We start from the raw sequence: 144,179 nt of genomic DNA on the forward strand, positions 1-144,179 counted from the left end.
TTCATCTTCAATATTTAAGTTTTTCCCTTTTGATAAATTTATGTTCAAGTAACAGAAATCAGCAAGACAGAAGCAAATGTAAAGTGAAAATTAGCGTAGAATTGGTTTGCCCATGTTATTCAGTTTTCCTGTTCTTCGCACTCTACCGGGTATGTTTTCCCTATTCAGCGGAGGGAATGGAGAGGCTCTGAAGGTTGAGAGTGCGACCGGTGGACTCTCACAAGAAGGAGCTTACCCTGGGCACGGAATCACCGCGCCTGAAAAGCAATGTTTCCTCCCCCTCTTTCCTTTCTCCTCCCTCCTCGCCAAGGGTTGCAAGGGAAGCGGGAGGAATGACGTCAGGGTGAGATTCCCTGTAGACATTCTACCGGCTGGAGAAAGGTTCCCGGACATTCGGCGGCAAACGATTGGAAGTATTCGCGCGCTGGAAGCAAGGAAATGTATGCATCGAAATTGGTTTGGAAGAAAATTGGGAAGAAATGTGTATATGTATACATTTTTTTTTTTAAAAAAAAGAAATACAGCCGGGTCATCTGCTATTACCTAGATGACCCAGAGTATACGCCGCTGATTTGTATATGTTTCTCTATTGTTGTTTTAAGTCTACTTGCTGCACAGACAGACTATTCGGTACTGGATCTATATTTTAAACTAGAATCCGAAGCAACGTCCTCCACCGGGTGTTGAGCCCGGGACCCCTTGATTACAACATCCTGTTTAAGAACAGATATTAATGACATATAAGTTCTTAAAATACGCGTATGTGTTAACATAACTTATGACAGCTGAATGAAAGGATAAGTTTTTCCTACATCCTGCCAATCACTGAAAGTTTAAGAACATTAGTAGAAATATTACTTGAGGCATGCACAGTGGCAACGATTAGACGGGGGGGGGGGGGGTAGAGGAACAGTTGCCCTCCCACTATGCTAAACCTTATCTCCCAAGGGAAACCCCCAGTTTTGACACCTTGTCCCATCAGTTTTGGAACTCAATCGCCGCCACTGAGTATGCATCGCATAAATATTTACAGTAATATCATATAATCTTATATTACGTTATTACAACACTTCGTATTAGGTAAATAAAAAAGAAAACATAATCAGGAAGGGGTGGGATTTGAACCTACGATGTTTCGATCTTGACGAAAACAGTAAAAAATGAAAAGTGTTGTCATCTAACCAACTACTCCAGGAGATTTCTAACGAAAACCTCAGTAAAGCACGTTGATCTCAGTTGAAGAAACCTTGTGCCGGAGTTTCGAACCATTTTTCGCCAATAACCAAGGAAAAGACACACTTTGCAGAATCGTTTGGTGTTGTGCAAGGTATCTTTCATAAAAATTTCGTATAAAATCATCATGAATTTGCCTCCTTGCATTCAAATGTGACGGCAATTCTTTCCAAGTGGATGAGAACTTGTTCAGTGTTTCAAAATGCACATAAATTTACCTCTTTTCAAATTCAGAGCGAGGAATCTTGAAATATTTTCAACATTCGTATTTCTACTTCACATTTTTTTGTCTACTCATGTATTTTATTAGTGCTTTAGGGTATCTTTACTTTATGGAATGTGAAAGAATGAAAAAAAAAATCACGAGCGTTTTCATTCAGGAAGAAGAAATGTTGCAAAGTTGGCTACTCTTAGTTGGCTCTGAAGCGCTATGCTGCCAAATTTACGAATTCCGGACTTTGAAATTTTTCAGGGCGGTCAAATAAGAAGTTGCGAAGTGTACAGGCGTACACTTCGCAACATCTTATTTGACCGCCCCGAAAGAATTCTAAGTCCCGAAATCGTAAACTTAGCAACATTGCACTTCAGCTCCAAGTGAGAGTAGCCAACTTTGAGTAGGTCCTTCCACTAGACGAAGAACGCTGCGGTGATAGGTTTTCAATTTAACACTTTCCATGAACTTAGAAACTATAAACCGCTATTATAATACACAATCAAACATAAATAATAAAATATAAAAATAACCTTGAAGGATATTTACGACTCTGCTTGCTCGACTTGAAATTGGGGGGGTTTGAAACACTGAATAGTTTTTCTCCACCTGGAGGAAATTGCCATCAAGTTTGTGCAGAAAGAAGCAAATTTGTGAGGAGTTTATGCGACATCTTATTTACAATACCTTGCATAATATCGAACAGTTCTCAAAAACATATATTTTACACGACTTGTCGAGAAAATGTGCTTGAAACACAGGAAGGTGGGAGTCTTCATAAACGTCAAAATGTTTTTAAGGTTTAACGTCATTAAGTTAACATAGAGCAGTTGGTTACGTGCTGCTATCCTTATTTTTCATCAAGCGTGGAAGGTCGCGGGTTCAAATCCCACCCTCTCCTCTTTCTTTTTTTTTTCTTTCTTTTTTTGTTTACTGAACAGATACCGTTGATATTAGAATATTTAAAAAATGAATCCGATGCACACTTGAGGGACGTCCCTTCTGCGCATATTTCCCCTTAGAAGTTGGAGATTTCCTTGATTTAAAGTTAAAACTTTTCTTTTTAGTTATTGTTCATATGTTGTGTTAACACACACATCATGATTAATTCATAAATCATATATATGTTTTCAGGATGTTATAATAACATTATGTAATGTTATTTAAGTTATGTATTGTTTGTTCTTCACTGACACCTAAAATATTGATTATTTGATTTTGATATACTAAAAAAAGATACACAGTTATGTTAAGTAGTGATGTAGTGAAGTACTGTAACGAAGGAGAGCGTTTAATGAGTTCGCATTGCTAAGATTGCTAATTTTATGTCCGTTCCTTCGTAATGACTGTTCTCAATCCCCTCACCACCATCTTACCATGCTTCTAAAACTAATAGTAAATCGCTAATTAACATAAATAAATTGTTATTGCGACGAAGGCCGATTCGATAAGAAACTACTATTTATATAGTGAGTGACAAACAAAAAATTCAAAACCTCATAATGATTGTTAATTCCTCACTGCTTTGTATCTAAAATGTTTGTCTTCTTTGAACAGAAAGTACGAGTATCAGATATAACAATCTCTCCGCACTAACTTTGCAATATTCGAAACCACCATTACAGATTTAGCTCTATGTAACTTGATTCTGCGCATTCCACGTGGCATGTGACTTCCTCCTATCATCGAAACAACTTTCTCTTACTATTTCCTTTCCTCTCGTGAAATACAGAGACCAATGTTACCTTCTTAGCACGGTGGATAAACTTTACACCCAACGATATACTCCTTAAAAAATTCTGCCTATGTGGAGAATCGAACCTATGACATCCCTCGTAAGAATCAAGCACGCTACCTCTTCTCCAGATAGCTCATGTTAAAATTTGCTCCCAGTTTGAAGAAACCAATTCACACATAATGTCATGTCTATAATTTCCTCACGGCAATTTTCATGAGGAAACGAATTCAGATAAAATCGAGAAACGCTGAAAGGGAAAAATGATGAACATGTCTAGTGGCGTTTTGTCATATTTTGTAAATTGTGTAAAAATTCCGTTTTTGAACAAGCAATCATTTAGTTACGAAGTATTTTGTTGTTTGTTTAAAGTAGGAACAAGAGAGCGGAAAGGAGTCATTTGAACCAGACCCCGTTTGACAAGAAACTTCAGCTTTTTTCCAAAGACTGTATGAAAAGAGAGAGGAACGTATGAAATATAAAATATGTGTGAAATTAAAACAATGGAAATCTTGAAAGATAATACTAACGAACTTCAAACTATGAAAAACGTATTTTCGTGGTGGAAAACTGCAAGATATTTTCGAAATATGAACTTGATGTTTTTCTTTATTATGAAGTGGAGATATGGGACGATACGATCCCTCAGCAAGAAAATTTTAAGTAACCTACCTCCAACGTTTTCAATGGTCATAATTACTAATTAGGGTCCGGAAGTTGATGAAAAATCAACATTTTTTCTGACCCTTAAAAACGATGCTAAACCTGATATCATGTCCGTTTCCCTTCAGTTAGAGCCGGAAAACACTTTCTATTTTACATTTTTTTTCATTTTTCTGCCTTTTTTGGCTTTTAGTTTATTTGTCAGTATTTTTAACAGTTTTGTTGCATTTTTACTTATTTTTGAGGTTTATTTTTCTCCTCCCCTGTTGTTTCGTGCATTTTAAATGCATTTCCTAGTAAAACTTACAAATTTAGATTTCTTGACATGGTCCTTTTAGCAAATTCACCATGAATCGAAAATACGGTCAATGGAAAAGCATAATGTTATTCTTAACTGAAATGTTTGGCAATGACAATATTTGCTGAGATTTCTTTGCTTCTATTATCGTGTACTTTCAACTGTGTCAGTTTGATACAACCTGTATATAAATACAGTATTCAAAGTAGAAAGGTTATATAAACATATGCATATTCACTTGCATGTCATGGACATTCAGTACCAGAGGTGACTTGGCGACTTTTTCTTGTAAGGGTGGAAAGTAGTTTGGTACATAAATCGGTATGAGTCGATTTGTAAACATCTGAGTGGGCAGATCGTTTGCCCACCCTGTCACCTTCCCCCTAGCTACGACTCTGTCGACTTTGCAAGACGTTTCGAGCTTTATTTACCCTACATCTTTTTTAAACTTTTTTCCCAGTCATTCCTTGCTCTATATCAGTGAACAGAGAATCTTACACGTCACCATGATATGCTGTGGAAGGAGGTTTCGAGAAAGTGAACTCCAGAAGGATCTCACTTATCGGACTCCGTATTCAACACCGTCGTCTACCGACGTCACGATAAATGTTCTCGTTGTTAGGTTGAGCTAGTTAGCTTTACAGCTCTTAGGCCAGCTGAACGCCGGATCCGACGCGACGCGACGAGTCATTTTTGTTGCAAACCGACTCGGGGAGAGTTTAACATGGGGCTCTTTTGGGCGGGCGCACGCCGGACGAAACATTTCACTCTAGTCACCTCGAGTCACGTTGCGACGGTTTGCGACAAAACAGTGAATGTCTAGGGAATTTGGTATCGCAAGGAGCAGCTTGCGACAAAACGAACTGCGCATGCGTGAATGCATTCAATTCAGTCACAGACATCTAATTACAGACCGGAAACTTCAAGCCAAAATTTCCGAGCTGGGGGACAGTATCATGGTGGCAATATTTTTATTCATTTGCAAATTAAACGTTAATTAAACGTGATTGTATTCTGACACAGGAGATCGCAGAGACAGAAAATCTGGATGACTAGATTAATGTTGGTTCATAAAATGTTTGTGTTCAACCTGTGTGAGGTACGACATTTAAGAATTTGTAAACATAGATGATTGCTAATGCTGTTTACATGGATTTCTAACCTCTAACTACCAATGATTCCTTTATTTAACGGTAGAATAATGTTTATTTTGATTCGTATGTCCGTAGGCCTAATATTTTGCGTACGCTGTCGGAAATTGTGCAGTTCAGTGCCGTATTCTGAAAAGTTGTGCCGGTTTACCGCAACAATTCTTATTTATTGTGTATTTATTTAATAGAAATGAAACAATAACAGAAGTCCGACAACTTCAAATTTTCCGGCGATATATTTAAAAAGTTGGTTTACTGGAGGTAAACCAGATAACGTGGGAGAATACGCCACTGGTGCAGTTCAAAGTGTAAAGGTCATGTGAGTGACGCAAGCAATACATTTAAGGTAATGCAAACTTGACTCGATTCACAACATATCTAATGATACATTAATTCTACATATAGCCTGCATTGAATCAGCTGTAAACTGCTATGTACCGTTAACACGCTTCCTAATTATAAAAGACTGACTTTGACCTATTGCGTGCATGGACGAAATCTGCCATCAGATTTTAGCTAACTAACAAAATGACTCGTGTCGCGTCCTGTCGGATCCGGTGTGCGGCTGGTCTTAGTATAAATAATTCCTTTTTAGCCAAGCCCCGAAAAACTGTGTATTTATTTATGCTGACAACTGAACCTATGAGACCTAACCTAACAATGAAGGCAATCCGCGCTGACGTCAGTAGACGACGATGTTCAATATGTTGTGCGATAAGCGAGACCCAACTCCAAAAGGCGGAGGCTCGGCTGGACACCATGAGAGGGGGTCAACCTTTCTGGCCCCTGCCTAGCTACGAACATAGTTTGCGAACTTAAAAAATGACTTTAAGAGGTGAGCTGCTCCTAATGAATCCGTTCTGTTAATATTTTTATTTTTCGACATGCTTTAAATCCTCACCGTGCCAGTTGGAGACGCACTAGACATAAGATAATGGAATAACTCTACTCCCGTACACCTCATTATTAAAATAATTAAATAGGAGCACTTAAAAATAACATATCGTAATTTGGATTGGAACCAATATTCACCAACAAACTTAGAACCACCCTCCCCTCTTCCTCGTGAAACAAATCCTCGCAACATTTTCGAAGAACTTCTAATATTGTTTCGAAATATGAAAGTAGTATATATAACAGTTGGGCTGAAAATTTCGTAGGCTAACATAGTAAAAAATATTTTTTTGACAAAATTCGATTTTATTATTCAATATAGTTGCCTTTGAGGGCGATACAACGACTATAGCGGTCATACAATTTTTCGATGCCATTTTTATAATACGATTTCTCTTTAGCCTCAAAATAGGGCTCAGTTTCGGCGATTACCTCTTCATCAGTGCTAAATTTCTTTCCAGCGAGCATTCTTTTAAGGTCTGCAAACAGGAAAAAGTCACTGGGGCCAGATCTGGAGAATATGGTGGATGGGGAAGCAATTCGTAGTCTAATTCATATAATTTTGCCATCGTTTTCATTGATTTGTGACACGGTGCATTGTCTTGATGAAACAGCACTTTTTTCTTCTTCAAATGGGGCCGTTTTTTCGTGATTTCATCCTTTAAACGCTCCAACAACGCTATGTAATAATCTCAGCTATCTCGATCAACTTCACTTTACGATCATTTAAAATTATTTTGTGGACTTCTTTGATGTTTTCGTCGGTAACAGCCTCTTTGGGGCGTCCACTGCGTGCATCGTCTTCGATGCTCATTTCGCCTCGTTTAAATTTAGCAAACCACTTCTCAACGGTTGATTTTCCTTGTGCAGAGTCCAAATAATGTTTATCAAGCCAAGCCTTGCCTTCAACAGTATTTTTTTTTCGCCAAAAAGCAATGCTTTATTAACACACGAAATTCTTTTTTATCCATTTTTTCACAATAACAAAAGCTGCTTCACTCACAATGCTATATCTCACGAACTAATTATCCGGCAGCTGTGAAATTTATACACGTATCTTTTGAAGGTTAGTACTAAGTAAAAATCACTTGGATTTAATTCTAGTAACGCCATCTATGAGTCAGCCTACGAACCTTTCAGCCCAACTGTTATATATATATATATATATATATATATATATATATATATATATTTAAAATTATGTATTTATATAATGATTGATTGAGTTGGTGTTTTAAGTTTAATTTATGCACAGTAAGACTAATCGGGACTGGACCTACAGTTTAAAGTGCGATCCGAACCACTATGCGCTCCACCGGGAATCGAATCCGGGACCCCTTGATTACAAGGCGAAGAAGACTCTACCATTGCGCCATCCGAGAGGCCCGTATTTATACGTATATTGATAGCAAAAATATTTTGTTTCTAGAACGGGGCATCGATAAATCTTCTCATGTCAAATTTCCTCAATGGATATTATCACATAAACAAGTAACAAACTATCCAAGAATTCTAGAAATCTACAGCCAACAACAAAGATGATAATAAGCATTCTACTTTTACTTATTTTATTCTACATCTTTTGTCATTTTATAGAATGGAATTCTGTTGACGCTAAGCAGTAGTCGATTTCTGCTTATTGACGTTTCTATTTCAAATCATCATCACACATTGTGGTGATGAATTAATCGTCTACTATTTATTTTGTCGTTGGGTGTACATCTATTTAATGACATAGAATTTCTACCAGACACTGAGGCACTGAGTGGAGGGGAGAGAAGAAGGGATCAGCGGCTAAAAAGAACTTTCAGACTTTGGGTGTATTTTTAGCGTTTTTAAAAATTCAGCTTAACAACACTGACTAGTAATAAGCAATTTACATGGAATCTCTTGTTTCCCAGCTGAAGTGTTGTCGATAAACTCACAGAGAAGAGCCCGAAAGTGTGTTTTTACAGGAAGAATATGAAAGGTTCAATGGTCAGATTATGATTGCTATCAACTGAGACAAAACAGTGAATTGCACAATTTTATCTCATTTCTTATTTTCGCCAAAAGAGGAAGTTTATATCCTGCATAAAATTCCTTGGAGAGTCATTTATCTAACGTAAACGTGAACATTGTTAACTTTCCCTGCAATGTTAGTTTTCAGTATGGTAAACCAGTGTGCACCGTGGGAATTTAGCAATGAGTAATGCTCTGTTTAAATTACCATTTTATAGGGAAACATTTTCATCAATATACTGTACTCTTAAAAAAATATGCTATTTCTCTTGTATTTTAGAAATTTTATAATTGTACTGATGTGTTTGGATAAAGCATAGCAACGGAAATAATGCAGCACCTCGTTATATTGCATTGGCAGTTACTGAGGGATTTCAGTAACTACTCTTGAAGCATCAAGATATTACATAAGTTATGTATATACACATATATAAAATCTCTCAACAAGAGCCAGGAATTAACCACCAGATGGTGTAATTCCCTTCTCACTCTCCTTCAAATACCACCCTGTATAAAATAAATTCACGTAAAGTTCATGTTTGAATCCTAAATTCAATGAACTTTTTTGGTATCACAGTAATTATTATTATTCGACTGTATGTAGGAATAGGATCAATTATGAGTGAACCTTAACCCCAAAGGTTATTTTCTGTCTTGTGCCTTTTTGGTCAAAATAACTTTGGAAGGCCGTACTTTCCTCTGTAGACTCAAAACAAGAAAAAAATAGTAAAATGCATAAGGCATGTTTGTTTTATCGCTACAACATGCCTCGACGAAACATTCTTGGTAAATGAAAGAAACCATTTTATTATGTGTGTGCAGTAAATATTATAAATACTAGGGCTGAGCCGATACCACTTTAAACCGATACCTATACTCTTTCCGATACCGACACCGATACTTGAAAATTGCAATAATGAAAAAATTGTTCAAAATATTGATCAATATTGATGTGTAAATATTCTTCTGCAATTATATGCATCAAATTATGAAGGAAATTTGCTTTAGAATATTCAAAAAAGACATCAGAATATGAAAATAGATGTTATGTTATGATTGACTGATTGATTGATTGAGTTAAAATTTATGGGTGCGTCGGCACTTAAGGCCATTTCGCACCCTTCTGTATATACGGGGAAATGTCCCCTTATCTAAAATTCTGACTGAGATTTAAAAAAGGGGGTGTAGATAGCCCCTTGGGAAAGAACTAAAAGTGCAAGGTTGTAAAGAGACCTGCACGAGACAAACACGACACATTAAAAAGTCAGAACAAACTAAAAACCTCCTTACAGACGGTGGAAGAGTCCAGCTCTTCGCAAAAAACTAAAAACACGTGATAAAATACTGCTGTCATCACCCAAGAGGGATGACAAACAGCCGGAAAGGTTAAAAGTCTGCCGGAGGTAAGCAAGATCGACACATTCAACGAGAATGTGTCGAATGCTTAATAAAACATTACAAGCACGACACAACGGTGGGTCCAGCCCTTGAAGTAGGTGACCATGCGTGAGACGGCTGTGTCCTATACGCATGCGGGTAAGAATAACTTCTTCTCGCCGAGAGGGACGAGACGAGGAACGCCAAGCACCTATGGTGGGCCAAACAGCGTGAAGCTTGTTCCCCGTTTCCGTATCCCACTCGGCCTGCCAAGTGTCAAGAAGGCGACAACGGAACACGTTCTGCAGGTCGCTAGCTGGCAAAAGGTGGACGAGAACGTCGCCATCTGCATGAGCAAACTTGGCGGCAGCATCAGCTGCTTCGTTCCCCTGGATGCCCACGTGGCTAGGGACCCAACAGAAGTGTACATCCGCACTGGCAGATAAGGACACAAGCCGTCTGAATATGCGTTGCGCTACCGGATGCCGGGAATACGGCGAATCCAGAGACTGCAACACGCTGGTCGAATCGCAGCACACAAGGACTTTCTTCAGCCCATTCACGTCTGCAAAGTCCAGTGCCTTTAGAATGGCGTACAACTCTGCCGTAAAGATGGAACAGGCAGGATGTAGCGAGAAACTGAAACTTTGAGAGTCTAGGACGAAAGCGCAACCAACTGATTCGACTGTCTTGGACCCATCCGTGTAAAACACATTAAAATTGGGGTGCTTCGCACGAAGCTCTAAAAACCGTTGCTGGTATACAACCATTGGTGTTTCTGCCTTTGGAAGGGCAGTCAGGGAAAAATCGATAGAAGGTGCAGGAAACTCCCAGGTAGGAAGAGGCGGAATGAGTGGAGAGACGCCAGGAAGATCACTGTCAACACCAAGTGCTGACAGGATCTCGTCTGCACGAACACCAAATGGTCTAGTGACACTAGGGTGGAGCCGATACCTTGCCAGCCTACCCTCGTCTGAGATGGTGTGGAATGAAGGATGTGAAGGCATCGAGCGAAGATGGAGGAAGTAGTTAACTACCAGCCGCTGTCTTCGCAGAGACAGCGACGGCTCAGATGCCTCTACATACAAACTGGCGACTGGACTGGTCCGAAAGGCACCAGTGCACACACGTATACCAGCATGGTGGACGGTGTCTAGGATGCGAAGTCTAGATGGGCGGGCAGAAGAATACACAACACATCCATAATCTAGCTTCGACCTGATGAGTGCACGGTATAGGCGAAGCAATACCGTCCTATCAGCACCCCAAGAAGTATGAGATAAAACGCGTAGAAGGTTGAGAACTCGAAGACAAGAGAATTTTAACTGGCGAAGGTGAGGGAGCCATGTTAATTTCTTATCGAAAATGAGGCCCAGGAAGCGGACCTCATTCACGAAGCACAGGGGAGATTTCCCCATGTACAGGTCAGGATCGAAATGACATGTACGCTGACGACAAAAGTGAACACACACGGATTTCTCGGATGAGAAGGTGAAACCTGTTTGGGAGGACCACTCAACCAAACGGTTTATCGTCAGTTGGAGTTGACGAGAAGCTGACGCGAGATTCCGTGAGCGACAAAAGATCGTGAGGTCATCTACATACAGTAGACCATGTACAGGGGCAACAATGCTTGCCATAACACTGTTCACTGCTATGGCAAACAGAGTCACACTTAATACGCTTCCCTGCGGAACACCGTTCTCTTGTTCGTGAAGATCCGAAAAGGAGTTCCCAACACGTACGCGGAAAAAACGATCGGATAAAAAGTTTTTAATAAAGTACGCCATATGGCCACGCACGCCCCAAGAATGGAGCTGTTTTATGATGCCAAAGCGCCACGTTGTGTCATATGCTTTTTGGAGGTCAAAGAAAACTGCAACTAAATGTTCCTTGTTGAGAAATGCATCCTGAATGTGTGTTTCCAGCTGAACCAGATGGTCCAGTGTGGAACGGTTGGAACGAAAACCACATTGAAAATTACTTATCAATGAGTTTTCCTCCAAAAACCAGGTGAGACGCTTGTTGATCATGCGTTCCATCAACTTGCACACACAGCTGGTTAAGGCAATAGGCCTGTAACTCGAGGCTGCGGTGCGTTGTTTACCTGGTTTCAGGATGGGAACAATAATAGCTTCTTTCCAGGAAGTGGGGAAAGAGTCCTCCAACCAAAGCCTGTTGAATACCGCCAGAAGGAAATTTCTTGCTCCAATGGGCAGATGACGAAGCATCTCATAGTGGATCTTGTTATGTTATGTTATTACAAAATATAGTTTTTTCGTGTAAAATTGGTGCATAATAAACCTCGAAATTTGCATAATTCCAGGAAAGACAAAAATGCCGGAAAAGTATCGGTAGATGAATTACAACCGATACTTTCCGATACCGATACATCGACATCGTATCGGCTTAGCCCTAATAAATACTATTTTTATAAAACATCCAATTTGTTTAAAAGAATACATAAGAATTTGATGGCACCGTAGTAGTCGATTCATCAAAGCTTTGCCTCGTACTTTGCAAAACAGTATCACAAGTATCCGTCGACGTTTTTTACCATGATTAGAGTTCGTGTCCTGCAGTTGTCAATATTGCACAATACTTAGGCAAAGTTCAGAGAGTATGTTTGGGCCGCTGTGTACCTTCGACGATAAGGCCCTGGCGCGGATGTTTACGTCCTCTGTTATCGGAATCCAATTGTGGATGTAGCCTGTGGACTTAGGTAACTTCAGATCGAATTGACGAGCGACCGCTTGGAAGCCAGCCTTCAGGAATCAATGCAACCTCGAGTAGCAGCCGATGGCGGCGCCAACGGAGAGGGAGGGGTATGAGACTGCCCCTTCGTGAGCCCCCATTTAAGAAAAAGAATCCTTATCACCGTATACAATATTCTGTATTAACTCGAACTTCGAAGAATATTTGAGTTTTGTTTTAAGTTCGCTTTTATGCACAAATAGATTAATTGGGACTGGACCTACAGTTTTGAAGTGTGATCCGAAGCACTATGTGCCTCCCCCGGATAACGAACCCGGGACCCTTTGGTTACACGTCATTAAATGTGCGAAAAACATTTTACTACCATGTTTGGTCACGAAATGATGTGAAATGAACTGAAAAATATAAATTAAATTCTTAAACACGACACTTAGGTTCATTTACCAACACAACAATTTTTGAAGCTTGAATTATCATGCGAGTTACGCAATATTATGGCAAATTCGTTAATTTTGATGCAAAAAGTTGAGATGCAAAAATTGACTCCTTTAATCAGGAATAAACTTAACACTCTGAAAATAATAATATAATAGTACTCCATGGCTCGACAGCCCTTGAAGGGCCTTGGCCTACCTCCCGACTGCCAGTCCCTCCCACAATCCTGCCTGGGTGTGGAGATCTTCAACCGGTGTAGTCAGCACGTCGAACCCTCAGCCGTTATAGGAGATTTCCCACGGCGGGTTACGCCACTCACGCGTAGCTACCCAGTTGGCACCGTTCTTATACACAGGCCGAGAACACAGAGACTGAACCCAGGCAGAGTAGAACCCAGCCGTCTCTCGCAGTCTGAGCCCAAAGCACAGCGCCTCAAACAGCACGGTCACGGAGGAGGACTTTATACTCTGATAACTACATAAATGTGCTATTAGAAATTAAAAGTTTATTTTGTATAATTATAAAATCAAATTTAGGATTTTTTTCAACAAATTGTCAATTTATATAAAGCTTTTTATCCCGAAATGTGACGAGTTTTTTTGTATTGAAATCTTGGCATTTTTTCACTGTAAATATGTGGCCTTACTAATGATTAACGGCATATTTGTCTTCAACCACCACGTGAATTTCAGCAAGAGTTGTATTTTCATTTAGGAAACATGCAAAAAAGGCTGCACCAGGATTGTCCCTAATTGTTTGTTGCAATGGATGGCGAAGTGTAGATAGAAGTCCTGCTGTATCTTTCGTTCTCAGAATATGTGAACGTGCGACAAGAGACGTGAATAAGCAGCAACCTTTACCATATGGAAATGTTGACTCCGCAAGTCGTATGGGTGAGTCGACAACAAATTCCTTGAGTGCACACAGGAGTTATTTCGTCAGTAAAACTACCGTGACGTAATATTCTCCTTGCTCTTATTTGATACGTAGAGCCCCGGCGTAGCGTAGTGAGTCGGCCTCCGTAACGGAGTGGTTAGTTCAGCCCGTTACTACGCTAGGGGTCGCGGGTTCGAATCCCGCGTAAGACATGGATGTTTGTGTAAGTCTGAAAAATAAGAAACTAAAGAATTGAGAAAAAAACTGCCGTGTGTGAAAAATTGAGAAATAGATTGACGGGGGAAACTACCGCTAACGGGTTTTCCTTTAAAATACAATTTTAAAAAAAGCGAGTGGTGAGCGCAGCGTGCTACGACCCCAGTGGTTCCGACATGCGTGTTTCTGTTCGTCTGTCCTGAATGAAAAAGAGAATTGAGATAAATTAATATGAGTTTGATGTGTAGAAAAGGCTGCCGATTACAAATAAAAAATGGTCGTTAGCGCCTGAAACTTTAGCAAGAAAGGTTCGATTCGTGGTGAAAGCAAGCCTAAAACATTTCAGTGTTGACCAAGCACCACGAGGACAATTCGAAAGCGTTTTGGAAAGAACAAGTAGCTGGCTTCGTCTTTGAAAGCCAGAAAACAGCAGCGATGGGACTCTGTGCGCTGCCCTCTTCATGGTGAGACAGAGCCCCCCCCCCCCCCCCCCCTCGGCCACCCTGTTCCGCGAAAGAAAGTCCCACACTCGCTGTCCCTGAAGTGTTCCGCTGCCGTTTTCCTTGTGGCGGGGAATTTCTAGGCTTGTTGTCTTGCGTGGCGTTATTCTTCTATGAAGAAACAGCTCCGATAGTAAATGCAAATTACTCTCACTCTCTGAAGAAACCAGCTTCGGCCGTGACGTCAATCGGGTACGAAGAATGCCCGAGGAAAAGTATCAGAAACTGGCGGGCAAAACCCCTCGGCCATTTCCAGCCCTGTTTACCTGCATTTGCGCGTTCAGTCTGACAGGGGACTAATGTTCTGTCATCTATTTTAGTAAGTTGTTATTTAATATGAATTATGGAAATGCTGTCTCAATTTCACTACCAGTCATGAGACCAAACATTTTGATGTTCACCACTCTTCCGTCCACACATTTCCCACTCTCCTCTTTTTTCCACTTCTTCCTTCTCACACTCAACGTTGGAGGAAGACCACTGCAGGCAATTGCTACCTGGATGTTACGAGATATTGAGTAGCAGAAACCACACACCAATCGATTTTGCTCATTTTCGGATAGTACAGGGTGTCCGGCTTAGACCTTTAACATCACAAAAGAACATAATTTTGCAGAGAAACCCAATTTTATTACAAAAATTTACATTTTGGTAGAAAAACTAATGCATTTTTTTGTCCCAGCACCAGCACTTCACACAACCTCGATATGAGCGCCCCCCCCCCCCCCCTGTGGCACGGCAGATATCGAACCGATATTCCAATTCCGTCCAGGTATTCACTAGCATTTGAGGGGTCACATTGTTAATCGCCTGACGAATTCTGTTACGCAGATCTTCCAAGTTCTTGGCGGACATACTGTAGACTAGGTCCTTGATGAAGTCCCAAAAGTAAAAGTCTAGGGGGGAAAGATCCGGCGAGCGCGGAGGCCAAGCAAGTGGTTTAGATCCTCTTCCCTTCCATCTTCTGGGAAAATGCTCATCGATAAATTCTTGTACAATGATAGCAAAATGTGCCGGGGCTCCGTCCTGTTGGAAAATGGTTTCTGGAGGCATTTGAGGCACAGCGCAATGCTGAAGCATGTCTAAATAATTCGTTCCTCTCACTGTTTCTTCAGCAAAGAATAACGGGCCTATTATCTTCTCTTTCATTAACCCACACCACACATTAATTTTTGGCTAGTCTCTCATAATTTCACGAAACTCACGAGGATTGTCACTTCTCCAAATACGGCAATTTTTCTTGTTAACTTTGCCACACGTGTGGAATGCAGCTTCATCAGAAAAGCACACCTTGTCCAGAAAAGCATTGTTGTTGTCAATTTCGGTTAACATTTTTCCCAAAGACGTTTGTCTTTTAGGTATATCATCAGGATATTTTTGTAGATCTAACTGGATCTTGTACAGTCACGGACACTGCTGGCTTGTAATGAATACAGTGACTTTCAATGGAATCGTTACAAGCCAGCAGTGTCCGTGACTGTACGCCCGTAGACGTAACCTTTTGTGCACAACATCATGGATAGTAGACCGAGGAATGTTGAGCTCTAAACTTGCACGTCTTATTGATTTTCTTGAACTTCTTGTGAATGCAGTGCGAATCACTTCAATGTTTTTCTCTGATATCTTCCGCTTGGCGTACTTCACGGCCACTGACACAACACTTCCAGTTTCCCTTAGTTGTTTATCCCACTTAGCAATACTCAAATAGGAAGGAACATTGTCGTGACGGTGAAGATTGAATTCACGCCGAAAAGCACGTTGAACAAGCTTCACAGATTTGTTTGCTGTCAGTGAGAGAACGCAGAACACTTTCTGCTGAACCGTCCACTCCGCCATCTCGGAATTTATACGTTACACGCGCATGCGCGTCACGTCAACTCGAAGTACTGGTGATTCTCGCAAATTGCTACAGTTGCCTGTCCCATACAAACAATAAGTTTCATTTGAATTTGAATGTAACTAAAGTTATACTGTTTTGTAATGTTAAAGGTCTAAGCTTCCGTGTGTATTCCAAAATCATATGATGATATTTTTCCATGTAAAATATAACATTTAATGTGCTTTAAAATTTCTATGTACCGTACCCGGCAGTTTCCAGTTGCTAGTAGATAAGTCTGTGTGTCTTATGTTACACGCAACCATTCATTCTGAAATGTCACTTCATGTCCGATAACAATATGCACTATTTATTGCTTACCCGATATGATTTCTTTACAGGGAACATTCAGGAAAGAAACAAAATGTGTTCCTGTCCGAGTTTTATTTGTTACTGATTTACAACAACCTCCAAACACCCTTAAAATATTTCTAACCGTTTCAGTGATTTATCCACGTATCTCCTACTCGCTCGATAATTGTAACACTGTTTAGCCTTGTTTCTATGTTAATAAAACATTTAAATACTGACCAAGGTAAAATTTATTGCATAAAAAATATACACTATAAACGCAACGTCTGAAGACGACCCAGCATTTTAATGCTTTATCGAAAATTTTCTCTTGTGATCCGTATAAAATTTTCACACCAGAATTATTTACATTATTTGACTTGATTTTGTTATTTACCGTCACTTTCTCCTACTTTTGGCTAATCACGACGTTTGCGTGACATGATGAAATTGACGAAGAGACAATCACAGAGAACACTCATGTCCAGACCAGGATTCGAACCCAGCTTCCTGACGCTGGGCTAACCATTTCGCTAGAATTGATATTCTGAATAAACTGATGCCCCTTCGAACCCAATTTTACATATAATCTGAAGTTCAATCCCAGATAGGGTCAGGCATGAACGCAGATTGGGGGCTAAAGCATGAATGGAGGAAGCTCATTTTCAATCAAAGAACAGTATTTCTTTTCCTTGTGGAAAACCCAAGCAATGTTTGTCCATGTGTCAACAAACATACCACATCAAACACACTCGGCAGAATAATATGAGGTCGGACGGAATTCGCAGAATTTCAGTCGATATTGAAATCCAAGGAAGCGTGGTACAAGTGTCGACAAGGAGCAGATTAGATTCTGCGATTTCCATTGTCTAGGATGTACGGTGTGAGAGAACTACATGTTTAGGAACAGTCGTTATCACAAAGCAAAATGTTGTTCCCAATTGCTGAGCAAACAAACCGACTTAGGTCAGTTCAATGATCAAATTCACAAAAGATTATGAGGAGTGTTTCAGGAACTTTCTGTCACAAGTAACTCGGCAGCATTTCCTGAACGAGACGATATGCGTAATGATTTCGAAATCCGAAAGAAATTGCTTCATATTGGTTAGATGAGGTATTCCTGATCAACGAATGGATCGAGAGCAAAACCGTCCATTGCCTCGTCACAGCTCCAAGAATCACTCTAACCAAGAAAGCCCACAGATGCAATGAACTACTCGACACCCTGTGAAGGCCACTGACGAACGTTTGCCTGAACATTCGGCGTCCACTTATCTTTTTGCAGCGAGTGGCAACAGGCAGCAGGCTGCTATTTTTAGTCCCCTATCGCAGAAAACTCAAGAAACGAAGACGTTCTTCCAGAAGCGACGATTGGGTGCCATAATTGGGGAGAGGGAGGGGAGGATAGTTTACTTCTTCTTAGTAGACAACGAGGTCACAGTGCGACCCAAAGAGTGGCAATACAGTGGAGGGGCAACTGGCCCCCACGTCCCATTAATCGCCGCCACTGCGTTTTTCTAAGTTGTTCTGGATTGTAAGAGAAATGGCAGAAAACGATAAAATTGCATTGAAGGATATTATTTTTTTCCGACGGCGTGTTTAGCACAGCGCGCTACGACGTCAGGGGTCGCAGGTTCGAATCTCGGTCTGGCCATGGGTCCCTTCATCAATTTCATCATATGACCACTCATCCTCAACTTCACAATTAACTAACAGTGGCGGAAAAGCGAAGTAAAATAAACAAAATCAATTATTATTTTGTCTTCCAATGTTAGCGACTTTCCTTCCTCACAAAAACACTCTTATTTGTTGGTGGCGTTCTGAAACGTAAGAGCCCATAAGGTCCCAAACTGAACGGTTACGCTCTGCTTCTGGAAGCTGTGGAGCAAGGCCGCCCATAACGGTAGAGAAGGGGAGAATGCGAGTGGGCGAAGCAAAGCAGTACGCGCTGCGGCTGTGCCACGCTTCCCTCTCCATGCACTTACTTCCCTGCTCACTCGTTTATTAGGCGAGTCCTACTTGCGCGGAGGATTTGTTTTCGTTCTTTTGCTCCAGAGATTCCTGAGACAGACTGTAAGTTGGAATCTCTTAGAGAAAATGGAGGAAATATCTAAGGATAGCTCCATTCTTCGAAAGCAACAAACAATACAGGGAACATTGTGGCGTTCGCTCCGTGCGAAATCCACTGACTCGTTACGTCACTATCAGGGATTCCTAAGTCCTTGAGAGTGTCGTAACTTTTTCTGTTTGCAACCACTACAGTGAAGCTATCGGTGCCTCGTCACGGTAGATACAACAACTTATGATTCAATGTTTGTGGCTTGTCACATGAATTCTTGCCGATAACTAAGTTAAATATATTGTTTTGTGCATTGTGCTGTTTGGACGTTGTAATTCTGAATATTGCAAGCTCAACGTTTTGGATCGTGGGGGTACTAACTCCATAAGCTGTTGGATTCAACTCAGCATATTGTCGCATGAGTGACGTAACGTGAAAGAAGTGAACTGTCAGCAGTGGGGAGGCTCCAAAATTTGGTGACCTGCAGTCATCCTCTTCCACTGGCATCAGCAGAGAATTTCTGGAGACACCAGAGTTTTTTTTTTTATTTTGGAGATTAACAGAATTGTAGAGCTGTGTTTTGGGAAGGGGCATAATATATATAACCTTAGTTTTAAAAGTTGTTCACAGGCCAAACATGTAATCAAGAGTGATTTAAAGGGGATTCACCATTTACAATTTCGTTTCTCCCACGTGATATTTACGGCTTACTTCGTAAACGTTTATTTTCTCAAATTTTAGGGAGGGGGCTGTCGCCCAATCAGCTTTCCTCTGAGTACGCCAGTGTCTGGTTCACCCTTGAACCCGCCCTCTAAATATTTTCATGTGGGCTCTGCTTCCCTCAGTTGTCATAAAAAAGTAAGGTGCTCCCTTGTGCTTTGCACCACGCCATGAAGTCATGCAGGTGGTGTGGATAGGATCCCACGCTGTCTTGATCACGGCCGAAGGTGGAGGTGATGTGATCAGCACCACGCCCCTGACCGCCTTTACTCCCCAGAGTATCCTCCAGGTACCCACTTTATGCGACGCTGGGTTGGCGCCAGAGCGCTTGAACAGGTGAATAAAATCACCGTTCTCCCTCACCGAGGATCGAACCTGGGTCTATCGCATTGTAGTCAGACCTCAGTTGTCATGGCTGCTGTAATTCCCCTCTTCATTTATCCCTTTCTCACTCTCCCTCCTTTTCTCTTCCTTTCTACATTTCTTTCTATTTTGCTTTCTATGTTTACCTCTTCCGTTCCCGATTTGTTTCTTTTTTTTGTACGTTTTTTCTTTATCTGTATTTCTTCCTATCTTCCTATATCTCCTTATTTTTTCTATCTTTCTGTCTTGATTTCTCTCTTTTTGTCTTCTTCTTTCTTCTGTTGCTCTATTTTTCTATTTCTCTGCCTCTCTCTTCCTCTGTGCTTCAATATATATTTCTTTCTATGTTCTGTTATCTCTTCCTCTATTTCTAAGTTTCATTCTCTCTTTTCATTTCTGTCTGTCAATCATTCGACCTCTCTCTTTCTCTCTCTGTCTGTAACTCTGTCTGTATCTCTCTCTATCCCTGCATGTGTGCTTCTTGTTCTACTTAAATGATTCTAAAGCCAATTGGATTGACACAGAAAAGTAAATTCATCAGTTGAAACAAAAAATGCATTAGGTCTGCAGCTTCACCAAATGTTGAAGTGCATCATCGAGAAAGATGCAGGAAGCTTCATCACGCAACCCGCCAAATGATGCATTAATGTACAGAAGGAAATCAATGATGCACTTTGGCGTTACCTTTACAAATGATATACCAGTTGCGAGAGTGAAAATACCTAGAAATGCATTTGCGTGTAAAGTATTTATCAGAGCATTACATTGAAATTCTTTTACAGATATGCCTGACATGGTACATGTTTGTTATTCGTGTTAATGTGATGAAAGTATTTGATTGATTGATTGATTGATTTACTTTATTTTACTTCACTTTTTTACCAATTTTGACTAATCGCGAAGATGAGGATGAATGATGATAATATGAAAGAGATGAATGGATAATCACAAACACATGTAGACAACACACAATAAATGCCCATAGATTATACTGACCATGGGTACTGACGCCAGAGCCTCAATAGTCTGCAAAATGCAGTAGAAGCGAGGTTGACATTTATGTGTCTTCGAAAACGATCACCTCCTACACCAGAAATTATTTGATTTTGAAGTATTGATCTGATGTATCGTGCCTTTTTAGTTAACACATTCGTTTTCTTCATCAGAAACACCCCATAGCCTCTCCTGAATACAGCTCTAACATTTTTCTACCCTGGAGAGATGCGTCTAGCGCCTGCGCGTCAATTACAATTAAACCAAGAGCTCGAAGACCCCGTGCAGGCTACATGCGTCACACGGAGAGAGTCATCTGTGACGCACAAGGCTCGAAAGAAATTATCAAGCTTCCTGGCGTCTTTTCACGGACCCCCCTTCCCTCTCAGCAGACATTTCTGGACACTAGCAATAAATTTTAATCAAAAATAATTATTTTTCGATTAAAAATAATAAAAGTTGCGGAGAACGGAATTGTCGACTGTTCAGCCAACAAACGTTGCAGATTCGATTCCTGGATGGCCACGGGTGGTTTTTGTACGTGGCCTCATTCCAATCTTCCTCGTGCTGAAGATTAGCCAAAAAGTAACTTAGAATTTAAATTTTGTATTTTAATTTTTGTTAATGGCTAATCGCGACGATGATGATCAGTGATAATTATGAAGAGACAGTCAGAAATAATATCCAGGCCGGGACTCGAACCCAGGAACTTTGGTGGCGATATAGGTAGGAAGTTGACCACTCGCTGTCGGAAGTGGCTGAGAAGCGACACAAAATAACTAAACATGAAATTTTGGAATATGTCGTATATTAAAGCAAATTTGGTTTATGTAAATTCTTGAAATTGAAACGAAGCGTCGAACGAGATCAAGAGTCTAAAACACCAAGTCTCGCCTCGTACAGCGCCTCGCTTAATTAATGTTTCTTAATATGTACAGCGTATTTGCAAAATATACAATTCAACATAGCCTACATGTATGGACGGCAATCCAGCCATAATTTCTAAAATTTCTTGATATATTATCTTAATCTTATTAATGAAATTGAAGAAGCTTCTATCTGTGGGTACAAAGAATGAAAAGTACTTCTATTAATATAAACCAATATTCGAAGGGACGGGGTGGTATCCCCAGCTAGTAAACTTTTGACTAAGAACCCTGTGAATGTCACCATGTTAAACCATAGGAGCATCAGCAGCTAACCCTAAGGTACCAATGACGGCCTGGGCATGAGTGTCCCTTCATCAATGTGATCATATCGTCACTCATCCTCATCTTCGTGATCAGCCAATAAGTGACAGAAAAAGCGAAGTAAAATAAGCCAAACCTATCAATCGATCAATCGAGCAAACATCCCTCCAGCTAACGTCCTCCACTTCATGCACTGATATACACTGCAATACGTTGACCCTGTACGTGACTCTGGAGCAGTTACGAAGCTTTCCGAACATCTTGTCATGAACCTCAAACTCTAAAACGTTGTGGTACTTCTTTGCACTTCACTCCATATGACCAAGAAGATCTTGATTTGGGGAAATAGGTTGTCAGATCCAATGCACAACACTACAACCACGGAATAACAAACGCTGACGTCTTAAAGAGTCTCCCTCGTGTGTGTGAGTGTGCGTGGTGCTTGCTATTCAACTCGCTCTGGAAGATAATGTCGACCAAGGCCTTTCGATGCGCTGGCTGAAAGGCGACGATACTCGGAGGTCAAGCATTCGCCCTCGTCACTATTCACCATGCTCTAAATATAACTGCAGCCAATCAGAACTTTGATCATATTGCTACTTAAATATATGTATCATCAATGTCCTACGTAAATATCCACGCGGGAAGACGTTCCTCTATCTGACTCACATCTGATTGCTTGCGTTAATCGAGAGTTGCAACTGCCAGTCTCGTTCTCGGTCTCGTCTCGTTTTTGTCTCGAGCCTCGGAATATATACATAAAACAACAGTAGAAGCACACAATCTATTACAGTGTATGGAGGCCATTAACATTCAACTTGATTTGTTATTTAGCGTCGCTTTTCTTCCGCTTCTGGATAATGGCAACGTTGAGGATGAGTGATGATTAGGGAACGGATTTTAAAGTGCAGCACCTTTCCGAAAATGTAGCTGTTTTCGTACCGATCCTTTGAGACATGTATTTTAGGACATGAAATCAAGTAAAATGAACACACTTTGTTGCACCTTTTCTTGAGATTAGCCTATTCATCCTCTTCTAACCCCAGCACCTTTTCTCTTCCTTTTCTTTGAGGTTTTGTTAAAACATTGGACAGAAAAATAAATGATTTTCCTGCTTCTTCAGCAGCTACATAGTTTATTTTGCAGAGCAGAACGAGAGATATAATATGGTATAATATATTCATTGCAGCCCCAATACTTCCCAAGATAATGTAGCAAAACCCGCGAGAGAAAACACAAACTTTAACAAACCTATTCGGCAGTGACAGTTCTCTATGCAGTCCGCATACATACAGAAGGCCCAGAAAAAAGAGAAAATTGAATGAAGGCACCTTTTTGAAAACATTTCCAGAACCTTTTTTGCCATTTCCCGACCATAATTTTGCACCTTAAAATCCTTTCTCTAGTGATGATTGTTGAAGGGACACTCACAATGAACATTCATGCCCAGGCCAGGATTCGAACCCGAGAGTCATGGCATTGTAGCGCGTCGTACTAACAACTTCAGAGGTCATTAGAGCAAACAACTTTTCAAAATTAAGTTTCGATGCCAGGAGCCCTGGTTAAAGGTGTTTTATTCCTGATTGATTAATTTTCATTTATGAACGCATAAACATAGGCTATAAAATCTCCTTGCCTATTAAAAGCCGAGGCTGTAAAGGGGTACTGAGCACACACAAGGACAATCACAAAACAATAGTTTTATTCTTTGTTATTTAGTGCCGCTCTCCAGACATTTTTGACTAATCGCAACGATGTGAATGAGGGATGATGGGAGGAAATTGATGAAAGGACACTCACAAAGAACATCCATGTCCCGGCCGGGACCCCTGGCGTCGTGGATGGAAACACGAAAAGGTGGAAGAACTGACTGTTACGATATAAGCCAAAAAGTAATGCCATGAATGAAACTTAGAACGAGCTGACTTCCATGGCGGAGTGATCGGTGGTCTTCTCCCTCCCCTATCGTCCTCTATGTATATCCCTTCCACGTATTTCTCCTCAATTCATTTTTCCTATATTAACTTTTCACTTTCATATTTCTTCTATTTCTTTCTACATTTCACTTACCTCTCAATTCTCTTTATGTCTCTCTTACTCTCATTTATTTCTTGCATTCTTTCTCCTTTCTCTTAGTTGGTCTCTTTTATGCTCCCTATTTATTTATTTCTCTTCCTTCTCTTCCTTTGTTTCTCCATTATTCTTTCTTTCTCCTTCGTTCCATTTGTTTTTCTTTTTCTATCTTTCTCTCTGTAACTTTTCTCTCTTCTTGCTTTCGTTCTCCCTAGTTGTTCCTTTTTTTGCATTTAACTCTCTTTTCGTCTTCGTTCTTTTTCACTCTACTTCCATTTTTCTTTCCTCTATTTCTCCCTCTTTCCTCTTTTTTCTTTTTCTCTCTCTATTTCATCCCATTTCGCCCCAGGCTCTCTTCGCATTAAGGCTCCTGTTAGGCAAACTGCTGGAGTCTGACGGAGTCAGAGAAGCAGGGAGGGGCAGACGTAAACTAGCAAATAATGAAATAATCACTTGTGTGTATTTTTAAACTTTGAAAAAAAAAACACGTTAAACAATCGTTATCTACCGCATTCTTGTCAATTCTTGGATTTAACTTTCTTGTCCCACATCGTTGACTTCCTTGAATAAGATCGACACCTGTTATTATTTGTTTATTTTCGATATCTGCTTTATCAGTGCTTTCGGAATGTTGTCGTTACTGATCCCTCCCCCTCCTCAAAAGCCAATATAAAAATGGAAAATTCTGTTCCAGAAACAGTCTTGCCTGCAGCAGCGCCATCTAAGCGTGCCCACCGAACTAATCCCCGAGTGACGTCACGTATCTGCGGCAGCCTTTTGTTGTTGGAAGTGGATCGCAGAAGCTTGCTCGAAGGAACAACTCACGTGACGTTTTTTACGTAATACGACCTCGTTCAGGGACGCGAGCGCCTGTTGCTCCCACAGCATCGTGGTCTCCGGTTCGATTCTCAGTGCTTCCGTTCGGCCTTGAGTGACGTAGCGAGTGGGTGGAGTGGTGCGGAGTCGTTTTCGTGGCTCGTCTTGGGCCAGTGCTTGGGTGTTCTCTCGCCTGCGTGTGTGCAAGATCCGATCGTTGAAGCCTATGACGTAGAGGACAGGAAGCTTCAATCTGGCGTCTGTTGAGATGGAATGACGGATCTTCTGCCTGTCAGTTAAATGCCCGTGGATACGTCTTAACAACATGTGCTTACACGAATGTGAGTAAAGTTACACACCACTATTTCTCATATCACATTAGTATTTCACTTGTTTCTGTGCCATATCCAAATTTGTTTGAAAAGGTTCCTTTCATTTTTAGTTCCCTTTGTAGTCAGAGAGGCTAACATGGATGTGACCTACAGTTCAAACCATATTCGCCTTCCAGAATCGTAGCGCTGTGGGGTACATTGCACAAGGACCGGATTTCACTTTAAAATGTAGGCCCTGTCTTCGTGGCTTAGTGGTAACGTCGTTGCCTTGTAATCAAGAAGTTAAGGGTTCGGATCGCACTTTAAACTGTAGGCCCAGTCCCGATTATCCTACCTGTGCATTAAAGTGGACTTTAAAAAAACTCAAACTGTAAGTCCAGTTATCATTAGCATATCGTGAGTTCGACAAATTTGATTATGCAATGCTTCTCCATCGGGATCGAACTCGGGATACCTTGTTTTCAAGGGGACCGTGTTACCACCATGGCATTGAGGAGGTCCTTGTGCCGTACCGTAAATATGCCAATTGGGAGACCTTCTTGCATTTTTAAAACTTTTCCTTTTGCTTTGCTTTTGTGCCATCTTTGGCTAATAGATTACATGATATTAATCTTGGAAAGGAAACCCAATCCCACGACAGGATAGAAACGTAAAATGTTCCATAGCGAGATCGTACGATAACCATTTAATGCGCTCGATTGCTTGGTTTGGTTTTTTACTTCGGGTTTTCTGCCACTTTTGACTATGAGAATGAGTGGTGGTATTATGAAACTTGACTTGTGAAGGGAAACTCTCAAACAACACCCATGCTAGGATTCGAACCCAGGATCCCTGTCATTGTAGCGCACTGTGCTAAACACTTCGCTACAGAGGGCGGATCGACGAGGTCGGCAACGGAGGAGGCTGCGTGGGGAGAGGTTCTTAACTCCCCACCCACCAACCATTTCCAAAAAGTGTGATTGATTAAGAAAAACAGTGAATTGGTTCTAAATCCCATAAAGGTATCAGATTTATAGTGAATTAATTTGTACAATTTCCCCTCCCCCCACTTTTCTGCCTCTCTACACCAATGAGGAGGGACACTCACAGTAGCGTAACTAATACTCTCTGCGCCAACCCCCCCCCCCCGCAAGTTTGTTGTTATTTTTTTCTTGAAAATATTGATTTTCTAAAATATTCTTTTACGCCTCCATTTATATTAGGTATATACAAATATGAAAATACATACATGTAATCTGAATCATTCTCAAAACTGATACGAAAAGTTAAGAGAACACAGACTGAAAAAAATATACACTATAATTGCACATGAAAATACACTGTTACTAAAAAAATTACTATATTGATAAATGCCCATTACCAGGTCTTCTGCGTTTTTTGTTGGAAGTAAATTCTTGTTAGTTTGGTCAAGTCCAGTTTTGGAGCGATTTTACAATACCGGGAATTTCTCCATTTTGTTTGAAATTCGGCACACTCGCTAATTTTGGCCCCCTGATCACGAATCTGCAGTTATTAATTCGCGCTCACCCGTGGAAATAGCAAAATAATCGAAAATAAGTGCTTATTTCTACACCCTCGATTTCGGACTTTTTTTTGTTTTTTGTGAACATTATGTGATCCTAATTGTAAAGAACATAGATCTGGAGCGCGGAAAGAACTATCTAGCAATGTATAGCCGACTGAAGTTCAGATATTGCCGCTTGAAATTTTTGAGTCCAAATTTCCCACCTTTCCGGGCTTCGCCCCTGGGGTAATTGACCTACCGCCCCAACCGCTACCGCAGCCCCGCCTTAGCTACGCGACGCTACGCTCCGGCTAACCGCCTTTCACTATAGAGTCCCTTTTAAAGGCATGTTAGAAATTGGCCGGATTCACCTGCCCCCAAACAAGCACCAAATTTCAACTGCACATTCATGATTACCAGACCAAAATTAGTAAGTACACCGAATTTCAAACCAATGCGGATATTTCAGTTATTCTAATTAACGTAACCTATCCTTACCGTCAATGAATCGTGGAACAAACATTTAATCCACACTATTGAAGACGCCATTTTCTCTCATGCAAGTGAACGCTCCATGCAATTGATATAACTATTCGTACAACACTCTAAGAACCGCACCTTTGCCAAACTTACCTCTATTCGAAAAGGCATTCCACAACATCTTCTCCCTCCACACTGTCATCGTCACTATCGCCATTTATTCTCAGAGCTTGTTGGATTCTACAAAATTCCAGCAAGTTAAAAAAATTCCAAAGTCCGGTCCGTTCGTAATTCAAGGCACCTTTTCATAAACATGTATTTGGCAAGATAACCAGAGTAAAAAAATTTCTTGGTTCCAAATGCATTCAATGTTACTTTCGCTTTCCTCCATGTGGACTCTATAGTGTTCGTGTGCGCTCCAGTAGCTTCATGGACGAAGTTGATGCTGTGATTAACCTGTAGGTGTTGGTAACCCTCATTCTGTAGCTGGTCGTACGCTTTCCAACAGTCCGAAATTATGGTTGTTCCGGGCAAAATCCAGTCCTTAATAACTGATATTAAAGTTTCTGAGTCTCTTTTTTACTACAGGCACCAAAAAACATCGCCCACTTCTTCTTTCCACGCCTCCGAATACCCATTGTCCTTCCACTCGATGTCCACGATGGTATTTTCTTCCGAACTTCGATTCATGGATTTCTACAATCTTTCCCACACCTCCAATCTTTTGACGTTCTTTATAAAAGTAAGCTCTACCACCTCCCTACAGAACGATACTCAATCAACACCTGTTTTCTCAGATATATCTGCCTCCTCACATACGATATTCAAGGCACAATTTGCAATCCATAGCCTTACGCAAATGCATATTTGCAACAAAGTCAACTTCGACCTTGCGGAAAAACTTCCTTTTCGTATCGAAACAGAGTAATTGCAGGGCTTCAATTTCTTCTTACTGCACTTAACCTTCGTGCTGCACTTCCATCTGTATTTACCAATTGTGGTATTGTCTTTGTATAATTGTAGAACGTGGCCCCTTGGACACTTGTTACTCCCTTCTTTCGGTAGAACACCAAAATCCATTAATTTCTTTATCAACCCACATCCATCATCTTCCGTACTCCATTTCAATAATTGCACCACATTAACACCACCGGTGTTAATTCCACATAATTCAGGAATTTCTATACGTGAGCGCGAAATTTTAACTTCAGATTCGTGATTAGGAGGCCCATATTAGTAAGTATCCGAAATTTCAAACAAATTGGAGAAATTCCCTGTATTGTTAAATTATACCATTCGCGGATGTTCTACATGTTTTCTCTTTTGATACGTCTTCATATTCCTCCCAGAAATTAGTAGCGGATTCCACTGTCAGTCGGTGGGGCTTAAAAAGATGAAGCTTCTTGGATTTGTTTCATACTTTGAAATCTGTTATTTACGTGAGTTACTAGAATATCTAAAGCACGGTACAAAATCTTTACCTTAAGCAATCCAGTTGGCCGAGAAAGCAAACTCATTTTCTTGCCTGTAGTCTACCCTTTTGCGACGTCATCATTGACTTGTACTATTCAAGTAATGGAGGTTTTATTTTAATCAGATAATCCATTTTCTACTTTTCTTTTCTAGTGATTAACATTTTCTGTCTGCAGTTCTACAGTTATATTTCTATTATGCAAATATAATATGTTTGATCAAAAACGTATTGTAACGCCGAAAGGAAATCTTTTGTGAACTATCTGTCTTGCTAAATTCATCAATCTTACTGCGTCCTGTAAGGTCGTGCGCCCGCGGTGCGTGGGAGGTGTTAGTTACGCCACTGGATACTCTTAAAGATTGCAGCAACTTCAAAAGTGGTCGTTAGATTACACCAGCACTTGTAGCGTCATAAAAGCTAACTTGGTCTAGTACCTTATTTACGTCATGTAATGTAAGCTGACACGAAATTAATCAGACTACTGTAATATAATGACCATATAGTTTCTTATTTTACTAACATCATAGTTATCTCTAGGAATATAGCTTTACGACGAAGCTCTGACAAGCCGCTTTTGATTGGGTGAGCGTGGCGAGGGGCGCTCGTTTCAAACTCGTGTTTTTTCAGCAACCTCCGTGAACATAACGTCTCAAAAGCTGCTCGCGCTTTAACTGTAGGTCCACTCCCAATTAACCTATTTTCTTACAAGGAGTGCCCCTTTGTTTTGTCCACATATTTGACAAATGCAAATCCGAGCGTGTTGACCAAAACTCATGATGTCATCGCAGACCGTTCCGTCGCCAAAAGGAAACTACACGTAGAGAATATAAAATACATTTGTTTTACGTCCGCTTTACGGACAGAAAGGCTAATCGGGAATGGACCTACAGTTTAAAGTGGAATCCGAACCACGACGTGCCTCCACCGGATATCGAAACCAGGGCCAGTTGATTACAAGGCGTCGACGTTATCACCACTCAAGTTCAAATATAAACCAGATTCTCTGGAATTCTTTTATTTTTCTGTGTTGAAAATTTAAAAGTCAAAAGTGCTATGGTGGTAGGAGCTATTTCCCCCCATCTCTTCGCCCCACCAAAATGTGAATTTTCTTAAAATATCTAAGTTGATTCAATCGATTCGGTTTGATCTTGCTATTTAGCGTCGCTTTTCTTCAAATTTGTTCAAATCGCGACGATGAGAATGGCGATTCTGATGAGGGGACACTCACAAGGAACACTCATGTCGAGAGCGAGATTAAAACCGAGAGCCCTTACGTCGTAGCGCGGTACTAATCACTTCGCCACGGAGGGCGGGTTCGAGTACATTAAAATTGTAGTGCGTGTGTGTTTATATACAGATTTTTGAAATCGGTACCACATTTGAATTAAGTCTGCATTTCCACTTTTCCTATGAAAATGCAGCACGTGATTTCAAATTACTATATGAACGTGAAAAATAGCAAAATATTAAACAATTTATGTTCGTGAGCCATTTCTTTCGGTTTTATGTAAAATTTTAATATTACCGCTAAAGAGTAATTAAAAGGGAAACAAAAGTTTCGTGAATTTGGTCCACCAGATCTAGATGCTTCTTACTAAAGTTGGCAATGATAGTTGCGACTCAAACTAGCCCAAGAGCAAATAACGTTACATAATGCTTACGGGCTTAATGGAAGAAGACCATATCCTCAAATAACGCAACAACAACTCGCTAAAATCGTGAACGTCATAAATACATTGAAACTCGGTGGACGTGAATCACTTGTATTTCAGAAAGGCTTTCACTGCACAGAAAAGTCCATTGGGTCGCTACAAAGGGCGGCAGGAATAACAACGCCTCAGACTCATCGGAAACGAAAAGTCAAATAGGGTAGAAACTAACATTCAATAATAAGACAACACGAAGCAGTATGCAGTGTGCGTATACGCAGAGGCAATGTTAGCTATGCAATCAACGTGACTTAACGATGGGCCTTGATCCTTGAAGTGAAATAGTGATATCGTGCGGTTTAGTTCTTATGAACAGTTTCCTACTATGTTAAGGCCCTGCCCATTTTTTTGATAACACCATTAATCCTAGTTTCCATAACAACCAAAAATCCAATATGTTTACCAAGGCATAATGTATTTTTTTCTGTTTTAAAACATAAACAAAAAGACAAAATACATTTTTCTATTTGAAGGGGTCGGGAGTAAAACATGGTAAGTGACATTTTGGTCATTTTGGAGTTACAATGTGCGTCGTGTAGTCCATCGTAAATGGAGTCGAATCGTACTTGAAGTGTTTCGTTTCGTCAACAGATGACAGAGCTAGACGTGTTGGAAATTATGCTATCTACCAGTTGTTTCATGTAAAGTATGGTAAGTAGCAAAGATGGTGGCGAAACGGCTGTTACTGAATTGCAACGTGTCTCAGAAAGTTCGCGAGTATTGAGGCAACAGCAAAGATGAGAACGAGTTAGAAAGTGTATATGATTCCCATAATGACCCGGAATATGTACCACCGACTAAGAATGAAAAGAATGAAAAGAATGAAGAGGTTTCCAATCAAAAAATTCGACTAAAACTGTGCATGGCCAAGTACATTCTATTTCATGTAAAACGTGGTATCTATTGTACCGTGCGTCCATTTCGATCTTCAGCCGAGAGATCGGGAGAAGCGTGGCGGGCGGCGCTGACGGAGATGCCGACATTTGCGGCCTGTGATGCCCGCTTATTTTTATGTACATATGCAGACATTTATATAAATATTGTAAAACGAGCACTAACCTGTGTTATAAGAGTACGGTTTTAATTTTAGTAGCTTAGTGGCTGTATGTGCTGATGATTTTGACACGCCCACCTCTTGTGAAACACGGCGTAGAGGTTTGTTTGGAGATCGTTCTAACGCTGCACCAATATCATCGAGTTTTGCTTCGGTTATAATCCGTCGTTTTTGCTTAGGTGTTTTAAAATTTAACGATCCAGTTTCTCGTAATGTAAGGACAAGATGTCTAACCGTATCTCTGTGTGGAGTTGAAACGCCTTGGAATTTCTGTACAAATTGCCTACACACGTCTCGACACGAGTCTGTTTTCACGTACGTGTCATACATAAAAAATCTTTGTTCAAACGTGAACCTTGCGGCTGGCATTCCACAACACACATACACACTGCAATAACACAAACAAGTAACTGCAATTAACCAAGAATAACACTCTTGCGCACAGTACGAAATTAACACGCTCTTGGTTTACATTGCTCGCCACTATATTCACAGCTCTGTCTTCATCTAGTCGCGAAGGAACAAAAAAAACTCGAGCTCGGAGATTTCGGATTGCAAGGAAGCCACGAACTCCATTCACTTTTAACGGTTTCGTCTGCAGCGTAATCTTGATACAGTGTTGCACTCGAAACCTCCAAACGATTCCCATCGCCACAAAACTCTTTCAAGCATATAAACTTAAGCAGGACGTTACTGGTCAAAACTATGATTAAAATGCTTTATTATCTGTGGCTCTTAACATCGTTTCTATAGCGTATTTATTTGTGTATATATAAGCAGAACTTGGATGAATTACAGAAGAACTTTTGTGTGTTATAACACAGGTTAGTGCTCGTTTTGCAATATTTATATAAATGTCTGCATATGTCCATAAAAATAAGCGGGCATTACAGGCCGCAAATGTCGGCATCTCCGTCAGCGCCGCCCGCCACACTTCTCCCGATCCCTCGGCTGAAGATCGAAATGGACGCACTGTTTACATGCAGCAGTGCTCATAATGGCAGTTTAGAATTAAATTTTACTCTCGTACCTGGATGAGAACTTTGATCTAGTAGAGAAGCACATACTTTTCTTCTCCTAGATATAAATAACTGTAGTCACAGAAATTCGTTTGATTCTTAATTGGGTATACACATTTAAGGCTGCTTTAAGATACCATGCCTTGCAAGCAACGTCAAAAATGTATTACACTTAAGGAATATGTAATTTGATCTGAATCATATCAATTATTTGGAAGAGTTTAGTTTTTTATGAAATATTTCTTTCATAAATCTGTAATGCGCATTTTAAAAGTTGTAATATTTTTATAATATTTTTATATTTTTAACGTATTTGTAATTTAATTAACTTTCGTATTTATGATATGTGTGACTTTGATGAAAGCAAATTATTTCATTGTTGATATTACAAATATGTCTTCTTCTTGGTTCGAAAGTATAACTATTTTAATCCAAAAGAGCTAAATATCAGTGAAAACTGCCGGCCTTCGTGGCGGAGTGGTTAGCACATCGCGCAGCGACGACAGGGATCCCGGGTTTGAATCCTGCCTTGGGCTTGGGCATGGACGTTTGTGATGTCTATTCATCAATTCCATCATATCATCACTTATCCCCATCTTCGAAAATTAGCAAAAAGTAACACAAGAAGCGAACTAAAATAAATCATATCAGTGAATACTATTAAGAACTTTAATCCCGTGTACATTTGAAATCATTATTTACAAACAAGTCAAATTAAAGAAAAATACAACAGAAAGTTACAAGGTCATGATTGTGTCTTCTTTGATTTGCTTTATTTTACTTCGCGTCTTGTGTCACTTTTGGCTTACTTGCGAAGATGGAGATGAATGATGATATGATAAAATTGATGAATAAGCACTCAGAAACATCAATGTCCAGGCCAGGACTCGGACCCGGGACCCCTGGCTTCCTAGCGCGATTTCCTAACCACTCCGCCGCGGGGCCCGGTAATTGTTATCTTGAAGATAGAGATTTAAACTAGGGATGGCCTATTGGAAAAATAAATATTTTTCTACTTTCGAAAATTAATTTTTTCGATTTTCGAAAATTAAATTTTTCGATTTCTAGTTTTTCGGTTTTTTGGAAAAAAAATAGTTTTTCGTTTCTTTGTTTTTCGAAAGAAAATACGAGTTTTAAAAAAATCGTTTTTAGTTTTTCGAAAAATATTTCGTATTTCAAAAAACATATCGTTCTTCTTCAAAAAATTCGAAAAACTAAATACTATTTTTTTTCGAAAAACGAAAAACTATATTTTTTCGAAAAACGATTTTTTTTCCAAAGAGATTTTTTTTGAAATACGAAATTTTCTTCGAAAAAATTCTTTCCGTTTTTCGCTTTTTTGTTTTTCGATTTTTTTTTCGTACTTCCACTTTTCATTTTCGCAAAAAAGAGACCATCCCTATTTTATGTATAGATTGCTTATTGAATTCACAAAAATCTAATATTGCCATTGTATGCAATTTGGATAGTCTACGTAACACAGCTTTGTATCAACAGAGGCTTGTGAATCGCACTCTGCTTGGCATGCTGAGGTAATAAATAGAGGCTCTCTCTCTCTCTCTCTCTCTCTGTGTGTGTGAAGTAAATATGTGAAGCTGAAAACCGCTCATGTATAAACATTTCTTTACGAATTTTGATCTCCATATAGATATAAGGAATTTGTTTTTAATCACAAGCATTCAGAACTTATTTTTTAAAATACTAACGTAATAAAACTATGAAATTTACTTTTCTAATGTTGTTCATTTCAGTCATAGACCTAGGAAAGCAAAACCTTGTTACAACAAGTAGCTTAGGTTATTGTTTATTTAATAAAATATTTATTATTAAGGGCTTTTATTTTTGTGTTACAAATTGTTATGTTGCTATAAAAAGTCTGTCAAAATATTATTATTGAACTGATATCACAAGTTAGCTTGAATAAATCTGTATCTGTTCACTCATTTTGATATCATTGCATCTAAACCATGGTAACTACAATAATTCCTTGAACAACCCTCAAACAAATCGCATATAGCACCACCGGAAAAAATAATTCGGATGAGATATCATTTTTGTATGATAGTAAACATAATAGTGATTCATATTTGCTGTAAATAATTTAGAAATTTATTTTAATTTGTAATTCAGATTTTTTTGAAACCTCCAACTTTCAATATCTCGAAATCTGCATTTTGTCACTTACCATGATTTACACACGAGCTCTTCATTTGGTACAGAGTCTGAAGAATAATACCTTGCTAGAAGGTTGAAACGCAATGTTTAGTTTGTTTTAAAACAAAATAAATTCTGCCTTGGTGAGCATATTGGAATTTTTGGTCATTTTTTTAGTATCTGTCCCGATTCATTTGAACGTAAAACGTGACGCCAAAATACCTCTCCTTGTGACGACTTCTTGGCATAGCATTACTGCAACAATACATATTCTCTACTATTACTATCAACGATATTGGGTAGAAATTATTTTACATTTTAATGTCAACAATGTGCCATATTCCAATTTTCTGAAAATATTGGAGTTTCGTGTCTGTTTACTTGGAAATGATGGCCCACTGAACGAGTGTTTTCGTACATGAATGGTTTGTGAACAAGTGACGAGAACTCTCTTTCGGTACAGTCTAAAAAGCTATGTTGATTAATAAGGTGAACTGATCACACGTGTGTATACTTTTACAAGATGTTATTTGAAAAGAATGATGTTCTGTAGAAGATCCATTCATTGGCAAAATATCAATGAATGACTTCTGATTGTAAAGGACTGCTAGGTTGGAGTGCGATGCATATCACTATATTATGTAAGTTATTTAAACAGGATTTATTTATTTAATTCGGAAACATATGAAAAATTTCCCGTTTTGTTGTTTTAAAAATCCCCACAAAAACTTCGTAATAGTAGATCGGAATGTTTCATGCGTGATTTCCAAAGTTTTTGTGGAGTTCGCACTGTGCTTGACAGCTTGAAACGATTTTCCCTCACAATGCATGTTTGTTGTGTTCGCTCTTCGTATCCGCAAAGCCTCATATTAATAAATGCATAAAGTTTTCTTTAAAATTAGAAAGGTATTTACGAATAAAATTGTTTAGATTGTGGCGTATATTTCAAAAGTAATGACCTTCTTGTAATGGTTGAGAACCACTGTTGATGCGGTTAAGAAAATGATGAAATTTTCCGTTGTAAATTAATATCTAATGTAGTTTCAGTTTGTTATGTTTCTTGTTTTCAAACCATCTTTTCAAAAGTATTGCAAAATTTAGCGAAACTATTTTATTTAAGTTAAGCCTAGATTTATGTCCAAATTTGTTATTATGGTGAACATGACGTGAAAGTTACAATATAAAATGAAGATAATGAACATTGAAATGCTGACCAAGGCAAACTTTTATAGTATAAAAATATACAACTTTTCCCTGTTAGCGGGTGGAAACGTTACGTTTTTATGTATATTTTTATACTTTAAAAGTTTGCCTTGGACAGCATTTCAATGTTTTATTAACATGGAAACAAGGCTTAACAGAGTTACCATTGAAGGTAATGGTTAAGCTAGACCTGTTTCACCCTCCTGATTGGTAAAAGTTCGCTCTGGAAGGTGCACGATTGAAGAGTTGACCTTTTCGACCTTTCCCTCAGGATCGTCTCCAACAATAGCAGAACTCGAAAAATTTCGCACGGAAAAGTGTGTTTACACGCCATTATGCAATCGCCATAACAACCGCGTCCGCCTTGTAGACTTCCGATCGGTTCCCAAGGCTTGACGTCACGTTGCCGGAATCTTTTGTCGTTCGGAAGCAATTTCTGCGGAAAGCACAAATAACACGGAGATTCCAATCGAGATTGTGTTAGGCGAGCCTTCAATCTCCTGTGCATCGACGTTGCGAGCCAAACACTCGTTGCGTAATTGAGTCGGAAGGTCGTGGGACAGTTTTTCCGTCGCGATGGCTTCTGACTATATTTTCTCAAGCTTTGACAATCACGTAATTGCGTCCTTGGGCATTTTGCGGCTGGTCAACATCTCTGATCTATTGACGTCACTCGGAGACATTAAACCATTCTTGCGGCGTCCAATAGATGACAATGATGAAGTCGTGATTCTAGGCGTCTACCACGCGGCTTCAGGATGACTACCGCACTAAAACTTAGTCGTTCTTTGTTTATCAAGAACTATGATGGATGCGTCAGTACTGAGGCTATTGTCCCTTTACCTAATTCGAGGGACAGAAACCCCCAGAGGAAACACACAGCGAAACACACAGAATTACGATGCGAATCAAGTTTTTTGCTGGGGGGAGGGGGAGTGCCCACTCTTGTGCCGTATTTATGATTTTATTTCGGGAAATAGTATTTTGGGGGGATGCAAATTTGTATATAATACCAGTTAGTAAACACTGCGGTGGTCTAGTCGGTAAGGCGTCTGACTAAGACGAGAGGGACCCAGATTCGATTCCCTGGGTGGGTGATCTAAGGTGGGAATTTTTCATGCCTTATCCTCGCATAAAGACGCTCCAGGGCTCACCCAGCCTGAAATCAATGGGTACCTGGGGTCAACCCTGGTGGGTAAAGGCGGCCGGATAGTGGTGCTGATCACATCACCTTCACAAAATGGCCGAGATTGAGAATGTGTGGGACCCTACACCCACGTCCCCTAAATGTTGAGTTGGTGTTTAAGTCCACTTTATGCACAGTAAGGCTAATTGGGACTGGACCTACAGTTTAAAGTGGGATCCGAACCACTATGTGCCTCCACCGGGTATCGAACCCGGGACACCTTACATCCCCTAAATGTTCCTCCATGGCGCGGTGCAATATGCACGAGGAACTTTACCTTTACCAGTCCATAAACTAAACTATTGCCTGGAGATTCTAAGTACCTTTAGTACCTAAGTTAGGTCATTAAATCTTATGCAGTACATACACGTATTTACATTCTACGAAAACCCAAACTAGTAGACAAAAACAGATATCGCACTATAACATTGGAAACTTGACCAAATTTCTGTTACGAACCTATCTACAAGTTTCTTCTCAACTTTAATACACGTAAAATATGATCGCTATGCCATGAAAGCTTAAAGAAGAAAACAGCTTGCAGTTGGCTCGGTGAGTTGCTCAGTTACAGAATTTTGTCCTATTTGAATGAACAAGGCTGCACACTATTCAATGCGGAAGTCTTCGATGAATGGACCATTATTGAACACTAAAAATTTTTCAATTGTGGGTATCATATAATTAAGAAGTGATATACTACATACTTTAAATTCACTATTCTTTAAGGAGGATAAAAACATCCCTGGCTGGGGGGGGGGGAGAATTGACGAGGATAATTTTTTTGTGCGGTGTATATCCCTGGAACCTCCCCTTCGCGCTTTAATTCCCATACTGCACAGGGCAATGTATTAATAGAAGATACAAGGTCATATTAAGGTTTCTATTTTGAGTTTTAAGTGTACTTTATGCTAAGGGAGACCAATCGGGGCTGGATCTACAGTTTAAAGTGGAATCAGAACCACTATGCGCCTCCACCCGTTATCGAACTCGGGACCGTTTGGTTACAAAGCAGGGACGGCGTCAGGGGTGGGCGCGGATGGGCAACTGCCCCTCCAAAAATTCCCCTGCAACTCCATTGCCCACCCAAACAAGTTCGTAAAAAATATGCTCTACGAAAGTATTAAATTAATAAGTGTATTCTTGTTTTTACTTCATGCATATGTCTCTTTGTGAATGTTGTTGATACTTTAAATGTTTACAAATTATCATTTTGTAATAACAATGGTTCTTTCCTTTGTTGCTCAAACACTTTACTGAGTTAGGCTACGAAAATCACAGAAAATGTCCTCATGCTCAAAAACCTTTCAAATGAAACGTATTTTCCTTTTAACTTTCTAATTTTATTCCACGCTCTAAAAACTTCAAAATTGTGAATCAGTCAACACTCATGACTATACCTTAGTGCAACCTATCTCGACAGTGACGTCTGCTGGGACCGCACTGCAACTTTATGTATCACTCCGCGCCAAGCATGAAAAATTTTCTCCGTCACATTTGCGTCTGAGTCCGCAGAGAAAGCACGTAGGAGGAGCGGAACGTTCTTGTGTGCAGCTGATCTTCATTATGAGAAATCTGAATGCTTGTGGCTAACTAAATACGAACACGAAAAGATAAAGAAATTACAAAGTTAAAAATATATTTGTGCTGAGAAAATAACGTACTTTTAATGTTTTGAAAACATGTAGTAAACGAAGTACTGACATAAAGTAAACATTGATTTTACGAGCCTCTCAAGAAAGCCACTCTTGATGTAATTTTTTCTCGAAGCATTGTTTGGTACGCGGATTATCCATGACAATTACGCTATTTGGTTGCAGTTTGGGTAGTATGTTGACGAACCACGTCTCAAAGCGCTATCTCAACGTCTTTTCTCGAACGAAACAACAAACAAATACTTTCAACAAAACAATCTTCGCTTCCTACATACACAACAACGAACCTTCCATTTTTTGCCTGGCCTGAACTCTGAGCCTAGATGGAAAGCATACCAATGTGACAGGCACGTATCTAGAAATACATTTCGGGGGGGGGTCCGACCAAGTGTCTCAATAATAATAATAATAATAATATAATTAGAATAATTATATTGAATTAAAGTAATATTAATTGAATATATAAATTAATTAATATTGTATTTTTGTTATTACATGAATAGGTAAAAATAGTAAAAGAATAGATATATAACATCTATTCATTATGTAATTTACGTGTAGTTAAGATCCTCAAAATTTGTGTAAAGCAACAACCCTGGCAACTAAATTTATGTCAAATAGACATAGAATTGAATAACAAAAAAGTACTTAGATCATATTGTAATAGGCAAAAATAATTGTACTGGAGTTGTTGTTTTAGGTCCACTTTATGCACTGATAGACTAATCTGGACTGGACCTACAGTTTAAAGTGGGATCCGAACCACTATGTGCCTCCATCAGGTATCGAACCCAGGATCCCTGATTACAAGGCGACGACGCTATCACTGCGCCATCGGGGAGGCTAAAAAAAGTTTTACTGTGATCGCTTTTAATTGCCTATTGGAATTGACGAAAAGTAAACTTGGTGATTAATATTTCTTGCATATTATCATACGTAGTACTGTGTATTATTTCTTTGGAAGCCGTATGAGCCAAATTCCTTGCCTTTCATTAAGTTCAGCGGGGTATAACCATCGATTGTACAACAAAGGGTAAACAATTACATTTTGAATATCTAAAATTAATACTTGCTAAGTCTTTCGGAAGGTGGGGGTCTGAATGCCATGGATCACCTAAATACATGCTTGCAATGTGAAACAACTGTTGTGCTCTCCCAAGCTTTGTTTACAGAATGGCCGTGTCATGTAATGAAAATTTTTCTATGACAACAATCCGATATCGCTTTATTGGCGCAGATATTATTGAAACCAAGCAACAATGTTATCTAAGAACGCTTCTTTATCTTAATACAAACCCAGGTCGTACAAAATACGCCTCATTGTTGATGTGCTTATGGATCAGGATCTCAATCAATTGCGGCAGCCACTTTTCCCACTGTTGGAAATTTAGCTTTCTCATTGCCCCTAAACGTTTTTGTGACAATTGAAATCGGCGTTTCATCACAAGTACGTCGCAAATACGAATACGTTTACACCCCCCTCCATATGACTATTCAAGGTTTTTCCCTTTACAATGCGATTTAAAGTAACACGCAAGCGAAACTCTTGCCCGGATCTCGCTGGCTGAGGACATGTGAAAACCAGCAAAGATAGACTCGCCCCTAACCTCACTTCGACCTGCAAACACCTCCGATATTCGGGTCAACGAACCCACGCATAATTTCTTTAGCTTTGACTTGCAGCAAAACAATAATACCGGATACTCTTCATTTCAACAGGTTTTTCAGAATCTAACAACTTCAATATATTTCTATGTACTGTATACGATGCAACCTGCTTCAAGTAAGGAACTATATTTTTGTGCTAAAGTCTCGCGAGCTTTTCGTTCGAAGGCGCGTTGCCAACCCGTATTCATTATCGGAATCCAAATCAGTCTCGTACAGTTTATTATCTTTATGTATCGTGCTCCTTTTAATGGTTATTTATTATACGTTATTATATTCTGCAAGAATCCTCGCATTGTAACATTTTTAAATTCCTTCCATTCTATCTTAATCTAATGAATTTTATTCCCTGGGTTTTCTTTTTTCCGAGTGCAGACAGTGAAAGTACGAACGCTGTAGGTTTACAATGCTGTTACGACGTCACTGTCAAGATAGGTTGCACCCGAGTATAGAAGCAGTGCAATATTAGAGCCAAAGAGCTGAGTAATCTGTAGTCACTGCGCAGATTTCCTAAGAGGTGACAGAAACAAATCATTAACAAGCTAACAAAGAGAGCTAGATACCCGTGCACTTATGATTCTGGTTGTCATAACACTACGAAACTAGAGGTTTCACGTTCGAACCCTGGGCAACGTATATATATATATATATATATATATATATATATATATATATATATATATATATCATTGTGTGTATCCCATAAATTTCATCATCATTCTAACTTATCGAAGTAAAATAAACCACACCAATTAAAATCAATCATTTGGTGTAGAAATTAATACTCAAATCCATACTTTAGAATTGATTGCAAAGATAAGATGAAAAGTATTGTACGTTCTCGTTATGTAGAGCCCACTATCACGATTCTTAAGATAGAAACTCACTACCACGATCTTCCATTGATTAAGCAGTCTGAAGTTGATAGAGACAAGGAAGACGTGGAAGCTTGCGACTGGTTCACGAATTTTTTAGTCTATTTGTAAACGTGCGTGCACGTTTGGTCTTTGGAGACTGTCATTTTGATATCCTCCTCCCTTTGGAGAGACTGTACTTTGCAGACTCTGCCCCTTTTGAACACTGTCCTTTGGAAACTCTGTCGTCTGGAGACCTTGTCTGTCTTTTGCACACTCTGTACTTAGGTCACTCTGTCTTTGGAGGCTTGGTCCTTTTGATACCATATCTGCTATTTGCAGACCCTGCCCTTTGGAGACCTTGTTCTTCGGATACCCTGTCTTTTGGAGACTTTGTTTTTCGATTTCCCGACTGTCCTTTGAGACTGTCTTTGGATACCCTGCCTGTCCATTGGAGCCTCTATCCAATGGAAACACTGCCCGTGTTTCGGAGACTGTCCTTTGGAGACTTTGTCCATTTGATACGCTACCTGCGCTTTGCAGACCCTGCTCCTTGGAGACGTAGTTCTCTGGATTCCTTGACAGTCCTGTTGACACTCTTTGAATAACCTTCCTGTCCTTTGGATACCCTGCCTGTCCCTTGGATAACTTCCCTGTCCATTGGAAAGCCTAACTGTCCTTTAGTGACTGTTCCTTGGAGACACTCCTTGTTTCCACTGCCCATTGGAAACACTCTCGTTTGGAGACCCTGCCTGTCCTTTAGAGAATTTGCCCTTGAAAACTATGCCTGTCCTTTGGAGAGATTTTCCTATTGATACCCTGCATGCCCTTAGGAGACCCGCCCTATGGATGCCTCCCTGTATTTTGTGAGATCCTGTCCTTTGAAGAAACTGTCATTTCTAAACTCTGCCTGTGAATTGCAGACTTGACGTTTGCAGATTCTGTCCTTTAGAGACTATTACCAGCTTCTAACTGTAGAACCATTATTTTATTTACATTAAGAGATATTCTTCCTTAAAGGAGGACAAGGGAAATAAGTAAAATTCGTCCAAAAACAAAGAAATTAACAGAAATAAGGTAGTGGAAGAGCAGCAATAAAATGGATTTAGATTTAAAACTTAGGAATTCTAGGTTTTTCAAATATCTCATAAGGGCGAAATTAATATAATATCCTCTTTCACTTTGTTTGACGGGATTTAGAGAACCATAAGCAGTACGAATAAATAATATAAACCTCAAACGACATTCAGTAACGGACTTAACCATAAAGAAAATTACAGAAACCAAAATACACAATTGAATCTTTACATTGTATTTTATGTATTTACATTCCAGTTCCTTTTATTTAACCTACATTATTATATCTTTATTTCAATTTAGCAACCACTTTTAATATTCATGTGTGGCAAAGGACCCAGCTTAAACCAGAACAATAGTGCTGTGATTAAGACGCTGTCCTCTGGAGAAACTATTATATGGGGAACCTGACTGTCATTTGGAGACTTTTTCCCTTGGAGACCTTGCCTGTCCTTTGGAGACTTTTTCCCTTGGAGACCTTGCCTGTCCTTTGGAGACTTTGACCATTTAGACCATTACTGTCATTTGGAAGTCTAGCAATAAAATGCATTAAGATTTAAGACATAGAATTGCTAGGTTTTTAAAAAATCTCAAAAGGGTGAAATTAATATGAGGTGGTCTTACGCTTCTCTTGACGGACTTTAGACAACATAAGTTGTATGAATAAATAATATAAACCCCAAATGACATTCAGTAACGGACGTAACCATAAAAAAATACAGAAACCAAATTACACAATTGAATCTCTTCATTCTCTTTATGTATTTAAATTGCAGTTCCTTTCATTAAACCTACAGTATTTTCTCTATATTTCAATTTAGCAACTACCTTTTAATATTCATGTGTAGCAAAGAACCGGGTTTAAACAGAACAAGTGCGCTGAGATTATAAGTTATGGTTATAAGACGCTGTCCTCTGGAGAGGCTGTCATTTGGAGACTTGGCCCTTTGGAGACCCTGCCTGTCCATAAAAATACTTTTCTTTGGAGACCCTGCATGTCATTTGGAGACTTTGTCCTTTGGAGACCATGCATGTTATTTGGAGACATCGCCTTTTGGAGACCCTACCTGTCATTTGGAGACCCTGTCAGTCATTTGGAGACTGTCTTTTGGAGACCTTGTATGTCATTTGGAGACTTTGTCCTTTGGAGACCCTGCCTGTCATTTGGAGATTCTATCTTTTGGAAATCCTGCCATTCCATTTGAGGAATTTGTCCTTTGGAGACTCTGCCTATTCCTTCTAGTCTTTGTCCTTACGTGACCGTGCTTGTCCATTGCAGATTTTGTCCTTTAGAAACTCTGCCTGTTCTTGGAAAGTTTGTCCTTTAGACACCTAGCTTTTCCTTTGGAGTCTTTGTCCTTTAGAGATTCTACCTGTCATTTATAGACCTTGTCCTTTGGACACCCTGCCTGGCCTGGTCTTTGGAAAGTTTGTCTTTTAAAGACCTTGCTTGTCCTTTAGAAACTTTGTCCTTTGGAGACCATGCATGTCCTTTGAGACTGTCATTTGGACACTTTGTCCTTTGGAGACCATGCATGTTATTTGGAGACTTTGTCCTTTAGAGACCCTGCCTGTCATTTGGAGACGTTGTTTTTTGAGACCATGCCTGCCAATAGAGACTTTGTCCTTTTGAGACCCTGCCTCTCATTTGGAGATCTTTTCCTTTGGAGACCACGCATATCCCTTGGAGACTTTATCCTTTGGAGATCCCTGGCTATCCTTTGGAGACTTTATCCTTTGGAGATACCTGTCTATCCTTTGGAGACTTTGTCCTTTGGAGATCCCTGCCTATCCTTTGGAGACTTTGTCCTTTGGAGATCCCTTCCTACTTTTTGGAGACTTTCTTCTTTGGAGATCCCTTCCTATTTTTTGGAGACTTTCTTCTTTGGAGATCCCTTCCTATTTTTTGGAGACTTTCTTCTTTGGAGATCCCTGCCTACTTTTTGGAGACTTTCTACTTTGGAGATTCCTGCCTACTTTTTGGAGACTTTGTCCTTTGGAGATCCCTGCCTACTTTTTGGAGACTTTGTCCTTTGGAGATCCCTGCCTACTTTTTGGAGACTTTGTCCTTTGGAGATCCCTGCCTATCCTTTGGAGACTTTGTCCTTTGGAGATCCCTGCCTACTGTTTGGAGACTTTGTCCTTTGGAGATCCCTGCCTACTTTTTGGAGACTTTGTCCTTTGGAGATCCCTGCCTACTTTTTGGAGACTTTGTCCTTTGGAGATCCCTGCCTATCCTTTGCAGACTTTGTCCTTTGGAGATCCCTGCCTATCCTTTGAAGACTTTGTCCTTTGGAGAAACCTGCCTGTCCTTTGGAGACCATGCCTGTCCTTTGGAGATCCCTGCCTATCCTTTGGAGACTTTGTTCTTTGGAGATCCCTGCCTGTTCTTTGGAGACTTTTTCTTTGGAGACCATGAATGTCCCTTGGAGACTTTATCCTTTGGGGACCATGCATGTCCTGTGGAGAAATTGTCCTTTAGAGAATCTACCTGTTATTTGGAGACTTTGTTCTTTATAGACTCTGCCTGTCATTTGGAGACGTTGTTTTTTGAGACCATGCCTGTCATTGGAGAATTTGTCCTTTGGAGACCACGCATGTCCCTTGGAGACATTGTTCTTTGGAGATCCCTGCCTACCTTTTGGAGACTTTGTCCTTTGGAGACCATGCATGTCCCTTGGAGACTTTATTTGGAAAACCTGCCTATCCTTTGGAGACTTTGTCCTTTGGAGACCATGAATGCCCCTTGGAGACTTTGTCCTTTGAAGACCATGAATGTCCTCTGGAGACTTTGTTCTTTGGAGACCTTGTATGTCCTGTAGAGACATTGTCCTTTGGAGACCCTATATTTTTTTATTCTCTGCCTGTCCTTTGAAGACCCAGCCTATCCTTCCAATACCTATCCCCTTAAGGACTGTTTTTTGAAGACCCTGTCCTTTCAATAACAAGCCTATCCATTTGGGACTGGCTTTTGCAGACTCTGTTCCTTACAGACTGTTTCCAGATACTAACTTTATAAACTTTAGTCTTATTTACATTTAGAGATATTCTTTCTTAACGCAGGAAAAGGAAAATAACTAAAAGTGGTCCAACTACGAAGAAATTATCTGAAATTTGTAAGTGTAAATGAAGCAATATAATGGATTAAGATTTAAATCAAAGAATTGCTAGGTTTTCAAAAATCTCATACGGGCAAAATTAATATGAAGTGGTATTTCACTTTGCTTGACGGGCTTTAGACCACATAAGCAGAATGAATAAATAATACGTATAAACCCCATATGACATTCAGTAACGGACGTAACCATAAAGCAAATTACAGAAACCAATTTACACAATTGAATCTTTACATTCTATTTTATGTATTTAAATTCCAGTTGTTTTATTTACCCTACAGTATATTCTCTTTATTTCAATTTAGTAACGACCTTTTATTATTCATGTTTGGCATAGGACCTGGCCTAAAACAGAACAAGAGTGCTGTGATTATAAATTATGGTTATAAGACGCAGTCCTTTGGAGAAAATGTTATATATAGACCCTGCCATTTCTTTGGAGACCATGCATGATTTTTGGAGATCCTGCCTTTTAATTGGAGACTTTGTCATTTGTAGACCATGCATATTCTTTTCAGACCTTGCCTGTTTTTTGAAGACCCAGTCTGTCCTTAGGAGACTGTCCTTTGGAGATCCTGCCTTTTAAATAGAGACTTTGTCCCTTGGAGATCCTGCCTGTTATTTAAAAACACTAACCATTGGAGACACTGCCTAGTCTCTTGGAGTTACTGTCCTTTGAAGACCCTACTTGTCTCCTGGAGATACTGTCCTTTGGACAAAATGCCTGTCTCTTGGAGATACTGACTTTGGAGACTATTCCTGTCATTTGGAGAATTTTGTCGTCTGGAGACCATGCCTGTCATTTGGAGAATGTGTCCTTAGGAGACTAAGCATGTCCTTTTGAGACCATGTATGTCCTTGGAGACCTTGTCTTTTGAATACCCTGCCTGTACTTTGGAGACTTTTTTTTGAGAACATGCATGTTCTTGAAGAGCTTGTCCTTTGGAGACTGTGCCTGTCATTTGGAGTCTTTGTGCTTTGGAGACCATGCATGTCCTAGGAAGACCAGGCATGTCCTTTGGAGACCCTGCCTGTCATTTAGAGACCCCCTCTTTATTTTGGAGACACTGCCTGTCTCTTGAAGATACAGTCCTTTGGAGACTGTGTCACTTGTAGATACTGTCCCTTGGAGACCTTGTCCTTTAGATATGTTGCCAGTCCTTTGGAGACCTTGTCCTTTGGAGACCTTGCCTGTCATTTAGAGACTTTGTATCCTGTCCTTTGTAGACCCTGCCTGTCATTTGGAGGCTTTGTCCTTTAGAGACCATGCATGTCCTGTGGAGACATTGTCCTTTGGAGACCCTATCTTTTTATAGTCTGCCTGTCCTTTGAAGACCCAGCCTATCATTCCAATACCATTCCCTTTAAGAATGTTCTTTGAAGACTCTGTCCTTTCAATACCATGCCTGTCATTTGGCGACTGGCCTTTGCAGACTCTCTTACAGACTGTTATCAGCCACAAACCGTACACTTTAGTTTTATTTTCATTTAGAGATCTTCTTGCTTAACGGAAGAAAATTGAAATAACTAAAAGTGGTCCAATAACAAAGAAAGTAACTGAAATGAGGTAATGGAAGAGTAGCAATAGAATGGATTAAGATTTAAGACTCAGAAATTCTAGGATTTTCAACAATCTTGTAAGGGCGAAATTAATATGAGATCTTCTTTCTCTATTCTTGACGGGCTTTAGACAACATAAGTTGTATGAATAAATAATATAAACCCGAAATGAAATTCAGTAACGGACGTAACCATAAAGAAAATTACAGAAACCAAATTACAAAGTTGAATATTTACATTCTATACTATGTATTTCAATTCCAGTTGTTTTTATTTAACCTAAACAGAACAAGAGTGCTGCGTTATAAGTTATGGTTATAAGACGCTGTCCTTTGTAGAAACTAATATATGGAGACTGCCTTTCATTTAGACTTTGTTCTTTTGAGAACAATCATGTCTCTTGGCGATACTGTCCTTTGGAAACCCTGCCTGTCTATTGGAGATACTGTCCCTTGGAGACCTTGCCTGTCCTTTGGAGACCATGTCCATTGCAGACCCTGCCTGTTATTTCGAGACTTTGTTTTTTGAAGACTAGATATTTTTGATACTCTGTCTTTTCTTTGAAGACCCAGCAAATGTTTTGCATACCTTCCCCTTTAGGACTGTTCCTTGAAGACCCTGTCATTTCAATACCATGCCAGTCTACTGCGGACTAGCCCTTGCATACTCTGTCCTTACAAACTGTTACCAGCTACCAACTGTATAAACTTTACTTTTATTTACATTTAGTGATTTTTGCTTAACGGAAGACAAGAGAAATAACTAAAAGTGGTCCAATAACATAGAAAGAACCTGCAATTTGGTAGTGGAAGTGTAGCAATAAAATGGATTAAGATTTAAGACGGATAAATTCTAGGTTTTTCAACAATCTCGAGCAAAAATAATATGAGGTCTAGACAACATAAGCAGTATGAATAAATAATATAAACCCTTAATGAAATTCAGAAAGGACTTAACCATAAAGAAAATTACAGAAACAAATTACACAATTGAATCCTTACATTCTATTATATGTATTTAAATTCCTGTTGCTTTTATTTAACTCACGGTATATTCTCTTTATTTCGAATTAGTAACAACTTTTAATATTAATGTCAGGCACAGGATCTAGTGTAAAACAGAACAAGAGTCATGTGATTATACGTTATCGTTATAAGACGCTGTCCTTAGCAGAGACTGACTCTTGGAGACTGCCATTCCGTCATAGACTTTGTCCTTTGGAGACCATGCGTCACCTTTGGAGACTTTGTCCTTTGTAGACCATGCTTGTCATTTCGAAATTTGTACCTTGGGGACCCTGCCTATCCTTTGGAGGCTTTTCCCTTGAAAACCCTGTGTGTTATTTGGAGACTTTCTTTTGGAGACCACCAGTGTCTTTTGCAGACATTGTTCTCTGACCACACTGCCTGTCATTTAGAATCTGTTCTTTGGAAACCATGCATGTCCATTGGAGAGTTTATCCTTTAGAGACCCTGCTTGTCATTTTGAGACTTCGTCATTTGGAGAGACTGCATGTTATTTGGAGACCTTGTCCTTTGGAAACCCAGCATGTCATTTCGAGACCCTGATTCTCATTTGGAGACTTTGTCCTATATAGACCTTTTCTTTCATTTGGAGACTTTGTCCTATATAGACCTTTTCTTTCATTTGGAGACTTTGTCCTATATAGACCTTTTCTTTCATTTGGGGACTTTGTCATATGAAGACTTTCTCCTTTGGAGACCCTGCCTGTTATTTGGAGACCATGCATGCCATTTGGAGACTGGCATTTTGAGACTCTTCTTGGCATTTAGAGACACTGTCTGTCCATTACAGGCATTGCCTGTCTCTTGGAGATACTGTCCTTTGGACACCTTGCCTGTCTCTGGATTTACTGTTATTCGGAGACCCTGCCTGTCTCTTTGAAATACTGTATCTTGGAGATAATGTCTTTGGAGATCCTTCCTCTCATTTGGAGACTTTGACCTTTGGAGACACATCCTGTCATTTGGAGACTTTGACCTTTGGAGACACATCCTGTCATTTGGAGACTTTGTCCTTTGGAGACCCTACCTGTTAATTAGAGAATTTGAACTTCGGACACAATGCATGACCTTTGGAGACCCCGCCTGTCATTTAGACTTTGGGAGACCATGCATGTCCTTTGCACACTTGTGCTTTGAAGGCCCTGCCTTTCATTTGGAGACTAGGTACTTTGGAGGCTTTGCATGTCCCTTGGAGTCTTTGATCTTTTAAAGACTTTGCCTGTCATTTCGATACATTGTACGTTGGAGACAATGCATGTCTATTGGAAAGTTTGTGTCTAGGAGACCCTGCCTGTACTTTGGAGACCCTGCTTGTCATTTGGTGACATTATCCTTTTGAGATCATGCATGTCCCTTTGATACCTTGTCTTTAAAGGCCCTGCCTGTCTTTTGGAGGCTTCGTCATTTTGAGACACTGCATGGTGTTTAAAGACTTTATACTTTGGAAACTCTCAATTACAGACCCTGTCTCTCCTTTGGAGACACTGCCTGTCTCTTGAAGATAATGTCCTTAGGAGACCCTGCTTGTCATTTATAAACTTTGTCCCTTGGAGACTTAGCATGTCCTTATGAGACTTCGTCCTTTAGCTATCCTGCCAGTCCGTTAAAGACTTTGTCCTTTTAAGACCCTGCCTGTCATATAGAGACTTTGACTTTGAAGACACCTCGTATCATTTGGAGACTTTGTCCCTTGGAGACCATATATGTCTTTGGAGGCGATGTTTTGAGACCATGAATGTCCTTGGAGATCTTGTCCTTTGGAGATCCTACCTGGCATTTGAAGGCTTTTTCCTTTGGAGACAATACAAGTCTTTTGAAGACTTTGTCCTTTGGAGACCCTGCCTGTCCTTTGAAGACTTTGTCCTTTGGAGACCCTGACTGTCCTTTGGAGACTTTGTTATTTGGAGACCATGCATGTCCCTTGGCGAATTTTTCATTTGGATACCCTGCTTGACCTTTGAAGACTTTGTCCTTTGGAGACCATTGAACTCCCTTGGAGACTTTGTACTTTGGAGACCATGCATTTCCTTTGGAGACTTTGTCCATTGGAGACCATGCATGTCCCTTGGAGACGTTTTCCTTTGGAGACCCTGTCTGTCACTCTGAGACTTCGTCATTTGAAGACTCTGCATGTTATTTGAAGACTTTGTCCTTTAGTGACCGGTCTGTCTCTTGCAGATACTCTCCTTTGTAGATCCTGGCTGTTCTTTGGAGAACTTCTCCATTGGAGATCCTTCCTGTTATTTGGAGACTTTGTCATTTGGAGAGCATGCATGTCCTTTGCAGACTTTGTCATTTGGAGACCATGCATGGCCCTTGGAGACTTTGTCCTTTGGACATTATGTATGTTCCTTGGAGACTTTGTCCTTTGGACATTATGTATGTCCCTTGGAGACTTTGTCCTTTGGACACCATGTATGTCCCTTGGAGACTTTGTCCTTTGGACACCATGCATGTCCTGAAGAGACTTTGTCCTTTGGACACCATGCATGGCCCTTTGACAATTTTGCCTTTGGACACCATGCATTTCCTTTGGAGACTTTGTTCTTTGGAGATTATGCTTGTCATCTGGATTTCTTGTCCTTTGAAGACTCTGCCTAACATTGGGAGACATTTCTATGTAGACAATGCATCTCTTTTGGAGACTTTGTTCTTTGGAGACCCTGCGTGTCATTTATTGACCTTGTCCTTTGGAGACCATGCATGTCCTTTGGAGACTTTTCTTTTGGGTACCATGCATGTCCTTTTGAGACTTTATCCTTTGGAGACATTGTCCTTTGGAGACCCTATATTTTTTATCTTCCTGTCTTTTGAAGACCCAGTCTATCCTACCAATACCTACCCGTTTAAGGACTGTTCTTTGAAGACCCTGTCCTTTGAATACCGTGCCTGTCCATTGGGGACTGGCGTTTGCAGACTGTCCCCTACAGACTGTTACCAGCTACCAGTGGTCTGAAGTATCGCGCTACTTGTAGCGTCGCTATTGTAGCTAGTTACAAAATTTGTAAGTGTAGCTGTAACGACGTTACATTTTGAAAATTGTAGCTGTAGCGCCAGCGAAGCTACAATACTCCTGTAGTTGTAGCGAAAATTTTGCTACAGCTACATTTTTCTCAGCATTTTGAGGTAAATTTGGATAGTCGCAATAGCATTAAATAAAATCGACAATAACGCATACTTTTCCTGGATGTTCATAAGAACAGTCTATTACATGGAAATATGGATAATCTAGATTATAAGTATCTTGATATTGAAGATTATAATAGATATCTGCGTAATGTATTTCATGAGTATCTGAATAATTATAATATCCAGATAACTGACACATATGAATATTATCTGGTAACAGCTACGTTCTTTTTAGCTACATCGCTACTTTGGGGAGAAACGCTTCGTTTGCGCCAGCCTCAGAACAAATACTGTGGATATCAATGGTGTAAAAGACAGCAAAATATCAATAATTAGTATGTAAAACACAACTTGCAGTTCAAAAACGAGTGATATATTTTTGACTACACTAACAAAGCAATAGTGCCAGCAATATGGTTCAGTACGTTAACAGTAATGGTCATTGTCAGCATATAGGATCTCACCAGCAAGAAATTATTGCGAGAACGATAGACATACACTTTCTGGAATTACAATTATTTTCGTCATAATATTTGTTTAAGATTACGTTTAGATCACCCTGGTATACACGGGAGTTTCTTCAATATATTTTATCATATTATAAAAAGTACGTACGAGTTATTGACTTTCATACAGAATCGACAATTTTCTTTAGTAAATATACATTGCTTTCAAATTTATGTACTTGTCCTACGTTTGCATCGCTTTTCTGTAACTTTTACTAATCATGGCAATGAGGTTGAATGGTTAATTTAGTTATCTTATCTATAGTCGCGTTTTGCCACTTTCGGCTAATTGTCAGAATGGGGAAGAATGATGACTGATGATGATGACCAGTGTGGGGAACGGAGGATCACAAGGATCCCATCCTCCCAACTAGGCATTTTTCCTGCTTTTTGCTTTGAGTTCACTTTATGCATAGATAAGCTGATCGATACTGGATCCGAACCACTATGTGCCTCCGTCGGGCATTGAACCTAGAGCTCTTTGATTACAAGGTTACACAATTTTGACTGTGTCTTCAGGGAAGGAATGCCAACATGAAAACTTAGGTAAAGCATCGTTTCCCGCGATTCTCATTTACACCATTAGAAGCACCCCCAGCAATTTCCAAGGGTTCGAGTAAATATCCCCCCCCCAACTAACATTCTGTTTAAGTGCTAAAAAGATAAAATTCATGAATATCACATTTTTTTTATTTTATTCCCATTTTCATATGGAATAAAGAAGAAATCCCTCAACAGTGGAAAGAATCCATAATTGTTCCTGTGTTTAAAATAGGTGATAAAATGAACTGCAATAATTACCGTGGAATTTCTCTACTCTCAACAACATATAAAATATTATCTAACATTATTTTAACAAGACTAACCCCATATGCTAATGAAATTATAGGTGATTATCAATGTGGATTTAAACGTAACAGATGAATTACAGATCAAATTTTTCACATCAGACAGACACTTGAAAAAAAGTGGGAATATAATCAAAATGTCCATCAGCTATTCATTGATTTCAAAAAAGCATATGATTCGGTCAAAAGAGAACTTATAGTAGAGTTTGAAATACCTAAGAAGCTTGTTAGTATGATAAAAATATGCACCAGTGAAACAAAGTAAAATTCGTGTGGGTATTAATATGTCTGACAAATTTAAAATTCATGATGGGTTAAAACAAATAGATGCATTATCTCCATTGCTCTTTAATTTTGCCTTAGAATATGCTGTTAGGAAGGTAAAAGAAACTAAAGGACTAAAATTAAATGGTGTTACTCAGTTGTTAGCATATGCAGATGATGTAGACTTACTGGGGGATGATGTGAATACAATTAAATAATGCTAAAATATTTTTCAAAACTGCTAAAGATATAGGTTTGGAAGTTAACAAAGAGAAATCTAAATATACGCTTACAGGCCGAAACCGTGTTAGGTAATAATCAAAATCTAATTATTGAAAACAACTCGTTTGAACCAGTTTCCAAATTCAAATACTTAGGAGTAATATTAACAAATGAAAATTATATTAAAGAGGAAATAAAAAGTAGGCTTAATTCAGGAAATGCGTGTTACTTCTCTCTTCATAAACTTTTGTCTTCTCGTTTAATATCTAAGAAACTAAAAGTTAAAATATACAAAATAGTAATTTTGCCTGTAGTATTATATGGATGTGAAACTTGGTTCCTTACATTGAAAGAGGAACATAAATTGAGAGTATTTGAAAATAAGATCCTTAGGAAAATCTTTGGACCTAAAAGGGATGAGGAGACAGGTGGGTGGAGAAGGTTACATAATTTAGAACTACATAATTTGTATTCATGTCCAGATATTATTAGAATAATTAAATCAAGAAGACTTAGGTGGGCAGGCCATGTGGCACGAATGGGAGAGGAAAGAGGAGTTTACAGGATTCTTGTTGGGAAACCTGATGGTAAGAGACCTGTAGGAAGGCCAAGACGAAGATGGAGGGACAACGTTGAGATGGACCTAAGGGAAATCTGTAGGGATGGAAAAGAGTATATAGAACTTGCTCAAGATAGGGGTAGATTGAAGGCCTTTGTTGCTGCAGCCATGAACCTTCGGGTTTAAGAAGGCTAGGGAGTTAGTTAGTTAGTAAATTACACAATTGAGTCTTTTCATTCTATTTTATGTATTTAAAATCCAGTTCCCTTTATTTAATCTACAGTACTTTCTCCTTATTTGAATTTAGCAATTACCTTTTCATATTCATGTTTGGCACAGGACCTGGCTTAAAACAGGACAAGTGTTCTGTGGTGATAAATTATGGTTTTAAGACGCTGTCCTTTGGAGACCCTGCCTGTCATTTGGAGACCTTGTTCTTTGGAGACAATTAATGTTCATTGGAGACCTTGCCCTTTGGAGACCATGCCTGTCATTTGGAGATTTTGTCCTTTGAAGACGTTGCCTCTCATTTGGAGACTGTCCTTTGAAGACGCTGCCTCTCATTTGGAGACTTTGTCCTCTGGAGACCATGCACCCTTGGAGACTTTATCCTTTGGAGACCCTGCCTGTCATTAGGAGACCTTGTTCTTTGGAGACAATTAATGTGCATTGGAGGCTTTGCTCTTTGGAGACCAAGCATGTCATTCGGAGATTTTGTCCTTTTGAGACAATTAATGTGCATTGGAGACTTTGCTCTTTGGAGACCAAGCCTGTCATTCGGAGATTTTGTCCTTTTGAGACCTTGCCTCTCATTTCTAGACTATGTCCTTTGAAGACCATGGTGTCCTTTGGAGACCAGGCATGTCCTTTGTAAACTTTGTCCTTTGGAAGTCCTGCATGCCATTAGGAAACTTTGTCCGTTGGAGACCCGGCCTGACATTTGGAGACTTTGTCCTTTGGAGACCTTGTCTCTCCTTTGCAGTTTTTGTCCTTTGGAATCCCTGCCTCTTCTTTGCAGATTTTGTTCTTTGAAGACCCATCTTTGCCTCTGCAGACTATGTCGTTTGGACACACTGCCTGTCTATTGGAGACCGTCCCTGTCATTTCGAGACTTTGTCCTTTGAAGACAAAGTCTGTTTGATACTCTGCAGTTTTTAGAAGACTCAGCCAATGTTTTGAATACCTTTCCTTTTAAGGACTCTTCCTTGAAGACCCTGTCATTTCAATACCATGTCAATCTACTGGGGACTAGCCTTTGCAGACTCTGTCCCTTATAGTCTGTTACCAGCTACCAACTGTATAAACTTTAGTCTTATTTACATTAGAGATTTTTTGCTTAACGGAAGACAAGGGAAATAACTAAAAGTGGTCCAATAACAAAGAAAGTACCTAAAATTTGTTAGTGGGACTGTAGCAATCAAATGGATTAAGATTTAAGACTGAGAAATTCTAGGTTTTTCAACAATCTCATCAGGCCGAAATTAGTATGTGGTCTTCTTTCACTTTGCTAATCGGGCATTAGACAATATAAGCAGTATACATAAATAATAAAAAACCCAAATAACATTCAGTAACGGACTTAACCATAAATAAAATTACAGAAACCAAATTACACAATTGAATCTTTACATTCTACTTTATGTAATTTAAATTCCAGTTGCTTTTATTTGACCTGCAGTATATTATCTTTTTAATTCAATTTAGTAACAAACGTTTAATATTCATGTTTGGCACAGTACCTGTGGAGACAATGCAAGTCATTTGAAGACCCTGCCTGTCCTTTGGAGACCATCCATGTACTTTCGAGAATTTGTCTTTCAAGACCCTGCGTGTCCTTCGGAGACTTTGTCCTTTGGAGGTCCAGACTTTAATTAGAGACTTCGTCCTTTTGAGACAATGCATGTCGCTTGGAAACTTTTTCTTTGGAGATCCTGCCTGTTATTTGGAGACTTTGTCCTTTGGAGACCATGCATTTCCTTTGGAGATTTTGTCACTTGGAGACCTTGCCTGTCCTTTGGAGACTTTGCCCTTTGGAGACCATGCCTGTCATTTGGAGACTTTGTCCTTTGGAGGCCCTTTCTGTAAGTTGGAGAATTAGTCCTTGGAGGCTATGCATGTGATTTGGAGAGACTCTTCTTTTGAAGACTATTCCTGTCATTTCGAGACTTTGTTGTTTGGAGACCATGCATATCCTTTGCAGACTTTGTCCTTTGGAGGCACTGTCTGTAATTTGGAGACATTGTCCTTTGGAGACCCTATTTTTTTATCCTCTGCCTGTCCTTTGAAGACCCATTATATCCTTCCAATACCTACCCCTTTAAGGACTATTCTTTGAACAACCTGTCATTCATTTGAATAACATGACAGTCTACTGGGAACTGGCCTTTGCAAACTCTGTCCCTTACAGACTGTTACCAGCTAGCAACTGTATAAACTTTAGTCTCATTTAAATTTAGAGATATTCTTTCTTAACGGAGGAAAAGGAAAACAACTAAAAGTGGTCCAATGACATGAAATTTAGTGAAATATGGTGGTAGAAGAGTAGGAACAAAATGGCTTCAGATTCAAAACGTAGAAATTCTAGGTTTTTCAACAATCTCATAAGGATGAGATTAATATGAGGTCTTCTTTGCTTGACCCTGACCATAATCAGTATGAATAAATAATATAAATCAAAAATGACATTCAGTAACGGAAGTAACCATAAAGAAAATTACAGAAACCAAATTACACAATTGAGTCTCCACATTCTACTTTATGTATTTAAATTCCATTTGTTTCAATTTAACCTACAGTATTTTATCTTTACTTCAATTTAGCAACCACCTTTTAATATTCATGTCTGGCAAAGGACCTAGTTTAAGACAGAGCAAGGTAAAGGTAAAAGATAAAGGTAAAGTGTTCCCCTGTGCATAGCACCACGCCATGAAGGCGTATAGGAGGTGTGGGGGTAACGCCCCACACTTTGTTGATCCGGTCGTGAGTGGGGGTGATGTGATCAGCACCAAGCCCCTGACCGCCTTTACCCCTCAGGGTTTCCTCCAGGTACACATGTTACTCGACGCTGGGTGGGCGCCGGGGCCGCTTCCAACGTTAGAAAAGTTCCCGGATTTGAACCGGCCGGGGATCGAACCTGGGACCTTTAGCATGGTAGTCACACGCGTTACCGACTGTTCCACCGCGGCCAGTTTGCTTCTAATCTTTGATTTGCTCGTTGATATTTAGTGCCGCTTTCCTGCTTCTTGTGGCTAATCGCGACGATGAGGATGATTGATGATAGGATGGAACAAGAGTGCTGTGATTATAAGTTATCGTTATAAGACGCTGTCCTTTGGAGAAACTATTATATGGAGACCCTGCCAGTCCTTTGGAGACTTTGTCCTTTGGAGACCCTGACTGTCATTTGGAGACTTTGCCCTTTGGAGACCCGGACTGTCCTTTGGAGACCTTATCCTTTGGAGACCCTGACTGTCATTTGGAGACTTTGTCCTTTCGAGACTCTGCCTTTCATTTGGAGATTTTGTCCCTTGGAGACCTTGCCTGTCCTTTGGAGACTTTGCCCTTTGGAGACCATGCATGTCATTTGGAAGTCTAGGAAAAATGCATTAAGATTTAAGACGGAGAATTGCTAGGTTTCTAAAGAATCTCAAAAGGGTGAAATTAATATGAGGTTGTCTTACACTTCTCTTGGCGGACTTTAGACAACATAAGTTGTATGGATAGATAATATAAACCCAAAATGACATTCAGAAACGGACGTAACCATAAAAAAATTACAGAAACCAAATTACACAATTGAATCTTTTCATTCTCTTTATGTATTTAAATTGCAGTTCCTTTCATTAAACCTACAGTATTTTATCTTTATTTCAATTTAGAACTACCTTTTAATATTCATGTGTAGCAAAGAACCGGGTTTAAACAGAACAAGAGTGATGTGATTATAAGTTATGGTTATAGGACGCTGTTCTTTGGAGACCCTGCCTCGCATTTGGAGACATTGTCCTTTGGAGACCGACTCTACCTGTCCTTTGGATTCTTTGCTACTTGGATACACTGCCTGTCATAAGGAGATTTTGTCCTTTGGCGACCCTACATGTCCTTTGTGGAGTTTGTAATTTGGAGACCTTGCCTGTCATTTAGAGACTGTCTATTGGAGACCCTGGCTGTCCATTGGAATATTTGCTTCTTGTCTACACTATCTGTCGTTTACAGACTTTGTCCCTTGGAGACCCTGCCTGTCGTTTGGAGACTCTGCCTGTCTTTAGAGAATATGTCCTTTGGAGACACTGCCTGTCCTTTGAAGACATTACCTGTCTTTTAGAGACGTTGTCATTTAGAGACCCTGGCTGTTATTTGGAGACCCTGCCTGTCATTAGAAGACCCCTCATATCCTTTGGAGACTTTGTTCTTAGATACTCTGTCTATCATTTGGAGACACTATCTATGCTTTGGAGATTTTCTTCTTTTAAGACCCCGCCTGTCCTTTGAATACTCTGTCGTTTGGTGACATTGCCTTTCCTTTGCAGACTATTTCATTAATGGACCCTGCCTGTGCTTTGGCGACATTGTCTTTTGGAGACCCTGGCTGTATTTTGAAAACTGTATTTTGGAGACCCTGCCTGTTGTTCGGAGACTATGTGCTTTGGAGACCCTGCCTGTAATTTAAAGACTTTGTCTTTTGGAGACCCTGCCTGTCGTTTGGAGACTCTGTTCTTCGGAGACCCGGCCTGTCAATTTTAGACTGTCTCCTTTCGAGACCCTTCCTGTCATTTGGAGACTTTGCTCTTTGGAGACCAAGCCGGTCATTCGGAGATTTTGTCCTTTTGAGACAATTAATGTGCATTGGAGACTTTGCTCTTTGGAGACCAAGCCTGTCATTCGGAGATTTTGTCCTTTTGAGACCTTGCCTCTCATTTCTAGACTATGTCCTTTGAAGACCATGGTGTCCTTTGGAGACCAGGCATGTCCTTTGTAAACTTTGTCCTTTGGAAGTCCTGCATGCCATTAGGAAACTTTGTCCGTTGGAGACCCGGCCTGACATTTGGAGACTTTGTCCTTTGGAGACCTTGTCTCTCCTTTGCAGTTTTTGTCCTTTGGAATCCCTGCCTCTTCTTTGCAGATTTTGTTCTTTGAAGACCCATCTTTGCCTCTGCAGACTATGTCGTTTGGACACACTGCCTGTCTATTGGAGACCGTCCCTGTCATTTCGAGACTTTGTCCTTTGAAGACAAAGTCTGTTTGATACTCTGCAGTTTTTAGAAGACTCAGCCAATGTTTTGAATACCTTTCCTTTTAAGGACTCTTCCTTGAAGACCCTGTCATTTCAATACCATGTCAATCTACTGGGGACTAGCCTTTGCAGACTCTGTCCCTTATAGTCTGTTACCAGCTACCAACTGTATAAACTTTAGTCTTATTTACATTAGAGATTTTTTGCTTAACGGAAGACAAGGGAAATAACTAAAAGTGGTCCAATAACAAAGAAAGTACCTAAAATTTGTTAGTGGGACTGTAGCAATCAAATGGATTAAGATTTAAGACTGAGAAATTCTAGGTTTTTCAACAATCTCATCAGGCCGAAATTAGTATGTGGTCTTCTTTCACTTTGCTAATCGGGCATTAGACAATATAAGCAGTATACATAAATAATAAAAAACCCAAATAACATTCAGTAACGGACTTAACCATAAATAAAATTACAGAAACCAAATTACACAATTGAATCTTTACATTCTACTTTATGTAATTTAAATTCCAGTTGCTTTTATTTGACCTGCAGTATATTATCTTTTTAATTCAATTTAGTAACAAACGTTTAATATTCATGTTTGGCACAGTACCTGTGGAGACAATGCAAGTCATTTGAAGACCCTGCCTGTCCTTTGGAGACCATCCATGTACTTTCGAGAATTTGTCTTTCAAGACCCTGCCTGTTTTTTGAAGACCCTGCGTGTCCTTCGGAGACTTTGTCCTTTGGAGGTCCAGACTTTTAATTAGAGACTTCGTCCTTTTGAGACAATGCATGTCGCTTGGAAACTTTTTCTTTGGAGATCCTGCCTGTTATTTGGAGACTTTGTCCTTTGGAGACCATGCATTTCCTTTGGAGATTTTGTCACTTGGAGACCTTGCCTGTCCTTTGGAGACTTTGCCCTTTGGAGACCATGCCTGTCATTTGGAGACTTTGTCCTTTGGAGGCCCTTTCTGTAAGTTGGAGAATTAGTCCTTGGAGGCTATGCATGTGATTTGGAGAGACTCTTCTTTTGAAGACTATTCCTGTCATTTCGAGACTTTGTTGTTTGGAGACCATGCATATCCTTTGCAGACTTTGTCCTTTGGAGGCACTGTCTGTAATTTGGAGACATTGTCCTTTGGAGACCCTATTTTTTTATCCTCTGCCTGTCCTTTGAAGACCCATTATATCCTTCCAATACCTACCCCTTTAAGGACTATTCTTTGAACAACCTGTCATTCATTTGAATAACATGACAGTCTACTGGGAACTGGCCTTTGCAAACTCTGTCCCTTACAGACTGTTACCAGCTAGCAACTGTATAAACTTTAGTCTCATTTAAATTTAGAGATATTCTTTCTTAACGGAGGAAAAGGAAAACAACTAAAAGTGGTCCAATGACATGAAATTTAGTGAAATATGGTGGTAGAAGAGTAGGAACAAAATGGCTTCAGATTCAAAACGTAGAAATTCTAGGTTTTTCAACAATCTCATAAGGATGAGATTAATATGAGGTCTTCTTTGCTTGACCCTGACCATAATCAGTATGAATAAATAATATAAATCAAAAATGACATTCAGTAACGGAAGTAACCATAAAGAAAATTACAGAAACCAAATTACACAATTGAGTCTCCACATTCTACTTTATGTATTTAAATTCCATTTGTTTCAATTTAACCTACAGTATTTTATCTTTACTTCAATTTAGCAACCACCTTTTAATATTCATGTCTGGCAAAGGACCTAGTTTAAGACAGAGCAAGGTAAAGGTAAAAGATAAAGGTAAAGTGTTCCCCTGTGCATAGCACCACGCCATGAAGGCGTATAGGAGGTGTGGGGGTAACGCCCCACACTTTGTTGATCCGGTCGTGAGTGGGGGTGATGTGATCAGCACCAAGCCCCTGACCGCCTTTACCCCTCAGGGTTTCCTCCAGGTACACATGTTACTCGACGCTGGGTGGGCGCCGGGGCCGCTTCCAACGTTAGAAAAGTTCCCGGATTTGAACCGGCCGGGGATCGAACCTGGGACCTTTAGCATGGTAGTCACACGCGTTACCGACTGTTCCACCGCGGCCAGTTTGCTTCTAATCTTTGATTTGCTCGTTGATATTTAGTGCCGCTTTCCTGCTTCTTGTGGCTAATCGCGACGATGAGGATGATTGATGATAGGATGGAACAAGAGTGCTGTGATTATAAGTTATCGTTATAAGACGCTGTCCTTTGGAGAAACTATTATATGGAGACCCTGCCAGTCCTTTGGAGACTTTGTCCTTTGGAGACCCTGACTGTCATTTGGAGACTTTGCCCTTTGGAGACCCGGACTGTCCTTTGGAGACCTTATCCTTTGGAGACCCTGACTGTCATTTGGAGACTTTGTCCTTTCGAGACTCTGCCTTTCATTTGGAGATTTTGTCCCTTGGAGACCTTGCCTGTCCTTTGGAGACTTTGCCCTTTGGAGACCATGCATGTCATTTGGAAGTCTAGGAAAAATGCATTAAGATTTAAGACGGAGAATTGCTAGGTTTCTAAAGAATCTCAAAAGGGTGAAATTAATATGAGGTTGTCTTACACTTCTCTTGGCGGACTTTAGACAACATAAGTTGTATGGATAGATAATATAAACCCAAAATGACATTCAGAAACGGACGTAACCATAAAAAAATTACAGAAACCAAATTACACAATTGAATCTTTTCATTCTCTTTATGTATTTAAATTGCAGTTCCTTTCATTAAACCTACAGTATTTTATCTTTATTTCAATTTAGAACTACCTTTTAATATTCATGTGTAGCAAAGAACCGGGTTTAAACAGAACAAGAGTGATGTGATTATAAGTTATGGTTATAGGACGCTGTTCTTTGGAGACCCTGCCTCGCATTTGGAGACATTGTCCTTTGGAGACCGACTCTACCTGTCCTTTGGATTCTTTGCTACTTGGATACACTGCCTGTCATAAGGAGATTTTGTCCTTTGGCGACCCTACATGTCCTTTGTGGAGTTTGTAATTTGGAGACCTTGCCTGTCATTTAGAGACTGTCTATTGGAGACCCTGGCTGTCCATTGGAATATTTGCTTCTTGTCTACACTATCTGTCGTTTACAGACTTTGTCCCTTGGAGACCCTGCCTGTCGTTTGGAGACTCTGCCTGTCTTTAGAGAATATGTCCTTTGGAGACACTGCCTGTCCTTTGAAGACATTACCTGTCTTTTAGAGACGTTGTCATTTAGAGACCCTGGCTGTTATTTGGAGACCCTGCCTGTCATTAGAAGACCCCTCATATCCTTTGGAGACTTTGTTCTTAGATACTCTGTCTATCATTTGGAGACACTATCTATGCTTTGGAGATTTTCTTCTTTTAAGACCCCGCCTGTCCTTTGAATACTCTGTCGTTTGGTGACATTGCCTTTCCTTTGCAGACTATTTCATTAATGGACCCTGCCTGTGCTTTGGCGACATTGTCTTTTGGAGACCCTGGCTGTATTTTGAAAACTGTATTTTGGAGACCCTGCCTGTTGTTCGGAGACTATGTGCTTTGGAGACCCTGCCTGTAATTTAAAGACTTTGTCTTTTGGAGACCCTGCCTGTCGTTTGGAGACTCTGTTCTTCGGAGACCCGGCCTGTCAATTTTAGACTGTCTCCTTTCGAGACCCTTCCTGTCATTTGGAGACTTTGCTCTTTGGAGACCAAGCCGGTCATTCGGAGATTTTGTCCTTTTGAGACAATTAATGTGCATTGGAGACTTTGCTCTTTGGAGACCAAGCCTGTCATTCGGAGATTTTGTCCTTTTGAGACCTTGCCTCTCATTTCTAGACTATGTCCTTTGAAGACCATGGTGTCCTTTGGAGACCAGGCATGTCCTTTGTAAACTTTGTCCTTTGGAAGTCCTGCATGCCATTAGGAAACTTTGTCCGTTGGAGACCCGGCCTGACATTTGGAGACTTTGTCCTTTGGAGACCTTGTCTCTCCTTTGCAGTTTTTGTCCTTTGGAATCCCTGCCTCTTCTTTGCAGATTTTGTTCTTTGAAGACCCATCTTTGCCTCTGCAGACTATGTCGTTTGGACACACTGCCTGTCTATTGGAGACCGTCCCTGTCATTTCGAGACTTTGTCCTTTGAAGACAAAGTCTGTTTGATACTCTGCAGTTTTTAGAAGACTCAGCCAATGTTTTGAATACCTTTCCTTTTAAGGACTCTTCCTTGAAGACCCTGTCATTTCAATACCATGTCAATCTACTGGGGACTAGCCTTTGCAGACTCTGTCCCTTATAGTCTGTTACCAGCTACCAACTGTATAAACTTTAGTCTTATTTACATTAGAGATTTTTTGCTTAACGGAAGACAAGGGAAATAACTAAAAGTGGTCCAATAACAAAGAAAGTACCTAAAATTTGTTAGTGGGACTGTAGCAATCAAATGGATTAAGATTTAAGACTGAGAAATTCTAGGTTTTTCAACAATCTCATCAGGCCGAAATTAGTATGTGGTCTTCTTTCACTTTGCTAATCGGGCATTAGACAATATAAGCAGTATACATAAATAATAAAAAACCCAAATAACATTCAGTAACGGACTTAACCATAAATAAAATTACAGAAACCAAATTACACAATTGAATCTTTACATTCTACTTTATGTAATTTAAATTCCAGTTGCTTTTATTTGACCTGCAGTATATTATCTTTTTAATTCAATTTAGTAACAAACGTTTAATATTCATGTTTGGCACAGTACCTGTGGAGACAATGCAAGTCATTTGAAGACCCTGCCTGTCCTTTGGAGACCATCCATGTACTTTCGAGAATTTGTCTTTCAAGACCCTGCCTGTTTTTTGAAGACCCTGCGTGTCCTTCGGAGACTTTGTCCTTTGGAGGTCCAGACTTTTAATTAGAGACTTCGTCCTTTTGAGACAATGCATGTCGCTTGGAAACTTTTTCTTTTGAGATCCTGCCTGTTATTTGGAGACTTTGTCCTTTGGAGACCATGCATTTCCTTTGGAGATTTTGTCACTTGGAGACCTTGCCTGTCCTTTGGAGACTTTGCCCTTTGGAGACCATGCCTGTCATTTGGAGACTTTGTCCTTTGGAGGCCCTTTCTGTAAGTTGGAGAATTAGTCCTTGGAGGCTATGCATGTGATTTGGAGAGACTCTTCTTTTGAAGACTATTCCTGTCATTTCGAGACTTTGTTGTTTGGAGACCATGCATATCCTTTGCAGACTTTGTCCTTTGGAGGCACTGTCTGTAATTTGGAGACATTGTCCTTTGGAGACCCTATTTTTTTATCCTCTGCCTGTCCTTTGAAGACCCATTATATCCTTCCAATACCTACCCCTTTAAGGACTATTCTTTGAACAACCTGTCATTCATTTGAATAACATGACAGTCTACTGGGAACTGGCCTTTGCAAACTCTGTCCCTTACAGACTGTTACCAGCTAGCAACTGTATAAACTTTAGTCTCATTTAAATTTAGAGATATTCTTTCTTAACGGAGGAAAAGGAAAACAACTAAAAGTGGTCCAATGACATGAAATTTAGTGAAATATGGTGGTAGAAGAGTAGGAACAAAATGGCTTCAGATTCAAAACGTAGAAATTCTAGGTTTTTCAACAATCTCATAAGGATGAGATTAATATGAGGTCTTCTTTGCTTGACCCTGACCATAATCAGTATGAATAAATAATATAAATCAAAAATGACATTCAGTAACGGAAGTAACCATAAAGAAAATTACAGAAACCAAATTACACAATTGAGTCTCCACATTCTACTTTATGTATTTAAATTCCATTTGTTTCAATTTAACCTACAGTATTTTATCTTTACTTCAATTTAGCAACCACCTTTTAATATTCATGTCTGGCAAAGGACCTAGTTTAAGACAGAGCAAGGTAAAGGTAAAAGATAAAGGTAAAGTGTTCCCCTGTGCATAGCACCACGCCATGAAGGCGTATAGGAGGTGTGGGGGTAACGCCCCACACTTTGTTGATCCGGTCGTGAGTGGGGGTGATGTGATCAGCACCAAGCCCCTGACCGCCTTTACCCCTCAGGGTTTCCTCCAGGTACACATGTTACTCGACGCTGGGTGGGCGCCGGGGCCGCTTCCAACGTTAGAAAAGTTCCCGGATTTGAACCGGCCGGGGATCGAACCTGGGACCTTTAGCATGGTAGTCACACGCGTTACCGACTGTTCCACCGCGGCCAGTTTGCTTCTAATCTTTGATTTGCTCGTTGATATTTAGTGCCGCTTTCCTGCTTCTTGTGGCTAATCGCGACGATGAGGATGATTGATGATAGGATGGAACAAGAGTGCTGTGATTATAAGTTATGGTTATAAGACGCTGTCCTTTGGAGAAACTATTATATGGAGACCCTGCCAGTCCTTTGGAGACTTTGTCCTTTGGAGACCCTGACTGTCATTTGGAGACTTTGTCCTTTGGAGACCCTGACTGTCATTTGGAGACTTTGTCCTTTGGAGACCCTGACTGTCATTTGGAGACTTTGTCCTTTGGAGACCCTGACTGTCATTTGGAGACTTTGTCCTTTGGAGACCCTGACTGTCATTTGGAGACTTTGTCCTTTGGAGACCCGGACTGTCATTTGGAGACTTTGTCCTTTGGAGACCCTGATTGTCATTTGGAGAATTTGTCCTTTGGAGACCCTGACTGTCATTTGGAGACTTTGTCCTTTGGAGACCCTGACTGTCATTTGGAGACTTTGTCCTTTGGAGACCCTGACTGTCATTTGGAGACTTTGTCCTTTGGAGACCCGGACTGTCATTTGGAGACTTTGTCCTTTGGAGACCCTGACTGTCATTTGGAGACTTTGTCCTTTGGAGACCCTGACTGTCATTTGGAGACTTTGTCCTTTGGAGACCCTGACTGTCATTTGGAGGCTTTGTCCTTTGGAGACCCTGACTGTCATTTGGAGACTTTGTCCTTCGGAGACCCTGACTGTCATTTGGAGACTTTGTCCTTTGGAGATCCTGACTGTCATTTGGTGACTTTGTCCTTTGGAGACCCGGACTGTCATTTGGAGATTTTGTCCCTTGGAGACCTTGCCTGTCCTTTGGAGACTTTGTCCTTTGGAGACCCGGACTGTCATTTGGAGACTTTGCCCTTTGGAGACCCGGACTGTCATTTGGAGACTTTGCCCTTTGGAGACCCGGACTGTCCTTTGGAGACCTTATCCTTTGGAGACCCTGACTGTCCTTTGGAGACTTTGTCCTTTCGAGACTCTGCCTTTCATTTGGAGATTTTGTCCCTTGGAGACCTTGCCTGTCCTTTGGAGACTTTGCCCTTTGGAGACCATGCATGTCATTTGGAAGTCTAGGAAAAATGCATTAAGATTTAAGACGGAGAATTGCTAGGTTTCTAAAGAATCTCAAAAGGGTGAAATTAATATGAGGTTGTCTTACACTTCTCTTGGCGGACTTTAGACAACATAAGTTGTATGGATAGATAATATAAACCCAAAATGACATTCAGAAACGGACGTAACCATAAAAAAATTACAGAAACCAAATTACACAATTGAATCTTTTCATTCTCTTTATGTATTTAAATTGCAGTTCCTTTCATTAAACCTACAGTATTTTATCTTTATTTCAATTTAGAACTACCTTTTAATATTCATGTGTAGCAAAGAACCGGGTTTAAACAGAACAAGAGTGATGTGATTATAAGTTATGGTTATAGGACGCTGTTCTTTGGAGACCCTGCCTCGCATTTGGAGACATTGTCCTTTGGAGACCGACTCTACCTGTCCTTTGGATTCTTTGCTACTTGGATACACTGCCTGTCATAAGGAGATTTTGTCCTTTGGCGACCCTACATGTCCTTTGTGGAGTTTGTAATTTGGAGACCTTGCCTGTCATTTAGAGACTGTCTATTGGAGACCCTGGCTGTCCATTGGAATATTTGCTTCTTGTCTACACTATCTGTCGTTTACAGACTTTGTCCCTTGGAGACCCTGCCTGTCGTTTGGAGACTCTGCCTGTCTTTAGAGAATATGTCCTTTGGAGACACTGCCTGTCCTTTGAAGACATTACCTGTCTTTTAGAGACGTTGTCATTTAGAGACCCTGGCTGTTATTTGGAGACCCTGCCTGTCATTAGAAGACCCCTCATATCCTTTGGAGACTTTGTTCTTAGATACTCTGTCTATCATTTGGAGACACTATCTATGCTTTGGAGATTTTCTTCTTTTAAGACCCCGCCTGTCCTTTGAATACTCTGTCGTTTGGTGACATTGCCTTTCCTTTGCAGACTATTTCATTAATGGACCCTGCCTGTGCTTTGGCGACATTGTCTTTTGGAGACCCTGGCTGTATTTTGAAAACTGTATTTTGGAGACCCTGCCTGTTGTTCGGAGACTATGTGCTTTGGAGACCCTGCCTGTAATTTAAAGACTTTGTCTTTTGGAGACCCTGCCTGTCGTTTGGAGACTCTGTTCTTCGGAGACCCGGCCTGTCAATTTTAGACTGTCTCCTTTCGAGACCCTTCCTGTCATTTGGAGACTTTGCTCTTTGGAGACCAAGCCGGTCATTCGGAGATTTTGTCCTTTTGAGACAATTAATGTGCATTGGAGACTTTGCTCTTTGGAGACCAAGCCTGTCATTCGGAGATTTTGTCCTTTTGAGACCTTGCCTCTCATTTCTAGACTATGTCCTTTGAAGACCATGGTGTCCTTTGGAGACCAGGCATGTCCTTTGTAAACTTTGTCCTTTGGAAGTCCTGCATGCCATTAGGAAACTTTGTCCGTTGGAGACCCGGCCTGACATTTGGAGACTTTGTCCTTTGGAGACCTTGTCTCTCCTTTGCAGTTTTTGTCCTTTGGAATCCCTGCCTCTTCTTTGCAGATTTTGTTCTTTGAAGACCCATCTTTGCCTCTGCAGACTATGTCGTTTGGACACACTGCCTGTCTATTGGAGACCGTCCCTGTCATTTCGAGACTTTGTCCTTTGAAGACAAAGTCTGTTTGATACTCTGCAGTTTTTAGAAGACTCAGCCAATGTTTTGAATACCTTTCCTTTTAAGGACTCTTCCTTGAAGACCCTGTCATTTCAATACCATGTCAATCTACTGGGGACTAGCCTTTGCAGACTCTGTCCCTTATAGTCTGTTACCAGCTACCAACTGTATAAACTTTAGTCTTATTTACATTAGAGATTTTTTGCTTAACGGAAGACAAGGGAAATAACTAAAAGTGGTCCAATAACAAAGAAAGTACCTAAAATTTGTTAGTGGGACTGTAGCAATCAAATGGATTAAGATTTAAGACTGAGAAATTCTAGGTTTTTCAACAATCTCATCAGGCCGAAATTAGTATGTGGTCTTCTTTCACTTTGCTAATCGGGCATTAGACAATATAAGCAGTATACATAAATAATAAAAAACCCAAATAACATTCAGTAACGGACTTAACCATAAATAAAATTACAGAAACCAAATTACACAATTGAATCTTTACATTCTACTTTATGTAATTTAAATTCCAGTTGCTTTTATTTGACCTGCAGTATATTATCTTTTTAATTCAATTTAGTAACAAACGTTTAATATTCATGTTTGGCACAGTACCTGTGGAGACAATGCAAGTCATTTGAAGACCCTGCCTGTCCTTTGGAGACCATCCATGTACTTTCGAGAATTTGTCTTTCAAGACCCTGCCTGTTTTTTGAAGACCCTGCGTGTCCTTCGGAGACTTTGTCCTTTGGAGGTCCAGACTTTTAATTAGAGACTTCGTCCTTTTGAGACAATGCATGTCGCTTGGAAACTTTTTCTTTGGAGATCCTGCCTGTTATTTGGAGACTTTGTCCTTTGGAGACCATGCATTTCCTTTGGAGATTTTGTCACTTGGAGACCTTGCCTGTCCTTTGGAGACTTTGCCCTTTGGAGACCATGCCTGTCATTTGGAGACTTTGTCCTTTGGAGGCCCTTTCTGTAAGTTGGAGAATTAGTCCTTGGAGGCTATGCATGTGATTTGGAGAGACTCTTCTTTTGAAGACTATTCCTGTCATTTCGAGACTTTGTTGTTTGGAGACCATGCATATCCTTTGCAGACTTTGTCCTTTGGAGGCACTGTCTGTAATTTGGAGACATTGTCCTTTGGAGACCCTATTTTTTTATCCTCTGCCTGTCCTTTGAAGACCCATTATATCCTTCCAATACCTACCCCTTTAAGGACTATTCTTTGAACAACCTGTCATTCATTTGAATAACATGACAGTCTACTGGGAACTGGCCTTTGCAAACTCTGTCCCTTACAGACTGTTACCAGCTAGCAACTGTATAAACTTTAGTCTCATTTAAATTTAGAGATATTCTTTCTTAACGGAGGAAAAGGAAAACAACTAAAAGTGGTCCAATGACATGAAATTTAGTGAAATATGGTGGTAGAAGAGTAGGAACAAAATGGCTTCAGATTCAAAACGTAGAAATTCTAGGTTTTTCAACAATCTCATAAGGATGAGATTAATATGAGGTCTTCTTTGCTTGACCCTGACCATAATCAGTATGAATAAATAATATAAATCAAAAATGACATTCAGTAACGGAAGTAACCATAAAGAAAATTACAGAAACCAAATTACACAATTGAGTCTCCACATTCTACTTTATGTATTTAAATTCCATTTGTTTCAATTTAACCTACAGTATTTTATCTTTACTTCAATTTAGCAACCACCTTTTAATATTCATGTCTGGCAAAGGACCTAGTTTAAAACAGAGCAAGGTAAAGGTAAAAGATAAAGGTAAAGTGCTCCCCTGTGCATAGCACCACGCCATGAAGGCGTATAGGAGGTGTGGGGGTAACGCCCCACACTTTGTTGATCCGGTCGTGAGTGGGGGTGATGTGATCAGCACCAAGCCCCTGACCGCCTTTACCCCTCAGGGTTTCCTCCAGGTACACATGTTACTCGACGCTGGGTGGGCGCCGGGGCCGCTTCCAACGTTAGAAAAGTTCCCGGATTTGAACCGGCCGGGGATCGAACCTGGGACCTTTAGCATGGTAGTCACACGCGTTACCGACTGTTCCACCGCGGCCAGTTTGCTTCTAATCTTTGATTTGCTCGTTGATATTTAGTGCCGCTTTCCTGCTCCTTGTGGCTAATCGCGACGATGAGGATGATTGATGATAGGATGGAACAAGAGTGCTGTGATTATAAGTTATGGTTATAAGACGCTGTCCTTTGGAGAAACTATTATATGGAGACCCTGCCAGTCCTTTGGAGACTTTGTCCTTTGGAGACCCTGACTGTCATTTGGAGACTTTGTCCTTTGGAGACCCTGACTGTCATTTGGAGACTTTGTCCTTTGGAGACCCTGACTGTCATTTGGAGACTTTGTCCTTTGGAGACCCTGACTGTCATTTGGAGACTTTGTCCTTTGGAGACCCTGACTATTTGGAGACTTTGTCCTTTGGAGACCCTGACTGTCATTTGGAGACTTTGTCCTTTGGAGACCCTGATTGTCATTTGGAGACTTTGTCATTTGGAGACCCTGACTTTCATTTGGAGACTTTGTCCCTTGGAGACCTTGCCTGCCCTTTGGAGACCATGCCTGTCATTTGGAAGTCTAGCAAAAAATGCATTAAGATTTAAGACGGAGAATTGCTAGGTTTCTAAAGAATCTCAAAAGGGTGAAATTAATATGAGGTGGTCTTACACTTCTCTTGGCGGACTTTAGACAACATAAGTTGTATGAATATATAATATAAACCCAAAATGACATTCAGAAACGGACGTAACCATAAAAAAATTACAGAAACCAAATTACACAATTGAATCTTTTCATTCTCTTTATGTATTTAAATTGCAGTTCCTTTCATTAAACCTACAGTATTTTATCTTTATTTCAATTTAGAACTACCTTTTAATATTCATGTGTAGCAAAGAACCGGGTTTAAACAGAACAAGAGTGATGTGATTATAAGTTATGGTTATAGGACGCTGTTCTTTGGAGACCCTGCCTCGCATTTGGAGACTTTGTCCTTTGGAGACCGACTCTACCTTTCCATTGGAGTCTTTTGCTACTTGGATACACTGCCTGTCATAAGGAGATTTTGTCCTTTGGCGACCCTACATGTCCTTTGTGGAGTTTGTAATTTGGAGACCTTGCCTGTCATTTAGAGACTGTCTATTGGAGACCCTGGCTGTCCATTGGAATATTTGCTTCTTGGCTACACTATCTGTCGTTTACAGACTTTGTCCCTTGGAGACCCTGCCTGTCGTTTGGAGACTCTGCCTGTCTTTAGAGAATATGTCCTTTGGAGACACTGCCTGTCCTTTGAAGACATTACCTGTCTTTTAGAGACGTTGTCATTTAGAGACCCTGGCTGTTATTTGGAGACCCTGCCTGTCATTAGAAGACCCCTCATATCCTTTGGAGACTTTGTTCTTAGATACTCTGCCTATCATTTGGAGACACTATCTATCCTTTGGAGATTTTCTCCTTTCAAGACCCCTGCAGACTATTTCATTAATGGACCCTACCTGTCCTTTGGCGACATTGTCTTTTGGAGACCCTGGCTGTATTTTTTTAAAACTGTATTTTGGAGACCCTGCCTGTCGTTCGGAGACTTTGTGCTTTGGAGACCCTTCCTGTCATTTGGAGACTTTGTGCTTTGGAGACCCTGGCTGTCCTTTGGAGACATTGTCGTTTGAACACCCTGGCTGTCCTTTGGAGACATTGTCGTTTCAACACCCTGGCTGTCCTTTGGAGACATTGTCGTTTCAACACCCTGGCTGTCCTTTGGAGACATTGTCGTTTGAATACTTTGGCTGTCCTTTGGAGACTTTGTCCTTTGGTGACTCTGGCTGTCCTTTGTATATCCTGTCTGTCTTTTTATAGACTTTGTCCTTTGGAGATCCTCTCTGTCCTTTTGGAACTTTGACCTTAGGAGATCCTGCCTGTCCTTTGGAGTCCCTGGCTGTCCTTTGGAGACTTTGTCCTTTTGGAAATTCTTTCTGTTTTTTAGAGACTTTGTCTTTTGGAGACCTTGCTTTTGCTGTGAAAACTCTGTTCTTTTGAGACCCTGCATGTTGTTTGAGAGACTGTCCCATATATAGACCCTCCCTGTCCTTTGGAGACTCTGTCCATTGAATTCCCCGTCCTTTTGATACCGTGCCTAACCTTACGTTATCCTGCTTTATGTATACTCCTTTTCCTTTTCGAGACCCTCTCCTTTGGGGACACTGTCCTCCTGATACCCTTCCACTGCATTGAAGATCGTTCTTTGGAGACTATCTCCATTTGAGACCCTGCCACTCCTTTGGAGAGACTATCCCTTATAGAGTCCTTTTGAGGCTCTTCTCTGGCTCTGTCTGTCCTCTTGACACCTTGCCTGTTCTTTGAAGACTCTGTTGTTTTGAGACCCTGTCCTTTTGATGCACTTTGGATACCCAATCTGCCTGCTTTTTGGTTACCCTGCCTGTCCTAGGGAGATCCTGTCTGATCTTTAGATACACTGCCCGGTTCAGTCTGGTCTTTAGCAACCCTATCCCCCATTGAGCCTTAATACCACAAGTTTTATGGCGGAAATATTTATTTCTACGACTGTACACGACGAATGCAACATCATTCAATCTAGTATATTAATTTTCTTATAGGTGTGTATAATTCAGCACTACAAAATGAAGTATATATTTGTCAGTATTTACTTTTTCGGATGCTGTAATTTCAACCTGTTATATAGAATTATTAGGACATCACCTCCAGGAAGAAATCAATCGTCGTCGTCAATCTTGTTAGTTAATGTATTTAATAGTTAACCTTATTTTATGTAAACAATCAAATCTTCATATTTTTCTGTTACCTGCGCAAACATCGGTTACGTGCTCACCACACCTCTGAACTTAATATTGTAAACTTTCTTTCATTTTAATCCAATGGCTTCTTTTGTTGTACTCGGCAAACGTGTTTCAGGATGCTGTCGAAGACGAAAACAGAACACATGCGATTATGTGTGGTGATAATGAAGAGCAAAAGAAGAGCGTGGTTATTTCGCCTCGTAGTTCTAAGCATTGACAGCTATCCGCATTAACACAGCCGTGAAACATCGTCGGAACAAATCAATTCCGCAGCGAGCTGTTTAGGGGCGGATTGTAGATTATGGCGCGCGTGCTTCTCCGGACGTCATGAGGCTGTTTGAACGTTGCAAGTGCGTCAGCCAGTCTGTTCTAACGATACTCCAGGGTTTGAGGCCAGATAAAGACACAGATTGCTCTGATTCATCACCTCGACACGCCTTTTACTCTCAATATACAATTTATAGAAATGCAATAATCTTCCTAATTAAATTCATAATAGATTTGGTTGATTTGGTGGTTTAAGTCCACTTTATGCACAGTAAGGCTAATCGGGACTGGACCTACAGTTTAAAGTGAGACCCGAATCACTATGTGCCTCCACCGGGTATCGAACCGAGGACTCCTTGATTACAAGACGACGACGCTACCACAGCGCCATCGTGTATTGATAACAGATAACTATGCATACAGTCAGGGACCATCCCCTCCAAAGGCCTATGACGCACTCCCCTCGAAAAGGTAGAACATACGCCCGCACCCCACTTTATGCCGAATTGTGTACTTAAATTATTTTGGTCAGACAAAATTTGCGGAACAATATAACACGATATATGTTTACTTTAGGGGTTGTTTACAATATAGATATTTACATGCATATTGTATATTCCTCTGACATTGATTGAAATAACATTTTACATAAATGACAATATCTTCTGACGTTCGAAAGTTGTTGCAGCAAACTTTCCTCATTTTACACCACTTTTAAAATATTGGACTCGCAGGATGGAATTAAGGTAGACATTATCTACTCATCAGCCATACACGTAATCTGTTTTTAACGGTTCTTTTGACACTCATTGTGCGTTCCGCGGAGCAACTTTCGGTCCAGCTGATCGTTTGTTTGCCGGAACTGGATGAACTCTCGTACTAATTACTCACATGCAAAGGGCAGATGACGTCAAATTGAATACTATGCATTTTTCAATCTTTTTCTTCCCGTCTTCCCACTCGCGATTAACCACAAGGTAGAAAAGCGACGTTAAATAATAAGATGAATAATGGTTCAGTATTTCAGTGTCCAGTAGAAAAACTGTATGTAATAACCATAACTAAAAACCAATAAAAAGTGAATCAAAAGAAAGATCCGCCTTACTTTCGTGTGGAGATATATAGAATTTGGGCTAGAATTTACAATATAGTTGGCCGCGGTGGCTCAGTCGGTAACGCGTCTGACTACCATGCTAAAGGTCCCGGGTTCGATCCCCGGCCGGTTCAAATCCGGGAACTTTTCTAACGATGGAAGCGGCCCCGGCGCCCACCCAGCGTCGAATAACATGGGTACCTGGGGGAAACCCTGGGGGGTAAAGGCGGTCAGGGGCGTGATGCTGATCACATCACCCCCACTCACGACCGGATCAAGAAAGTGTGGGGCGTTACCCCCACACCCCCTATACGCCTTCATGGCGTGGTGCTAAGCACAGGGGAGCACTTTACCTTTATTTACAATATAGAGAAAGTCTCCAATTTCGTTAATTTTCGGTATACTAACTAATTTTGGCCTCCTAATCATGAATCTGTTGTAAAAAACCGGGGGTCACGTCTGGAAATTGTACAAAAATTGTTCGATAGCGCCAAAAGCCATCCACGGGTAGCCCCACAAACCATTGACATTAGCCCCACAAACCATCCACGGGTAGCCCCACAAACCATCCACGGGTAGCCCCAAAAACCATCCACGGGTAGCCCCACAAACCATTGCCGTTAGCCCCAAAAACCATCCACGGGTAGCCCCATGAACCATTCACACAAGGTTAGGTTAGGCCTGTTAGGTTAGGTTCCATTAGCACTCATTTCACCCCTAAATTCATCGAAAAAAATAGGGATCGTAATAGAATTCAACATCATAAATCATTTTCTTGTAAAACAACGGCGTAGTTGGACACAATGACAGGAGATTACATTTTTGTTCGTAAAACTACGCATATACACCTATATATAAAGAAAATTCAAGCGGCTTTTTTCCAAATTTTCAGACGTGACCCCCGGTTTTTTTCAACAGATTCGTGATTAGGAGGTCAAAATTAGTTAGTATACCGAAAATTAACAAAATTGGAGACTTTCTCTATATTGTAAATTCGCTCCAGAATTTGTAGCTAAACTATAAAATTGTCCCCCCAAAAAATTCCCATGACGCACGCGCGTCATGAATCCCCTCTGTGGATATTTTACATCAAGGCCTAGTCCACGCCTAGGCCTTGATGTAAAATATAGAAAATTGGAATGTTATACTGAAAAGGAAACTGAATTGTGAGGATGTGTGGATGTGGATATGAGTGTGCATGGAATTGACTATTCAAAGGGATGAGGATGGAAGTAGTAGGGAGATTTGCTTTTGGGTGTACAAACACGTCAACGCTTCCATGCATGAATTTTATTTCAGGACAACTACATTTACTCCCGGATAACTTAATCTTCGATATTCCGTTTCGCATGTACATATGTCCTTGTACAGAAATGCCTCTGCAGATATATTTCGCTACGCTAATTACTTATAATCGGCGTAGCACACGTTTCGAAAAAGGCTAAGGACATCCTGAATATGGACGATAACTTTACCTGTCGCGTACGTATCTTGTACGCGTAACTCTGGGAACACCCGTGACGTAACTTCACGATATTCAGACCTTGCGATTTTCCTTGTTGGTTTTAGTGTGTCTTTAGTTTCCCTGAATGGTACAGGAAAAAATTTCCACTTTCAATTTCTTATAATTCATAATCTGTTCTGTTAAAATATGAGCAATTTGGAATGAGTGACTTGACAAGGAAAAACACTAGGACGGGTTTGGATACGGTCATAATTGTAATTTATCTCGCTCTATATCTGTAGTCAAAATTAGGCTTGTAATCAATGAGTCCCGGGTTCGGTTCGATACCCGGTTGTTGGGATCCCACTGGAAAACTGTGTCTAGTCCCGATTAGCTTTTCTGTGTATAAGGTAGATTTAAAATCAAACTAATCAAAATTCACAGGACACTTATATTTCAGTAAGGGAATGAAAAATCTCATATCTGATCATGAAGCAAAGAAAAGATATAACCGCAACATGGTCGCCATGTTGAAATCCGCCATCTTGGATTCAAGTCAAGGTTTTCAAATGGTAAATTGGCCACATGATATATCGAATCAGGCTAGGTTTTACTCATACATTTATTTGTGGACTCAGATTTGCGGTTTGTGATGCGGTACAAAAGCTATGAACACAAAAAAATTAAAAAGACTATCTCCATGTGCTGTGCAGTGTTTTTGGGCGTTTCTAATCTAAGAGAACCACGTGATCTTTGAGAAATAGTTCCTTTCGTGCATGTTAGTTCAGGCGTTATTTTGCCCAAGAATATATTGGTAATAGCTGTGCAGAACTTCAATGTAGCAGATACATTGAGTGGTAAGATTCCTGCAAAGCTGCCACAAGTAATTTTCAGACGCCACGTGCGTTTGTTTACATTTGCCTACATTCTCGCAGCGGAGATGGAATAGTCTATATTTCGACCTTTTGTCTTAAGTAAACTTACTACAGTTAAGACAAAAGAAAAAGTTTTCTTTCCATGTTTAATAAAACGTAACGTTTCCTCCTCCTAACAGTTTCTTCTTAAGACAAAGATTCTTTCCTCCTCCTTTCTTCGCTTTTCTCTCGTCTTTCCTTTCCTTTCTCTATATCCGTTCCACTCTTTCTAACACTCTCTTCCATTGTTTGTTAATCCTGAGTCTCCAATTCCAGTTCATTATGTCTTCTCCTTTCTTCTCCATTTCCTTCGCCTCTATCCATTAGTCCTTCTAGATGTTAGTTTTTATTTTGAATCTTTGTTTGAAGGAGACCCTGTTAGAGGATGGAATCGTTACGTTTATAGTGTCTTATTTTACAATAAATACTGGCTGGATAGCATTTTCGGTGTTTTGAAGAAGGGTGTGTTGTAGAGGAACTTCAGACAATATCAATAGAATGTTTTTGAAGTTCTTAACGGGATCGATGGGTTGTTTTTTTGCGCGTGAAAATGTAATAGAAGTGTAAACCAGGGTTCTTAAGGGTCCAGCTACCCATAAATTCCATTGGGTTCTATTGGTATCCGCTGCAGGACCGAAACGTTTTTCTCGCACAACCAACTTAAATTCGGTCCAAGTTGCGTATTGTTTCAGTGAGAAAAGGTTTCTGAACCGAATTGAAATTGGTCCTGAAAAAGAGGTTCCTGGACCGTAAATAGATCCGCGAGAAAGGTTCCTGGGTCGAATTGTAATCATTTACAGATATAAAGGTTCTTTACGGTCCAGAACCCATTTATGCTTGTTGATTGTCTCCCCTGGACCGAAATTGAATTTCTTTAAAATTCCTGGTGTAAGCAGGAAGAATAACATCGTTGCCCAAGGAAGGGGGTGGGAGCGGGAATGACTTCCTGGCAGAGGAGCATCATATTCTATTCTCGCATCGGGCGCTGAAATCTTAATCACCTTTCACTGTTATAATGATTTCTCATCAACTTGTCTCTACTTCCTTAGGTCGCCACCTCCTGGGGCTGGAGATGAACTGCACTCCCCCCGCCATCGCAGACTTCCCCTCCGACATGCTGACGGTGGAGCAGAGGCGAGGGGGCGCTGTTGCTGTCCACGTCATCGTGTCCGTCTATCTGTTCGTGGCTCTGGCCATCGTCTGCGACAAGTACTTCGTCCCTGCGGTCGACAGGATATGCCAAGGTAACAACTAATCTCATTGTATACTTATTTATTGCCCTTAAGAGGTGCAAAACCTCAACTTATGGAAGGCTTGTACACAAAAAGATACAGACAGAACCAATACAATTACCATGCTACAAACATGCATACACAGATGTTGCAAGTAATCAATTAATCACGTATGTAACGAACGTTAGTGTTTAAGGTTTTATATTTGTCAAATGTGAAGATTTTTAAAATGTTTATTATTTCAAATAATGTTCAGATTCACAGACGACTATAGTTAGACTGTTAAATTTGTTACTGTAACTTGTACACATATGTTTTCAAATCCGTCATCTGTTACTGTGGACGTCATTTTTCCATCTCGACAGAGGAAGTTTATGAACCCGCCTGGATATTTTCAACTAAGGACGGGTTGTGTTGGACAAAAGAAGGGGAGGAATCAATAAGAACTTGGAAACTGGGAAAATTCAAGAATAGTTTTCGGTTTTCTTCTTGCCGATGAGTTGAAAGTAAACAATTAATTATGTAATTAGACTTTCGCGATATGTGAGTGAATTGCTCAACGTTAGTATTGAATGTTCTAGTGCTTTATTTATGATTTATGAAATGTTAAGAGAATTGATATTTCCACCTCTTCCGGCTTTGAGATGTTATCCTGAAGAAAAGGATTATCTATGTGTATGCGGTTTGAAATGCATAATCAGATGTGAACCTACAACAGTGTATAATTTCAGATATTGGTGTTGTTATACTTGTTACCCAGCAAACCCTGATGACTAAGAGTCTCATGTTCCCGACAAAAGGAGTAGCGGACTAAGTTTGTGACGGCTGGTGTCCAACCGGAGGACGCTGCACATATATTCAGATAAACTAATGGGATCTTTAGTTTGTGTCTCACCATACAATAACAAAAACTTGTGCAGTAATTGCATATCTTTAATAAATATGTACAACTTTAGAATATACTAGAAGATAAAACATTGGTACGAAAATGAGTACAATGTATGCGTAATTATAATTCTGATTCTCAACTTTGAATATCAATGAGAATTCTAAGGTCCGGTTACTAATTGTAAGCCTATTATACAAATCACACATTGCATTTAAGGTACTACTATTGTGTATTTATATTTCTGGGTTCAACACATTTCGTCCGCGTAAATGATTTACCTTCGTACTGAATTGTCTTAAAATAAAATTCTCGTACATGAATCCAATAGGAAGAATGAGATCTTTTTTCAATCCTTTAAGTCCGCTTTATGCTCAGATAGGCTAATCGGGACCTGCTGTTTAATGTGGGATCCGAATCACTGTGCAATGTGCCTCCACCGGGCATCGAACCTGGGACCCCTTGATTACAAGATGACGACGTTACCACTATTTCTTACTAGTATTATTTTATTCTTCATTCAAGAAAGACTAACACAAACATCCATGTCCGAAGCCGAACCTGGATTCGAACTCGGGACCTCTAGCGTTGTAGAGCGCTGTGCTCACCACTCCGCCACAGAGGCCAACATTACGCCATCAGAAAAGCCTTATAATAGGAAGAATATTAACAATTATCGACTCGACGAGTATACAAATTTATCATGTTTATACGCAGAGAATCAGTATATTTTGACAGTACCAGGGACGCTAAGAATGAACGCCCAGTTCTGGATTCGAACTCGGGACACCTGGTGCCGTAGCGCGTTATGGTAAACACTCTGCCACGGATTCTGAACAGTTAAATCAATACCTTAATAAAATAACTTATTGAGCCTGCTCGGGAGGCCAAGCCAACCTCCGTGTCAGAGTGGTCAGCGTCGCGCGATTCGAAGTCAATGGGTAAGGCGTAGCTGAATCGTTTGTTCATCAGTTGAGGACTAAAAGTGGTTAACGTTATAAGTGCCAAAAGCGAAAGTGTTGAGAAATCGCATCGTTCAGAACATCAGCCCGTAATAACGTTCAAACTAGTGACCTCTTTGCACGCCCTTTGAACTACTTAGAGGGCTACCAGCCACTTTTCACGTTTACCACATTATAAAGCAAGGCACATTTCACAGCTTAACGTGGGAAACAGTGTTTGAATTGTTTTGGCACTTACAGCGTTTACCAATTTTAGTATTCAGTTCATCCTCGTCGTCGCGAATTACCCGAGAGGAAGAGTAGCGACGTACAAAATATTGGAAATATGAAAAAGAATGGCTTAAGCTTAACGCCCACTCAGACGCTGAGAAACGCGGCAACAGACCCGTTTCCGGCGTCTCATTGGGCGATAACCTTTAAGATATCTTGCAGACTTCTGGCACAGAAATTTCGGGCGTTTAGCTGTAGTGGGCGTTACACCATTTGATTTCAATAGAAGCAGACAACAGAAATTCTGTTGCCGCGTTTCCCCGCGTCTCTGTGGGCGTTAAGCGTAATAATTTCACCGATGCCGTCCCTGGACAGAAGATAACGGAACGTAAGAAGCAGCAACAAGCAGTTAAGAACGTGAATTCGTTCAAATCTTGAGCGTGCCTAACCGCGCGTGCAGGAGTAACGGTGTCCCTCGCCTCGCTCCCCTGCAAATGCATGCACGGCAAGAGTTGGACAATGGAGTGATCATTTCGTCAGTAAACAGCAAACAATGCCTTGCTGTCTCTTGCTATATTAATCGCCAGCGTTAACGTCACCAGTGACGCACACGGGAGGAAAAATGTATTTTTAGCCGAGGAATGACTCGGAAAGTCACGAAAGCTTAACTTTGATTGTAAATGGCTCGAAAACCGTGAAAAAATATTCACACCCGATCTTTGCTGCCTGAAGCCAAGTCGTGGAGAAACATGATTAATTGTACAGTAAAGAGGTGGAGAGATAGTTGATCGGCAGGTCCGAACCGAAGGGGGGAGGCTAGTGGGGCCATGGCCCCCCCCCTCGAGCTATGAAAAAATTAATATGAACGTATAAAAACTTTCAAAAATTACGTTGATGGTTTTTCAAATTTTGCATTAATTTTGATTTTGTCCTTTCTGAACAGAGGCAGGATCTAGAAGTCTGCAATATTGTGCTATTTTAGTTCTATAACCATTGATGCAAGGCTATCAGACGTTCCGATTTAGTCGGGACAGTCCATTCCTTTTAATCCATGCCCAGATATTTTCGCCTCGGCTCGGACACTCCTTGCTATAAGAGAAGAAAGACTCTCCTGCCACTACAGACATTGTACTGGTTATGTAGGACTTTCTGTAGAATACTGTGCACATTATTAAAATTGTCTGAACTTTTTATGAGTCAAAAACAGTTGTTTAACACTCTACAAATAGGAACCCCTTGATTGTTGAATGGTTTCTTCTATTACAGTGTCACAATGTTTCACATAATTAGAATAGAGGGGAATTTTCTATACTCTTTACATTATCAAAGAAAGGTTCCTCAATGACTGCAATACAAAACCAACCATATAAGGGGCATTTAGCTATCAACCCGCACCGCAAGATCTGTGATCCCCTTTCGCCACCACTGAGCAGAAGGATAAAAAAAGTTTTCTTTCTCCGACATCGGGGTTCTTCTGTAACTGATGTCAATTCTGCCACTCAATGGCTTAGGGTTAATTAATATTATGTAGATAGGAGAATCCACTTCGCAGCAGAATCGTTGCTAGATTTTTGGGGCAAAAAATTACCTGAAGTACTTTTAACATATATTGTTATTTGTAAAAATCACTCAAGAAATTAAATACATTATTATTTACGAAATTCTGTAACTTTTCTTCTTTTCTACTTGTAATTGTCTTGAACATACAACAGACCGTACAACAGACAACTTTCACAGTAGAGAAGACATCAAGGCCAAAGAATTCGATCCTACGAGCGTTGCTAATGGCATTTTCTATCACACATGTATGCATCCCCATTTAATAGCTTGTTGGTTGCCACTGGCATTTATTTTTACTGTCGAATAAGATTCTAAAAGCGAAAATACACCATAGAAACAATATTACGCCAGCAGACACACTGCCAGGGTGAAGTCACTTAGCCGTTCCCATCAGATAATTTATTTACAGGATTCGCAACGACTCCAAAGTCCTCGACAACTGGAGGAGTCGAGAAAACAAGGCTAGGACTGAGATCATTGGAAACAAGTATTTTTTTTTAAAAAAAAGCTTTGAAAAGTAGGGGAATTAAATGACATTTGCTTGGCAGAATTTGTAACCGGAAACACGTTTCGTTTTATCTTCCCAACCATCTTCCTTTTTGGGTAATATTGCTTATAGAAAGGTTTTCATTTTATTTTTCATTTATTTTCAAAAATGTTCAACAAACGTGATTCATTTGATTAACTTACAAAGTTGAAGTGTAACTCTTATTTTTTAGCATGTTAAATCATTACACAGTTATGTACAGTAAAATACCTGTGAAAGTAAGGGACTTTGAAAGATGGGTGTGAACCCTCATCTATCAACCCCACACACACATATGTTGCTTTTCGTAGGCTATTTAAATTGTTTGCATTATGCACACATACAGTCTATTCCTATCATACAATTTTTTTTCGCTCTCCGACAGAAAAAAATGTCAGTGTCAACTGTAAATATTTGTCACGTGGTTGCATACATTTAAGTTAGAAAATGCTGTTCTTCAATATTTCGTAACAAAATGAGCAAATTTCTCTACCCACCCTCTCCTATACGCCCCCCCCCCCCACACACACACACACATATATATATACACAGTGTATAATATGAGAGAACATTTATTTTAAATTCGCCTATGGGCCTGCCCCCCTCCCTCAATAAAATCCTGGGTAGGGGCCTCTTGATCAGGGCCCTTACTGGATACAAGTTGTACAGTAGCACACAAGATACGGAAACGTAGTACGCAAAACACCCAACCACTGCACAAACAAGCTAATAAAAACAACTGACGGAAACAGACGTACACTCACCGCAATTAGTACTCCGGCAGTTTTTCTTTATACGCCATATTTGCAGAGATACAATTCAACTTAAAAGTGTATCAATATACGCTATATAAAACACACGTTATTACCAACTTCGTTGATCTTGTACGCTTGGAAACGTTGTAACGGAAGAGCGATGTTACCTATACAGCTTTTACTTCGCAACTCAGGTTGTTGACACTCATCGAGCCACACAACTCGGACACGATTGGTGGACAGGTGGCGCTATGTAGGTCAGCCGCCACTTGCTCCTGCGATCAGTATAGTTCAGCACAGGATTGATATCCCAGTTACGTTGAACATAATATACTCTACACGCTAGAAAAGAGAATACCAAAGGATCATCTATATATACACAATATTTACAGTTTGCTATGCACTTGTTGATGCGAGTATATTTTCTTCAGTGCCCTGCCTGTGTCCATGAATATGTTAAAGGCTAGTTTTTAGCCGTTCAGTACCCTACACTCTCACTGCAGGAGAAAACTTATGATCTTTGAGCATGGAATAGTTTTCTTTGTCTTGCCCTGTGGCGGTTAACTATTACATTTTTTAATACTTCGGAGATATCCATAGTTGACAGTAGATATATTGTTATTAAAATTAAAGAATAATAATGACAGATTTGCTTCCTTTCTCCTCAGCCTTGAACATGTCGGCGGACGTTGCTGGGGCTACTTTCATGGCGGCGGCCACGTCCGCCCCTGAGCTCTTCATCAACGTGGTTGGCACCTTCATCACGGAGGGGGACATTGGCATTGGCACCATCGTTGGCAGCGCCGTGTTCAACATCCTGGCCGTGGCGGCATGCTGTGGCATAGGAGCTGGCATTGTGAGTAGGTTTGCATTAACACGAGTGTGAAGAGGTTGTCATGATTTGCCGATTTCATGGTAAAATTTAAGTTTTTGGTAGATTATTATTTTACGAAAATGAAATGTAATAGCCTATTTTTAAATACACACACAGGATACAAATTTCTGCAAAATGAACACTTTCAAGTTATTTTTTTAGTTTCTAACTAAGCGTGAAAAACGCTGATTTGAAACGACTTAAAAAAATGTGTGAAAAGAATGATCGCTAAGGACAGCTAAAGTCGCCATAACACCAATTGTTCCTCAAATATTCCTAAATCTCGTCCTCAATCATCATTACAAATTCACCAGATTTAGCGACTTTGCCCTCAGGTTGGTAACTATGTTCAGCAATTGTGCAACGCAGTGAGAACGTAGTTTTAGTTTCTGTCGCTAGGTGGCAGGAGCCATCAATTCTTCCCTTACCGTACCGAGTTTCGTGAGCGCCTTTCTGATCTGTTCTGTTCAGATACGCACTGGATTTTCGTTACGAATATTCGAAATTAGGGTTTGCCCAGAATGCAGACTGTTTTCAAGAAATGTGTTTCACTGTCTTGAGAAATGCCTATGTATCCAGATTTTATTTTTCATTTCGAATGAGATATTTATCATTCAATCTCTTTTCTTTCCGAAGTTGGAACTCCTTTCGAAATCCTTGTGTACTCCACTGCAGCTGTCACTCCTATATTCTTCCAGCGCTCTAAATAAAATAAACAAAGGAATATGTGTTGTCGACGCGAAGAAGTATTGCAGTGTGTCTGGAAGCTTGGGCACGGAGGGTCAGTTGATCCCCTTAGGATAGGTAATTCTACTTCCTCTTTCACTTTTATTTTAACTCTTTTGTTTATTTTTTTTTTGCATCACGGCGACGGCTTCGGATGTTTTCCATAGTTTTCTCTTCATTTAGTTTTATTAATTCCTTCCTTCCTTTGTTCATCCATTTCTTTCTCTTACGTCCTTCCTCCTGGTCTTCCATTCCTTTTCCTGTTTCTTATTTACATGTCTTCCTTTATCTTAATTTATTTCTTATCTTTGTTTCACTTCATTTAATAATACTTATCCTTTCTTCTTCTTCCTTGCCTTAATTTTCTCTTTTTTTCTTCATTTCTTTGTTTCCCATTTTCTTGTACTCTTAGTTTATTTTTCTTCTTTTATCTTTGTTTCTCTTAATTTAGTATCTTAATTTCATCTTCGTTTCTCTCAATTTTTTCTTCCTTTCTTCTATGTGTTTCTCTTCAATTCTTTATCTTTCTATCTTCCTTCCTTCCCGTGTCTTTTAATTAATATTCCTTCCTCAGTTTCCCTTCGTCTTTATTCCTCTGCTCAATATCTACGAACGGAAATGATACTTGATTGCAAGGCGTTATATCCAGGGGCGCGTCAAGTATCTGAGCGCTCAGTGGGCAACACTGAGAAATAAGCGTTGATCGTCGAGCGTTGCTCACTTGATTGCTGAGCGAACGTGTACCTTGCTCGCTACAGGTTTAAACCAAAGAATATATAGATTTTTGTGTTTCGATCTCGTGGCCAAAAAGTAACAAAAGGTATATTGAGTAAATATGGCGGCTAATGAAGTATTTGTGACTGACGGCTTCGTAATTAGGAAGAAACTTTTTGTAATTGTATTCAAAGTGTCGTTTATTCCAAATAGGCAAATGAACCATATCCATAATTAATAACTTTTCAGTCACCGAAACTTGTCCACTCGACGCAGTAACATGGGTCACAGATTACTCGAAGGCACTGATATTTCGATTAATGAGCAGGCAGCGTCAACTAATGATCTGTCTGCTCAATGAGCGAAAATCTTGCTCAGCGAGCGTCGCTCAGATACTCGACGCTTCAGAATATTCGTGCATTGTGATATTTTGAAAAAAATCCGTATTTTCAGACATCTCGATGTATATCTGCAGCTTTGAATTTAATAAATGTGCAGTTGAATAGACAGACTAATTCAAAAGCAAAATTCAGAAGCCTCCAACCAAGAACGTCCACCTTCCCTTTGTTGCCATGCTATGAATAGAGCTGGAAATAAAGGAACGCTTTGGGGCACTAGAACAGCGCTGCCCTCTGCCGGGAACCGCAGAGAATGAGTCCATTTCCTCTTGCCATTCATCCGCTCTTCCCATAAGCCCTTGCGACCACAGCACGTTTCGTCATTGTTTTCTCCCATCATGCTCAGCTCCGCAACTTAATTTCCGGAGATGGTGCACTCTGTTATGAGTCCTGCACGATGGAGATTTTAATTGTTCATTTTCGGAATTGTGACGACCAGTCGACGCTAATTGACGTGCCTCGCTTGGACAGAGATTTGTCCACTGGGATCTTTAAATCTAAAAAAAACGTTTCCCCGGTTCAAGGCTGACGTAATAATTTATCCACGTGTCCCCCTCGCTCCCCACAAAATTCAGCACATCAACATAAGATTCAGATTTCCCCCCAGAAGTTCCAGGGTTCGAGTTTCGTCAGGTTTGTATGTGCCCAGAAACTTCATCTATCATCAGCCATCCTCGCGATCAGCCATAAGTGGCAGCAAAGCGACGAAAAGTAACAAAAATACCATTACAATAAACAAAATTGTCTCAAATGCTCAATTAGTTCCAGAAACGTTAATCGAGGCTGGACATACAGTTTAAAGAGGAATCCAAACCCCTGAGCAATGATATTCGCTGGGGACCGAATCCTGGATCTCTTGGGTACAGGGCTACAGATATAGCACTACTCCCCCCATTTGTGATAAATTTACATTTATACTCTTTATAAGCATACTATCACATTGAAATAATTGAACATCATGAGTAAAAACCTAAGTTTGATTAAAAAGTATTGAAAGCTGATTTTCAAAATTTAAACGGATCACAACAACGGGGTATACTATAAAAATTAATTAATTTGCTTTATTTTTCTTCGATTTTCTGACACTTCGGATAATCGCGACGATAAGGATGAGCGATAATTACACGAAATTGATGAACTGAATGAAACTTGCCGAAGAACACCCATGTCCAGAAAGGGACTTGAACTCGAAAACTTTGGTGGTTAAATACCATACAATACCAGCTCCTTTTTCGTAAATGCGAATATAAACTAATAATTCAGTATGCGTGAATGTATCGCTGTATGTTTTAGAAACACAATTAAAATTTCACTTATATTATTTGTTACCATGATAGCTAACTTCTGATAAGAACCGGAAAGTTTTTTCTCTCGTGTGTGACAGACAGAGCCGAGTTAGCCCACTCGGTAGAGCGTCTTGACTACCACGTGTCAGACCGGGGTTACATTCCTGAGGTGTAATATCTGGTAGGAATTTTTCAATCGATGTCCCTGCATGTAGCAGCTTACAGTTCACTCAGCTTCTAAAAAACGGGTATCTGGGGCAACCGGGATTTGGTACTGATCACATTACATCAGCTCCAAATGCCACAAATGACCGAAATTACGAATGTGTTGGGACTTATCTTCACACCGAACATATTTCTGCGCGGCTTGTCTTTTACCTTACATCATATCTTGAGTTTCAGCCTCCCCCGTAATAAAATCCTTGGTGCGCCACTGCTCAAAGCGTCCATTGGAAAAATCTCAAGGTTTGAAGACGTACTTCATTTGAACACCCTGAAAAGCCCACAAAAAGTGAAATCGCATTTCCTGAATTTGAGACAATCTCAAACGTTGCTTCAGCTCCTCCACTCGGCCTCCTGACTGGCTTTTGGAAAAAGATCCGCGTCCATATCTGTCAGCCGAATGTCTCAACCGAAAGAGTTACGACTGATATAACAGCTTATGATTGTTTCGCGTCTAGCGCTTCCGCCCTTTACGATGCCTTTTATTGCTATCTCTCCACTGCCTTGGCCAGCACGAACGACAGATTGTAAAAAGTAATAACCGAGCGTCCTTTCAGAGCTTAAATTGACCATCTGGGAGGCGTGTGGGGGGGGGGGAAGCTCTTAAAAGTTTGCTATAAATAACCTATTCTACGACCAGCACACTTTTCGCGCCGCTTGTAGTTCTTCGGACGTGGCTCGAAGCTCATCCCTCCATTCATTAGCAGCTTTCCCTCAAGTTGACACTCTTCTTTAGATAAAGTGACAATCTCACCTGACATAAGTGCATGAGCACTTGCTTTGAGGTTCCACTATTACTTTGCGAGAGCTCTGATCCAACCATTCAAAGCTAAGAAAGCATCCATATGCAAAGGCATGTTGTTCTGCAAGTCCTTGGTGTCGACTATGGATAGAAATGACCACACGTACAAAAACCACATTTGATAGACTGATGAGGCCCACTGATGCATGCAGCATCAGTCAGTTTGTCTGGTTATCTGAGACAATGGATCAAAAGTGACCAGTTGATATCCAGCAAATATGAACATCCATTTTTTTTAAAAAATTGAAAACTTAGGAGATTTGAATAATTTACATTGTTCTATTTCTTTGTCCAGTGTACATTATATTTAACCCTAGCTTACCCGACGGGGAAGGGAGACTGTCATAGCCACGGCCTCTTGTTTTTCTATTTTTCATCTGTAAACATTCGTTTTTTTTAAAAAATGAAAATAAATTACATTGTTTCCTAGGATGATCCCAATATTTATGTATCGTAACGAACTGTTGCTCGTTGGGATCTTACCAGAATCCTAACCATTATGCTTGAGTGATGTAGCTCGCTAATCATTCATCCTCACTGGTGAGCACTCGTCCTTTGGCAGATAACTCGATGGTAAAGGCGAGAGGTTACTTATCACACTTGAAATGGCACAACACTAAGAACTTGGACTTTATGTCTTCCAGTTTAGATCAACATGGTTAGAGAAGGATATTACCTGTCTATTCGATGCTGAAGAAATCCTCGGAGAAAACTCCTAGAAATGCTCTATCCAGACTCGCTCAAGCTCCCCGATCTTTCTCCTTCCTCGTACCAAAGCCAAAGACCCCAAGTCGCCCGTTACACTCTAACTTATCCTTTCTTCCACCACCTGGTTATTGCTCTCCGATACCCGTTGATCAGCAACTTCTTTTCAATCAACCAGGAAGATAGATTTGATACTGACCTAGTATTCTTTGAATGCTTCAGAGAATAACGGCCGACGAAGGAGGTTATTGCTTTTGGCTTGCTACTTTTCTCTAATCAGGGGAACCTGTTACGGTATTACTTATGTTCGTAGAATCATAAAGATAACGTACATGAGAGAAAATTCACATGGTGGGCCCTATCAGATCCCCCCTTGGAACTTATGTTCCGAGATAATAGTAATGCCAGTGACGGTGTACAATTTGAGGGTAATGATGGTAATTTTTGTAATTATTATAATTACTATATAAGTGAACCTATATAACCAAGCAAGCATTTATGCAAAATAGTTTTTGCGTTTAGTGAATGATAGAATATAATTGTGACAGTCATGCAACAACAATTGCATCTTCTTTCTTTATTAACGATGGTAATTTTTGTAAGTATTATATAACTGCACCTACATAAACATCAAAGGAAGCAGAGATTCGACAACAAAATGCTTTCTTGAAGTTTAGTGATAAAATGTGTGAGCCTCCGAGCTCCTCACCCCCTCAAGGAAGTAAGTTTCTTGTATGATAGGATTAATTTATTATGTGCATAATTAAAATTACGTAATTTGAACCAAAATATTTTTTGCTCAATATTGATATGTAGAACCGTAATGTCTGTTAAATGTCTTCAATTTTGTGATTATTATCAAGATAAATATACAGGGTCATCCGTTTGAGATGTCAGGAAAGTAAACCTTTATACACAAGAGGTTAAAGTACGTATCTGTGAGCAGATTGTTGTAATATAAGCACAAAGGATTAAGTTTCGAATGAGTGGAGGTTTACAGACTTCGGCCACATGGCGGCGCTAATGTGTATGGTAACAAAGGTGGTGATCACGTCACAACAGCACACACAGTGTGTCGTATGGTATGCAAAATTTTCCAGTATTACATGCATGCTACTGCCGCCACGCAGCTGAAGTCAGTAAACCTCCACTCATTCGAAACTTACACCCTTTCTGCTTATATTACAACAAGCTGCTCAGAGATACGTACATTAACCTCTTGTGTATAAAGGTTTACTTTTCTGACATCTCAAACGGATGACCCTGTATATGCACGTCGCTAATTGTATATATTTGCTATTCTTGTAGGTGGTTCCCCTGGATTGGTGGCCCCTGACGAGAGACTGCGTAGCGTACGGCCTGACGGTCGGACTTCTCATAATCACCATAAAAGACGAGAGGGTGGAATGGTACGAAGCACTGACGCTTGTGTTGGTCTACGTCTTATACATCGGAGGTTTGTACGAGTCTCATCTCTTTCTTCTCGGCCTCTGACTGTTGTAGCATAGAAGTCAATTCTCTCAATCTTTCTCACCTTACCTCACCCCATGGTCCTAATGTAGGATTCCTACAGCTCTTAGAGAGCTCTGACATCCACTTCTCTCCATCCTGCGCCTTCCTCTGCCGCCCCTTCACCCAAGTTTCTTTCTCTGCCTCTCTCTCTCCACCCTTCAACCGGGTTGTCGGTGTCCTTGGCCGGCGACGTTCCACAAATGTTTTGGTAGATTGTCATTGTAGATTGTCACTGGATTTTAATATGTCTAGGCACTGTCACTTCTGCTGTCACGTCGGAAAGTCATTCAAAGAAATGCCTGAACGATCCATCGGATCTTCTGTCACCATGAAGATAAAAAGGCGAAACAGATTTTAAAAATATAAATTGGACGTAATAATATTAAGAAGTTGGCAGCTTTGGTACGAACATTAATGATTTACATCATTTAATGGAAGACAGATGACGTGTCAAATATTTGAATTTTCGAGATATTATTTGAAGTTTGCATTTGAAAAGAAATACATTTTTAAAGCTGTTTTTTTTTTGTGAAATCCAGGCCAGGATTGGAACTCTGGAACTTCTGTGGAAACCGAAAATTACCAATCCCTTTATCATCTTTCTCGTATTATTTTTTAAAATTAAAATCCTTACATTCTCTTTCAGTACAAACACATGTGTTTTACCCGGGATTGAAACCGGAGACCTCGTCGTTAATGGTCATGAGGTCGACTCGTTCTCTGTCACCAGGCTACATCAGTGATGCAATAGATTTTCTAACATTGGCATCATGACATTGGCTATCTAACTTTAAATGTTTTTTATTGGTTCCCTTGGTTCTGAAAATAGTTTCTTGAACATGTTTTGTATTGTCTGTAGAAATACTAAGGAATTAATTTGTCTTAACCTTTTCTTTCTTGTACTTTTTATTGTTGAAGAGAATTTTGAAATATCACATAAGACATGGAGGGAAAGAAGACAGAAAAGTTTCAATTGCTTTTCAGTTCAATTCAATTCAATTTTCCTTTATTAAAGGGCGAAGTTCAGCCTGCGGCTGTTCTACCACCTAACCCCGAGTAAGTAAGCACTATATTAACTCTTGTTCTCGATAAAATGATAACTCGTTAGTCACTTGTTTTATTAGGAGGCTGATGACTTTTTATTGTTTCAGTTATGTACTTCGACAAATCTTTCAATCGCTGTGCAAGATTCGGCGTGAAGAAGATAGCAGCTAAGGGGAGACGGAAGAAGTGCAAGGAGACCACGGCCGTTGCCAACGGTGACGATGTGGCAGGTAAGAAAGCCATTGCACCCAGATAACTTAAGTGGTTAGCCTATCGTAGGTCGCTAATATGTCAAATATACTAGTTCCGAACCTTGCCTTGTAATCAAAGGGGTTCGATATCCGGTGGATGCTCGGTGGTTCTGATCTCACAAACTGTAGGTCCAGTCCCGATTAGCCTATCTGTGTATAAAGTGTACTTTAAACAACAATTCATTCATTCATCCAGTTCCGAATCTTACGCAAGGCATAGACAGGGATGGCAAGGAGAGCGATACTTTGTGTCTCGTTCGCGACCTGGGCATGTTACTTCAGAAATGTATTTGAACCTAATTGACTTGAATATGCGCCTTCTGCAGGATTCCTGCCGGTACTTTCTGAATCTCTCTCATAGTTTCTTGTAAGTTGTACGTGATCACATGCTAGCCCTTCTTCCTTCTCGGATTCCTTGCTTCGTCTTTCCCGTCCGCTTACAGAAATAACTAGCAATGATAACTGCGCGCGCGTTAAGATTCCAAACCACACGACAAAGTCTGAGGATGCTTAGACCACAGTATGCCGTACGTGGAATGTTCCTCGAGAAGTCGACATACACGCGATTGTTATGATAAACCTCTCAACAAGTTCCCCCGGTTACCTCAGCCTGTTTCCATTACTACAGTCTTCTCCAAGGAGATTTTGGTTTACCCGTTGCTAGGATCATTAAGCAGTCCCCAAACGGAAGAACTACAACATTTTTTCCATAGAATGCATGTATTTCACAAATGAGGAGCATACATATGAATACACGAGCAGAATAGATACCACTGAAGACTGAGGATAACGAACTGTTATCATTTTCAAAATACGTCAACTGGGAATTAATGCTGTTAAGGTTAAGTACCTAAAATTCTACCGGGTGTTCCATAAGTCTGGAACAATGAAGAACAAAAGAAGTTCACGTTAGGAACTTATTATTGTTCAACGCAGTTCAAGAATGTCTTCAGTCCCAACCAGCAAAATAACATGGATTTCCTCCTGCTTAGTCAGTAACGGAAAACAGCGTAATATGAACAACACCTTTGGTTCCAGCCTTATGGGACACCCGGTATTTCAGAACCTTTTACATGTTACTGGAAATTCGTACAGGATCGTGGTAGTAACCGGTATCAATGGCGGAGTGGTCATCTGAACAGGTTGCGAAGCCAGAGATCACAGGTTCGAGCCCTGGGTAATATCCCACTACAATTTCATCCTTCATCTTCATCGTCTCGACCCAAAATAACCAAAAATAGAAATAGAATTGTGGTAATGTCAGACATATGAAGAGGTTTATTTTTCTTCTTAGACAGTTTCCTTAATATAATAACACAAGCGTATGGGCGTGTAAGAGGTGTCCTGTGAGGATACCCAAAAGTCCACGTAATACACGTCGGTGACTGCAGTTTTACAGGCCAACGAGGCTGTGGCGTGGACAGTATAATCCTCTGTTGGGCTCGTGTTGTGTACTCTCCATATGCATTTGTGATTGTCCCTTCATCTATTTTACCTTAACATCATTCATCCTCCTCTATGCGATTAGCCAAAAGGGACAGAAACGCCAAGTAAAATAATCTCAATCAATCAGACAAAAAAATTAATGAAACAGGAGCACCACTAATGGAACAGAAATAGTTCCCCGAAGAGCGCAGGAACTGCCCTAGCGAGATACGTCGAACGGTTATGGCGACATACGAGCTCCGCACTCCCCAAAGCGTAATCATAGATTCCCGAAATGGAAGGTTTGGGCATAACTGCAATCTCTAAGTCAAGTGCCAATTAGCGTGTGTTGGAATTACAGACTTGAAGAGGAAAAGTTGATTGTACTGACTGAAGAAATGCTATTCTGGAGGGTTACCCTGATCGAGCATTACTGCTCGTAAAGGGACTAGTAAGTGCAGCAAATGCTAATGGGTACGTCTCTCCGTACTTCTGGCAATGCTTACAAGCATTTCACTAGCAGGCGCCTATCTAGAAATACATTTCGGGCAGGGGGAGGGTTCCGATCAAGTGTTTCAATAATATTAATTCAATATGTAAATTAAATATTGTATTATTAAATTAATAGGTAAAAATATGGTAAAATAATAGATAGATGTCAGCACGTATTCATTATCTAGCTTATGTGTAGTTAAGGTCGCCAGAAAATTAATGTCAAAATGTTAAAGAATTGAATATTTATTGAATAATAGAAAAATGATTTACGTTCCTGCTTAATATTTTATGAATATTATCATAACTTAAGTGGTAGTGCTTAAATCTTCTTTAAACCTTCTTTGGCACTATCCTTCAAGGATATATTGTCCCAATATAATCCTCGCCTTTCCGAAAGTTCGGCGGAAACAAATAACCATCGATTAAAAATTTTGATTATTTCATTTTAGTACCTGTAAGTCTTTTGTGGGGGGTCCGGACCCCTGGATACCCCCTAGATACGTCCAAGTTCACTAGTTATACTCTGAATTGCAGCGGTTGGTAGGTATTTCACCCACAGACACAGCACGCTCCTCCAACGTCCATACTTCGTGTGGGAGCAGATTGGTTGCCGCCATGCCTTAAGTGGTAGTCTGAGAGTCGATACAACCTAGAAGTGACCGTGACCGTGACTGTGCATGTATTAACATTTTATATAGGGCATCATCTTCGAATAATGTTCCAGAATAAAACATTAAAAATGTGATCCTTAGTACTTAAATGAGTCATAATCACGCACTAAAAGATGTTCATGCACGCCCTAGCACATACCTTTAACTGGTTGAAACTAGATCAGTTTGTTAAGATCCATTCGAGAGCCAACGGTGCGATTAGATCATGTCCTAATACTCCTAAGGTTTGTGTTGACCCAAAACCAACCGACCAAAGTGAATAGTGTGAAAGAGGTGATAGATTGATTTGCTTTATTTTACTTCGCTTTTTGTGTCCCTTTTGGCTAACTTGCAAAGATTGAGATGAGTGACGATATGACGAAATTGATGAATGGACACTTGCAAACATCCGCCCAGGCCGGGATTCGAACCCGGGATCCCTGGCGTCGTAGCGCAATGTGCTAACCACTTTGCTACAGAGGCCGGCGAAAGAGTAGTTATTGTTGGTCTGGTGTTGCACTTAAGTGACAGCTACCTACAGCACACAAAGCTTTGGAAAATAGAGCGGGCTCGATTGGCACGCGGAAGAGTGGCTTTTCCTTGGGCGAAAGAGTTCTCCAAGGACACGAAACTCTGAGGAAACTTAACATTCCGCACGACACGGATGATTGCAATCAAATTTCGATTCTCATTAACTCCGACGCCTTCGCCAGAAGCCGTTCTTTTCAAGCCTTAACTTAATTGCGGGCGGAAGAACGCCTTTGAAGTTACGGCAACATCTGCGAGGATAATTGCATTATTTGATTATCCTCGAGTCCCTTACCTTCCGGCCTGCGAGACAACTGCTCCTGGAGATTCGGGTCCATAATTACTACTCCCGTGTCAGTATCCTCAACATGGCTTCTAGAACTTTCCATTAATTGCCTTTATTAAAAATTACATCGACGAGGTATTGAAGGATTTTTTTACGAATACGGTCTAAAACTAGATTACTACCACCTTCGCTGGATGAGCGTTCGTGTTTCTTGCCAGCAGTAAGCTGTACACGTGGCATAAGTGTGGGTCTGCAAAAATAGCGATGAAAGTTGAGGATAAAAGATTGAGATGAGAATTAAGTAGTGGTGTGTACGTGATAGGTAGTCTTGGTTTTTATTAAAGAGTAAAGTGTTCCCTAAATATATAAAATTCATATTGTGAAGAAACTAATTGAATTAAGGTGCTTTTTAAGGGCATATTTTGACATATTTGGCCATTTCTACGTGATAAAGCATATTTTGATAGATTTTTGGTCATATTCGGCATATTTTTGCTTTTTCAAGAAATATACAGTCATTTCCCAAGTTAATTCATTCTTACTCCCATGTTCACTCCAGCCTTTTTTTTAGACTGCAGCAAAATCTTTAATTTTTTATTGAAAATTTACAGAAAGTATTCATTGTGCATTCATCACGGCCCATAAAGTGAACTTAAAATAGTATATATATATGAAAATATTTCAGCATAAGTTAGATATTGATGTTTGAAACAGTCTAGTTATAAGGGCATATTTTTGAAATTATAGTACATATTTTGTAAAATTTTAGGTCATAAGAGCATATTTTATTTTGCATATTTTGGTGATTTTTAGGTCATAAAAATCCTAGCCCCAATGATTCTATAATCTGCTGTACAGTCACACCTTGTTCATATTGGGAGTGATTTGTGACAATGGCAATGTGAATTTGCATGGTCTTGGCAGTTTTTAAAATCATCGGACAAAACTCCAAAGCACGAATATGTCGTAACATACCCTTCGGTATGTATGATCGAACTGGGTTGATGTAGCTCGCCGATCATTCATCCTGGACTAGGGAGCAACTCGCTGTTCATGGTAAGGTGCGAGAGGTAATAACTACACACATATGAATGGCAAAACAACACAACACTTGAGTTTTTAAACCCCTAAGGACTGGATCAGCATGGTAAATGGAAAGCGGTAAACCTGTCTTTGTGTGGCAGCTGAAGTTCTGCGAAGTATGGTTATGGTCGTGACTGTACAAAGTGTCTGACTCGCGACTCGATCTAACACGTTCTCGCCCAAATCATCGTCCTGTTTCTCTCTCTCTCTCTCTCTGCAATGCTTGTAGTTGACTGACCACTGACCCCCGTTCTTCCAGACATTCATTCCAATCGAATTTATTCAATAATGCCGACTCGGTTACCTGTTGTCTCTTCCTTGATTGCGATCGTTTACAGCAGTTTGCAACGATGGCGATCAAGGAAGCTCGGCAATGTCTGGCAAAGCATTCCTCGGATGTTTCTAGATATTTCCTGTCTGGAAGAGTGATGGCTAAATGTCTGGGGTTTGGAGATCTTGTACTTAACATTTCCAATGATTTTATGGACTGTTACGGTGTAGCTTCTAACTGTTTCAGCTCCTGTTCAAGGGGTGCAAGGGGTGACCTCCTGGTAAGGCACCCAAGAGTCGACTTATTGATTGATTGATTGATATTCTTTATTTTACTTCGCTTCTTGTGCCACTTTTGGCTAATTTGCGAAGATGGGTATTGATGAAATTGATGAATGGATCTCACAAACATCCATGCCCAGGCCAGGATTCGAACCCTGGTCGCGTCGTAGCGCGATGTGCTAACCACTCTGACACGGCGGCCGGCAAGAATCGACCTTAGTACACCCCGGTATTGTGTTATATTCAAAGTAAATTATACGCGGCAGTGCTTCGATAACGAAATATGTTCAATTTTCAAGTGACTAATTTTCAAACACGAACGTGATTTAGGATGTTAGTAATCTGTGTGAACAAAGCATTGTGCGAATTGTACATCTTTCCTACCCCTTTAAATCTTTCTTTGACGCCAAGGCGTTCGATTGTTTGTTCACCCTGCAACAGGACTCTCAGCACTGTCTGTTTATTTGGAAGATCTTTGCCTTGGAGTCTGTGTCGTGAGGAGTCCAGTGACGCTGTGTTAGGATTCCAAACCGTGATCCAAATCGGTTCGCATTCCAAGGATGGACGTCCAATTCACACACTAGAGCCATTGGTTCATGATCAAAAGCTAGCATGGATTCAGTACCCTTATATTTGTTCACCTTAAAATAGGACACTGCCTCTTTTTCAGCAAACAATATACCATTTAATATCATCACTTACTTTGCTAGATATTCATATGAAAGGTTACCACCACAAATTGATGGTGCACTTTGTAGCAATACGTTTAGGCTCTAACAGTGGTGGTTGTACCATTGCAGGCGTTCCAGAGAGCCGCGTGCCGCTACGCTCCGTGGTCGCAGAATCTCCAAAGGCCGACGAACAGAACGGGAACGTTTGCTCCAAGATGATATCCAACGCAGAAGCCAATGACGTGAGCTGCAAGGATCCGTGCAATGAAGACGAGGAAGGTAAGTGCCATGGTACGCTGGGAAGTTATTAACAATTAAAACATAGACTGCCTGAAAAGTGGACAGTTTTCTTGCGAACTTTTTTCTGGAAGTCATGCATATATCACGGAATTTACTGTTTCTGAAAAATCAAGATTGCTGTAGTAGTGCACTAAAAATAGGATTTTGAAGGAATGAAAAAGTACAAGTAAAAAGAGGTCATGTTTTCAAGTAGAAATACCCTATAGTAAGTGACTATTGCCATTTACCAGTTCATTGTTTCAATTTTTAGGTTGAATTTGGTCGATATTTGTATTAATAAGTATATTATTAAATTTTACTATAATTATGTATTATTTATGCTATACCTGTTACAATTTATTACAAAGACAAATCTTTATAGTTTGGTGAGCACATGGCTATCCAAAAGTTATTTTCTGTTCAGTTGCTCTTGTTATTACTTTTAATATGGGAGGTGAATATCCTAAAAACTTGATTAAGTGGGATTCTAAGTCTGGTTTTTAACAAATAATGTACTGACTTTCTTACAAGTTTAAATACATGAAGGGTCTCCCCGTTGGCGCAGTGGTAGTGTCGTGGTCTTGTAATCAAGGGGTCCCGGGTTCGATAGCCGGTGGAGGCACTTGTCACAGTGGTTCGGATCCCACTTTAAACTGTAGGTCCAGTCCCGATTAGCATTACTGTGCATGAAGTGGACTTAGAACAACAAATCAATCAATCAATCAATTAAATACATCAATTACGTAATGACTTAGTCTGGAAAACATTGCAAATTAGGAAATTTTTTAGACACCCTGTGTTTGTATTTTCTTATTAGTTTTACAAAACGCTACAAACAAGTTTTCTATTCGGAAATTTTGTAAATAATGAACCAGCCTGTGTATCGTATTATACTACCTGTTGTGTAAGAACGAAGCTAATTTAAATTTCTTTTTTTTTTATCACTACTGTTGTTCAAATCTCTTGTCTCGGGAATTTTGTGGATTAAGGCTGCGCATAACTGTAGAGAAGGAGAGGGGTTTAGTGGATGGAACAAAGCAGTGCGAGCTACTGCAAATGGCTGCTAGATTCAGTCGAGGTTTTGTCATCCATGTAATCACTCCTCCAACGCATTCACTAGTCGAGCTCCCTACTTGCGCAGAGGACTGGCTTTCGTTTCAAGCGATTCCCTGGACAGAGTGTAGCTAAGTTTTCTCTTCGTTGATGCTAACATACAAAAGATAGTTGTTAATTTACAAGAACACACATTACACCCTACTCTAATACTGTTGTGTAAGGTGCTGCCACCTAGGCAATAAAAGCTGCACTATGTCAGTGCCTGGGACAATACGTCCTCCGACCCACACACGGCTAGCACGGCGAACACTAGAAATACTAATGTTTCTGTTTCTAAATAATTACTTATGAAAACAACACTGGATCACCGGATCCATTCTGCATGGAATTAATATGGCTGACATCTTGTGTAACAAGAAGTGTACTGTCAGTGTAGTGTTTGAAACATACGAACATGCCCACATTTTCACGGAAAATATTTTCTGTATAGTAACTAGTAACATTAGCGTAATGAGGTCAAATGTACATGTTTACAAATATGAAACGCTCTTTGTTACATTTCCATTCGTGAACAAACAATATTTTACCAGGATTAAAAAAGACCTTTACATCTTCAATTTTTATCCCTAACGAGACACATTTATGTGGTTCATCTCACATCATTTAACAGATGTGAAATTCAACCCTCGCATCACCCACACGCACACATACGGTGAGAGAGAGAGAGCGTTAAATCATCAGCAGCTCATGCTCTTTCGCTCCGTCTGCCACTCTCTCATTGTCTCTTTCTAACTCTGTCTCTGTTTCTATCTCCGTTTATCTTTCTCTCCGTCTCTATGTCCTAGTCTCTTTTCTATCTCCCGTTCTATTGCTTCATTTTTCTGTCTTTGTTAGTTTCTCTCATCTTCTTCAATTGTTCTTTAAGTATGTTGTTGTTTTCGTTTGTCTTGTTTAAGTCGCTTGCTTTTCCGTCAGTTTCTCTCTTCCTCTGTTTGCTTTCTTGCTCTATTCCTCCCTCTTTATTTATCTCTCTTATTATCTCTCTCTAATTTTCTTATTTTTTTCTTTCTCTGGTTTTCTCTGTCTCTATCTATCTCTGATTTACTCTGTCTTTCTCTCTCTTGATTTATTGTTTCTCTCTAATTTACTCTGTCCCCCTCTGATTTACTGTCTTTCTCTCTGATTTACTCTTCTCTCTGAATTACTCTTGTCTCTCTCTCTCTCTCTCTCTTTCTGATTTTCTGTCTCTCTGATTTTCTCTCTCTCTTTTTCTGATTTTCTCTGTCTGTCTCTCTCTCTCTCTCTGATCTACTCTCTCTCTCTGATTTTATCTCTCTCTCTCTTTCTGATTTTCTGTCTCTCTCTCTGATCTACTCTCTCTCTCTCTGATTTTCTCTGTCTCTCTCTCTCTCTCTGATTTTCTCTGTCTCTCTCTCTCTCTCTCTCTCTCTCTCTCTCTCTCTCTCTGATTTTCTCTGTCTCTCTCTCACTCTGATATTCATTTATGTGTGCAAAAGAGACTGTCTCTATGTCTGTATGAATATTAGTATGTATAATTATACATACAGACTGTACGAGGGGTCCCGGGTGGAGGCACATAGTAGTGTAGAGGGTAACCCTTGGCATCGAAGCTTTAAGAGCTGCTTCTAGATTTTGATAGATCTGCAAATAACTCTCAATAATATCGCGCGAAATATTACGAAAAAATAATATCAAGAAATGATCATAGAAACTAGAGAGAGAGAAAAGCAAGTGGGGATATTGTGTCGCAGACAGCAAGATGATAAAAGTAATAAGAGAATGAAATTAGCATTATACTACGGTGCACTTCTAAAATATCTCGGTCACTCGTCTCTTTTGCGGTTTCGCGTGGAAGTTTTCTGTCGTAACAGGCACTAAATCTTCTTCCGCTTGTAATCTTCAAATGGTATCGGGTTTACGAGAATAGACAGCAACGGAAAACTTCCTTTTTTCGGATCGCCAGAAACAACCCAACTTTCCCGAAGCCACCATCTCGTCCATTTGCTTGATATTTGCTCGTTTCCAGTCTGCTGGACATCGTTGTCCTTCCCTGGAGTTTACGACCCGTGCTTCTTCCAGGGAGAAGCAACATCTGGAGAAGTAAGACATTTTGTAAAACCGAAGTTTACAATCCCTTCAATTAAAGCTCTCTCTATCTCTTCGTTCTTTTCTCCTCTTTATCACTGACTTCTCTTACTTCTGTGTGTGTGTCTTTCGTTCGTCTTCCTACACCAACCTCTGCCTTTTCTGCTCTTTCTCGGTCTTTATATTTTCCATTCCTTCTGTCCTTTCTACCCTTCCTTTCCTTCTTTGCCTTTTTCTGTTTCTTTGTTTTCTTTCTCTCATATTCTGTTTTTCTGTTTTCTTTCTCCCTGTGTGTGTGTTTTCTCTTTCTCTCTCTCTCTCTCTGTTTTTTCCTCTCTTTCTTTGTTTTCGTCCTCTCTCTTCCCTATTTTATTTTTCTTTCCCCTCTCTCTCTGTTATCTTCCTCTCTCTCTCTCGGTTTTCATACTTTCTTTATCTCTCTCTCTCTCTGTTCTTTTTCTGTATTTTCTTTCTCTATCTCTATTTTCTTCCTTCCTCTGTTTTCTTCCTCTCTCTCTCTCCCCCACCTGTTTTCTTCCTCTCTCTCTCTCCCTGTTTTCTTCCTCTCTCTCTCTCCCCTGTTTTCTTCCTCTCTCTCTCCCCTGTTTTCTTCCTCTCTCTCTCTCCCTGTTTTCTTCCTCTCTCTCTCTCCCTGTTTTCTTCCTCTCTCTCTCTGTTCTTTTATTGTGTTTTCCTTTTCTCTGTTTTCCTTCTCTTTCTTCCTCCGTCCTTTCTTTCTCTCTTTCTCTCTTCCTGTTTTCTCTCCTCTTTTAAATCTCTACTTTATTTCTTCCCTCTCTTTCTCCTCTAATTTTCCATCACCTACAGCGTCCTACGATATCCCACTCACCCCGTCTCATCCCTCTTGCACCTCTTCTTTCGTTCCCTCTTGCTGCTTTCTTTGTGTGCGTGCGCACGTATGCATCTTTCCTATCTTTAACTCTGTTTTTCTCACATTCACTCCCTTGCGTGTAAGTGGCACGTAGAGCAGAGAAATAGGGAACCATAAGGATTTTGACCCTGCAAAAGTGAAGTATATTTGTAGGTAGCACTACTTAACGATCAATGTATGATTATTCGGTCCACGCCTCGCATATTGATGCTGTTATTTCAATTAATTTATCTTAATACTTACAGTGCTATGCATGAAAAGGCCATATATATTTTTTAAAGTACATTTGCCCAATACACAATTTACATACTTGACGTACTTGTTATACGTACTTTGAATTATCATTTACTTTCTTGAGATTCCTTGTTTCACGTCCATCCTTCTTAAGTTCAAACTCTTCTTTCTCTGTGTATCGTTAACTAAGTTTCACGGTGGAGGCTTGGATGCAGGAACCTCTGTACCGATTAACCTGGCCGTGCATGAAGTAGACTTAAAATACCACATTTCTGCTTTTCATCATTGATTGCTTCATTTGGAAATTAATATTACTTGCTACTTGTTATTTTTGTAAACTATATGGTTGTAATTATAGTTAGAATGTTCGAGTAGTTTGCTTAACTCTCATGATTATTTAATGTTTAAAATGGATCATCAAACCTCTTACACTGACTGCACATAAGTGTAAATACAAAAATGATGGCATTTAATCTAACCTCACTAATAAATTAATAGTTAGAATTAAAAATTCTTTATTCATGGACGAAGTTCAGACTGTGGCTACTCTACCACTGAACCCGTTAACTTGTACAATCAAAGAAAAAATCAATACTGCTATAACATACAGGGTGTCAGAAAAGTATTTTCCTGACTACAAACTTTATTCATATCTGCTATATGTAAGGTAGAGATGTGAAAGTGGTGCCAAAATGTTGGAAACCAACCAATATTTTTTTTCAGTAACGTAGCTCTAGGGTAACAGTGTCAGTGCCCAGGAAACCGGAAATGGTCACAAATCAGGAAAAAACTCAGTGTATCCTCTGCATTGGGCAACAAAGCCTCTACAATTTGCACTTTGTATTCACGAAACAATAAACGTTTGTGTAAGATATCACGAAGAGATCTTTTTCGCTGATGATTTACGTTGTTTGAAATCGCTGAGGTTGATGGTCTGCCACTTCTCGGTAAGTCAGCAAAAGATCCTGTGGTCTTGAACGACTTAATGCTAGGGACTTGAGGTTTTCGTTTTATTTTTCCCTAAATTTCGATGTTATTTTTTACTGCAATTCGGTGTTAATTTTCGCGGTTTAGAGGAAAATTCGGTGTTGTTAATCTAAATCGGTGTCATTTTTACATGAATTTTTACCGTTCCTTTTATACTTGAGATTTTCACATTGTTTTAGTTCTGAAAAATTGAGATAAATTTAGTTTTAATGACAAGACAAATTATGGCTTACCTTTGTAAGAAATTAACTAATTTCTTCCATTTGGAAAGGTAGTCCTTTTTGAACAGAAAAAGTGATATCCCTAGTTTATATTGCATATTTCGCGGCATTTTTCGCTTTTGTCCAAAATTCGGTGTTAATTCTGAAAAAAGGCATAATTCGAGTTATTTCGCGATTCCAATTCACCGAAAACTTTCCTCCTTTACTTACCCAAATACATTTTAAACACTTTATTTTGCTTTCCTCAACTTTTCGGTGTGATCGTTAAAACGAAAGCTTCACGTTCCTATTTAATGTTCTTGACATCACGTGGCCTCTTTCCATACGTTGTTTGGAAGTTCATTTGCACTGTTATTGGTGAACGGGTCTCGTAATACCAGAGGACATACATACTGAGCTTTTTCCTGATTTGTGAACATTTCCGGTTTCCTGGTCACTGACACTGTTACACTGCAGCCACGTTACTAAAACCTGCAACAAAAAAACTTGGTTAGTTTTCTCTGGCACCACTTTCACATTTCTACCTTACATACAACGGATATTAATAAAGTTTGTAGTCAGGGAAAGACTTTCCGGACTCAGTATTCTTTTGAAATTTGAATTTAAAATTTTGGGAGCGTCAGCACTTAGGCTATTTTGCTCCCGTCACATTATACGGGGGCCAGCCCCTTACCATTACAAATAACAACTCTAACGTTGCATAATTAAAAATCCTAAAATGTTCTGACTTCTGTTAAAACCTGAGGCTGAAAACGGATACTCAGCACACACAAGGACAAAAAAACAGGACAACACACACACAATTATACTGGCCATAGTGCCAGTCGCCAGAGCCTCGTTAGTCTTTAGTCCAGGGTGCACTACGTGGAAGTGAGGTTGACTTTTGGGTGCCTACGTGGAAGGTACCCCTTACACCCCGGACTCAATATTCAATTTCATTTATCCCCACTAAATGTTTCAGTAACTAACCCTATAAAACAAAGACAATTTTACTCTCACACAAATCAAAAGTCAGGTTCAAATCTTCTCATGTATTTGGTTTCGATTTCAACCCAAGCACGCCGAATCTAGTCATATGTAACCTGGACTGAATTTTGCAGACTAACGAGGCTCTGGTGTCTGGACTTACGGCCAGTACAATCTTCGTAGTACCGTGTTTGTGTTGTCATGTGTTTTGTCCTTGTTTGTGATGAGGGCCCGTTTAGAGTCTCTGCTTTTAACTGAAGTCAGAATATTTTAGTCTCAGTTGCGTTATTAGTTATATTTTATCTAAGGTAAGGGGCTGAACCCCGAATCATGTGACCCCGTATCAGGTGCAAAATAGCATAAGTGCTGACGCACCCAAAATTTTCAATTCAATCAATCAATCTGGTCATAAGTATGGAGGCTCTGCCCTGCTCATCACCAAGTGCTTTCGTCGCTGCCCTTTTAAAGGTGTATGTAGCATCTGCTGGTAGTGCCTACTTGACAATGCAATGTACCTTGTTTCAGAGGAGAGCGTGTTCGACTTCCCGAGGGACGGCAGCCTGTTCAAGCAGGCGTGGTGGGTCCTGGTCTTCCCCATCCACCTGGTCTTCTACCTGACGATTCCCGACTGCGAGAAACCCAGGTTCAAGCGCTGGTTCCCCTTCACCTTCCTCATGTGCATCGTCTGGATAGGGAGCCTGTCCTACGTCGTCGCGTGGGCCATCACCATCGTAGGTAAGCTACCCTTTCTCTATTCTACATGAAAAAGGCAAAAAACGGATTGCGGCTGCATTTATTACTTGACATACTCTGTGGTCAGTACTAAGTACAGTCGCATATCTCTGTTAATTTATTATACTTTTATAACGAATTAATATTTTTGATAATTAATATCATAATTACTTAGCAATTGAATCCGAAATAATCATACACAATTTTATGTTTGTGGCATTTATAGTTTCCTAGTTAGGCAATGCCGATCTGCGTGGCGGAGTGGTTAGCACAGAGCCAGAAGACACGGATTAAAATCGCCCTGGACAAGCCTGTTCTTTGTGAGTGTCCCTTCATCAATTTCATCATATCATCACTCATCCTTCTCTTCACGATTAACTATAAGTAGCAAAAATAAAACAAACCAAATTAAATCAAACCTAATTGGTCAAGTCGACGGAACTACTGTTCCGCCACTCCGGAATTTTGTCTTTATGGGTATTACAGTTCCCGAGAGATCTGTAATTGTCGCTTTTATCAGCTTTTGGTGATTAGTACCCCAAAAAAAATGCTGTGGCTAGTAGCGGTCCTAGTGGAGACCCCGAAGGCATTTACAAAATCCATGTGGAAATCGCAACTGTCGACGTAGCTAATGGTAACAACCAATACTAACGCGTTTTTTTCAACGATAAATCCATATTTATACCCAGGGTTCGAACGCAGGACCCTCTGGCTTTGTAAGTGTAAAGCTAACCACTCGATTATATGTTATATAATCCCCTGATTATGTTACGGTAATCCCCTGAAGGTCACTTTCCTACCGACGCTATTTTCTGTCATCGAACATTGCGACACATTTTGCTGCAGACGCTCTTCACGTAAGCTCAACCCAAGAAAACCTAAAAATATGATTTTCTGAAGCATTGTCGCGGAAGAGGAGGCATAAAAACATTTCCTCCCTAATCAGCAAAACATTTTCCCTTCGTTCTCTTCAATGAATAAGCTAATTACGAAGAGACACAATGGGGGCTGCAATTCGCAAAAGTTCTACTGAATCGTATCGCTAGTAAAAAAAGAGAAGTTTTAGCTACGTTCGAGAGCAGTGCCTTTCCCTTTGTGTCCTAGTGCACCGCCTGGCTGCCGAATGCGTAATGGACTAGGATTAGATAGAGCAGCCTTGTTTAAAATTACATCTCTGAAACGTGTTTTTCAAAATAAAGTCTGAAGTTTTGCTTCAGGGTAGAAGTGTCAACCATTTTTAATTAATTAAGGGGAAATGTTCATTGCAGAACTACAGAGTATGTGGGGATTAAATTTACAAAGCATTGTAGAAAAAATGCAAGGTGTGTTTTACATTGTTTGCACATTTTCCCTTTCAAACTCCCCCACAAGAATTCGGCAATTAAGAGTCAGCAACATAAAGTTTTCCACCTGTTCCAATGTATCCATTCTTCACCGTCCTTACCAATTTAATTCAGATTCATCTTAATATTTTCCTTCCATTTTAGTCTTGGATTTCCCGCTGGTTTCTTTCCACAAGGTTTTCCAACCTTATAAAATGTTGTATCTTCTCCAATTCATACTACATGGCCTGCTCATTGAAGTCCTCTTCATTTAACTATTCCAATAATATCAGGGGGTGAATTTAGATTATGCAGTTTAGTTATTGTGAAACATTGTTTCATATCTTTTAGGTCCAAATATATTTGTTTTGATTTGAAATGTTCTTAACTTATTCTCCTCTCTGAATGTAAGGGACCACGTTCCACATTTCTGAAACCAAGCAAAACTCTAATTCGCATAGTGTTGTAAGATTATCATTGTGTCGAATCATTACAAGGCAAATACATACAGTACGTTCGTTTTCGCTCTGGGCCGAGATAGCGCGTGACATGACTTGACATAGCGGCATTTTTCGTCCCGTAACGTCTCCCTTATTTACGCACATATCGTTACCATGTAGACAATTGTATTTGCATTGCATAAGGAGTAGTACTAACCTGTGTATAAGAGTTGTTCATGCGCTATCTCGGTACAAAGCCAAAACGAACGCACTGTACCGGGTGGCCAGGATTAAAGTTATCCAACTCGGAGCCCTCTGTAGCCTGTTCGAGGCATCGTAGAACCCTGCAATTTGGTGAATCCACTATGCAGACCATGGGGAAGAGGATGGCGATATATATATATATATATATATATATATATATATATATATATATATATATATATATATATATATATATATATATATATATATATATATAAAGTTCAATTTTCCGCCACCAGGTTGAAAAGTGGCGCTGTACTTCCATGATGGGTTGTACAAATAATCACGTTAAGTGATTTAGCTGAGTTATTGATTGGAAAGACATTTGTTAGTGCTGGAAGTTGCGAGAAAATACTCTCGTTTATTGCAAGATTGCAAGGTAAAGGCAAATCCATAACCAATTAGAGCAGTTTACGTCATTATTACAACCCATCGTGGAAGTACAGCACCACTTTTCAACCTGGTGGCGGAAAATTGAACTATTTTCTCTTCCCCATGGTCTGCATAGTGGATTCACCAAATTGCAGGGTTCTACGATGCCTCAAACAGGCTACAGAGGGCTCTGAGTTGGGTAACTTTAATTCTGGCCAGCGGTATAATCCAAATAATTTGTAATACCTTTCTTAATAATCTCGCACCCAAAGAGTCGCGGCCAGAGGCGTCCGCAGAGTATTTTCCGGAGAGACTGAAGAATGAAGGGGAAATTTTCCCCAAACACTGCTTTAGTTTTAAATTGTCTTCCAGCATCCGCTGTACGTATCTATAATTATCAGTGCTTTGTATGTAAAAAATAACGCATTTGTTACTGAAATGAAACTATATATGTGTGGAATAAATAACGTCTCCCCGATGGCGTAGTGGTAACATTGTCGCCTTGTCTTCAAGGGATCCCAGCTGGTTCTCATCCCATATTAAACTGTAGGTTCAGTCCTGATTAGCCGTTCTGTGCATAAAGTGAACTTATAAACAAAAGAAATTGACAGTCATTCATTTTCCAAAGGCAATTTCCCGATAGCGTAGTGGCAACGTCGTCGCCTTGTAAACAAGAGTCTCGAGTTAGACACGCGGTGGTGCCGCATAGTGATTAGGTTATTTTCACGAAAATATGGAGTTAAATATGAACTTAAAATTGTAAACATTTACCTCTTTAATAATAAAGGACACTACATTCTACATAAAATACAGTGTCGGCATTGTGGCTATTACCGTGATTTTTCTTGGAGAAACAGTGTCACAGAATCGTTGCTTCTGGCGCTGCTGTCGGGCGCGCAACTAGTAGCGAGGGTGGGGTTAGCTATGGGCTGCTCCATTTGGGACTTCCTTTCAACGTTGCCAAAATAATGTTTGGAAATAAATAAATTTCAAGTTTTTTTTTGCAATAGCAAAAGCAAACATTTGGGAGATATAAAATTGAAAAAGGAAAACATTATTGTTAGGATGACAGAAAACTTGTAAATAACGCAATTAGAGGGTATGAAAAAGGTCGTTAACTTTCGTTTCTTTAACGTCGCTTCGGACTTTGTCAGCTATTCGCAAGAAATTTATTAAACTTTTTCGGTCACGCGGGGACGTGTAGTTATTGCACGAATATGGAGTAGGTACATGTTAAGTAATGTTCTGAAATATGAAAATAATATGTAAAAAATATCTAAAATATGTAAACTATGAGCCAATACCGAATATATGTACAAATATGGTTAAAATATCTGAATTTTTAGACTGCATGCCATGATGCATAAAGATAATACAAAATATAACTGATCTCAACTTCATACATAAATATGTATTTACATATAAATCCGTTCCCTGGTTATTTTGAATACACTTTAAAGTGTAGCTTCTGTCCGACTAGCATTAAATGGACTTAAAACATATTTTCCAAGGGGAGCATCGGGTTCTCCTTGCTACCCCACGGATTTCCATGGCGTAGGTGGACTAAGTGAAGAGGAAAAGACCAAAAACCACAACGAGTGATCAATGGTCCTGATGAAATTACACTCGATCAGCGCAATATTTTAGCAGCACTCGTTAATCACTCTTAATGAAGTGGCGAAAAGCTGGGGATATTTTTAGCATCGGCCCAGAGGATCTATTACGTAATAGGTTCACAAATGGATTGGTTCGTTTGGCAAATTTTGCTTCGCGCCTCATTAGTTCTTCAAACAACGCCCGCAACTTTGAAATTCTAAAGGCAAGGACTTGGCCAGTGTCCATTACAAAGTCATCATCTCGTTCAGGCTGGAGGTGAAATTACGCGCAATTCTCTCCGTCGTTTGGAGGAAAACTGTTCCCTAAAGTTGTTGATCGTGTTTGCTGCATCACTCATCAGGGGATAACCACGCCCGGCAACGAGTTTGTGACGAAGTCAGGAAATCAAAAAGTGATCAGTCCACGTGATCCCAAGCGGTAGATGTTCAGTTTGGCACCATTTTCTTCTATCGGCAAAAACAAGGCTAAATCGTGCATCTTTAAAATCGCCCATAAGCGTGTGATGGTTAACTAGCATGAACGTTTTCCATTGTGTGTCTCCTTACGACATATTCTATCACTACCTTTCGAGAACTGAGAAAAATCAAAGTTGTCTTCATCATGAAGGGAAATTCAGGTAAAATTTCTTCATATTAATTTATACTTGTAGGTGAAGAACAACTAATGAGTCTTGATGCAGCAGTTCATACAAGAATGTATATGTTCATTCGAAATACAATTTTGACAAGAAAGTAGTACATAACAAAAGTACAGAAACAATACAAAAGACATAAAAAGTACAATGAAATATGCATTGTATTCCTTAACATACAGAGTGACCCTTAAGAACGGCTAATATCATAATGGTCGACAATAGAGTTTAGAAAATCATTTATACTTTTGCAGGCTGTTTGTTACTGAGACACTGTTGGTTCTTATACGATATGACGTAACTCTTAAAAATTGGACTCTTAGACTGTGACAGCACAGCGAAAGCCCTGGCTCAGAAACTCAACAAGGCAATTCAAACAAATGTGGTATTTCCTTCTCTGGAAGAGGCAAGAGTATCTCAAATGAAGCAATGAAGTAGCATAGAATTCAAGGGCGCCTTGGAGTAAACCCACTGAAGTCTTACTAAACTCAAAGGTCCGTCATAGATTGATCCCCACAACTGACCAAATAAATGTGATCACTTGAAGGGGGAGGAAGAGGTGCTCTCTCTCCATGGCCATATCCGGATCCTGGCGGATCCGAAATCCGGATCCGGTTGGTTCCGAATCCTTAGGATCTGGATCCTAAAATTTTTCGGATCCGGATCCGCGGATCCGGAATTTTCAAATCCGGATCCGGTACTTTCGGATCCGGTGCTTTCGGATCCGGATCCGGTACTTTTGGATCCGGATCCGTTTTGCCATCCCACATGCGCTTCTTTGGAAAGTAAGAATGTGCTTATAACATATTGTTACCTGCTAATATACATATATACAGGGTGACTGGTAATTAGATGTATTCCCTGAAAGGTGTTAAAGTAGAGACAATTTGCAATAAATTTGACCATATGATACCCCGTCCGAAAATTAGTGGTTTTCGAGATAATCGAATTTCAATTGTTTTTTTTTTAAAAAATGACAATTTTCCACATAAATAGATGAATTGCGAAAAAACTGCTCATTGTTTCGAACTTATTTCAGCGTTTCCTGATAGCTAACAAATAAGTGGTTCGTTGAAAATTAAGTTTTTCCCAAATAACAATCACATGTAAGTACCGGGTGGGTCAAAACTTACAAGTGATGATAAAAAAATGCACTCTTAGTTGGCCGCGGTGGCTCAGTCGGTAACGCGTCTGACTACCATGCTAAAGGTCCCGGGTTCGATCCCCGGCCGGTTCAAATCCGGGAACTTTTCTAACGGTGGAAGCGGCCCCGGCGTCCACCCAGCGTCGAATAACATGGGTACCTGGGGGAAACCCTGGGGGGTAAAGGCGGTCAGGGGCGTGATGCTGATCACATCACCCCCACTCATGACCGGATCAAGAAAGTGTGGGGCGTTACCCCCACACCCCCTATACGCTTTCATGGTGTGGTGCTATGCACAGGGGAACACTTTACTTTTTTTTTTTTTACTCTTAGTTTACTTGGCAACGTATTAATAACAAAAATGGTATGACACGAAGCGTACAAATTACTGAAATTACTTCCTTGTGTCATCAGCTATCCAACAAGGTACAAATGTTGCTAACATTCACATTTGTGTACAAGAAATAATACTTCATTCATCTTCATGTGAATGGAATCAATGCACAATACAATTAAAGAACATTACACGTCTTGCTCAAAGTGGCCACCTCCGTTACGAATGCAGGCACGTAAGTTTTTACGGACATTTGGTCTCTTAACTCGTGATGTGATGGTGTCCTTGATGTGTTGACCAGCTGTTAAGATCCTGTCCGTGAGCTCTTCTTGCGAGTTTACCTGGCTCCAAATATAAAAGTCGCAAGGCTTCAAATCGGGCGATCGAGCCGGCCAGGGAATCGAGCCGCCTCGGTCAATCCATTTCTTTGGGTAATTTTCATCCAGCCACAGTCGCACGCCCAAGCAGAAGTATGGATGGGCGTAATCAACAATCATTTGATCGGGCCATTTTTCCTGCCGCAAATCTTAAAAGCCATCACTTATGAACATCTCTTGAGGAACGGGATGGCAATGTTGTTGGAGGATGTGCCTCTAGCTACAAGTCGTGACATAATTTACAAGCATGATGGCTGCCCAGCTCGATCCCCCGATCGAATTGAAGCCTTGCGACTTTTACATTTGGAGCCACATGACAAGACACAGGTAAACTCGCAAGAAGAGCTCAGGGACAGGATCTTAACAGCTGGTCAACACATCAAGGACACCATCACATCACGAGTTAAGATACCAAATGTCCGTAAAAACCTGCGTGCCTGCATTCGTAACGGAGGTGCCCACTTTGAGCAAGACGTGTAATGTTCTTTAATTGTATTGTGCATTGATTCCATTCACATAAAGATGAATGAAGTATTATTTCTTGTACACAAATGTGAATGTTAGCAACATTTGTACCTTGTTGGATACCATTTTTGTTAATACGTTGCCAAGTAAACTAAGAGTGCTTTTTTTTATCATCACTTGTAAGTTTAGACCCACCCGGTACTTACATGTGATTGTTATTTGGGAAAAACTTAATTTTCAACGAACCACTTATTTGTTAGCTATCAGGAAACGCTGAAATAAGTTCCATACAATGAGCAGTTTTTTTCTCAATCATCTATTTATGTGGAAAATTGTCATTTTTAAAAAAAAAACAATTGAAATTCCATTATCTCGAAAACCACTAATTTTCGGACGGGGTATCATATGGTCAAATTTATTGCAAATTGTCTCTACTTTAACCCCTTTCAGGGAATACATCTAATTACCAGTCACCCTGTATATAATTATATATATATATATATATATATATAGTGTGTGTTCGCGCGCGTGCGCGATTTGTAATTAATTATTAATACACTTCCTAGGGAGCTCTAAGTCTCCCCCTCCGATTTCCATGAAACTTGGCAGGTGTATAGAGCCCCCCCCCCCTCAAATGTCAAGATGATGAGAAATTGAAGTGGGGATCTGACCCCGAAACCACGTAAATATGGCATAGGAAGAAACAGGAGGCATAGGGCCTCTCTATACACCTGTCAAATTTCATGGGAATCGGAGGGGGACACAGGGGTCAGATCCTTACTTCAATTTGTCCTCATCTTGACATTTGAGGCGGGTTTTGCCCCCTAAAACAGTCTTTTAGCCGAAAAAAAAACACGTATTTCTTCCTTTGGGCCCCTCTACACACCTGCCAAGTTTCATGAAAATCGGAGGGGGACACAGGGTCAGATCCTTACTTCAATTTGTCCTCATCTTGACATTTGAGAGGATTTTGCCCCCTGAAACAGTTTTTAGCTGAAACAAAAAAAACACGTAATTCATCCTTCGGGCCCCTCTATACACCAGCCACGTTTCATGGAAATCGGAGGGGAACACAGGGGTCAGATCCCCACTTCAATTTGTCCTCATCTTGACATTTGAGAGGAGGTTGCCCCCTAGAACAATTTTTTTGCCGAAACAAAAAAACACGTATTTCTCCATTTGGGTCCGTTTATACACACACCTGCCAAGTTTCATGAAAATCTGAGGGGGACACAGGGGTCAGATCCTTACTTCAATTGGTCCTCATCTTGACATTTGAGGGGATTTTTCCCCCTGAAACAGTTTTTAGCTGAAACAAAAAAAACACGTAATTCTTCCTTCGGGCCCCTCTATACACCAGCCACGTTTCATGGAAATCTGAGGGGAACACAGGGGTCAGATCCCCACTTCAATTTGTCCTCATCTTGACATTTGAGAGGAGGTGGCCCCCTAGAACAATTTTTTTGCCGAAACAAAAAAACACATATTTCTTCATTTGGGCCCGTTTATACACACACCTACCAAGTATCATGGACATCGGAAGCGGACACAGGGTCAGATCCTCACTTCAATTTGTCCTCATCTTGACATTTGAGGTGGTTTTGCCCCCTAAACAGTTTTTTAGCTGAAACAAAAAAACACGTATTTCTTCATTTGGGCCCCACTATACACCTGCCAAGTTTCATGGAAATCGGAGGGACACAGGGGTCAGATCCTCACTTCAATTTGTCCTCATCTTGACATTTGAGGGGGTTTTGCCCCCTAAAACAGTTTTTTAGCTGAAACAAAAAAACACCTAATTCTTCCTTTGGGCCCCACTATACTGCCAAGTTTCATGGAAATCGGAGGGGGACCCTTAGATAACCTCCCTTCTTAGTCTTACACTTTGTAATTATTTAACACTGCATATATTATAATGTTTTATTTCAATTTGTAAAACTATAACTGTAGAACAATTGTATAATTTTTGTATAACATTTCTATCTTGTTATATGTGTTAAAGGTTTCATCCTGGAATGGAATGTCTCACATTTATGTGTGTTTTCATTTCCAATACATTCGAATGAATACATATTCGTTTCAATGGCATTTATAAAATCACCTCGGGCATTTGTGCACGAGTGTGTTAGCCTATGCGTAGCAATGTATTTTAGGAACAACACTTGAAAAAAATTCTTGTAGGACTAACGAAAAATTTCTTTGTAATCGAAGATCATAATACCTTTTAAGGTGTGGTAATATTATAATGGGATTGAGATACGAAACTCTCGGATCCGTTCCGGATTTTCGGATCCGGATCCAGATCCGAAACTTTCGGACCCGGATCCAAATCCGAAACTTTCAGCTCGGATCCGGATCCGCGGATCCGGAAATCTCGGATCCGGATCCAGATCCGTAACTTTTGGATCCGGATCCGTTTGGCCATCCCTACTCCATACGCACTGATAAAATTATATAGCAGAGGAAAAATAATAAAGAACCATTGTCACCAACCCTCTGCGCGGCCACAAGTTAGTAGATAATTAACAGAGTAGTAAATTATGTCACAGTTGCAACGTGTCAGTACAATCGCAACTCCAGGGTATGGAGCCACGAATTAGGTTACATACTGCTCCTTCACCGTCTAGGCAGTTGGATACATCAGTTCTCACTCAGGGGTCGGGTTAAGACGATCTCCATTCCTCCAGGAAGGGTAAAAAATCTTATTCCCACAAATTAAAATAAATAATATGTTGGGTCCTTCTCGCTCGAAGGCAGTTATAAATATAAGTTTTTCATGGCAGAATCAGTTTCCCGATAATCGTAAGACCTCAACTGCTTACCTCAGGTGCGAGGCACAGCTTAAAAGATTCTTTCTTAACAATGCTACCACTGATACTATAAAATGAACACAAGAAAAACTGATAATTTATATGTCAGATCAATGCTAATTAGCGATAGTAAGCTTTGGTTATAATTGGCAACAATTAAGAATGCCAACGTGGAACTTTTGACGTCGCCATTTACACGTAGTATCATTTCCCATTCCTAAAATAAACAGCCAATAGAATAACCTTAAATTACTGAAAGCGAGGGAGAATTGCTTTCCTATAATGTTACAATATTAAACCATGTAGAAATAACGAAACTGATTTTATAAAATAATTAATATTTGCCCTTCCAAGTAAAATTATTAAATAAAGATTTAGTTTACGGATTTTTAACGAATACGTAATTACTTTAATCTTGTACATTGTTTAGAAAAATCTATATTAAGAAGAAATCTATGCAATATGTGCTTAAACAACAACTTCTAAAATATAGAAATAATCCTAGCCGTCTTGGATTTTAAGAAAATAATTCAAAGCGTTGCATATACTATTTAGGATAATTATTAGCCCCTATAATTTGAATTAGATGTAGGAATACGCGAATAATATAATAACATAATATAGAACATAAATATATACATGGATTATGAAAAGTAATCAAATGTAATAATTTAATCCGAGTAGTTTCTATATTTGCCCATAAATTTGATTTCAATTAAGAGCAAAATTAAGTTGTTGTAAGAGGGGAACAATGACGAAGTACAATTTCTCGATTTTTGAACTTGAAATGACTTACCTGGTGGTTACTTACAGGTGACACTTTCAAAATACCAGACTCTGTGATGGGAATCACCTTCCTCGCAGCTGGGACCAGCGTTCCTGAAGCCGTGTCCAGCGTGATTGTCGCCAAACAAGGTATGTTTCACATTTTACATTATATTCCAATATTGGGAGGAAGCTAGTTTATTTTGCTTGATATGTCATGTAAATAAGAGCCACGGTGTTCCAGTTGGCAGGACACCTGATGAGAGACCTCAGATTGGAATTTTTCTTTCAACGTTCATAAATCACTAATTGGATTGTAAAACTTTATGGGTGGTTGCAGTGTGTGGTAAATGATAATGCACTTTCTTGTACATTTAAATAAATAAAACTCGCACACAACTGGAAAGAAATCCTGAAATATGTAGCGAATGTAGATGAAGTGGTACTGTATTCACTTCGAACTTATTTCTAAATTGTTTTCCAAAATAAAACCGCCATATGACAGTGATAACAGTGAATCTGTCACAGAGGCCTGTATATGGAGGATTCAAGGGACCGTGGCGTCGAAATGAACCCTCAAAGAGGCATGATATTTCCAAGAAAATTTGTTCGTTTTGGTGTTCCCTACAGGCGATGGAATTGTGTTACTGTTGTGTGCAACTTTGCATTGAAAGGATCTAGTTGACTTAGAGTGGGGATGGAAGTAGTTACTTCTAATGCAGTTACAAGTTTTTGAGGAATTCTAACTGTAACTAGTTACTTTTAAAAGTAAGTAGCTGTTAACTGTTACTTTTTCCGATAGAAGTGATGTTATCAACAGTTGCTTTCCGACGCTTAATCTGTTAACTTGGAAATTTGCAAAGTGCGAGCTAAATTTGTGAACTTTGTTTTCAAATAGATCTGTGTGTCTTCTCTGGATGTGAAAATCAAACAATTATCGTGAAATCTCCTCAAGAAAGAAAGCTACGCCTCGTTGCATGCTAAATTTAAACATCTGGGCATTATTGCACTGTGAGACTTTATAGTGTTCTGCGTGGATTGCTACTTTCATTGGAGCATATCAGTCAAGCTAGAAAGAAGTCATTGCTTAATATGAGGAGGTGTTTAAGGTAAAAGCATATATAGAGAGAAAGAGTAAAATAAAATGATCTTTTAAGCAAAGCTGATTTCCTTGATACATCATTTATTTGTTATAATATAAATACACGAAGACTTATATTATGTAAATATACAAAACAGTAATTGTGCCTATAGTATTAGTGGATGCGAAACTTGGTCCCTTACATTAAAAGTGTAACATAAATCAAGAGTCTTTGGAAATGAAATCTTCGTATAAATATTTGGACCTATAAGGAATGAGGAGACAGGTGAGTGGAGAAGGTTACATAATTTAGAAGTACATAATTTGTATACATGTCGAGATATTATTATAATGATTATATGAAGGAGACTTAGGTGGGAAGGCCATGAGGCACGAATGGGAGAGGAAAGAACAGTTTACAGGTAAGAGACCTGTAGGAAGGCCGAGACGAAGATGGAGAGATAACGTTGAGATAGACCTAAAGGAAATCGGTAGGGATGGAAAAGAGTGGATAGATCATGCTCAGGATAGGGACAGATGGAAGGCCTGTGTTGCTGCAGCCTCAAACCTTCGGGTTTAAGAAGGTAGAGAGTTACTTAGTTGTACTATTATGTACTAGAAACATAAATTAAACATATGGTAGAGTTCATATAACTATTTTTTTACAATTAATAATTATTATATTATAATCATTGATTGTATGTAATATCTTTGCAAAAAGATTCCAGAAATAAGTAACTGTGAAAGTAACTTAGTTACTTTGTATATATCAGTAACTATAACTGAGATACTTTTTAAAAATAAGAAACTGTAAGTCAATTAAAAAGTAACTTAGATTACCGCTTAGAGTATGTCTTTGTCAAAATAAGTCTGTAAAGAAGACAGTAATATCCTGCCCCGTTCCAGGTCACGGCGCGATGGGCATCAGCAACTCCATCGGCTCCAACACCTTCGACATCCTCCTGTGCTTGGGCCTCCCGTGGCTGATCAAGGCCTCCTTCCTCCCAAAGGACGGCCACTTCATCGCCATCAACTCCAGAGGCCTCGAGTACAGCGCCATCTCGCTTCTCTCCACGCTGCTGCTCCTCTACGTCACCTTCTCCTGCAACAAATTCCGATTGGACCGCAACGTGGGCATCGCCTGTCTCGTCATGTACCTCGTGTTCCTCGTGTTAGCGTCCTTGATAGAGCTCAACGTGTTCTTCCTCGTGAACTTGCCGACCTGCGGAAGGTGAGCCACCTGGCGCGAACACGTGACTGGTCTGTGTGCGTCTGTGCATAGTGACAACCCGAGAATACTTTCTGTTTTGACGTCTGCATTGTTGGTGCAGTATTAGTGACCGCTGGGCAGCTTTCAGAGACCAACAATTGAAGTGTTATCTGTATTTTGATTGTGTTACCGTGCATTCGAATGCGATCCAAAGATTGTATTATTTTTTAACAAGCTGATAAACATAATATTTAAGTTCTAGACGCTACGAATTTACGTGCAAAACAAAAATAGTGTTCCTTTTTTTTTTTTTTTTTTTTTTGCAGAAAGTGCTTATAAGTAAGTTGGCACCATTTTGTATTAAATCGTTCACATTTTTTTATTTTTAAGCATTGTGACTGCATAATGTATACCTTATGTTCAACTTCCAAGTTCTAATAAGAACAACAGTGTTAATGTTAGTCGCAGACACTTGTTGTTATAAATATTAACTAGCGATATGTCAAGAAGATTATAGTTATGTATTTCATCGCAATTTTCTTGTAATTAACTCAAACACTATCTCTTTGAAAGGAAGTTCCTACATATACTTAGTACATATAAGTTTCAGGTTTTGTTTTGGTAAAACCTATGGTTTGATATATACCATACAAAAAACAACAAGGTCTTAACACTTAAAGAGATTAAATATTGTTGAAATAACTATGCGAGTTAGTTGTAGCATAAAATGTAATTGTTGTAATATTTTATTGTACCAGACATTGTTTTCCGAAACATTGCTATTTTGGTTTTAACACACAACGTATGCTCTATAAATTGAGCTAAAGCTGTTTATTTCTTTAAATAAATAGAACAATGCAACAGTTTAGCTGTGAAAAAAATCAACCTTCATTCATTACGTATAGTGAACGTTCTTTGAACAGAATGATACCAATTTTACACTGTGACGAATTCGAGCGAAGAACTCTTGTTTGATAATGTGCGTTTGGTTTGTGTTTCGCAATGACAAACTTTTGTTGAATGTTACCTGCGTAAGAAGTGTCAACATTTGTTCAAGATTCTTCTACGAGAGATCGTAGTTACCTGCAGTGAGAGAGAAATTGAAAGTCTCACTCAAAAGCGGAGTGTAATGTTTTTTGAATTTAAAAACTTATTCATAATCGAATTTGTACCATTATATTCTCTTTTGTACAATAAAAGTGCATTAAGTTACATGAGTAATTTTGTTTTGAATAACTGGTTGGTTTCATGAATTACCGGCGGTAACTGGATGACTATGTCAGGTCTGCGGTGAATGAGTCGATCAGCGACCAATTGAGAGTTCATTTCTTCTGGCTTCAAACTGCTAATTTCCCACTGGAACAATACATTGGCCTGCAGGGGGATCATGTTGAAGTGCATGGATGCATGTATCTCCATTATTGTATTGATAAAAGGAAGAAGGTACAGTCACTGGCAATAAAAAATGAGACACCTAAATCCTGAAACACTTATCTTAAAGGCGTTATGCGTGTTGCCTAACTCTACGCCGATAAGTGGATGATAATGGCAATTTTTGCTACAGCCATGGAGTCTACGCCATGAAGGGAAGAAGATATTTCAGGATTTAGGTGTCCTATTTTTAATACATGTCTGTGACTGTACATGCTTATACTTTTAGTTATAAAAACTACAATATTGTGTTAATTTTCCGGTTCTTTTTTACATACAATCTTCAACATCTTGGAACCTAATAAAGGAACAAATAATTTTGTGCACATAGAAATACATAAAATACCTATTTCTTAGAACAAAATATTCGTTATCGATTCGTATTAAGAGACGAAACCTGTTCGATACCTGTCGATTGCATGGAAGCTATTGTAGATGCAAAGATAAATTTCGACCGAATGGAATGTCAGATTCTAGAGTAATGAGGTATTTAGTATCTTAGTAGCCTGACATAATTAATATTTTTCGAAGCAATGAACTTTGAAACTAACATGATCATTTAAGAACAAAACCTTAGACTGCAGTGTAATGACGGTTATTTATACACTATCGTTGATAACTCTTAGGTGCAGATTGGATGTAGACGTGAATCCCTATGGTTGTAAGGGACCATCCTTTCTCAAGGCACTCCAATGTCAACCTCACTTCCACGTAGTACACAACGGACTGCATTCTGCAAACTAATGAGGCTCTGGCGCATAGCCAGTATAATCCCTTGTGTTGTATCCTGTCCATTCCATGTGTGTTTGTGATTGTTCCCTCACCCCTCTCATCGTATCACCATACATCCCCATCGTCGCTATTAGTCAAAGTGGTAGAAAAGTGACGTCAATAACCAAAGGACTGGCGGCTAGACAACACCGACGAATTTGCACAGAGCGCAAAGCATTCGTTTTAAGTTCACTTTATGCTCAGATCGGCTACTCGGGAGTGGACGTACAGCTTAAATTGGATTGGCTGATTTGGTTTATTTCACTTCGCTTTTTTAGCCCCTGTTGGCTAATCGCGAATATGAGGAACAGTGATATGATGAAACTGATGCAGGTACACTCGCACAGAACACAAATGCACAGGCGGGGATTCGAACTCGAGACCCCTGGAGTTGTAGCGCGCTCTGCTAATTACTCATCTATGGAGGTCGGCTAATTTGTACTAGAATAAATTTTCAACCGAGATCGAAACCAATATTTTATGTTACCATTCATCCTGATTTTCGCAGTGAGCCAAAAGTGGCGGAAACGCGAAGTAAAATAAAGCATTCATTCATTCATTGATTTATTCATTCATGTGCCTCGACCATTTCAGTCCCTAAACAACGGCACACGCTCGTCTCCCGCAACCCTCCTCCTCCTTCCATTTCTTCTCAAGCAGTCTTTCTTTGATTTTCCTCAAATTGTTCCAAACGGCTGCGACGGTTATGAAATTAATTTCGTTTGAATTCCTCTCGGGAAATTCCTTTTTCTTTTCCTTTCTCCGTGCCCGGAGCAATGAATCTTTCATCAGGAAAATCTGAAAAAATGGAGATCTTGCAGGGACCGAAGGATGAATCTACATAACGTATTTAGAAATGGTTTTCCCCCGAGATGCTAACGACGAATTTGGGAAACCGTTTAGCCGCTACAAAGAAGAGAGGGTTCTGAATACAAATTGCAGCCAGCAAGGAAAGATACGTGTATTTCCCGCCCTTTTTTCACACTTCCTTAGGTTCTGATCCAAATTTCTTCCAATCATTCGTATTACCACAGACAAATGTATTGGGAATTATTTTGAATTTTTTGCGAATATTATAAATTATATATCCAGACTAATTTTTGGGATCTTATCAGCGATATATTATACCTTCGCGTTCATCTTGATAACATGAATACAGGGTATATCATAAAAGAGTAAAGCGGAGTAAGGGGTGGTCCTTCCACGCAGTACACCCTGCACTGCATTTTGCAGACAAATTAAGCTCTGATGTCTGGACCTACGGCCAGTATAATCTTCGAAGGGCTGTGCGTGTTTTGTCCTTGTGTGTGCTGAGTGCCCCTTTACAGCCTCTGCTTTTAACCGAAGTCTGAATATTTTAAGATTTTAGTTAATGCGGCATTACAGTTAAGTTATTTTAGTTATGGAAAGGGTCTGGACGCTACAACGTGACGGGTGCAAAATAGCCTAAGTGCTGACACACCTAAAATTTTAAATTCAAATTGAAATTCAAATAATAGTGTAAATCATTTTAAGCATTTATTTCGACTAAACTGCATGAAACGCAACAATGATACTTGTTGTACATCAATCAGTAACACTTCAAGTTTCTATGAATGTCTATAAATGGCTACAAATGTTTAATATGGCTATGCGACACACCTCCCATCAAAATTCTAGTTCTTGTCACACTTTTCCCAAGAACTCCTCGTCCACCAAAGCAAGGGCGTTTCTTCTTCTCTTGCACATTCTGCGGCATAGATCACAAATCCCCCAACGTAAGGTCTAGGAACTTTAAGACACTTTTCCTGCATATGTCAAAGTGGCCATTTTTTCTTTAACACTACACCAGCGCCACATTGATCGCGTTTACAAAAGTCTTCCGCATGAAACAAAACTTGAAGATTATCTAGTTGATATACAACAAACCTCATTGTGTTTCAGATATGTTTCTAACAGTAAACCTGGTAAGTTGTGTACTGTGTTAAGATTTAGGCTGTATATAAAAAACTACAAAAGGTACAGACAAGAAACTTGGTGCCTCTTCGGCAGTCAATCACTTTGCTTCAAGGCCTAAATGAAGATAAAAAATACTTACATTACTATTCCATTTTTGTAAACTGACTTATACCACTTTCTAAATGTATTTAATAAATATCGAGTGATTAAGGAAAGGAAGCAGCGATGAAAATATTCTATGACACGAGTGAAATGAAAACCTTAATTTGTTTTTGTTTTTTTAAGTAGTATGTTTCTGAATGTAGGGTTTCACAAGTTTCCTGCATCTTAGCACAGACACATTGCCGATCCACTTATATTTTCAAGTCTTGAATTACTGTCTGTATACCTGAAGAAGAAGAATATTTGGAGTCACTTTGAGCCACAGCGAAGGTCTTTCCACCTGTCTGCGTATGGACTGAGGCCATTGTTGAACCACCTCCTCTATTTGTAAACTTGTTGGCGTGGTAAGCATGCATAGAGATATTGAATTTCCATTTGCCGTAGAATGCCTAGAAGTTTTAGGCTTCCAGAGGACAAGCAACCACTGCTTTTCGCTGGTGCATGTGTATGTAGGAGGCGCCATCTTGAAAATGACAATGACAAATGGTGTTGTGAAGCTCACTTCATCAGTGTTGCAACCTTGATGTCGTTTCGTAAATAACAGTCGATACCTCACATAAATTTTGAGCTATTTATAGTCTGTCCTGTAATTTTTGTCGGACTTTTAAGGTTTTCATTTGACTCTCCCTCGTATATATACAAAAAATAGGATGGAATGAATGGATTATGTAAAATACTGAAACCGAAGCTCTATTCATGACCTATCAATGATGACGTAACATCTAAACGAAGGGTGCCTGCAGTGGCCTTGTATATAAGAAGGCATTGGCTGGGCATGTCACCGTCTAGTAGCGGAAGACACCGACCGCCAAACAGGAAGGACCTCTTTTCTGTTGCTTTGTGCCTCTTCGCCTTCCTTTCGAAGCAACAAGTAGCCAATGAGTAATTGATACCTTTGCATTTCTTTCAGCCACGGAACCTCATTACGGCTTCAAATTGGGTTAATGGCTTTTCAAAGAGCTGCAGCTAACTAATGAGGAAGCGGTTTTAATTAATGGCCCTCCGAGATCTCGTCGCATCCTCTGGGGGGAGTCCCCAGAGGCTTTCCCTTCGTGCTTTATGTGTCTTCCCCGCAAAGGCCTTACGCGTTGAGTCGGTGGCTACCACAATTGACTAGTCATGGCCGTAGACTACAAGACTGCGTAGTCTTACGTTGTGTTTGTCTTATTTTACGTCACTTCTGGCTAATGGGGACCCGAGGGCTAGTTCTAGCCAGCCAGAATGGCTGCTGATTGGTTTAATTAGATTATTTTCCGTCGCTTTTCTGCCACTTTTGACTAATCTTGACGATGATTTGATTGATTTTGTTGTTTTAAGTCCACTTTATGCACAGGAAAGATAATCTTTACCGGACCTACAGTTTAAAGTGGGATCGAAAGTCGATGTACCTCCACCGGGTATCGAACCCGGGACCCCTTGATTACAAGGCGACGACGTTACCACTACGCCATCGGGAGGCCCACGATGAGGATGAGTGATATGAAATTAATGAGGGGACACTCACGAAGAACAACCGTGCCACAGCCGGGATTCGAACCCGACACTTCTGGCGTCGTAGCGCGCAATCACTGTACACCAACGCCAGACAGTGGTAATACGGTTGCAATCTGCAGGCGGGAAGCTCGCAATGCTAGGAGCGCTCGCTGGCCTCTAAGTTCAAGCCAGATAGTCAAGCCTGTACAGCATGAACTCTAATCAAGGGGTTCCGGTTTCTATTCCCAGTGGGGGCGGGCACACAGTTCTTCGAATCCAACTTTCAACTGTTGGTATAGACCCAGTCCCGATTAGCCAATCTCTGAATAAAGTGTTCTTACAACGAAACTCAAACCAAACCAAACGTCATCTTGTCGTCTCACATCGGTACGAAAGGTTGCGTTTATATCTGAGGATTAATTTCCAAGTCAAACGTGTAGATTTTTGTTTGTGACTTGTCACTTGTCACTTCGGCGTGAAACTTTCCTAAATAACAAAATAATACGAGTATAGTATACAATACAATATATAGTAGCCTATATAATATACAATATAGTATACTCGTACAATAATATATCGAGTACAGTCATGGAAAAAAGTTCTTCCCCATAAGGCTTTAATAGGAGCAAGTAATGCAGGAGGGTAGGCAACACATATTGCACCCTTCGATGATCGGGTGATTTTGCCTGTCTTAACACCGAGAAATGTGTTCCACGCGAAGGTCAACATGACAGGAAAGCAAAGAGGGTCACGTGACTATTGGTTACGTGGAGTGTTGTGCTTCTCCACGTCCCCAGTTCTTGATCCACATTGCAGAAAAAGTAGAGCTGCATGCAATATATGAAAATAGGTTGTTTTCAACTACACGCTTAATTATGATTTTCCCAATTGTAAATCTATCAGACGTGTCTCCCGATTTAGTCGGGACAGTCTTTTACTTTGAATTCCTGTTTGTCATAGGCGTAACTTGACGGGAGCAGAAAGGGCATTTGTAACCCCCCCCCAAAAAAAATCAGGTTTCTTAAAGCTGCTAAAACAGGAATTAAATACTATGATTTGACGCGTCCAAAAAAAGTATTATATTGAAAGATTTTTCCCAAATACGTAGATAGAAATGTAATACTTTGAAAGTGTCTCAGATTTGTTTATTGTCACAACTTAGTGTGGCACAGGTCTACTACAAAAGTGGAATTTCGTAACAGAAATATGAACCCACTCCTTTTATTTCGTAGCCGATTTCATCTTGAAACTGAAATTAAGAATATTAGTTAATAATGTCATTGGTAAACAATAAAAAAATGTGTTAGACCCAATTCTTTAATACCTTATCATAATCTTTATCGCAAGTTGAAATTTTGTTGTAAGTCCACTGTATGCAAAAAAAAAAAAAAAGGTAAAGTTCTCACCTGTGCTTGGCGCTACGCCATGAAGGCGTATAGGGGGTGTGGGGGTAACGCCCCACACTTTCTTGATTCGTTCGTGAGTGGGGGTGATGTGATCAGCATCACGCCGCCCCACACTTTCTTGATTCGTTCTTGAGTGGGGGTGATGTGATCAGCATCACGCCGCCCCACACTTTCTTGATTCGTTCGTGAGTGGGGGTGATGTGATCAGCATCACGCCCCTGACCGCCTTTACCACCAGGGTTTCCCCCAGGTACCCATGTCATTCGACGCTGGGTGGGCGCTGGGGCCGCTTCCAACGTTAGAAAAGTTCCCGGGCTTGAACCGGCCGGGAATCGAACCCGGGACCTATAGCATGGTAGTCAGACGCGTTACCGACTGAGTCACCGGCACAGATAGACTAATCTGAAGTGCATACAGTTTAAAGTGGGATCCGAACCACTATGTGCGATCACCTGGTATCGTACCCCAGACCCCTTGATTACAAGGCCTTACCACTACGCCATCAGTGAGGCGCACACAATCTTTGTATTTTGACCTTTTTAAACCTATATGTATCATATAAGAGGTTGATTAACGTTGCTATGCCTCTATGGATTATATTTAGCCAGTATTCGAGCACATAGCGTCAGGTTTCATAGAATATAAGCTTCTCTTCCATGTTTATGGTTTCCTGTCTGCAGTAGAAAAACTGAGAGGTTCCTATAGCTTTTCTTTCAATAGTCTTCCAATGGTTGCATATCATATCACTCAAATTTGATTCATTCGTTTCGAACACAATCCCCGATGGCGCAGTGGGATCGTGGGCGCCTTGTAATTAAGGGATCCCGGGTTCAATACTCGGTTGAGGAACATAGTGGTTCGGATCCCCCTTTAAATTATAGGTCCATTCACGATTAGCCTAACAGGACATAAAGTGGACTTAAGACACCAAATCAAGCAACTAACACAATCCCGTTATTGTCCAGATTATCGAATCCAGAGCCTTCGTCCCGAATAACATAAGCAGGAAGACAACGTGAAATAACCGAACAGAAACAGAACCTAAAACCTACATCGGATAGATTGGATTAATTCGACGATACAGCACGGGTTCTGAAATGAAAAAGAATACGAAAGTTGAAGGACCTCTATACGCACCCACTTTTCCTCCACTCAATGGGGAAGATATCCTTCTAGCTGAGAAGCCTTTACGTAGGAGTGCCCTGAGGGAACTTCAAGGCCGCGACGATAAAGTGCAATGACGGGACCAAAACATACGGCAGATAGCTGTGTTCCTCCTTATTTCGTACGCCATCGATAACTGGAACACGTGACCTCTGAATGACTCACCATATACTTGTCTGTGAGGCTACACAAGAATAGATATTTCGTTAGTGGCTGTAAGTATTGTTTCATCTGCAGTTATATCAGTTAACATTTCAATAGTTTCCTTCCTAATGGTTACTTTAGTGATAAACATGTAAATTAGTTCTCAAGAGTGAACGTTTTATCTATTTGAACGGGGGATTTTTATACAGCCTGCATGTATTATTTTTTCCTGAAACAAGAAGAAATTCGAAGACGCAAAATGAGTTGTATAAGAGTAGTTAACAAAAGGAAAAAGAAGAAGAAATCGAAAATGTAAATGCTGAAATAAATTATGGTAGAGATCGAGTGAATAACATTTTGTCATGGGGCCTCCTCGATGGCGTAGTGATAACGTCGTCGCCTTGTAATCAGTGGATCCCGGGTTTGATACACGGTGGATGCACATAGTGGTTAGTATCCCACTTTAAACTGAAGGTCGAGTCCAGATTAGCATATCTGTGCACCAAACCAAAACTAAGAAAGAAATTGTCACAGTGTAAGAAAATTTCATGTTCAACCAGATACGAAACAAAAGGGAATAATATATTGCAGTTTGGAGTTCACATCTGTAGCATCTACCCAGCACAATTATGAATCGCAACATATCGTATCAGATCCATTTTTATTATACATGTATGATAATATAAGAGAAGTAGAGGAAAGAGAAAACCAAGCGAAACACGGACGCCTTCTCCAGAATTTCAAATCTCGTTACATAAGGTTCTGGGTTGGAGTCCCGAACAGGCATGACTTTCTTGTTCTTGCCCTTTTATCTGCTTCATTTCAAAATAATTAATCGTTATGGTTTACCTGCAGGGGAAGAATACTGGCAATAATTGCCAATACAAAGCCAATGACAAACAGAACAACTCGATTACGGAGGTGCCAAGAAGAAACGAGACTTGACAGTTTCTCCGTCTCTCGGTTTGTCGAATTGAAAATTGTTCTCCCGTTCTCGGTCTCGATTAGTTAAATATAGAAATCGAAAATGTATGTGAATGAATATACATGTATTTTATATGTTCCGGTTTTGTAGGAGATTTCGTGAGAGATTAAATAAGTACTCTTCCATCGTATTTATTTTTATAATTTTTATTCCCTGTTCGATGATCGCGACGATAAGGACGAGTGACCATTACATGAAATTGATGACGAAATAGTCAAACACCCCCGACAAGGACGGTACTCAAACCCGGGAACTTTGGCGACGATATCGAATGTCAATCACTTAATGAGCTTGAGCACCGAGCCTGCTTAATGTTGTTTCTGTCAGGTAATTCGTAATAACTATCATTTGCTTCATAATTTATCTTATTGTTGTGATTAACCTGAATTCAAAGAATTAGTTGAAAGGCAAAAATGCAAGATTGAATGTCTCTGATGTTACTTCGTGCCGAATAATATGACGTGGTATTATGATATGAATTTATTAATCATATAATATGCCTATTCATTCCATTGATTGATCCCAATTGAGCAGACAAAATATGCTATAATGTCCACTCCATGGAGGAGTGGTTAGCACAGCGCGCTACGATGCCATGGGTCCCTGGTTAGAATCTCGACTTGGGCGTGGGTGTCCTTGGTAAGTGTCCCTTCATCAATTTCATCATAGCATCACTCATCTTCATCGTCGCTATTTGCCAAAAGTGAAAGAATAGCAAATCTAAATAACAAACATCCAATCAAATCGAACATCTCTACCGATTTAATTCTATACGGTACCGAATTCCCACTTTATTACTGCATCTTAAGTCATTTTACAGCATCTCAATTGTCTTCCGATTCGAAAACATTTGGAATGTTGTTTTGTGCAGTTGATTGTGCATTGTTTCGTTGTTTGGATTGTTTAATTAACGTCGCATTAATTAGTTTTAGACCAATCGTGACGGGGGAAGCAAGAGCACAAAGAAAGCAAAAAAGACAAGGAAGAGACCACGGCTTTCTTTAAAGATAGCATCCCGTGAATACAACTCAAGTGACTGCAGAATATTATGAATAAAATTTATTTCGCTTTTTCCTTTTATTTCTGTTTCAGTTATTTTACTTCGCTTTTCTTCTACCACTCGCGTTACTCGTGTCGGTGAGGAAGAATTATAAACTCGTGAAATGGACGATGGTACAAAAAAATATATGCCTCTCCCACGGTTCGAAACTGTCAGTACAAAATATTGTCTTATTTTTAAAATTTACGGGCAAATATGGTTTGTCACGTAGCAATTTTCGCTTATCTCTTTCTCAAGGGGTTCCATTGCCTCTCTGATGTCGTAGTGGTAACGTCCTCGCCATGTAATGAAAGGCTTCCGAATTCAATACCAAATAGAGAGGCATTTGGTTCGGATCCCATTTTAATCTGTAGGTCCAGTGCATGAACTGGACTTAAACAATTAACGTGTGGCATGTGGTCTGTGATGAGAACCATCATTTCAGCGAACCTCTTGACAATGACTCTAATATCACTTGAAAGAATAGTATTTCTTTACGAGTAGGTCTTGTCAAGAAACCAGTTCCTGAAATTTTCTTCTGGAGGCATCGTAGCACCCAGCTGTTTGTTGTGGCTGGGGCACGAGTCATGTGACTCATGCTATCAAAGCTCAATCCTTCCCGAGAACTCAGAATCACCAGGCAAACTTAAGCGAATATTTTGTTATTTGGGTTGCATAAACCACAGGCTTTAAGACGTTACGAAATTCTATGTCCCGTGGCCCAGGTATTTTTTTCTAAGACTGTACATGCCTACGGCAAAGTGTTTAGCACTGCGCGCTACGACATCAGGGGTCTCGGGTTGGAATCCCGACCTGTGTGTGTGTCTTCATCAATTTTATCATATCATCACTCATCCTCTCGTCTCGATTAGTCTCGAAAATCGGCTGAAAAATCAAGTAAAATAAATGAATCCAATCAATAAAAAAAACGCTTTTGAAGAATTAATCCATTGCGTTATTCTTGAAACAAGAATTCCGTTCGCAAGGAATTTACCTTAAACTTTCTTGCAATGAAAATGAAAGAGAGAAGGGAACTTGATATTCCGGGAGCAGGTAGCATAGAAGTGCTTATTGCTATTTCAATCTCGGTGTTTATTTATTAGAATTTAGTAAACCAAGACTTTCTCTGCCGAAGCAAGAAACGCAATTAGCTTTTCCTTTCAGCACAAGTTCATCCGATTTCCTTTCAGTCCATGCATTTGCTTCGGCTCTTAATTACCTCATTGGTTATTCAACACTTACCTTCTTGCAATTTCCTGCTTTCCGGAAACGAAAATTCATGCTCTCCGACATCTTTCTTCTGCCTCCTGCCGGAACGGCTTTTTCTTCCGCGCGCTTCGACAAGCTCATTTCAACCCTGCCTATTGAGAAGGAGTTTTTTACTGCAGCTTATGTATTCGGGAATTGCAGTCGGACTTCCCGTTTTTCCTTCGGGAGAAATACTCCAGCGTGGATTGATTTGGACTCTATGTCTGGAGTAAGGAGTTCGGAAAATCCAATATCACCTCTCTCTCTCTCCCTCTCTCTCTCTCTCTCTCTTTTGTCCGTATTAAGCTTTCTTTCAGTTTCTTCTTCTACTTTCTCTTTGCCTGAGTGTGCGTACTTCTATCGATCGCTCCTTTTTTCCCTCTTTTTTTCTATGAGCTACTTTCTATTTTTATCTTTATTTCATCTCTTTCTCTACATATGTTTCCATATTTTCTTTTCACTTTGTCACTCATTCAATCTTTGTACCTAGGTATATTATCTCCTCTCTCTCTTTCCACTCTTGATAGTGAGTGGTAATCTAGGAGTCCCGTGTTCGATACCCGGTGGAGTCACATTGCACGACGGTTCCGGTCGCTCTTTAAAATACAGGACCAGTTTCGATTATGCTATCTCTGCATACAGCGGACCTAAAACCAGCGTTGTTGAAGGTCCAGAAAGCCATCAATTCTAATGAGTTCTATTGGGTTCCGTAACAGGACCGGAACCTTTCTTCTCGCACAATTTAAATTCGGTCCAAGTTACGAATTGTTTCATCTCAATACGGAAAAAAGGTTCCTGGACCGAATTAAAATACTTTACAGATAAAAAGGTTGGTTGCGGTCTAAAACCCATTGACGCTTGCTGATTTACTCTCCTGAACCGAAATTAAATTTAATTTAAATTTAAAATTCCTGGACAATCCTGCCTAAAATAACTTTTGACTCTCTCTTTTTTCTCTGTCTCCTGAGTGTATGTGATTCTATCCATCAGTCCATCTCTCCCTTTCTTGGTGTCTCTAATATTGCCTGGACTATTCTTTATACAGGGTGTTTCCGAGCTGATGATACAAACTTTCAGGGATGATGGAGAAGGTCACATTTATCAATTTGAGATAAGAAACCCTGGTCCGGAAACGACTTACTCGAAAGTTATAAGCGAAAATCGGTGTATGAAGTTGTAATACTTTTATTACCTGCACAAGTTTCACAAGCTGTTCCGTGGATAGCTCGGTCACCCGATCTGTCCCCACTTGATTTCTTCTTGTGGGGCCATGTGAAAAATCTTGTGTACGAGACACCTGTAGTAGACTGGAGAGGGTCTCCTGGCAAGAATTCTCGCTGCCTGTGACATGTTCGAACGACCCCGGGGTTGTTCCAACGGGTACGCCAGAACTTTGTGCAACGATGACATGCCTGCAGCGAAGCCTGGGGACGCCACTTTGAACAACAGTTGTGAATGTAGCAGCTTGTGAAACTTGTACAGGTAATAAAAGTATTACAACTTCATACACCGATTTTCGCTTATAACATTGGACTAAGTCGTTTCCGGACCAGGGTTCCTCATCTCAAATTGATACATGTGCCCTTCTCCATCATGCCTGAAAGTTTGTATCATCAGCCCGGAAACACCCTGTATTCCCTTCTCTATTCTCTCTCTCTGTTACGATTGCAGACTTGAAGTACATTGGGGATAATATAAAGTGTATATTTTAAATGCGTATATAATTGATTGCAATAGTTTTGTTTTAAATCCACTTTATGCCACAGAGAGGAGTCGACCTACAGTTTAAAGTGAGTTCTGAACCACTATGTGCCTCCAACAGGTACCCCTTGATTCTAAGGCCAAAGCGTTACCACTACACACGCGCGCGCGCGCACACACACACACACACCCCACACATACACACACACACACCCACACACACCCACACACACAGGAGGAACCTAGGAGGGGGTGGGAAGTTACGTGCTCTCCAATTCGGGGCTTATACATCATCTGTCTCTCTCTCCCCTTCTGTTTTCGTGGTAACGTCGTCGCCTTGTAATCAAGGGGTCCCGGGTTCGATACCTGATGGATGCACATAGTGGTTCGGATCACACTTTAAACTATAGGTCCAGTGCCGATTAGCCTAACTGTGGCACCCAGTGGACTTAAAAGAAAAACTTCCTCTTTTTCTATTCACCTTGTCAGTATACTCTTTCTTGTTCCATTACTATAGCCGTTGGATTTCCAATCCTCCCCATAGAATTCATACTGTTTTCAAGCCTCTAATGTTTGATACGTTTTAATAGGTGACTGGATGCCACGCTCCCTGCATCCCACCATCTAACAATCAGCAACTTTCACTTCCCCCTCGACGCACTGCCTTTCATTGTGGCCAGTCTATTGTTTTCTACCAAGCGTGTGGCAGAATTTTTATGTAACAGAGCATTCAATGGAGGTTTTGTTAAGTTCATTGAAATTTAAAAAAATATTCGTGACTGCGTGTAATATTGAAAATCTGTGTGTAAAGTTCTTAGTTTATGGACCACGAAATGCTGCATAAAGAACTGATTAAAAGAGTTGAACGTTGGTCAATATGCTAGTCATGTGAAATTCTATAGCAAGAAATTTTTAGACCTGAATAATGCATATTCCAACGTAGTACAAAATTGGTCAATGATTGTGTCCATACAATTTAGTTACGGCAGATTGGGTGGCCGAGCGCATTAAGTTATGGACCACCAGAAGTTACTTGGTTCGAGTCTTTCCATGGCTTTTATGAGTTCCCTTTCATCAATTTCGTGTAATTATCGCGGAATGGCAGATAAGAGACGTAAACTAACAACAATATAAATACAATTTAGGCATAATTCGGAGACTTCTGGTGAGAATTACTAGTATGATCCTGGCAATACTGCAGCCAGGACATTGTGTTCTGAGGAGAGGCAGAAAGAAGACAAGGCATCACTTTGAGCAGCCTCAAGTCTCTCTCTCTATTTCATCAACGATCATTGACGAGTTTTGCCATGATCGAAAAACCTCCATTCTCCCTACTTACAATCCTACTTCTACAGTCAAGTACGTTGCTTCAAATGCATTTAAAATACATAAATAAGGCCTTCTTGATGGGGTAGTGATAACGTCTTATCATAGAGAGATCAAAAAAGCAGAAAAGATTTTATTCAGGAAAAAAAAGAAGCTTTCTCCTTGTAATGAAGGGGTCCTAGGTTCGATACCCGATAGTGGCACATTGCACAGTAGTTCTTATCCCATTTTTCGATTGATCTGCCTGTCTCTCTATTGTATTTTATTTTATTTTATTTATTTATTAATAATGCCCAACAGGACGAGCCCAATTATAGCGCTCTAATTACATATATTACTGCAATTTTTCAATCATGTTTTTATAAAGTTTGTATAAACCCATTGCAAAATATCAGTGGCGTTATTTACACTTGAAATTGTGTTGAAAAAGTTGCTCGCTCTCCACACCGGAGAGGTTGAAAGAGCTGACGTTTTCTCTCTCTGGCAATGGAAGATTTTGTGCTTGGGATGTGTTTTAAAAAGGGAACATTCAATGTTACGGCTAAGGTTGTTAAAGGTACAGGAATTTTAAATAAATTCAATCCCGGTGCAGGAGAGAAATCAGCAAGGCAAAAGGATTCTGGACCGTAAAGAACCTTTTTATCTGTAATGTATTTCGGTCCAGGAAGCTTTTTTCGGGATGGATTTAAATACGGCCAGGAAACTTTTTCCCGGATGAACTTGAATACGGTCCAGGAACCTTTTTTCAGGATCAATTTAAATAGGGTCCAAGTTCCATAGCTATTGAAATGAAACAACGAAACTTGGACCGAATTTAAATTGTGCGAGAATAAAGATTCCGGTCCTGTTGGGTATCCAGTTTCCTTGTTTTGTAATTTTCTCTCGAAAATCAAATCCTAGAAAACTGAATGTTTCTCCTTTTTTTAGATTGGTAACTTTTGTCTTTTCTTCATTTAGGCCTACTTCTAGTTTTGCTAATTCCGTTAGAATTTATGGTTTCCTGGATCTTTAACATCACTGGATACGGCTGATAAAACGTTGGAATCGTCCTAACTGTAAGACTAGTCCCGATTAGCCTATCTGTGCATAAAGTTGACTTAAAACAAAAATTCAAACAAAAAAATTTGAATACATTTTCCTTTTGTTTGTTTTGCTATCGTCTCAGCTACACCTTGATGTTATAGAAAGTGCCTTTTTTTGGAATATCTTGAATTTACTCCTGGGGCTGTTATGGAGAAAGTGTGCTGTAAACAAGGCGGCCGCTGACTGGTGAAATCCACTTCCCGAGCAAAGGCCGTGACAAATCACGGCGCCCCGATCGATGCCTTCCGATCCAGTGGCCCTCGGTCGAATAAGAGAGAAATATGTCTGGGAGCGGAGATTCGCCTTCTGAATGTTGAATGAAGTGCAGCGGTCCGTGGTCGGCGCAAATCGTCCGAGGTTTCCATTTCGGGGAGCGATGGAGAGCGCTAAAACGCCTTCGACAGTGACGAACGATGGGATTCTGGTTTCCCTCTTGTGGTCGACGACAAAGAGATCAATGGGATGAAAAATTCGCCGAATATGAGACAGCAAAGGTTCCGGATGTTTCTAAGAAAGGACCGCCAGAGAGTTTCGTCTCTTGTAGAGAGAATTGTCCATTCGATCACCAACATGAAAGCGTCTATCAACAATCGATATAACCAGCAATAATTACTTAACCTATAATGGTAGTTTTCTTAACTTTCTTCTGAAGATTAATATTGCATGACCAAAGTCGCAACTTGACGGAAAGAAGGGAGGGCACTTGTCCTTTAACATTTTTCAGATTTATTAAAATTTAGAAGTTAACGTTACTTTTGTTAACCTTCTAAGACATGAGGAGCAAAGTAATGGGTAATTCTTATGATTTCCAAAATGTATTTAGTAAAATTTAGTAAAATAGCCCTAGAAATTATTATTATATTTTCCCCCTCAAAAGTTAGGTTCCAAGTTACGAGCGTGTGCATGGTAATAGTGTTTTGAAGACTTCTATGTAAGAAACTCGGGTTGGAATATTTTGCACATATCTCAATAAGATAAAGGCTTCGTTAAATGACAATTATTATACACAGAAACATGTGAGGAATATTGTAGACAAGAATTATTTCCTAAGCTTACGCGCCTTTAAAATCTTCAAGAAAATATTTCTGAGATGAAATTCCCTTAATGGGAGTTTTTTTCTAATACTTTATAATTTTACAAAACATCATTCCGGACATGATCAGTGAACAATTTTATTTATGTTTTGATTCAAATGATATACATATTTTAGAATGCCGGTGGTTCGTCTCACACTGCAAACTGTAGGTTCAGTGTTGATTAGCTTATTAGAACATAAAATAGAATTCGAAAAAACTTTCAACGGCTCAGCTTGTGGATTCTGAACAAATTCAAACATGCTCCAAATGTAAACAAGAGAAACCGACATTTCTTCATTGCGAGGTGATTGTAGCAAGCACTAAATTAACACGACGTCCCGTGATTCTGGGTTTAAATCCTGACAAAATCACAGTTTATCATCAATTCGTGTCTATTTAATGTACTTTCGATCTCTTTTTCTCATTGCGATGATGAAAATAAATTATGATTAGGCGGATTTAGACAAAGAACGCTCAAAAACACTTGTGACAAGACCAGAACTGGAACCGGTAACCTTCGATGGCGAGATTACGAGTCGAAATCTCACATTCTTTCGGTTCGAGTCCTTATGCATGGACTGACAGATTTCATCCGTGTTTCTACCCTCAAAAACTGCCTGTATTCGGCAGCGAATTTCTTCATCAGAATAGTTGAACACAGATGTCCAGCCAATGTAAACATTTTCAAACATGAAATTGTACCCAGTCTTCAAAAACATGAAATTTCCCTTCGCTGTCAAGTTTCAGGTCTGAGATTTCTCTTCATAATCATGAATGGACAAGTCTTAAATAGTGAACTCTTTGCCACTTCTTCATACTTGGATCCTACAGAAAATGCAACAACTTCTCTCGCAGTAAATCTCCCATGCTATTATCTTCTATTCAGACGCAGTTCAGGAAAATATATCATACTCAATGCTGGGTTTGCATATAACATGTATTCAAATATAACAGTATTCAAATATTACGAGGGCCTCCCCGATAGCAAAGTAGTAGCGTTGTTGCCTTGTAATCAAGGCACATGGCACAGTGGTTCGGATCCCACTTTAAAGTATAGGTCCAGTCCCAATTAGTCTTTCTGTGCATAAAGTGGACTTAAAACAACAATTCAACAACAAATATTACGAAGTTTCAACTATTGATCGTCTCGTTATATGATATACTGACTCCTCCTTACAACGAACTCAAGTATGTTTCCGTATCTTGATTCTTTCCCGAGATAAACAAGTACGTAATTGAAAATTGCCTGTTTGTGAAAAATGAGTTTTTTACAACCCTCATGTATTTCATCAATATCCTTTCACAGGTGTCGGTTTTGGAGCAATGCAAAGCAGTGTATCAAGTATCAACAAAATCGGCGACTGTAATTGGCTCCTGCTGCCTGACTTGACATGGAATGACCCACAGTGATTTCTTTCTGGAAAAAAAGTTCCCGGTACTCTTCAAGTTGGTTGTGTTCGTCCAAAGAACTATTAAAATATTGTTGCGTGCTCATAAATGATGGTGGCCTCCCCGATGGCGCAGTGGTAGCGTCGTTGCCTTGTAATCAAGGGGTCCCGAGTTCGATATCCAGTGGAGGTACAAAGTGGTTCGGATCCCACTTAACACTGTGGGTCCAGTCCCGATTAGCCTTACTGTGCATAAACTTAAAACACCAACTCAATCAATCATAAATGATAGGACATCCATGTATTTACACACACACCCACACCCACCAACATCAAAACACACGCTTTTCCATTAAATTCTACGTAGTACATCTCCTGCGTGTGCCTAATATAATGAATATGCATCTCCACGCTGGGAGGAACCAGGCAACGTCGACGTCTACCGTGTTTCAAAGGCAACAGATCCCATTGTGCCAGCGCTGACAGAGACAATTCCTCACAGGTGAATCAACTGCAGCGAGAAATCTGGCGAAGCCAGGCCTGCTCGGTAGCTCAGTGATTGTCGGCCTGCGTGGCGAAGTGGTCAGCGCATCCCGCTACGAAGCCATGGGTCCCGGGTTCGAATCCCTGCCTAGGCTCAATGTTTGTGTTTTTCCTTAATGAGAGAAACCGAGAACGTACTAAAAATTGATAAGTGTGAAAGTGGAGATAATTGTGAATGACGGATATTACCGGATAGGTGTATTAATTTTATTTATTGATAAAAGAAGTGGCAGAGACTGTATGCCACAGACCCGGGTTAGAGTCCTCGTTGAGCCTACATTTTTCGCTGAAAATTCTACACACTTTTGCGTTAAAATAAAATTTATTTAGTTTTCTCATCTGTAAAAATGTGTACGGCTTAATGTTGGGTACGGTCATAAAAAAAATCCACTGCATATTTATAACAAGAATAATAACAATAACAATCAGAGTAACACTACAGACAGACAGACGGAGAGAGAGAGAGAGAGAGAGAGAGAATATACATTTGTGAGAATGTTCTTATTTGTTATTTTCATTTTTCACTGTAGATAACTTGAAACAAAATTGATGTATTCTGTATAGAGGATTGTTTGAAATTAATAAATAGGCAATTCGTGTCATCATAACGTAAAATGACGTGCCTATTCATTTTTTACTACAGATTTGTGGATGGAAAATGTAGATGAACGTTTCAACATGCGTATTGATTTGTAGCCTGATGAAAAACATGACTATCAATGCACTTTTTATCGTTCGGACATCGTTCAATTAAAAAGCACGGGTAACTGTAGAGCAAAGAAGGCAGCTCGTGCTAAATATACATCCATCCCCCTTCGGTGCTACACAGCATGCGCACTATATTTGCGCGTGGAGGCGGCGTGAGGCGTCCTGCCTCCCTTCGCTCAGTTCGCGGAGCTCAGTGGCGACGTCACAGCGCTCCAACTTCAACTCCTCGCCGTGCAGTCACGTGGTACGTGTTTACTCGTGCGTCTGCCGTAGCAGGAAAGCGCTTCTAAGTTTGCGGAATTTGACGTTCTCCCTGCGTAAGAACGCGAGTGTCTAGTGCTCATAAAGCGTGTTCAAACACGACGAAAGAGAGAATATTTGCATCGTCGGAAACTGTTGTAAATGAGCGCATTGTTCAGTGTGAAACTTTGACCTGATAGTACTGTTTAAGGTAAGACGCTAGAAATAAGGAATAACTCTTTATATTAACATTTAAGTGCACTATAACTACTGTCACTACCATTGTGGGTCCGAGGGGCAGTAGCTCCTCTTTTTCCACCTCCGTACCTCCAATCTTCACACCGACAACAATAATTTTAATAAATAATTCATAAAATGTAATTTATTGCATTAAACGTTGTGATAAAGTGATACATGCCCCAGCAGACTCCAGAAAGGATAGCGGTAACATGGCATAGTGTCAGATGGAGGGGTGGAGGGATTCTCATAGATTCAAAAGTAAATATAGAATATTATATATGCTAATAATCGCGACATTTCATATTAAGAGTCACAATATTGTTCTAAAAACTGATAATTGTCACCTTTTAAAAGTAGGGAGCGTTTCCAAATCTGTTCTTCTCTTTTTTAGGGTCACCACCGAGTTCTAATCTCTATGGGGCTATACATGTGCAAAACTGTAGACTCACTTGTGTATAGGATCTTTAATGCAAATGTCGTTCGTTAAGTTACCACTCAAAAGCAAGTTTAAAGCATTCGTGACGATTGGGCGCTATTGTTTGTGTCTCGTGCTCTTTCTCAACATTACATACGTGTATATAGATACAAACATCACAAAGCGCCTCCGCGATGACGTAATAGTAACGTAGTTTCCTTGTAATGAAGATGTCTCGGACACTGGCGTATCAATAATTTTTTTTCGGGAGGGGCTGCAATTCTGAAGGCTGATGGTACATACCTTTGTTTTGGAGGAAGCATGATGCACAATAACGTATTTTGTATGTTTGGAGCTTTCCACTCTATCAAAATTGTACTCGAAGGTAAACATCTTGATCTGAGGTCGTTTTAAGGGATATTTGAGTTAACTTCTTTCCTTTTTTATTTAGCTCTTTCCTTATCTTAATTTGAAATTTGTTATTTCCTCAACATTTTGGAGGGGGCTGTAGCCCCATCAGCCACACTCTGCGTACGCCAGTGGTCTCGGATTCGATACCCGGTGGAGGCACATACTGGTTCACATCCCACTTCAAACTGTAGGTCTAGCCCGATCAGCCCTTCTGTGCCCACTTATAAAGCAAGCAAACATCACGTTCCAAATAGTGTGGAGATTTAAAGCGCTGAGTGTTCGACTTAGGATTAAACAATAGGAAGAATCTGAGTTGGAGTCCTAGTCTCGGCCTTGGCGCGTCTTTTCAAATCCCCATCAATTTCGTCCAATCATTTATCATCCATTTTGAGAAACGACAGTTTCAACCAATGTTTTTAGCTTTTCTCGAATAAACTCTTGCACTGTTTCTGAGGAAATTATTAATATCTTCTTATATTTTTAATATTTTACTTGCAGGTCCCTTTATAACTTTGCGCTTTTAACAGTTCTGAAAGGGCTCTTTACACCTCTTTCTTTATAAGGTAATGGTTTTAGACAGGATGATTTTTCTCATATACTTCGAAGAATGCAAAATGGTTATACAGTGTCGACACACTAAAAAAAAATTAATGCAATCGTTCATAACACCATTTATCATCATTGTTGCAATTAGTTGAAAGTGGTTGATTCATTTCGTTTATTTTACTTTTCTTTTCTGCAATTTTTGGCTAATCACGTAGATGAATATGAAAGATGATATGATTAAAATTAATGGACACTCACAAAGAACAGCCATCCGCATGCTGGGATTCGAATCAAGGACCCCTGGAGTCGCAGGTTCCTTGCATTTTTGAATGGTATTTAGTTTTAAATTGAATGTTACTGCTACCCAGAAATGTGTCTGCTGTTCCCCATTTCCCCCACAGTCATTTTTCTGGCGCCGTAACTGTCGTGAGCACAGGAGAAGAATTCTTCGAATTTCTGGAATATAAAGGCCTAAAAACAACATTAAAGAAATGTCATGTGTTTACTTTATGAAAGAATTGAACGCAGAATTTTGGCTTTCAATCTGACAACCAAAGTTCCCGGATTCGAGTCCTGACATGGGCAAGAGTATCATTCGTAGTGTTGCCCACGAGACGAGACTTTGGCCTGTCTCGTCTCGTGGAAATGCTGTGAAATGCTGTCTCGTCTCGAAAATAATCGTTTGTCAAAGGGACACATGATCAATCTCGTCTCGTCTCGAATTTTTAAAAGCCTGTCCCATCTCGTCCCGTGGGCAACGCTAATCATTCGCGAGTACCTTTCCTGAATTTCATCCGATCATTACTCATCCTCATCGTCGCGATTAACCAAAAGTGGTAGAGATGCATCGGTAAATTACATGCATTTTGATATCATCTTATTAATAATTCTAACTGCATCTCACAAAAATAATGAGTTTTCTAATTAAATTTAGTTGAAAGAAAACTATTTAATATATTTGGTTTACTTTACGATTTCTTCCACATTCGGCTAATTGCGAAGATGAGGATGTGATTATTTCATGAAATTAATTAAAGAACACTCACATAGAAAATCCACCTGCATGCTGGGAATAGAACCCGGGACGCCTGGCGTCGTACTGTGCTGTGCAAACCGCTCCGTCACGAGGTCGTCATTAGAAAATTGTGTTGTAATAATTGTGTGAAGATTATATAATTTGAATTTAAATTTTATAAAATGGAAAAGTGCGTTATGAAATGTATGAAATCAAAGAAAGGTGAAATAATCAAATAACCTTTTCTTGTTTCACATAATGTTACAGCCGGCTCGTTTACTGGTAGGGAGAATTCACACCGAAGAAACACGCGACATGCAACACGAAACACGTGTCGGTTGGAAGCCAACACTCAGTAATCAATGCAACCTTTCAAACCAAAGAGACACGGCACGATGCGCGTGTCGCTTACGTGCCTCTCGGACTGTGGCGTTTTCTCAATACCGTGCATCGTGTTGCTTCAGTTTGTTGTTCGCGCATGCGCAGCGAATGCTTCATTCCAACGGGCTGTATTTAGACTCTAGAAGAGAGCCCAATCAGCATTATGTTTGAATCTCAAATTTGTTGATATAATAAAGTATCAATATGTACAATGTTTTAAGATTTAAACACAACGTTAATTTCGCTTTATCAAGTTTTTTGATGCAGTTATGTATCGGCTGTAATTTGCCTTCAACATCGTCAAAAGTGGCCGTGTTTTGGCCATTTACCTGACTGCATTTATTTGAAAAAATCAGCTTATGGAGGCACTTTAGTCCAAAATATATTAGTCAACATGGTAAAGTACTCTAGTGCATTGTTTTTCAACCGCCGGGCCGCGACCCGAAACCGTGCCCTCGTATCAACTATACTGAGCTGTGAAATGTTCTGCTAAAACTAGTTGACAACTATCATAATCCTAATATCATATTTGAGTTGTGAGTTTTCATTTTTTAAGTCCATTTTATGCACAAATAGACTAATCAGAACTGGATCTGCTCGGTACCTCCCCGGTTATCGAACCCGGGATCACTTAATTACAAGGAGACGACGTTACCACTTTGTCTTCCATATGTTTATATTTGTTAACAATCCTACACACGTAATCAAACTATTATTACTCTTATGATTATGCTAGAATTTATTTATCAATATTTATTTTCATAGGTACATGTTAATTCATGCATAAAATCTTAAATACTGTAAAGATTTACGAGGAAAATTCTTCGGCTAAGGGCATTGAGTTAAAAAAAATACCGTGACATGGTTTCACGAAGGTTGAGAACCATTTCTCTAGTGTTTAGGTATTCGCTTTATCCAGGCTGAAAAGTCTAGCGTATACAGTTTGAAGTCAGTGCATATTATTTCTCAGTTTTCTCATGCACGTCATGCCTCTCCCAAGTTTCAATAACTTGCACAAATTTTACAACTCAATTTACATGTAACAATGTCTCTTGTTATGTTTTTTTTTTCGGATGACTAATAAACTGATTAATGCAATTATATCGGTACCATCATGCAAACTGAGCAAATAAACCAGTGTCGCTTGCCGCGTGTCGCGTGCATCTTGTCTCTTCGGTGTGAAACACTCGTGTCGCATGTTTCTTCGGTGAGAATTCTCCCGTAGACTTCTGATTTGTCCAGCAAAGTTCCAGGGTTCGAATCCCAATCCAGGAATGGATGTTCATGAATTTCATACCATCATCACTAGGGCTGAACCGATACCAGTAATATCGGTATCAGAAAGTATCAGTTGGAATTTATTAACCGATACCAACCGATACTTTCCCGGCTATTACGGGCTCCACATAAATGCCGCGTGTCACTTTCTCGGGAGCTAACTAACCTGGAAATTATAAAAAAATTCGAAGTTTCTTTATATTTTGCAACAGCTTTACGTGGAAAAAACTGAATTTTGTGAGAGCATATAAATAATAATTTAATATTCTGATATAATACTTTATATTTTAAAGCACAAATTTGAAAATGGATGCACATAATTACAGTGGAATATTTACACACAAATATTAATCAACATTTAATTATTACAATTTTTAACCATCTGTATCGCTATAGGTGAGAAGCGATGAGAGTATCGCACTGGTATTGGTTCAAAGTGGTGTCTGCTGAACACCAGTCGTCACTTATATAGTCGCGATTAGCCCAAAGTAGAGGAAAAAAGACACTAAGTAAAAACAATTCTTAATATTACATTGATTTGTAATGAAATTGAGAATCAGTGTGTGCTACCTACAAGAATACATTCGCATGTATGCTTGTTTAGTGAGGAAGTTGTTGGTAACAGCAACCCTCAGACTTGAATGGTGAGTGAACTAACACATGGAAATATTAATTATCAGGGCGAGAGACCAAATACCAGATTGAAAATGCCGTCCATAACGTAGCAGGGTAAAGGGAATATTTTGCGGACAATCTGAACGTAGCTTGTCAAAAGCAACAGGTTTCGCCGTATTTTACAAGCAAGGCGCCCCGTGCTGACGCGAATGTTATTGAATCGTTACAAGCACGAGGCGCATTTAGCGAGAAAGGTATCGCAGTATCAAGAACAATCAGCATCATTGTCATAAAATAAAATGGAATAAGTTTAACTGGAGCACTCAAGCATTTAAGTGTCTGATTGATTTGGCTTATATTACTTCGCTTTTCCTGCCACTTTTGGCTATTCGTGACGATGAGGATGAGTGATGATAAGGTGAAATTGATGAAGCGATATTCATGAAAAATATCCATGCCCAGCCGCGGAGTGATTATCACAGCGCGCTACGACGCCAGGAATCCCGGGTTCGAATCCCGGCCTGGACATGGTTGTTGCTTACGTGTCCCTTCATCAAACTCATCATATCACTCATTCTTAACTTCACTGTTAGCCAAAGGTGCAGAAATGCGAATCAATATAATCCGAATCAATCGTCAAATCAATTCCCATACACAGGGCGGGATTCGAACCCGGGACCCCTAGCTTGGTAGCGCGCTGTCAAGTAGGTCGGTTGTGTGATTGATTTGGTTAATCTGAGATGATGAAACTGACTGACACATTCATAGAACACCCATGCGCAGGCCAGGATGCGAACCTGGGACCCGGGTGTTGTAGCTATCTGCTAACCACTCCGCCATGCTGGTTGGCACTCGCTTACTTAGATATCCCGTATTGGGGAGGTGTCTGCGTAAGTCCTGAGCTTGAGGACAGTGAAAATACTATTAGTGTAGAATTGCTTTCTGCTCACCTACGTTACTATGATCGAAAAACTAACGATGCCTGGAGCCATAAATTTCCCCGTCTGATTTCCGGTGGAGAACAAATGCCAGTGCCTCAGTTGTAATTTAAAGCAGTAGGTCCTGTCCCGATTAGCCTATCTGCGCATAAATAAGCAAACAAAGCTTACACTTTCACTGACTATATTAAACAATACATATTAAACTAGTCAGCCTTTATGCGTATACACTGTATTAATTGTCCAGGACAAATAAAAATCCTTGGCTGGGTGTTCTGTGGAGTGTCCCTTCATCAATTTCATCATATCATCACTCACCATCATCTTCGCGATTACCCAAAAGTGGACGAAAGGCAAAGTCAAATAAACCTAATCAAGTCAAATAAAAAAATGTTATTCGAACTATATTTTTCTAGGGGCCAAATCATAATATTTGTTAGTACTTAAATGTATTAACAATGTTGAAAGCAAGGTAGATTCATTTAAATCAGGTTGAAGTAAATCACTTTAAGGAAATAATTTATAGAATAATGAACATAAGGATTTTGTAGATATTAGAATCACTTTTGGTGAAAGTACATTAAAATTGTAATCATTTAATGGTGTTTATTAGGCTCTAAGAAAGGAAACAAAATATCTCTACTTAAGGGCTGAGGCTCATATCAAAGGAAATGTAATATGTAAACTGGACTCATACGTAAATTTATCTCGATTAAAATTTCAGCAAAATTAACAAATATTTTGTGTAAATTGTGTCATTATCGTAAAACTGTAAACAAACATGGCAGCTGATATGTTGCAAACAATCATTTTGAAAATGCCAAAATTCAGCTACTACAAAAAAATATTCTAAGTTACAATTATATAGTACATCCAGAATGTTTCATTTTCACTGGAAGCAAAGTTACTGAAATTATTATAGATTCATTATCACTCGACAAACATTTCCACAGTATGTTCATATGTACAGTATCAGAAAGAGAAAAATGTATATTTACACACACATTTGTTTTATTTATTTTCATCAAACTGTTCAAATATTTTATAATAATAAATAATAACCCGTGTCGCGACAGCCCTCGAAAGGGCCTGGGCCTATCTCCCTACTGCCAGTCTCCCTCCCACAATCCTACCTAGAGGTGTGGAGATCTTCAACCGGTGACGTGGGGTCAGCACGTCGAACCCCAACCCCCCCAGCCGTTATAGGAGATTTCCGTTGAAATATTTTACAGGGCCATTTACCAGAAGAAAAGCTTCCTACAAAGAGACACGTAGGGCTATCTACATGTATGATGCCAGAAACATTCATGCAATTTAAGAGTGATTTTAAAAAAACTATTTAAATAAAAAATAAGCAAAAGCTATTTTTTAAAATGAAAATCGTGATTCTTATCCATCCTAGTTGAAAGCCAGTTCCCACCCAGCGGGGATTGGGTACTTTGAACCAGAGTAAAAAGCTCGTAAACATGCCAATTTGAGCCAGTTCTAACTGCGATAGGAAGCCATTTGAATTTTGAATGTTCGATATGGAAATGGAAAGTGGCTAGTGTGAAAATAGAAGCGAGATATTCATTCATGAATTGCGGTTGTTCACCTTCTCCTGCCTTTTCCATTAGCCTCTTAGGAGATTAGGAGCTGAATGTGAGCCTCGTTTTGCATGGCTGAGAATATCCTTTAATACAGATAATAGAATTGACGCCTTTAAGCCTCCCCACATGCTAAGGGTTGTGATTGGCGTAAAGAGAATAATTTGCCCTAGGCCACCCTCCCAGCCTATTTACCTGTATCTGCATTCCCTACTGTTTGTAAAGCT

General features: G+C 39.9%; 1 protein-coding gene across 1 annotated transcript; it reads left to right on the top strand.

Annotated features, from left to right (window-relative positions):
* The first annotated feature begins 24,591 nt into the window (after nucleotides 1-24,591).
* Nucleotides 24,592-117,913, top strand: LOC145978588 (sodium/potassium/calcium exchanger 3-like). The gene is made up of 9 exons (XM_083111297.1): nucleotides 24,592-25,027; nucleotides 77,091-77,285; nucleotides 82,841-83,028; nucleotides 89,208-89,355; nucleotides 90,563-90,685; nucleotides 96,526-96,675; nucleotides 103,663-103,872; nucleotides 114,459-114,560; nucleotides 116,398-117,913. Exons 1-9 carry the CDS (start codon nucleotides 25,012-25,014, stop codon nucleotides 116,724-116,726), a joined length of 1,461 nt encoding a protein of 486 aa, XP_082967423.1. The 5' UTR covers nucleotides 24,592-25,011; the 3' UTR covers nucleotides 116,727-117,913.
* Nucleotides 117,914-144,179: the final 26,266 nt, after the last annotated feature.

This window comes from Lepisma saccharinum, chromosome 25, assembly GCF_977018435.1.
Source record: "Lepisma saccharinum chromosome 25, izLepSacc3.1, whole genome shotgun sequence".
NCBI lineage: Eukaryota > Metazoa > Arthropoda > Insecta > Zygentoma > Lepismatidae > Lepisma > Lepisma saccharinum.

What these genes read in the sequence shown, in the direction of transcription:
- LOC145978588 (XM_083111297.1), top strand. An exon ending in GGTCGACAGGATATGCCAAG is followed by an intron (nt 77,286 to 82,840) that starts GTAACAACTAAT and finishes CTTTCTCCTCAG; the next exon opens with CCTTGAACATGTCGGCGGAC. An exon ending in GTGGGCCATCACCATCGTAG is followed by an intron (nt 103,873 to 114,458) that starts GTAAGCTACCCT and finishes GGTTACTTACAG; the next exon opens with GTGACACTTTCAAAATACCA.